The 144179-nt window shown below is 44.2% G+C and overlaps 2 protein-coding genes across 2 annotated transcripts; both read right to left on the reverse strand.

The window, feature by feature from the left end:
- Window positions 1–56239: 56239 nt before the first annotated feature.
- LOC147710586 (P2Y purinoceptor 2-like) lies at window positions 56240–115252 on the reverse strand. Its single transcript, XM_086920030.1, has 2 exons — window positions 115052–115252; window positions 56240–58363 (listed from the first exon to the last, which is right to left on the reverse strand). Exon 2 carries the CDS (start codon window positions 58321–58323, stop codon window positions 57229–57231), a length of 1095 nt encoding a protein of 364 aa, XP_086776156.1. The 5' UTR covers window positions 58324–58363; window positions 115052–115252; the 3' UTR covers window positions 56240–57228.
- A 13204-nt stretch (window positions 115253–128456) lies between these two features.
- On the reverse strand, window positions 128457–129551 carry LOC147710587 (lysophosphatidic acid receptor 6-like). Its single transcript, XM_086919366.1, has one exon. The coding sequence runs from the start codon at window positions 129549–129551 to the stop codon at window positions 128457–128459; it is 1095 nt and encodes a 364-aa protein (XP_086775492.1).
- Between the last annotated feature and the right edge of the window lie 14628 nt (window positions 129552–144179).

Consider the following 144179-nt stretch of genomic DNA (forward strand, 5'->3'; position numbering starts at 1 on the left):
CTTATTGATTTATTTTCTAAATGGCCCGTTGTTAAGGTTGTAGAGAGGGCAGATACAGATTCAGTCCTGTGTTTCCTGGATGAGACTTTTGTTACAGAGGGAATCCCTTCTTGCATTCTCACCGATAATGGTGTTCAGTTTTTGTCTGTAAGAGCGAAAAGATATTTCAGTAAGCTTGGTATTAGGCATAGAACAACTTCTCTTTATAATCCTGGCGGTAATGGTGTTGTTGAACGTTTTAATAGGGTGTTGAAAAATACTATTCAGCTTTCAATTGGTAATAATTTGGATTGGCCAACTCAGGTTGGGAAAGTGGTTTGGAATTACCTTATTACTACTAATGACTCTACCGGTGTTTCCCCTTTTGTCTTAATGAAAGGTAGGAACCCACGTTCTAAAACTATTCCTACTTGGTTATTTTCAAGTGAAGTTGAACCTTATTCTAAGGACTTAGTTAAGGCACGGTTGGTACAGGTCCATGACAAAAGTAAAAAATATCATGATTTGAAACATGGATCTAGGGAAGTTAAGATAAATGTTGGCGATTGGATTAGAATTAAGAAACCTTTTAAGGTGCAGAAAGGGGAGTCTACTTTCTCTGAACCCTTTCAAGTGATGGAAGTTTTGAAAAATTCTGTTAAACTTAGCAATGGAAAGGTTTGGAATTTGAGTAGGGTTGCAAGGTGTAATCCTAGTTGTCTTTCTGGACCCGATAATTCTAACACTCTTTGGAAACCAGAACATTTGGATGTTGATAATTCTAGTGGTAATAATAATTTGAATGACAGTCCTGGAGTGGTTATCTGTCCTAGTTCGAGTGAGATTCCTAGTTCTAGTGTGGTTGTTTCTGAGAGTGATAATTTAGAGTCTTCTAGCAGTATCCCTGAAGATTCGGTTGTCATTCCTATGGAGGGAAATTCTGTTGTTACTGGCGAGGATTCATCTTTGTCCCGCCATTCCTCAAGGAAGAGGGTGGTTCCTCTGTGGCTTAAGGATTACATCACAATTAATAGGTAGTAGTTTTTTGGTTTTCATAGGTTTATAAATTGTGGAAGGTTTAGATCTGCATTATGTATGTTTTTCCTTTGTTTCTTTCTTTTATTTTTATTTCATTATTAGAAAGGGGGATGTGTTGTGTTGCTTACTTATTGTACTGTTCCTTTAATCATACACATTCTAGTTATGTCATTGCTGAATGTAGAATGTTATGCATGTCACATTGATGTGCATCCTTTGTAAAGGGCAGTTATTCCTTGATGCTGATCTTGCAGGATTACATGTACTGTGCTCTTCGACTGAAAAAAGGATCTACCTCAATATCCTTGGATTTATCTTCATTTCAACATTGAATAGTAAAGGTGCAATAGTTGAGCCCTTTGGGACACCATTTGATGCAATGTAGGGCAAAGAATTGAAAGATGGCAGCAACATTATCAGGATTTTATCCAGTTGTGAACTGTTCACTGTATCCCCATGGCATACAGCCTGTGGGCTAGTGGCTGGTCGTCAACTTTGTAAAGAGTTGATGGCAGATCTTGTAGTAGTACAACACCAGCATTAATATCAAAAGGAGAGTGAGAAGTGCGAAGGCTCTCTCCACTTCCCAATTATATCAGACAATCAACAAGAGAGCCAGCTACCTTTATCCTACAAGACCCCTTGATCAGTTTTGTGGATACTCCTGCTTAATTTTTAAAAGAACCCACACTCACTAACAATGGTTAGTGGCATGCTTCATCATGTGTTTTCCCACCGGAGATGCCTAGCGCATCTGGGTGTGTTTTGGTGCCTGATTTACAGTGGAGTAGGTTGTTATTGTTTTTGTCAGGGATCAGGAAATTAAAAATTACTTCTGGGTCTCCCTACCAGGAGAGGCAATTTGTAATGATGAGAACCTTAGGTAAGGTTAAAACAAGATTTGATATGAAGCAAGACTCTTACGATCTCTCACATCGTAAGTGTATGCATTTGAGAAATGTTATTAGCTATACCTCAGGGTCAAATGGCTTTCTTCAAGACCAATATTGAACATGCCTACTTCTACTTGTAAATCTGTACAGTTTTGCTGTGACTTACCATCTCCATTATGGTTCAACACAGGGCATGGGCGGCTCCTCCGTAATGCCTGAGAAGCATTGTCCCACTCATCAGAGTCAGTAACAGAAAAATAGAATGATAATAAAACATTATAATTTTATTTTTCTGTGATCGTCTCTGGCATGAATGTAGGGCGGGGCTGGCCCTGGCCATGACAGGCAAATGGTGGGCACTTAGAAGTGCGCATGTAAGTTTGGCTAGCTGGATTAGGCGAGCCAAACAGACATACGCACTTTTATTTCACAAACCCAGCTGTTTTCACAGCCTGGGGGCCGATTCTGATCTCGCTCGGAAGGCCTCCGAACGCAATCCGGACGGAAAAAGTACAAGCCGTACGCGTGTTTTCTGACTGACTCGTACAGCTGTACGAGCGAGCAAGTACGATGCGAGAAACGCCAAATTGCGGACCCAATTGTTTCCGGGTCCGAACTGCTCCATACGTCTCGTCCGTAAGCAAACCTTCTTGTGCAATAGAGGCGATTTCCGACTGAGCCAGCACGATGCACGATTCACACAGCCGGATCGAGTCGGAGCCTCCGACACCTAAACACTCCGGGAAGCAGACTTCGGGGGTCCGCGTCGGACCCCCCTCTTTACCAGCCGGGGTCAGTAGTAGGAGTTCCTGCAGGGCGGTGACGTGGGGAGGGGCAGGGTGGGGGGTAGTAATGTATGGATTATGGAGTATAACAGGTAATTAAACATATAAATAAATACAACTAATTTTGTTGTGCTCACTGCATCGCATTCAGTGATGTAGTGCACGCAATGACATTCTTTTTATTTATTTATATGTTTACTTACCTGTTATACTCCGTAATCCATACATTACTACCCCCCACCCTGCCCCTCCCCACGTCACCGACCCTGTAGGAACTCCTACTACCAACCGCGGCTGCCTTTCACCCATAGTCGTACAAGTCAATCACAGCGGGGGAACCAAGGGCCCCCCTACACATGCATGTACGGTGTGGGTGGCACAGAAGCGTCCCCACTACAGTGGGTGCCCTTGAGCGCAACTTACCTTTTTTGTCAATGAGAACCTATGTATGCGTCGTACAACAGGCTTCCATTGACTTCAATGGTGCTCCGAGCAACCCCGTGCTTGTTCACATTGTACTCGGGAGCCCCGGAGCACGAGTTGGTCGGAAAGCCCTCCGATCCGAGTCGGATGGAGCCTTCTCCCAGTGAGATCGGAATCGGCTCCCTGGTTGGAGAAAAGCTGCAGGCTACAAGGCCGTGTCTGAGTGACAGAGCAGGCGTTCACAGCAGTCCTGGCGCTTTTCTCATAGCATGAGAGCAGCATATGGATTGGCTGGGCAGCCTTTGCCTTCCCAGAGACTGCTGGGAGAGCACTGAGTGGCCGTCGTAGGCTGCGAAACGTAATGTTTTAAAAATATTGTATTTTCTCGTCCCTACCCCACCCCACCCCACCCCACCCCCTCCATCTCGTCCGTCCCCCGCACACCCACCTTCATGTTGTGGCGGCCGCTACTGACACAGGGTAGTGTCCTGTGAGAACATCTGTAATTATCAGGGTAAGAGGACATCATTAAACAAGTAATGTAGCAGGATTTTATTGGTAGCCTTATTCTTTAGTGTATGAATACATTGGTAAAAACTGCATTCAATTCATGCAGTCTATGTCAAAGTGCTCAAAAGAAGGAACTGATTAAAGTTCCCTCATGGTCATGATACTAATCTTTGGCAGTGTAATTCATGTGTTCCATGCAGCAAAGTATAAAATAAGTGCCATTCAACCTACGCTGAATAGTGTTGTCCATAACATAATTACTTTGCCGCAGATGGACCCTGTAGCCACACACTAGGGAATGAGGTATAACTGGCAGAATCATATAAGCATGGTATGTGTCCCTCATAGAGACATCATGCGTTGTTTATAACGGTCCACCTCCCCCGAGACTTAGTTCGTCAAGGTGTCATGCCCGTTATGTACCTCTTTGGTGTCCACTAAGTTCTGCATGTTAGCTTGTTCATGTCTACGGGTTAGACGCAGAGCGACAGTATGCACATCATGACATGGGACCGCGTCATGGAGTTAAGGGCGTGGTTGCGCTGTGGGCGCTTTAGTGCTCTTGATGTGGCAGCCAGTTGCCGGCACTGTGGGCATGCCTGCAAGTGGACGATATTAGACATGGTACAATTAAGTGTCCTCATTTTACAATGCTATCAATGTGGGCTTTTTAACATAACAAAGGATTGGAAACATAACAAACTAAGGAAACCCTTCAAAGGTGTCAGTGTATCAGAACTGAGGGAGTGGCAAAAATGAAAGCTAAAAATAGGAATCAAACAAGTGGACGTTTAAGAATACAATATTGAGAGGATGTGCAGACAGAATATCGAGTTTGAAATGATGAACTAAAGAAATATTGAGTACTAAATATCGTGAGTCAGAAATATCAATAGCAAGAACATCACGCTCAAGAATATTGATTTTAAGGTAAGAAATATCGTTTTTTTAAATAAAGAAGTCATTAATATTGTTTGTAAAAATATAGTTGTTTAAAATGTCGATTTTTAATTAGTGTTATGTATTTTAGTATATATTTCAAATGTATGTGATGTATTTTTTTGCATAAGAATTGTTTATGTTTTTTAATATATGTATTACATTTTGTAGTGGTTATCAATTTTATTTTAATAACATTTTGCATTTTTAGTTCCTTAGCAGGTTGTGGGTTTATAGGGGAATAGGATGGGAAGTAATTTAATTATAATAATTTAATGATTATATTGTATTCATTAATATTTATGTAATTGAGATTTTATAGTGTTAATTGTGGGAAGTAATTTATGTTTAATTAATTAATAATTAGATGCTAATTACTATTAATTAATTACTTGATAATTAAATATGGAAAATGTGTAATTCATTTTAGGTGTGGGTTGTGGGGTTTATAGGGGTAAAGGGTAGGAAGTAATTTATATTTAATTAATTAATAATTATCGATATTAATTAATTAATTTATATTTTATTAGGATAATTGTTTATTTTTTTGTGGGTTTTATTTTTTATCCGGGTAAAGGGTAGGGAGTACATTAATGTTACTTACTTTATAATTAGTTGTCAAATACAATTATTTTTTTCATTGAAAATACGTTTTAAATGTGTAATTAATTTTTTTACAGTTTAATTTGAGGTGTGGGCTGTGTAGATAATAGGGGTACAGTGCGGGAAGGTAATTAATTTTTATGAGTTTTAATTTGTTTTTTAATTAAAAAATACTTCTTTAATTTGTAATTAATTATGTTTAGGATGGAAGTACATTTTGTTTTTTATTTAGATATGAGTTGTGAATTGGGTGTTGTTATAGGGTAGGAAATAAAAAATCAAAATGGATGTAATAATGAATGTTTTAGTTTCTCAATATTTTCTAATAAAAATATGTATTTGCTTGAAAATTATTTCTTTTTTTATTTAATATAACATTTGTTGGTATTTGTCATATGTATTTAACATTATACATTTTTTTAATAATACATTTATTTTTATTGTCATTTTTAACATATTTATATAATTCTTTATTTATTTTGTTTTTTTAAATATGATTTTGTTAATGTTTTGCTTGTTTTTAATTTCGAAGTAACTGGAGAGGGAATCGTAATTGTTAACCCTCTGCACTCCAACACTTTTCCCACTGTTGCACTGATTGAAGTGGGAATGGCACATTTTATTCCGCCACTATCTTACACTTTCCCTCACTGGAATGGGAATAGGTATTTTTACCCCTTCACTACCCAGCACTTTCCCTACAGTTACACTTATTGGAGTAGTAATAGTAATTTTTACCCCTCTGCTATCCAACACTTTCTCTATTGTTGCACTCATTGGAGTGGTAATTGAAAATGTTACCCCTCAGCTATCCAACACATTCCCTACAGTTGCACTCACTGGAGTTGGAATAGTACATTTAACGCTTCTGCTATCCAACACTTTCCCTACTGTTGCACTCATTGGAGTGTGAATAGTAATTTTTACTCCTCCGCTATCCAACACTTTCCCTACTGTTGCAATCACTGGAGTTAGAATAGTAAATTTAATCCCTCTGCTATCCAACACGTACCCTACTGTTGGACTCACTGGAATGGAAATAGTAATTGTTACCCCTTCATTATCCAACACTTTCCCAACTGTTGTACTAATTGGAGTGCTAATAGTAATTTTTACCCCTCCGCTATTCAACAATTTCCCTACTTATGCACTCACTGGAGGGGGAATACTAAATTTTACCCTCTAGCTAACCAAAACTTTCCCTAATGTTGTAGTTATTAGAGTGGGAATAATAATTTTTACCTCTCCGCTATCCAACAAATTCCCTACTTTTGCACTGACTGTAGTGGGAAACGTAAATATTTTTTAATAGTTTAATGTTATCATTCACTATAGAATATTTTTTTCTCATATTTTAAATTATTGAGATATATATATATCTATATATATATATATCTATATATATATATATTATATATCTATATCTATATATCTATATATATATTCAATCACTTTGCGAGAGGATTAGTTTCCGGGATCCATATCCCATTGTCAGGTGGCGTGTTGCACTCGGCCAATCCCACAGCCGAGTTAAGTCAATATCCAAAGTTTCTGCTATGATAAGCAAAACACGCTCTCAGAAAGGTACAGCTAGTGGACGTTTATTCACAGGGTAACGCTACGCGTTCCAGCACAAGGGTGCCTTGATCACACGTTGAAACTTTGGATATATATATATATATATATATATATTTAATTTTTATATAATTTTAAACTTTTAAAATAAATAAAAATGATGGGTTATTAATTGTTTTAAAGTAAATATATATATATATATATATATATATATATATATATATATATATATATATATACATTATTGTGTTTGTGTGCTTATCATTTTTTTAATTAAGTGTATTTGTTATATTTTGTTAAAATGTAGATTAAATTAGTTTTTTGTTAAAATTAAATTTAATATTTAATATACATAATACATATTATTTAGATTTTTATATATATAAATCGATTTTTTAGTCAATATTTTTGTACTTACCTGGTTAAATATAGGGAGTTGTATGTTTGTAGTCTATATTTTTTCATCTATATTTTTCCATCCATATTTCTGACATCAAGGTTGTCTCAGTGAATCATTGAGAGGATCCTTCACTCTACATATGTCATTGTGACTATCTATAAGTGTATTCCTATGGGAGTCCCATAGGATTACATGTGAACCTCTCTCACTGGGTCCCTTCAAAACACTTGGGGCATCATTAGGAAAACGGAACTGCCTGCCATATGTGCGGCGGTCCCGTGGGGGAGATTAGGATGCGCCTGCCACACTGGCGGGTGCATCACGCATTTTTAACATTGCGGTGAGCAGTGCTTTCAGCAGCACCCGCTGCAATGGTAAAAATACATGTTATGCATTTGCATGCACCGCGCGGTGCCTGCTGCATTGTGCATGCAAATGCAGGGGGGTACCATAGGTACCCCCATGTGCACCCCCCAACTCCCAGGGGGCCTGCAACGGGCCCCCATTTGTGGACTCCGCATGCCTTTCCATGGTGTCAACGCCGCCACGGAAAGGCTGCTCTCCGCCTGTATACTAATATGGATGGCGGTGTCTAGCAGACACCGCCACCATATTAAACCCTTTTCCGCACCAGTTGACTCGTCGACCTGGCGGAAAAGTGGCAGACGGTCTTCTCTTCCGCTGAGGTACCCCCGCCATACTAATATGGCGGGGGGGGGGGAATGGGTGGCGGGCGTAGGAAAATGTAGGGCGGATCGCCACCGCCATGTGGGCGGTGCGATCCGCCCTACATCGTAATCAGCCCCTTAATGTGTGAAAAAATACTAGTAAATACCTCCCCCTTGTATTGAGACCCAATTGAGCTATTGCTGTGAACAAACTGTTTATATTGGAACTGTGTTCTTGGGAATATTGTCATGTAACCTGTTGTCTGGGTGGATACATGATATATCCACCTTTGTTTCTTCTCAAACAATATCCTGTCTGAATTTCTGCAATAGTTGATCCCTTGGGGGACACCAACTGGTGCGATACAGGGCAAAGAATTAAAGGATGGCAGCAAAACTATTAGGAATTTATCCAACTGAGAACTGTGCACTGTATCCCAGTGTCATACAGCCTTTGGGCTAGTAGCTGGTGGTCAACATTGTAAAATGCTGATGGCAGGTAATGTGGTAGTAAAACACCAACCCCATTTTTGTCTACAGAGTTCCTAAACTCATTAAAAAATGAATGCCAAAGCTCATATTGAGCTTCATCTAAGATGGTATCCATTAGCTGGTTCAACCTGGTCAGCACACTGTTCTTCCAAGATATATTAAGTAGACAGGTCAAATGAAAATTCCCCAGTTGACGGTGAGAAGTTGATGTCTTTCTTGTTAGTATGGCAGCAGAAGAGAAAGGAAGGATTAATCTAAAAATGTTTGTTGGGCAAGGGTCCACAAACGAGCCAGCTATGTTTGTAGATTGAATTAGGCCACTTGTTTCTTTTTGAGTTAGAAGGTTGAATAAGGTGTAAAAGATCAAGGTGTCACATCTAATGAATATGACTCAGAAAGGATGTTGATTGGGTTTGAGAGGTAGTATGTTTCAAGGTTAGCAGCTTTCTTGTTAAAGTGATTTGCAGGTTATCACATAGTCCTACAGAGTATTTTCATTTTATTGAAGTGCTGCTCGGTTTACAGAACTCATCAACTAATCGGAAAAGTTCTTCAGTTGGGCATGTAGCCTCAAAGATGTGTTGTGGTAATATGACCTCCTGGCACCGAATGCACCAGATGACCTAAGGAGGAGGCAGAGTATAGGATTACAAAATGTGTTGCAGTCTCTCGTTTGCTTTGCTGTAGTGGTTCAAAATGATTATAATTACTCCAAATCTGACTGATCCTTCTTTGAGCCCCACCAATGAGGCTGTTGGTTCCGACAGCAGAGACCATTTGAATTGTTTGGAACAGTTGTTGGGCTATCAGTTGATCAGATATATAACCATCCTGGAAGGGTATGTGTGATTATGTGTTTGATACATTGATTGCCATTGAGTCCAAGCTGTCTAAATTAATTGTTGACTCTGTAAACTGCCTGAATGCGGTTTGACCGAATTGTTTACCATCTTATATCAAGGACTGGTCCTGAGACGGCTAAGCAGATACTCTTGTTCCTGACTTTGATTCTCCTATCCCCTCTCCTGGGCCTGAAGTGGCAAATATGGCATGATATTCTGAAGGTCATTTTCTGCATAAAACAACTGTGATACACAGAAAGGACTTCAATCCTGCTCTTCCTCCATTATATTTGGTTTCTCCAGCCCCCCCTTGTTTCTAAAGAGTTGCTGCCTGAGATCACCCTATTGGTCATTGTACTTAAAGATGTTTCTCCTCTACGTGTAAAGAGAGAACTGGTATGAAAAACAAGGGGACTCCCTGGATGGCCAAACGTGTGGCCTCTAGACTTCAACCTTATGATGAGATTATCATGGTCAGAATGGTGCCATGGGTGGGTATTGGGCATAACTACTGTACCCCTGGCCATTTTACTATCCAAACATATATGAGGGATAAGCTGATGTCCATTGGCAAAAAAGGTAAGCTGGCACATTGCCAGACTAATAATTGTAATATGAAGGTAAATCAATGTAGTTGCTCAGCATGTAACTATGTCCTGAGCTCCAAACTATCTGAGGGTAGTAATAACAACCTGATACTAAAACCAGTACAAAAGGGGGTGGTGATGGACGGAGCATCTGAACCAATCAAACACTCACACCCAGTCAAAAGATCTGGGGTGGATCCATCACCGTTCTTTAGCCCACTCTGTCACCCCAGTTCAGACATGGCTATATGCAAATCAGTCTGACCCTGTGCCTCATGGGAACAGTCCAGCCCGAACTGCCAAGCCATGCCTTCCCTGGACCGGAAACAAGCTTCCGAGGACCGGTTTCTGGCATTCCAGCCGTCTTCAGCCTGGCTTGCTTGAATCCAGTGGCAAAGTGAGCAAGGGACTCACGTCTGAGCATACCCTGCCACACTTATGGCAGCCAAAAGCGGTACAAAAGGGGGTGGTGATGGATGGAGCATCTGAACCAATCAAACACTCACACCCAGTCAAAAGATCTGGGTTTGATCCATCACCGTTCTTTAGCCCACTCTGCCACCCCAGTTCAGACATGGCTATATGCAAATCAGTCTGACCCTGTGCCTCATAGGAACAGTCCAGCCCGAACTGCCAAGCCATGCCTTCCCTGGACCGGAAACAAGCTTCCGAGGACCGGTTTCTGGCATTCCAGCCGTCTTCAGCCCGGCTTGCTTGAATCCAGTGGCAAAGTGAGCAAGGGACTCACGTCTGAGCATACCCTGCCACAGTTATGGCGGCCAAAAGCGGTACAAAAGGGGATGGTGATGGACGGAGCATCTGAACCAATCAAACACTCACACCCAGTCAAAAGATCTGGGTTTGATCCATCACCATTCTTTAGCCCACTCTGCCACCCCAGTTCTAAAACGGCACACCTTTCCCAGGACCTAGGACAAGTTGACAAGTCGCACACTTGTATATTATTAAATACTAGGTCCCTTGTTAAGCATAAATATGAATTCCCAGAATTCATGGATAGTTACACTCCAAAATTTTTATTCCTAATAGAAATTTGGTTGGATGAGGCATCAGACCCAGACATAAAAATTGCTATCCCTGAAGAATACAATGTGTACGAGGTGGGTTGGGGGGGTTGCGATTATCGTTCGCAACCATATTAAAGCTGTATTTACCTCGACATCTCAATTATAGGGAGAAGCTCTGATGTTTGCCTTTAAGTTTAATAACAAAACAGTGTTTAATGGTACCTCGATATAAAGAAACAAAAATGTAGGACACAAGAACGGAGATGGAGGAAGAATTATGATACAGAAGAGAAAAACACATATAGATCAGTTATTGATGAGTACAAAGCGTTACTTATTACGGAAAAAACTAAATACTTTACCAAAACAATAAGCACTGATAAAACTCTACAACAGAGCTGTTTAAAACAATCACTTCCCTTTCAAATGTTGACCAAAAGAAATATTTTACCTCGGATCAAGTTTTCTGTGATAAACTTGCTGATTTTTTCCAGATGAAAGTAAACAGCGTTTTTGACAGCTTTTGTCCAATCAAAATGTGAATCATGCAGTTGATTCTTCAAGCTTATCAGTTGTGGGGCTGTATGATAATTCCGTTGATGTTCCAAATGGTCTTGATAATTTTTCTCCTCATACTGAAGACAAAGTGATAAGACTGCTGAAAACCAATACATCTGGTTCCCCTTGCCCACCATATGTCTATGCAAATGGTTTCAAGTACAATTGTGGTACATCTGGTGAAACTACTGAACATTATATTGATTTCAGCTCAATTCCAACAGCACGGAAAAATACATGGATTTGTCCTATTTAAAAAAAAAAAAACCTTCTCGGGACCCTGCTACCATCAAAAATTATCAGCCTATTTGATGGCTTTTTTGGACACCAACAATATTTTGGATCCGTTGCAACATGGTGTCAGGCTGAAACATTGCTTTGTATCAGTCTTAGTTGTTGCCAAATTAGGATGGCGGTGTGTATTGCGGCGGACGCAAAGTTTGTCCGCCGCTTTTCCGCCAGAGGCAATCGCACCAATTGCCTGGCGGACGGAATAGGGCTACTAATATGGTGGCTGTGCTTAGCAGGCGCCGTCCACCATATTAGGATGTGTCCTGGAAGAGACCTTTCCATGGCGGCCTTGTGGGGGGAGGGTGTATGTGCACTGGGGCGATACCCATGGTACCCCCCTACCTTTCCATGCATAAGGTGGCAGACACCACGTGGTGCCTGCCACGTTGTACATAGAAATGCACATTGTTGCAATTTGGCATTGCGAACGGTGCTGCAGCCAGTAGCACCGTCCGCAATGATCAGGACCCTGGATGCACGGCTATAGTGGTGGGCCATCCTAATACACTCAGTGGGACTGCCGTCTTACCGGTGGCCGGTCACAGAACAGCAAAGATGGCAGACGGACTGATGTCCGCCCGCCTTCATAATGAGCCCCTAAGTTCCTTCCTATCCAGCAGAGAAAAGACCGTTGACTTTGGAGGTTACACCTCAAATGCACTCTCTCTTCCATGTGGGGTGCCCCATGGATCATCGTTATCCCCACACTTGTTAACATATATGTCACCACCCTGGTAAAACGTATTCAATTACATCATTTTGCTGCTATATCCCATGCCGACGATACGAAAATAGTCATATCAAATTATCAATCTCATCTGACATCAACGTTATTGCCAAAAATGTTAACAGCTGTTTGGCTCATATTTGAATCTGGATACATGAAAACTGTCTTAAGTTAAATACGGAGAAAACAGAGGTGATTCTTTTTGGAAACTGTATTTCGTTCTGTAATGATTTATGGTGGCCTGCTAATCTTGGCCCGCTTCTATCCCCAGTTCAGAAGGTGAAATACTTGTGGATCATATTTGATGGGCAGCTCTGCTTTTCTGAACAAACAAATCACATAACCTCTTGTTTTTATCTACATAAGATACTAAAAAGAGGTCGTTCCATTTATGCCCTTTGACATGCAAAATAGGTTGTGGTGGAATTGGTTTTATCTAAGTTAGACTACTGCAACGTGCTTTACTTGGGAATTTCTCAAACGTCTTCAATCACTGCAAAATGCGGCAGCCTGCATTCTTTTAAAAAGTTTAATCCCATCTCCAAGAGTATTCATGACCTTCACTTGTTGCCTGTCTGTGAAAGGGTATAATTGTATGGAATTAGCCCTCATTATTTTTAGAAGACTTTTAAGTGGCATGTTTCATGTCGTGACTTAAGATCATCCTCAACCAAATTGGTGATCATTCCCAAAATAAAGATGACAAGTTGGGGAGGCAGAAGCTTTTTATACTTAGCTTGCAAAGTCTGGAACTCTTTGCCCTTGTCTATGAGATCTTAAACAAATCTGGAGCCTTTTAGGAAATCTCTGAAGAAATGGCTCCTTGTAGTACGTAGGCCTTTTTCTTTTGTCAGCTAAATTGTAGGCCACTATCGCCAAGACGCCTCAGTATTTGCACGCTTTAGAACATTTTATTTACTTGACACTGCATGAGGTACAGGTAAGTCACCCCTTTTGCAGGCCTTATAGCTCGAAGGCAGGCTCCACCATAACCCATGTGAGGACATATCTACATGAGCAGATATGACCCTGCAATATCAAGTTCATTCTTGTATTTAGTAAGTGCACAGGGAAGCCATAGCGAGTGAATGGGCTGGATACTTGCCATTATGAGTTTCCTAGCTCCATGATGGCTTCCTTTTCCCCTAAAATGTTTGGTACCGAACATCTCATCTTAATAAATTCTCACTGATGACCATGTTGGATGTATTAATAAATGCACACAGGAGACACCTTAGAGGGTCCCCTGAAAACCTACCAAGCACTGGTGTGGTCTCTGACTAGTTTTAGCCAGCCTGCTACCACTAGGCATGCATCTGATCTCATGGGGTGAGTGCCAGCACTCCCAGAGGCCGGGAACAAAGCTTCACACCTCCTTCAGGCCAGGATGGGTTTCCAGGGCGGGAAGCTTCAAAGGCAATGCAGCTTTTGAACTGCAACCCAGGCTTCTCCTGAAAGTGCAGGATGCCAACCCTCCTTTCCTACTTCACGTTTGGTGCAAGGACAGGTGGGAAAATTAGTTAGATTAGGAGGTGTGCCCACATTTAGCCAGCACCACCCCTAAAGGTAGAACAGGTGAGGTGAGCACAACTTTTCCAATTCCTCCATCTTGAGATGGCAGAAATTAACCTATCAGGGCTAGGGTGGTCCACTCTCCCACATGAGGTGGTCACTTAGAAGGTGTAGACACCTTAACGGTAGGTAGCCCATTGGCTACTACTTGTCTATCCCCGTAACACCCATAAATATAGTTTTTAGGTGGCATCCCTGGACCCTGAATGGTAGATTTGATGAACACGAAGAAGATACGGACACAGAAGAGCTGCTGACCCGAGAACGGAAGCCCTGCTGCAGAATTTTGGCACTAAATTCTGCCTGCTGCCTTAAGGACTCGACAATCTTGGTTTGCTGTCTCGTCCTACAACTGTGAGGCCTCCAAGAACCCCAGAGCTCCTCCAGCCTTCTACAAATTTCAAAAGAACTCTCTTGTGGTAGAGGTACTACTCCCGTACAGTCTGCAGTCGCCGAACTCCCGAAGTCTGGTTTGTCGACTTGCTTCTCCCTGGCAACTCTGACGCAGCAACCAAGCCAGAAAAGGTACATCCGGGGGGTCAAATCTGTCTCCACACCAAGGAGTCTATTAGGATGTAGGGCGGATCACCACCGCCATCATGGCGGTGGCGATCTGCCCTACATTTTACCTCACCCGCCACCCATTTCCCCCACCATATTAGTATGATTGGGGGACCCCGGTGGAGAGAAAGACCGCCCGCCAGTTTACCGCTGGTTGACCAGCCGACCGGGCGGAAAAGGGGCTAGATATGGTGGAGGTGTCTGCTAGACACCGCCATCCATATTAGCATGAGAGCGGGAAGCAGCCTCTCTGTGGCGGCAAGAAAGGCATGAGGATCTTGCTTTCGGGGGCCCATTGCGGACCCCCAGGGTATTGGGGGGTGCACATGGGGAATACCTATGGAACCACCCTGCATTGTCATGGACATGGTGGCAGGCACCTCATGGTGCCTCTCACCTTGTGCATGACAATGCACACAGTGCATTCCCAGCATTGTGGTGGGCGGTGCTGTGAGCACCGCCCACCGCAATGCTGGGAATGGAGGATGCCACCGCCACGGTGGCGGTGGCATCCTAATCACCGGTGCAGGACTGCCGCACCACTGGTGGCCGGTCCCAGCATCGCAAAGTCCGCCCGCCATCCTAATAGGCCCCCAAGTGTGAAGGCACCAGGATCGGACTACCTGCAACCTACAGGGAGACGAAGAGTCTGATCCATACTCCAACTGCCCAGAAAGACAGCACTTCGAGACCCCTGAGACTCACTTGATGAGTGGCCCAGCTGTTTTGGAATCATTCATGCCACTTCCCTGCCCCTGACTGTGAGGACTTCTCGACGTATGCTGCCCGACTGACTTATCTGCTCTGCAACTAGCCTGTCCACCCTGGGTGCCAATGAACCAGATGTGCTCCAATGGTCCTGAGGTCCTTGTGGCCTGCTCCCTCGAGTGCCCCCCCTCAGACTTATCTTTAAGTACCCTGGTGCAGTGTGTTTTCTGGTGGCCTCCTTCTCCTTAGCTCCTGCTATTAACGACCTCTGCACCCTGCTACCGGCCAAACCCAGGACTCTCCCGAAAATCCACTGGTGGAACATGGGACCTGGCCTTCTCACTTACCTAAATCAATAAGGTGAACCTTGAAAACCAACTGTATGGTTTTATTTGCATTTTTCTATTTTTTCCCATGGATTTCAATGGTGCATAATTGCCCTAAAAGTGTATTATTTTGCGAACTTTGAAAATTCATGTCTTAAAAAGTACTTATCTTAGAATAAGGTCCTTGGTCTGAAAAATCAAACAAAAGTTGGTGTTATTTTTGTAAATTGGTCTCGGATTTATTTGTGTGTGTATCGTATTTATTACCTTTTGAGTACAACAAATGCTTAGCACTACACTCTGATAAGCCTAACTGCTCGCCCACACTTTCACAAGTGTGTTAGTACTATCTACTTTTGCCTTTGTATACCAATCTGGGACTCACTGGACTCTCTGCATATTGTACTTCCTTTTAGTGCACTATAGAGAGAGCCAGCTTCCTACATGCTGTAGGCAGAATACCCAGTCCTGATGGCAAGAACGGCCAAGGGCCTTCAGGAAATACTTGAGGCTTTTGCCCTGTTAATGGATCGTTTGGATCGTAAGACAAATTTGACCAAAATTTTCACTATGACCTGTGGGCCCAATTTAGTGAAAACTCGCCACCCCCCCATTTGTGATACTTTGATTTGGAGTGTCCTGACTAATCTGGATTCGGGTTGTAATTGGGAGCATCTTTGTACTGTCAGGCAGCAACAATTCGTCAGTGCCATTAAAGCAATAAACTATCAATCCCCTATTTAAAAATAAAAACACTTTGAGGATACAAGGGGCTGCTGAAAAGCCTTGGAAATCTTCAGCTAAAGTGCGTTCCTTTTTATTGACTTCTACTCTTATGGAAACGTAACTTTCCTTTGTGGTAAAAACTTAGCACAGATTTGATCCCACTCGCTTAATCAAATTACATTTGTATCTTTTATTTCCATGTGTGGTTCCTGGTTTGCAGAGTTTCCGTGTTGCTCTTGCGATAGTCATTCTTTCAGGGATTTTATGTCTTTTTGTAAATTTAACAAGTACTCAAGAAACGGTGTTTGGTACAGAAGCTTAGAACTTTAAATAAGAGAAGATGTAGACCTACATTTGTGGGGGTTTTTTTGCAACGGATCCCTCTACTGCTATTTGCTTAGCTGTAATTCATTTTGTTCAGATTGCACTCGGATGTAGGAAGAGATTAGAGTAGTTTGCCTGCTGGCGAGTTGTGATCAGGGAGGTATTTTATGTTCTTTAAATTATTAACTGTTTATTTATGCATATTTTTTAAATGAGGTATGTTCATCAATATGTCATTTTTATATGATTGTTGTGCTAATTTGTTCCGTGCATTTGTTTGGTTTCAAATACGCTGAATAAAGTATTTATTTATATTATATTGACCTCCTGGACTTTTTAGCGGAGGTTCTTTAGATTCTCTACTGACTTCGGACCTTCTTTGCAATACTGAGTTTGAGTCCTTCTAGGGATCTGACTTGTTGTTCCGCAGTTTTACCTCTGAGTTACATCAGCCAGCTCCCGCTTTAGGTTGCCAGCTATGGTTTTCGGACACCCAAGTCCACCATCTCAAAACCCCCTGCAAAGCACTGTTGTCTCTGTTCCATTCTCGTTTTCGGTTTTGAGTATAGAAGAACGAGACGCATTTTTTGAATGAGTTTAAATTTCTTTCACGGGCTGTAGTTCTGGTTGTATTAAACCATATCATATATATTTCATTTTGCTATGTTGTATTGCAATGTATTATAAATGTATTTTCTCTTATTAATAACAATAAAGATATTTGAACAAAAAAAACATGTAGAAGGTTTGTCCGCCCTTGAATTGTTCAATTGAAAACCAACTATGTGGAGATCGCTCCATTTATAGGGGCTGATTCCAGCAACCAAGAGTAAGCCTATTAGGAAAATACTGAGTCACGAATGTGGCCAGCCAAGTTGATGTAATCAATGACTTGTTGGTGGAAGCCGAGCGCTTCAAGGATGGAGAGAAAGCAGAAGGTCTGGTGTAGTGCAGGTTTGTCCAACCAGATGTTGAGGTCCCTTAGCATACACTGGTTTTTGTGCTCTATAGTGGTGTCAGCTACTGAGGCCAGCAAGTTGTTTTTTGGGAAGGTCTATAAATAAAAGGCCGCAGATGAAGAGCAGCGAACTGTCATTGATACACATTCTGGAACAACAAAGTCCTTGAAGTAACATGAAGGTGTTTTTGTTCACCACTGGGAGTTCCCCGCCAGAGAGTGATTTCTGTAGAGGGGTAGCTATTTGCTGGGTACTTCTTTGTGTAGTATCTGTGCATGTCTATGTCAAGTTAGGCTTCGGTGATATAGAGGAGGACAGGTTTGAAATCTACTACCAAGTGATGAGTCTTTTTTCTGTTTTTGCTTAGTGACCCAGTATTGATTAACATGCAAGGTAGGTGGTTGGAGCAGCGTTTGGGCAGGTCTAAGGATAGTGGCTGGCTGAGTCCATTTGAGGTCTGGGCTTCCTGCAAGGAGCAGATATTGGCCTCAATAATGGCCTTTATAAAGTATGTATGGCTGTAACAGCGTCTATTGATAATTCCTCTGATTGAGATTGATGCACTATTAGGTAGTGGGGGAGCCAATATTTTGAAATTCAGTGCCTTCTTGTTACAGCTTGTATTGCTTCTCATGTTACGACTCTTGCTGGTGTTGCAGCAGAGTGTAAAGATTCAATCTCAGTCATAAGACCCAAAGATGTCCAATTACAAGTGTAGAAGGAGAGTTATTAACAAAGTACTGTAGTTGGAAGGTTTGAATAGCTGCAGGACAGTGGAGGCACTGGATAAAAGGCCTATGAGCCTGGGGCATAGGTTAGGGTTGGAGTTCAGAAGACATGGATCAATGTGGTAGATAGCGCACAAAAGGTTATGGGGCAATACCGGCAGAATCAGCCAGGAACAACTTGCCTATAAACGTTCGTATGTTGTAAGGTTCACGCTCATCATGCCAGTTTGCACTCAGTTTTGCTCTCTCATATTTGTTTTTATTTTCCTTTGGATTCAGTTGGGCTAGTTGTTGGAGTTTGTGCTTATAACCATTTATCCTTTTTTTTACTGCAGTGCTTCTTCCTTGCTTCCCCTGCATTTGAGGGTTATATTTTGTTTCACCCTTGGGCTCATCATCACCTTAACTTTTGGAGAAGCAGATAAGACCAAAAATAACTGGTCTTGTACATATTGATGTAAGGAGGTAGTTCAGTTCAGAATTAAGCCTATAGTTAGGAGTTTCTACCAAAAGCTACAAGAGAAAAAGTCCCGGAGTGTTTGCCACCTGCTCCAAGCAAGAAACTGGGAGCAAATGCTCAGTTGGACCCGGTATTTCAGATTTTGCATATTGTTACTCATCCGAGAAATAACAACTTGTAATTCATGTTAGGACATGAGGAAATACCTCTCAGTATAGTAAATTCCGGCCCTGGCATCTCTCTACGGAGATAATGTGGAACTCGTAATAGTGCCCATAGTCTATATTTGACTTCTTACCCCATTTAGCCCAAGGAGGTTGACCAGTTAAATCCCACTGTCGTCTCCCATTTAACACTTGTACTAAATGCTGACAGTAACATCATCTCATATTATAATTATGATTAAATATTAGGTGGCATTCTACTTACCATACTTCATCAAGAGTTGTTAAAGTGTTAGAGAATAAAGACATAGGGCCATATGTATCAAGCTCCCCTTTTGGGATTTTTAGCGAATCGCAATTTCAGAATCGCAAAACGGTATGTATGTAAAAAATCGCATAAAATTGAGATTCTGTGAAAATTGCTATTTTCATTGCGACACCCCAAATAGCAATTCCTTAACGGAAAAGAATCGGAAACTCAGGTGCAGCTTGATGACATCACAACCAGGAAGTGTGACTACCCATGCTGCACCTGAGTTTCTGAAGCACAGTCAGAGAGAAGGAGTGGTGGAGAGGCAACTCTGCAGTGGTGAAAACAATGGAAGACACTGGAGACATTGTCAGCCAGGACACACAGCAGCAGCAGCAGCAGCAGGGGGAGACCCAGAGGAAAAGGAAATAAAAGTTTTCTGAAGCTGAGTTGGAGGTTCTCATACAAGAAATGGTGACAAGCCATGAGCACCCATTTTGGAAGAAATCACTCCGGGTGCCTGAGACACGCAAGCGGCGTATATGGTCAGAAATCCAGCAGAAAGTGAATGCTGTTGGTGTCACACACAGGAGTGTGGAAGACTTAAGACAGCGCTGGTACGATATGCGCCAGCCCTCTAAGGAGAAGGTAGCTGCCAGGTTGGAGCAGGCCAGGAAGACTAGTGGAGGGACCTCCACTGCCACTGACTCCACACCTTTAGAGGAACTGGTGGAGGGGACCCTGCTTCCGGAAAGTGTAATGGGCGTGGCCGACCTTGATAGCTCCGACCCCCTGGTACCAGGAAAAGGTAAGAAGCATGCCATCACACCCCTGACACCCCCCAACTACCTCCACACACCCAGCAGCGACCCAGGGGCAGGACAAAACTAGAAGTCCAGTGCAGGTACACAAGCACACACTGCAATGCATTATGGGAGATGTAGTCACATGCACATTACAGTGGTGCATTTACACCCAGCCAGTCCACAATAGCATGTGCACATCAGGAAAGGCAAATACAAGACACATGTAATCCCAAACAGTGATATTTAATAATTGACAAGTGCAAGTCAGAACAGTAAATAAATATGTGCTTTTACGTTCACAGCACCATCTGGAACACAGGCAACAGGCAGCGCCTAGACCTGTACACACAGGCGGTGAACCCCCTGTCCTCTGCTACCAATGTATAATCAAGGTGCAGTTTCTGCATGCAGTGCAAGGTGGCACATAACAGCCAGGAAGTTGCAAGGGCCCTGATCCAAATAACATCTGCTATAGATGAGCTGCGGGCAGTTCGCACTACTGGGCCAGGAGTCCTAACTCCCACAGATGAGGATGCACAATCAGGAAGGAGCAGCATCACCCCCCCTGCCCACCATGGACAGGCGCCGTAGTGGCCGTACCAGTAGGCCTAGTAGGCCAAGGGAAGGGGGCACTGTGCAACCCCAACCAGGGACTTCCTCCCGACAGCGCCGCATTTGAGGTGCAGTAAATGGGACCACTTGATGGGTGCAGCTACCCACTTTACATGGACACTTGCTCCTGATGAAAGACTTGCACTGCGACGGTAATATGTGCTAGACATTGGGAGAGACATTGTGTGTCACTCAGGCTGTGTGACGTCATTCATCCTGAAGTTAAGAAATAAAACACAGTCTCACAAATGATATCTAGCATTGTGTCATATTTTCTTACTTAGAAATAGTTGTGTGTAATCTCATCTCGCCTCTAGCGCCCAGCAGCTGCACCAACTATACCGGCTGGCATGTGTCCTGGAGCTGGCCCCTCCACAGCTAATGAATCCAATTCACTGAGCTCCACCTGGGTGCCTTTCCTGGTGGCGATGTTGTGCAGCATGGCACATGCTACCACTATCTTGCAACAGGTCTGGGGGCTGTATTGTAGTGCCCCTCCACTCTTATGTAGGCATTTGAATCTGCTCTTGACTATCCCGAATGTCCGCTCAATGGTGCCTCTGGTTGCTATTTGGGGGCTGTTGTACCGCCGCTTCCCAGCGTTGGCTGTATTCAGGTAGGGCGTCAGTATGAACTCACGGACTGCAAACGCACTGTCACCTGTGGGGTGGGAGGAATATGGTTAAACACTGTCCTGCACATGCTATCCTTAACAAGTGTGGCCTCTGTTCAAATGCATTTACCTATTAGATATCCCACACCAAACTCCCCACTTGTGAGTCAACGGTGTATCCCACTGTGACGCAAGATGAAAGCGTTGTGCATGCTGCCTGGGTATTTAGCAATAATGTCAGTGATGATGTGTTTGACATCACACACCACCTGTATGTTCAGGGAATGGTAGGATTTGTGATTCCTGAACACGTACTCATTCTGGGAGGGGGGGATATTTCAACATGTGTCCCATCTATGCATCCAATGACGTGGGGAAATTGGGCTATTTGATAGAAGTCCTGCTTGGTCTGGTCTAGTGCCTGTGGGTTGCTTGGGAAGTGAATGTGGTGATGCAGCCTCTATACCAGGGCATCAAGGAAGCGTGGAAAAAGCACGAAAGTGCACTCTGTGACACCCTTCCTGCTGAGGCAATCCCCACCTGGAAACTACCTGATCCCAAGAGGTGCAGTGAGCACAGGACCTGGATGTGGGTGGGGATGGAGTATGTCCTGCGTGTGGGGTGTTCAAGAAAGGGTTTGAGTTCCTCAATTAAATCAAGGATGCTCTCTTCATCCATTCTGTAGTGTGTATAGATGTCCTCCTCAGTCCGCTGGAACATGGTAATGCGCGCACGGAATATCCTCTCCTGGCGTCTCCTCCTCTGTGCAGCAGCTCTGAGTCGCAGCCTCCTGGCTCTCACTTACAGCCCAGCCATTGTGGAAAAAGTCTGTTGCATTGTGTGACTCCTTAAATAGTTTGCACCTGTTTACCACCTGCTCCTACTTGGTGTTGATTGCGAATCTCTAAATTGCGAATTTCGTGATTTCGCTAATTGTGATTTTTTCATACATTCCATAGCGATTTCTTATTTTGCGATTTCCCGTTTGCGAATTTCGCTAACTGTGAAAATTGCAAAATAAGGAATCGCTAGGAAATTCGCAGAATTCTGGGTCTCGCAATGTAAGGAATCGCTATTTTAGCAATTTCTCATTTTGCGATACGGTTGTGCATCATACATTGGAAATAGCAAATTTTTTATCGCAAACGCTGTTTTTTGCGTTTCGCAGCGTTTGCGACTCAAAATTAGCTTGATACATATGGCCCTATAGTCGCCAAACAAAAAAATCAAGCTCCGTAGATATTTTCAATGTAAGACCTAAATAACATCTAGTATTTTTTTATCATTTTTTGTTGTTGCAGTAACTGGAGTTATATATATATATATATATATATATATATATATTCACTGAAAAAAACATAGGTTATAGACCATATATAGTTAGGAATTAGCATTTACAAAACCTTGAAAATTCAATGAAAAAACCATAGGTTATAGACCATATATAGTTAGGGATTAGCATTTACAAAACCTTATTTTACTCACACAAAACCATTGAAATTCGCATATATAGTTAGTTGCACTAACTATATATCGCGCACCCGCAATCCACTGCTGATGATGTCACATATTACATCATTCATGACATGGTCAGTGACATCACTGATGACATCACTGATGACATCTCAAATTCCTAACTATATATGGTCTATAACATATGGTTTTTTCAGTGAATTTCAATGTTTTTTTTAATAGCAAATATCAAAAGCTGTAAAATGTATTCTTCTTTTAAAGGAAAAATATATTTTATATGTTTGTAATATAATTTTTTTATGCATCTGCCAAACCCTGACCTCTTAATAGTGCACTGTGGTGGAAATGATTTTGGGACTATGACTGGGGTTCGTCTGAAAATGCTTTTAAAGGACACCTTTCATCAATTGATGACACTTTTTCCCCAAACTGCCTTAGTATATTCCAATATATGCCAAAGACAGAAATGGAACTGTTCCAACCAATTTTGTCCACAATTTGAGAAAGCACGGAAACATGTGAATAAATCTGTTTCTGCTTACATGAGAGACTATAGAATGGGTTCAATATACAACAATAACTTGCGTTACAACATGCAAGACATCTACAGAGGAGATGGTGTGCACTTCTCAGATGAGGGGAATAGAATATTCCTCCTGAATTATAAAGTGTGCATTGAAACCTACTTGTAGGTACCTAAATCAGCCACAGAACCCAATAGCTCTTTTCTGAGCTACCCTACCTCTGATCATTCAAAACGTTTATCTTTTTCTAACTTTTTTCACTATTTTTCACCAAAGTACGCTCCCCGGTTCGCTTACCGGTGCGCGTACCGGGCGCTCCCAGCGCGATTTAATTTTTTTTTTTTTTGCCTATATGAGCGTCCTAAGCCCCCCTCAGAAAACCTAGAGGGTCAGAAAGTGTCTACCGTGCCCCCTTCTACCCATTCCGAACATTGTTTCCCCTCCATCTTGTGTCTCAATTCTACCAAAACACAAAATGGAGGACTCCCGTAACGCTGCCGGTTCGCGTACCGGGGCGCGCACCGGTGAGCGCTCGCTAAAAAAAGGTGGGAAAGTAATTTACAGAAAAACCACTGGAGACACTTTCATCAAATATAGAATAGGCCCTACTACATAGCAGTCCCTACCATTTACCCAAATTTGATGGAATTCCATTGAGAAAATTATGCAGTAGGCCTGACTAAATATCCTGAGGTAAATTACATGACAGAAACACATATGAAGTGTTAGAATTGACAACCAACTAAAATGTTACTTTCATTTTCTACTATTATCTCAAGACATTTGTTATGTACCTGAATATATATAAAGAAAGAGAGAGAAACACAGCCATTTTGACTACTACTTCCTGAAGTACATTTCAAGAGCATTTTCACTGTCAACTTTAACTTCTTTTTCAAAGGTAAGTTATAATTTAAAAAATTTGAAAGGAGAACTATGTTATGCACTTTAAATTAAATAAGGAAAACGTTTTCAGATAGTTACATACTGTCCCTCTATAAGAGTTAGTCATTGAGAAAGACTTAATTATTTAAATTATTGTTTGAGTTAGGCTTCTGTGGTATAATTATGAATTTACTTAGGCTTCATCACAGGCACTTTTTAATAGTTCTACTTCCTGCCTGAAACCATGCACTGCCCAAAGATTACTTCACTGTTAAAAACTCACAAGCACCTGTCTGAACTTAAACCCAACAGTGCCCTATCTCCACTGATATATTTTTTTTATGCAATTTACAGCAAGAAAATGGAAGCACAGCAAAATGAAAATACAATTTCATTTGAAATTAAGATTGAAAGCAATCCAAACCAAGAAAAAGAAGAACTAGACTTTATGGATGAATCAGAAGACCAAGAACTATTAAAATGTGCTGAAGAATGTGAATGTGATTCTTGGAATGAAAAGGAGGATATTCCTGATGATTTAATGTTAGAAATTCTCTTGGACCCCAAAACAACACTCCGAGGCACTCTCCTCTACAGACCACCAGGACCCCGCGCAAAATTCAGTGAAGACATCACGGACTTCATCTCTCCACACGCGCTCCCCTCCAAAGACTATATTCTTCTGGGAGACCTCAACTTTCACCTTGAAAAGATAAACGACCACAACACCACCACCCTCGTGGACAACCTCGCCAACCTCGGACTTAAACAACTAGTCACTTCCCCCACCCACATCGCAGGTCACACACTCGACCCTATCTTCACTTCCAGCAAACATGTCTCCTTCAGCCACACTACGGATCTCCAATGGACCGACCACAGCTGCGTTCACTTCACCTACAACAAGCCTAAACCCATCAACCACTCCCAACCTACCCTGCAAAGAAACTGGAACAAAATCACCATGGACCAAATCTCCGCATCGCTACTTGGAAACTCCCCAGCCCTCTCTTCTAACGCCAACGAAGCCGCCGCCAACCTCACCCTATGGTTATCCAACACCGCCGACACCTTAGCACCACTGAAAAAACGTCAAAGCAAACCTGGCAGCAAGAAAGCCTCATGGTTCAACGATGATCTCAAGAAGTCCAAGAAACTCTGCCGCTCCCTTGAAAAGGCCTGGAAAAAAGACCCAACCACCAGCACCAAGGACGCCTTCAAAAGCGCCACCCGCACTCACCACCAACTGATCCGAAAAGCCAAGAAAAAAGCATTCAAGGATCGACTTGACAACAACGCCCACAACAGCAAGGAACTTTTCAACATCGTCAAGGAATTTTCCAATCCCTCGGCCAACTCCAACGACATCACCCCCTCTCAAGCCCTCTGCGACTCCCTAGCCTCTTTTTTCCACAACAAGATTGCAGACATCCACAACAGCTTTGACAACCAACCCGGAAACCAACCCACCCTACCATCTGCTGACCATCCTCCCCCCGTGAACACCCTTAACGCCTGGAACCCAATCTCCACTGAGGACACCATCCGCCTGATGAATTCCATCCACTCAGGATCCCCCACAGACCCATGCCCTCACCACATCTTCAACAAAGCAGACTCCGTCATAGCACCGCACCTCCGAGACGTCATCAACTGCTCCTTCAACTCCGCTACCTTCCCAGAAGACTGGAAACACGCTGAACTCACCGCCCTTCTGAAAAAACCAACAGCGGACCCCACCGAACTCAAAAATTACCGCCCCATCTCGCTTCTTCCATTCCCGGCCAAAGTCATCGAGAAAGCCGTCAACAACCAGCTCGCCGCCTTCCTCGAAGCCAACAAATCCCTCGACCCCTCACAATCTGGCTTCCGAGCAAAACACAGCACTGAGACCGCCCTCATCGCAGCAACAGACGACATTCGAACTCTACTGGACAATGGAGACACAGTCGCACTCATCCTCCTCGACCTCTCTGCAGCATTCGATACAGTCTGCCACAGCACCCTTCTACAGCGCCTCAGAAACATCGGAATACAAGGAAAAGCACTTGAATGGATCACCTCCTTCCTCTCCGGAAGAACACAGAGAGTCCGCCTCCCACCATTCAAGTCCGAGGCCACTGAAGTCATCTGTGGCGTACCACAAGGATCCTCACTCAGTCCCACCCTCTTCAACGTATACATGAGCCCCCTCGCGGCCATCGCACGCCAACACAACCTCAACATCATCTCCTACGCGGATGACACCCAACTGATCCTATCACTCACCAAAGACCCCAACACCGCCAAAACTAACCTACACGAAGGAATGAAAGAAGTTGCCGAATGGATGAAACAAAGCCGTCTGAAACTGAACTCAGACAAAACAGAAGTCCTCATCTTAGGTACATCCCCCTCTGCTTGGGACGACTCCTGGTGGCCGGAAGCCCTCGGAAAAGCACCCATCCCGACAGACCACGCACGGAACCTTGGCGTCATCCTGGATTCTTCACTCTCAATGAACAGACAAGTCAACGCCGTATCCTCTTCCTGCTTCAACATTCTTCGCATGCTCAGAAAAACATTTCGCTGGATCCCCTCCGAAACAAGGAAAACAGTCACCCACGCTCTGGTCACGAGCCGACTGGACTACGGAAACACCCTCTACGCAGGTACCACCGCTAAACTCCAGAAGAAACTCCAACGAATCCAAAACGCCTCAGCCAGGCTCATACTAGACATCCCACGCAACGAACACATCTGTGGTCACCTTAAAGACTGGCTACCCGTCAATAAGAGGATCACTTTCCGACTGCTTACCCACGCACACAAATCACTCTACGACATCGGCCCAGATTGCCTCAACTCTCGACTGTCCTTCTACACCCCCTCCCGCCAACTACGTTCTTCCAGCCAAGCCCTCGCCACTGTACCTCGCATCAACAAGACCACCATGGGAGGCAGATCCTTTTCATACCTGGCTGCTAAAACATGGAACTCACTTCCCGCTTACCTTCGCCTCACCCAGAACCACCTAGCGTTCAGAAAGCAGCTTAAAACGTGGATATTTGACAAATAATCCTCCTCCCCTTCCTAAGCGCCTTGAAACCCTCTGGGTATGTAGTGCGCTATACAAATTTTATGACTTGACCTGACTTGACTAGATTTTGAAAAATCTGAACAATAAATTTAAATTTTTAAAGTTAAAATTGTTTGAGACATTATTGTTTTTAATATGAAAATTATGAAATAGTACCCAAAAAGATAAAATATAAACTGAGACTTAAAATACTCTGTGCAACTTTTTTGTGTTACATAGTAAGTTTGCTCATAGTTACTTCCTTTCTCCCACTATATTATCTCCAATGTGTATTTAACATCTCTTTATCATCTCCTGCCTCCATGTTCTTTCTGCTTTCCTCACAGACTATGCTATGAATTCCATATACCACAATAACTTCAGAAACAACATGCAAGATATCTACAAAGGAAACGGTGTATATTTATTTTTAGACTCTGCATTGGTACCTACATGTTGGTACTTAAATAAAATTTTTTAAAAAAAATACAACAAAAAGAACAATCAATAAACATACAATATTTGAACATTCTTTCATTCTTTTTTTCATATATTACGCTCCCCGGACCGCTTCCCGGTGCGCGTACCGGGCGCTCCCCCCACAAAAAAAACGATAATACATTTTTTTTTTTGCCCCGAGGGGGCCCTTTTAAAGCCCCCTCATCAAACCTAGGGGGCCAGGGAGGATGTACTCTACCCCCTTATGCTCATTTCCCCCTTTGTTTTTGCCACCTCTTGTGTCTCGATCCTACCGAGACACAAGATGGCGGCCGCTCCGGACTGTTTAGAATGTTGACAGTCACCGGGGAGCCAATCCGCTTCTCCTCGCGAAGTTCCGTTACGCGTCAGGTACGTAAACCGGGGCGCTAACCGGAGCGCTGTTACAGATATATCTGTTTTTTAAAACGTTAATTTCTCAAAATCCACTCGAGCACATATATTGAGACATAGCAAAGGCACGTCGGGCAAACCATATCTACAATTTTGCCAAGTTTCGTGTAAATCCATTCAGCCGTTCGAGCTAAAAGTGATTCCAACCGCCCTATGGAAAAATGAATGGGAAAAACGCGTTTTGGGACCCCCCTTTTTTTCTCGGCCCCCCCTTGACGAAACCCCCCCAAATTTTCAGGGGCTGCTCAGAAACAAAATGTGCCATTTTCCTGAAAATTTCAGCCAATTCGTCCACAAACGCCAAAGTTATTGGACATAGAATTTTCAGAAATCCCATAGGAAAAAAATCCTAACTATATATACCTACTGGCGACCGCCAGTAGGTAATTGATAATAAGGATATCTGCATTGAACAAATTTCTATCTAATACTGAAGTTGATAAAGCCATACATTTTTGGTCTTAAGTAATTCAATACAGATCCAGTTTGTCACATGTTAAAAGGATGTCCCAGACCAACTCGAACATGGTGTTCTAAACAATAAATTGCAGATTTTGAGTATACCTGGTAGCCAGCTTATTAAAATTCCTGTACATTGTACACACACTGTATGTGAATCATAAAAAATAGAAACTACCTCTCACTATAAAACGCTCAAGGCCAACAATAGTCCAATCCACAATGTAAATAACATTAAGACACTTTGGGCCTGATTTAGAGTTTGGCAGATGGATACTCCCTTACAATGTAAGGGATATCCCATCCGCCTCATTACAAGTGCCATGGCAAATAAAGCACTTGTCATTAGGCGGAAAAAGTTACCCATCTGCCAATTTCTAAATCCCCTCTTTATTCTTAGACCCTTAGATGCCCCTGACATTTGGGCATGCCTTCTGCCTGTATGAATTTCGGCAAGACAAGCCCTATGCCTCGAAATCACTTCTTTGTTAATTTATAGAATGTCTAAATTCTAATGTCAGGCTTGGTATTGCTAAGCCAGTAGGCTACATTTGAGACCATCTTCCACACCATATTTTTGGATCACTTGGCAGATATGAGGCTAATAGGGACAGTCCTAAAATGGTTTCCATCTTTTTGATCTCAACCTATGCAAACTCCTCCTAGGTGAAATTCGATCCCTTGATCAATCTATTTTGTTTGGGGTGCCACAGGGCTCAGCTGTGAACCCAACACTGTTCAATGTATATGGCGAAACAGATAGATTCTTTTGGTCAAAAAGTTTTTGCATAAGATGATGATACACAATTCATATTAAGACTGGATGGAAATCCTCTGCAGTTGGTCCGCGTAGCGGGAAGAAAACACAAGCTGGATGAGAAGTAACTCCCTTGCCTTAAATGGGGACAAAATTGAAGTAGTCATCCTTGGAAAACCTTCCCTATGGTTTCAAACATGGCGGTTGTCAAAACTGAGTCCACCAACAATCTCAGTAAAGCTGATAAAAAATTTAGGAATAACATTTAATTCTGATCTTGCTTTTAAACCACATATACTCACGATTCCTTCAAGTGTATTCACCTTCTAAATTTCATTTGAACGATTCTCCCTTTCCTCCCAATGTCTTCAAGAGTTACAATGGTCCCAGATGTATTACTCTCATGCTATAACTAATGTATTTGCCTAGTGATTGGTCTCCCATAAAATCGTACTCACACAGTCCACGCAGTTCAGAATGCGGCAGCAGGGTTGGTCCTTGGACTGAACCATAAATCGTCAATCTTAAATTATCTCCGCCAGATCGACAGGCTACCTGACATGAATAGCATGTTTAAGGCACTATGCCTATGCCATAAAGCGCTGTATGAGACAAGAAGGAATAACTATATGGCCTCCCTTTTTGTCCGTTACGCTCCATCATGGATTTTGGGATCAGCATCTCAAAATCTACTCTGCATTCTAAGATATAAAACAGAGAATAGGAAAAAGATCTCTTTCAGTTATTGTCTCTAAGGACTGAAACACAACGCCTATCTCGCTAAGGTCACAAAATAATTTTCTATGTTTTCGCAAACAGCCGGAGAATTCGGGGCAGATTTACAAGGCCCTTGCGCCTCTTTTACGCCGCCATTGCGTCACGCAGTGGCGACGCAAAAGTTGCGCCATGGTTTGGGGTATTTACAACGTGATGCATCTGGGAGATGCGTCACGTTGTAAAGCCCTGCGCCAGAAGGAGGCGATCCTGCGCGGTGGGGGCGTTCCGGCGCAGAAACGCCTCCTAAAAGTGGCTGAGTGAAATCTACAAGATTTGGGGCCCATGCTGCGTCAAAACCCTGCGCCTGCATGAAGCAGGCGTAAGGATTAACGCAGCACTGTAAGAATAAGGCCCCCCAGAGCATTGCTGGAGCTGTGTCGCGCTTGCGACGCAACTCCAGCAATGCGCCACTTTTACAGCACAGATGCGTCACGCATCTGTGCCGTTTTTGCTCCATGGTGCGCCGCATTGTAAATGCAGCGCATCCATGGTGGCGGTGCTGTGGCGCACAGTAAGTGGCGCATCCCTGCTGATATGCAGGGATGCTCCAGTTATTGTAAATCTGCCCCTTAGCTTTTTAACTTAATTCTATAAGAACTATCCAGATACCCGGTTTGACTCTCTGTCTCTCTTTCCATTTAGTGCTAGGGAATACAAAGCTCCTGGATACTGCTTGTCCTGTGGAGGTCAAAGATGAGCTATATAAATAGTACATTCCTTCGTTCATTCTACTGCAAACCTGCTGCCTCGAATTGAAGAGTTCCCCTCAGTATTCTCAGGGTTATTATTAATTGAATTGTTAAAGGCTGGTACTGAGACTTCTCAGAAGACCTGGTGTGTTCGAGGTAAGGGTGATACCCTCCACTAGCCTCGAATTATAACATAAGAAGAATTGAATGTCTCCAGTGAAGGGTCACAGTTCTTGAAAGGATGAAAAAACCTCGCTGGCACAAAAAAACCCCATTCACATTTGGTCAGATGATGAAGATGTAGATTTGCCAGTATCGAGAAGGACAGGCATACAGGCATGACACAGCAGGGCTGGATTTGGTGCTAGAACTAGCCTGGAACTAACAAAAAAACTATTGCAACTCAGTTCAATGATGTTTCTGCAACCATTTAGATCTTAAACAAAGGATGTGACCTGGAGGTACAGGAAACAAGAGTACGCCATGATGGATTTCAATGTTGTTTCTGTCTCCATCTTGCCTTGTGCCAATGGGTATTGCACATTTTTGGTCTAGAATTTCTGTGATTTGTAATGCTTTCAGACAAGATGATAACACTTGCCTCCCTTCCCCCGTACATACACCAGAAGGTAGTTGATCTTAGGAATTCCTGATCACGTCCAAGTTTGCAAGGAAACAGACAAAGGGTTCCTACCTTTCCCAAAGAAAAATACCTTCCACCTATTCACGTTTTAAGATTCTGCAAAGGGCTAGACATGATACTTAAGTAGAACTTTATAGGAAATCGTCTGCATTTATATTTAACATTACTTTTCTGTCTCAGTTTACTTTAATGATCAACAAGGAAGTCCTTTTTCTACTTATTTTTTCTCTTTAAAGTATTTACAGATAAGAGTAAAAAAATTCCATCTTTTGGTGATTTTTCCAAATGTTTGTACCAACAGGAACATTACCTGTCATTTGATATAAAAACATCGAGGTGGCAACCCTAAGGATACACTTTGAGGAATGCTGAACCACTGCCAACCGGCACGGCGCACACACCAATACTGCAGACCAGAACAGAATGCTTCCCACGAGCGTGCAACAGCTGACACCACCAGGGATGCAAAGCCTGAGACCCCATGTGATAGCTGTGGATAAAATCGAGATAAGCCTAATCACTTCACTGAAGAACTTTCAGTGCCGTTGTAACAACAATACTATTCTCTTGTCAACAGAAGGTGTAGCTCCCAACACAACCCACTCTGTCTCTAACTGGAGTAGACTATGATTTCCCCACATCTAATTACCCCCTTTCTTTATCACCCTGTTACTATTAATATCTTGCTTCATTATTGGCATAGTGCCCCGGTCCAGTGTCCAGTGTACTAATTTGAGCCCAGTGGTTGCTCTCAAACCATTATAAAGATGGACTAGTAATGCAACCATCAATCTGTAACTTGGCTGCTCGCTTTAGTTTACTGGTGTGACATACCAGGAGTGGGACAAATTTACATAGGATAAGATGGTCATAATAATCTCACAAACCTTGCCTGTTCTTGTGGAATTTTTTGGGTACAGCTGCACAAGATTTGCATTCTCTCATTTGATGATCTTGCAAGATTTCCTAGTCCTGTGAGATTTCAAGGGAACAGCCTCAGGTCTGGCAAAGATATGAGATGAGAGGTGAAAGCTGTGCACCAGAATGGGGACCGAAATTTCGGAAGGCTGGTATGTCCTTGAATCTTCAGATCTGGGGGCCAGCCTGCTAATCCTTGGAGTCACTCTAAATTCTGCGTTCAAGAGATGCCGGAAGGGGGCGTAACACAGGCCCCTGCAGCCCCCGCGGTACGGGGGGTGCGCCCAACCTCCAGGGGGCCCCCTCATAACCGCACTTCGACCGGAGAGCTTCAGATAGAGTCCTAAGAAAGGTATGGTAACCAGCAGAAGTTCCACATCAACGGTAGGACAGCAACAGTTGTCCTACCGTTGATGTGGAACTTCTGCTGGCTACCATACCTTTCTTAGATAATCAAGATTAAGCACGACAAGAACAGTGTTAGAAACACAACTTTCTTATAGACAGGGATTCCTGATTGTGTACGGGTTCTATCCCTTTGAGCAGATCTCGTCAGTATAAAGAGAAATTATCACAACATGCTGTTTTTGAGGAAATCTACCATGATGTACTGTTTTATGATTACCAATTAACGTTTAAGCCCTGAAGAAGTCTCATTGTCAGAGACGAAACGCGTTGGCTGGCTAAGAAGGAAATCCATTTGCGTCCTTGGATTTTTTCTGTGTTGAAATACCACAATAAAAAACTTGAATAAGACAATCTTGCAGGAATTCGGACCTTTTTTTACAAGATTGTGCACTTTTATATGTATTGTGGACATTTGAAACTACAAAGAAAATACTTTTTGGATGGGTGCTGGTTTCTTATCATTTATTGCAATCTGGTAAACCTATCACTTTTAATTGTACTACCAATTGTAATAGCCATCATTCCATTTATGTTATCAAATGTCCATGTGGTTTGTACTATGTCGGTAAAACGGAGAGGTCGTTAAGAATCAGGATCACAGAACACAAAAGCAGAATCAGAACTAAAACTTTGAGCTCTCCACTTTCACAACTTTGGCTGTCACATCATCACACTATCGCACAATTAAGATTTAGTGTGCTAAAGTTGGTTAACACTTATTTATTTAAAACATTTGTATAGCGCGGCTGTCGCCTTACAGGCATCCTGGCGCTGAGGTATCTCCAGAAGGGGGAAGCACGGGGGCAGCAGATAAGTGGCCAGGAGGTTAGCATTTAGGAAACAGCCAGGTTTTGACCCGTTTCCTGAAAGGGAGGAGTTCTTTTGTTTGACGGATGTCTAGGGGAAGCTGTTCCATAGTTTAGCAGCCGCAACTCTGAAAGATCTGCCTCCGGTCCTAACTTTTTTGAATCTCGGTACTTTTACAAGGCAAGGCGTTGTAGAGCGAAGGGCTCTGGTTGGGATGTACCAGTCAAACATGGCTTGTAGAGAGCTGGGCCCAAGTCCCTGCAGGGCTTTGAAAACCAGACAGAGGGACTTGAAGGCCACTCGTTGTTTCAACGGGAGCCAGTGTAGTTTGGCCATCGCCGCTGTGGCCGAAGATCTCCTAGGCCAACCAAGGGCTAGTTTAGCAGCGGCAGATTGTACTCTTTGGAGTCTGTCTAACAGCATGGCTGGCGACTCGAGTAGCAGCGCATTGCAATAATCAAGGCGTCTAAGGATAGTACACCTGACAATTAAAGCCCGGGCCTGTAAGGGAAGAAGTGGCAGGATCTTACGTAGGGAGCGAATGAGGGCCGAGCACGTGGATACTGTTTTCGCAACCTGGGCTTCCATGCTGAGTTTATTGTCCATCATAACACCCAGATTGCAGACAGTGGTGACCGGTTGGGGTTTTTCCGAGGATTCAGGGGGCCAAAAATCCACCGGGAAAGGGTGAGGGATCTGACTTCCGGCACAGAACAGAACCTCGGTTTTGGATGTGTTAAACTGTAGTGAATTGTTGTGTAGCCAGCCAGCTGTGTCTCATAAACAGTCATGAAAGGATTCCAAAGGGATCGATTACTCACCCTCCCAAGAGAGGATGAGTTGAGTGTCGTCAGCGTAATTGATCGCCTCTAGCCTATGAGATTTTATCAACGTGATCAGTGGTTTAAGATATACGTTAAATAAAATCGGGCTAATGGACGAGCCTTGAGGCACCCCGTGAGACACTGGGTAGAAAGCCGATTGAAACGGAGGAAGGGACACAGCCTGCTCCCTATCCCGCAGGAAGGAGCGAAACCAGTGCAGGGCAGTGCCACCTACCCCGGCCTCCCTCAGTCTCTCCAACAGAATCCCATGGTTTACCGTATCGAATGCGGCAGACAGGTCCAGCAGAATCAAAGCTACTGCCTGACCCCTGTCTGCACGCATTCGAAGGTCCTCCATGGCGGTGAGTAGGGCTGTTTCGGTGCCATGGGCTGGGCGAAAACCAAATTGTATTTCGTCCAGGAAATGGTACTGCTCCAGATGTTTGGAGAGACATGAGCTCACCCAACGCTCAGCAATTTTTGCAGGGAATGGTAGCAGGGAGATGGGTCTGTAATTCTGTAGACACTCAGGATTTAGGGAGGGTTTTTTTAGCAATGGCGAGACAAGGGCCTGCTTCCAAGAAGCAGGGACTGTGCCGCTACGCAGAGATTGGTTGCAGATCCTGCCAGATATATATCTAGATTATTATCTCAATGTGAGACACATTGGATATGGTTCATGGACACACTTTCTCCAAAAGGGCTCAATGATAAATTTGAACTTGCCTGTTTATTATGATTTTTCTTAGCGGTGATTAGATATGCATGCTTATTACTATATCTTTGTGGGTATGGCTAGGCATGCATTTGTAGAACTTTGTTTCACTTTTTAGATAGGTATTTTCTTTGTATTAGCAGAGGTTTTCGCAGCTTTGTACTTTTTCAGTTTCGTATTGGCACATGCTTTGCTATCTTTCAGATAGGACTGTCATTGTATTAGCATAGGTTTTATAATTTTATTATTGTTTGGCATCAACACAGTTTTCTCTTTTCTCCTTTCACTTTCTATTGCATTCACTGTAGGATACAGTTATTGTCAAGTGGCACTTACTTTTTTTGTCGTCATTACCAAGTTTGAGTTTCCTTGTTTCCTTTTTTCTCGGTACTTTCTTGCTTTGCTGCACTCAGTTTTGACTAATTGAACTTTACTCTTGATTGTTTCCATAGCGCATAAATCTCATATCTCTATTTTTATGGCCATTATGGACGTCAGCACGTCATGGCTGTACTTTTTTAAATCTAACACACTATTGTTCACCCGTTTCATTGCATCCTTCACATCCGGGCTGACTGAAGATTTTGAATTGGTTTCACATTGATTTTCCGTTCGGTAAGCCACTAATCCAGCTCTTTTGTTTAGTTGAGCCCATTTTGGTGTTTTAACAGATTCATTTACACTTTTGTTTTGCTTTTCAGCTTGTACTCTAGTCGGGCGTGCTAGTAAAAAGTACACTTTCCAGAGGTGTTTTAACACTTGGTTTCTACACTTTGTTACACTCTGGAATCTGTGAGCACATTTCGGCATCTTTCTTTTAGTCATCTTGTAGTTTTAACCCACTCTGGATCTTGATTATGAATTGGCACCTTTTATCCCTTCACCGTAGTCTCATTAGCCACGATGATGACATCTGCATTTCGTGTGTTTTCCCATTTCTTGCATCAAGAGAGACACTGTTTCACGCTATCATGCCAGTTGTTTTGACTCACATTTGCCCGGTCCTCTCGCTGAGCCTTTCTCTTTCATATATTCATTTGGAATTCACAAATATTGGCCAGTTGTTACAGTTGTAATTATGTTAACGTTTTAGGTTCCCCTGACGAAGTGCTAGAAAAAAGCCTGAAATGCATTGGGAATTACTACTTCATCAACCTTCTTGCTGATTTTGAAGCGTTTTGAGTTTGTCCATTTCCATTTGACTTCATTTGCAACTTCATGGCAGTAAAAGCAATTGAACGTCCTTTCAAGTCTGACTATTGATTGGGAAGCATGGATACATGGACTCATTGAAGATTCATTGTATATATTACTTTGTTAAAATTTTGAATTAGTTTAGCTGTCAATTTTGAATTCATGTACACTTCGAGTGATTTGTAGTAGTGTAGTCAGTAGTCTTGGATACCTTATCCAGGCTTTTTCCGATTTCAACTTTATAAAAGTGGCATGTGGCATTTTCAAAATTGTAACTTCAAATCCGACTTAGCCAGAAGTTAGGATTTTAACTTCTAATTCCAGAGACACCAAACATGAAAGGATTACCTGTTTCCAATTGGAAATTACACTTATAAAATGAAATAAGATAATTCCAATGTTATCCTATGGAAGAGGTAGGCCTTGCTGGACTGAAAAACAAATTTTAAGAGTTATTTACTACCAGAACATGTCAAACTTAAAAGTACATGTCCAACTTTTTAAATACACTGCAACCTGCCCTTGGTGCTGCCCAGATCCTTCCCTAGGGGGAGTGACTTCTATGTGTTAAAAAGGAAGGGTTAGATCTGGCTATAGGATTATTATTTCACCAGGTTGAAATGGCAGTTTAAAATTACAAACACACAGGCTGCAATGGAAGCCCAAGATACATTTAAAGTTCTACTTAAATGGGTGGAACAATCAGTGCTGCAGGCCCCACTAGTAGCATTTAATTAAAAAACCCTGGGCACAGGTAGGGCAACTTTACTAGGGACGTACAAGTAAATTAAATATGCTAATTGGCTATAAGCTAGTTCAACATGTTTTTAGGAGAGAGCACAAGCACCTTAGCACTGGTTAGCAGTTGTAAAGTGTGCAGAGTCCTAAGGCTAGAAAAAATGAAGTCAGCAAAAACAGGAGGTCTGAATGCAAAAAATTAGGGGGAACCACACCAAGAATGTCAGGTCTAACAGCCACTAAGTGAGAAGGCTAAGAAATTCTGTTGCCCTGAAAGTGGAGGTGGAGGCAAGCACACAGAATGGCTGAACACTAACAAGAAGCATAACATGGCACAGTGAAATGCAGGTGAAATAGAACCTACATCAAACACAATATATATTGTTTTAGATCAATAACTTATCGCAAACACTGTACAGTTTGTGATAAAAAAGAAAGTATATAGGATTGTGATCCTCCTGCCTAAAAATGGAAGCTCTTCAAACCACTGTTCCCATTGACGAACCAAGCACGAACCCCAAAGTATCTTATGAAACCTTGGATAACAAATGGTGCAACCTATTGAGGAGCAAGAGTCTGACATTGTGGAATCATATGTCTCATTATGTACAATCAAGAATTATGGGGTCGGGGGGAAATATGCTTATGTCCTAGTTTAGGGATAGGGGCTGATGGCTCGTGAAATCTGATGAACAAGAAGTGCTGGCAACACCAAGTCAAAGGCTTCAGAATCATTCAAACACACTAATTCACAGTGGCAGGGTATCTAGACTGCCACACCACTACCTGTGTTAAATCCAATGTACTAGAAACTACAATATTGTTTCCTATTTGGTCCTATTTGGTCTCATAAACGTGCCCACCTGTAAGAATCAGCCCCTCTTGGTGGTCCTTAATATAACACATAAAACACAGAGTAAGAGAGGCACATAAATAGAGACGTCTGAACACAATCCTTGGATTATTACACAGACCAGAAAAATCATGATGTCGGAGGCACTTCGTTCTTAATGTTGTCATAATTCTTTTTTTATTCATCGTTTGATATTATACAAATAAATTGTGCAAAACAGCCAACGCGTTTTGCCCATTCGGGCTCCTTCAGGGTGTAGTCAAATCCAGTGATTTCCCATCAGGGAGTAAGCGGGTGAAAAAATGAAGCTCTATTTCAGAGTGTGGTCCAAAATCTCAAAGTATCTATGTTCCAAGCTCAGTCGTTACGTTCAGGATTCATATAACCATGAACTTGAGCGCATAAGTGTCATGCTGTAAAAGCAAAGGTCCTGTGTAGCCGCCAATAACTTCACTGTCACGTCCCTGTTGAATGACAACACTAAGACACACTAAGAATTAATTGCCTCTGTGTTTAGGCTTCACAATCATGCGGGACACATCTAGGTTCTTTTGGTGGACAGCTACAAGTGAGTCTATATGCACAAGGGCACACACTAGGACATTTGAGGCCGTCTTTAAGCTATTTGGTTTGTCTAATGTACAAACCTACTGTGCCACGTCTTTTATCCATTTTGAGTCCTAATATGCTTGTTATTAGGAAGTGTGCCTGGAGAAATTGCTTACTCCTTCAGCATCAGCGAGTACAAGAGAGACATACTTCAAATCTGCCTGTGTTAATTCCATCTCAGAAATTAAAAAAAGGCGGCGGTCCTTACAGAGTATCATCACTGCCTGGAGAGAGGTTTTGAACGCATGGGTGAATGCACTACACAGCAATGCCAAACTTAATTTCCTATGTAGTTTGGAGACATTTTGACCATCTTTGATTTCTGGGTATACTTACCATTCCGGCACACGCTGTCTTTCATTGGCAATCGTGATATGTTGCTGCAGCCAGGTCCTTGAGTCTTGGATCTAAGATTCCCCATGCAAAGAACAGTAGCCTCCATTTGGAGTTGTTTTGATTGACATTGGAAATACAAAGTATTCTTAAAGTAGATTTATGTTGTGAAAGAAAACTTTGGGAATGTTATCCTTGCAATGGTTTCTGCTAGAATGGTGTCAAGAAAGGATAGATCCTCCTTTTCCTAGAGAAACACAACCAGGGCCAGTGACTTCAGACATCACCATCTAAGCACTCAGCAGCCATTCTATGGGAACATCTTTGATAAGGCTATTTCTAGCCACCCCCACAATAAAATCAAAAGCTGACTCTTGTCACCTAGCCTACTTTTATAAAAGACTTCCACCACATTTTCTGAATGTAAAGTGTAAGATGAAAATGTGATTATCCTTAGTGATGGTGGCAAAATGGTATTATCACAGACCCACCTACTCATTTATGAGTGCACTATTGCAAGGAAGTATATTTCCCCCACAATCTTTATTGCCCTATGTGAGTAACACAGAGTAAACTGTCATTAGTAAAGCCTTTCAGCAAATTATCTTCTGTATTTTATTTTAGGTTTAAGAGCTCAGCAGGCTCTTCAAAATATTTTGTTGAGCTATTGTTGGTTGTTGAGACTGTTGCTGCAAAATGTGCCCTTTTCACGTTTGGTTTCGCTACACAATGATGTTCTGGGTGGCATGGTTCCTCTTCTCTAAAGTGTTACGTGACACGTGGCTTTCCATCTTCAAACCACAACCTTTCTGTTTTAGATGGTTTACCATAGTACTAACATGAGATCCTTTTTTAGGAATGAACAACGCTATTCATGTATATGCCTATTAATTCAGGTTTTTTTAAAACAGTTTTATTGGATTTCAGGAGCCGATAAAACCATAATCATTGCTCACGATGCAGTGTATACCGCTCTCCCATAGGCCAAAATTTGACATGCATGCCACTTTACATACAGAACAAGCATTTGTTATGCAATAGATTATGATTGATCTGAGCGCTGTGGTTCGGCACTTAGCCAGAGAATGGGACCTGGTCATGTTCTCCACCTGGAGACTCAGTCATTTCTGTAATCCTGTAGGTATGGAATCTTGCAGTGTCAGCTATCACCACAGAGGGTGATCATGGGAAACCGAGTTTCTTGTAATTGGGGGAGCACTGTTCTTCTACCTTTTTCTTCTACTGTTGCCTTTGAGCCTCCCTCGTTATAATGAAAGCCTGCAATGCTTCATTAGGTTCCATCCATTCTTTGTGCACACTTGCTTTAATCATGTGGCTACTCGATTGTAGAATGCAATCCAGGTCCTAAGGAGAACCCCGGGAATAGATATGGGCTTGAAACGCGTTGACCTATGCCCTTGGGAAAAGAACAGTCGCAGTGATAGTGTCTGAGAGAGATCTAGAATTGTAGCCACTCTTTCCTTGACAACATTCAAAGCCAGTGACCCCAGGGCAATACACAACGGCAGGATGCATCATCCATACTAATAATATAAAGAGAGAGCGCAAACCTTTGAGGCGGGTAATCTCAGGAACCACAACACCAATCACAACACCCAATACAGCGTTGGAAAGGGCAGTTGCAGCAGAAGGACATAGGCTATACAGACGCCCACCATATACATTTAAAAGGTAAAAGAACCGTGCCAGCAAAGTAGTCCCTTGTGGGCGTGTCTGCGTTGTGCTGTGGGCGTGTGCTGGGGGGCGTGTGCTGGGGGCGTGACAAACACTGGGGGCGTGTGGTACGTTCCACCCTTCATGCCATGTCTCATATTGTGTGCTAATCCCACCCTGCTCCCTTTAAATACCCCTGCACCCCATGATCATAACCCACCCTTACTCTTAAAATACCCCAAACACCCTTAAACACTAACCCATCTTAACCCTATAAATATACCCTGTACCCCAAAACCCAAACCTATCCCTCCCTAAAAATACCCCTATACCACAAAACCCAAACCTAGCCCTGAACCCGATAAATACCCCTGTACCTCAAAACCAAAAACCTACCCCTGAACCCTAAAAATACCCCTGTACCCCAAAACCCAAACTTAGCCCTGAACCCTAAAAATACCCCTGTACCCCAAAACCCAAACCTATCCCTGAACCCTAAAATACCTCTGTACCCCAAAACCCAAACCTAGCCCTGAACCCTAAAAATACCCCTGTACCCCTAAACCCAAACCTAGCCCTGAACCCTTAAAATACCCCTGTACCCCAAAACCCAAACCTACCCCTGAACCCTAAAAATACCCCTATACCCCAAAACCCAAAACTATATCTCAACACTTAAAATACCCCCGTACCCCAAAACCCAAACCTACCCTGAACCCTAAAAATACCCCTGTACCCCAAAACGCAAACCTAGCCCTGAAACCTAAAAATATCACTATACCCCAAAACCCAAACCCACCCCTGAACCCTAAAATACCCCTGCACCCCAAAACACAAACCTAGCCCTGAACCCTTAAAATTCCCCTGTACCCCAAAACCCAAACCTACCCCTGAACCCTAAAAATACCCTGTACCCCAAAACCCAAACCTAGCCCTGAACCCTAAAAATACCCCTTTACCCCAAAACCTAAACCTACCCTGAACCCTAAAATACCTCTGTACCCCAAAACCCAAACCTAGCCCTGAACCCTAAAAATACCCCTGTACCCCAAAACCCAAACCTAGCCCCGAACCCTTAAAATACCCCTGTACGACAAAACCCAAACCTACCCCTGAACCCTAAATATACACCTATACCCCAAAACCCAAAACTATATCTGAACCCTTAAAATACCCCTGTACCCCAAAACCTAAACCTAGCCCTAAACCCTAAAAATACCCCTGTACCCCAAACCTAGCCCTGAACCCTTAAAATATTTTTTTACCACCCATTTGAAAAATGCACAGGTCTCTCTCATTGATGGCCAGCACCAACATACACTTTTAGACACACCTCCCGCCACAAGTTCTAGAATTGCGAACTTTAGAGCTGGGGAGCTACGTTCGAATCTCGGCATCAGCTCAACATCCTGTGATTTCAGGCAAATCGCTTTGTCTCCCCGTGCCTACCACAAATGAATGTGTTCTTCTGTAATGTAAATTGTGCTCATGCCATGTTGTCGAGTTTGCGCTATATAATATTGCAAAGAAATATAAAGTAGGGAAACTCGAGTTCACACACTACTGAACGCGCCTCTTAAGTGCATCAGGAGTGCACTGTGAATCGGAGCGTTTCACAGGCCTGTCACAGATAAGAAATGCTATCAAAACGAAATCCTACAAAACAATATATTACTGACCGGCAGCAATTCATACCCGGACAACGTCGGCACGGGCTGCTATCAACAATGAAATCATAAACCAAGGACTTATAGAAATTGAAGACTCACTGTATCTATTAAGCGAAAAGTCCTTACAAGATTTCAGCCTGCCGCCAGCAGTCCGAACTAACCTAACTGGATACCACAATATCGCTACAGCACACAATATTCCAGAGCTAAATAACTACCTTGCTCAACACTTGCCTAACTTAGTTCCCGATCAACAACTCGCCTACAACACCATAGTTGATAGTGTTGAAAAGAAGCAAGGCAAACTATTGTTCATAGACGCCCCCGGTGGCACAGGAAAGACTTACCTAATCAACCTCATACTTGCCAAAGTTCGATCTTCTGGGAATTTGGCTCTAGCTGTTGCTTCATCTGGAATAGCTGCCACTTTGCTAACAGCTGGGAAAACAGCACATTCTACCTTTGAACTGCATCTAACAGTTTCCCTTGAAAGGGATTCAATATGCTCTATTCGGAAAAACGGACCTTTGGGGACACTGCTTCAAAATGTGTCTCTTATCATGTGGGACGAATGTACAATGATACTAAAACCATTGCTGCCTAGCCTGTTTTTTACCCGGACAACGTCGGGACAGGCCGCTAGTATATTATAAAAGTGAACTATCCGCCAAGTGTTAACATGTTAATGAAGGACTGGTCAAAAACAGGCCAAGAGAGGCCACACACTTGATGTTGTTTATGTATACAAATATGTCAGTAGGTCAATATATGTAATATGGTAATGTATGTATATACAATTGTGGTTTAATGTATGTTTGTACTATGTGTTTTCATGTTTTCACAATTAAGTGTTGCCCTTTAAAAAGACATGCCTTAATATAAAAAACATTTTTCTGAAAATAAAAAAAGAAAAGTGAAATAAATCACTGGGGCAAATCAAATTAGACAAGTTGGACCTGTAGATACAAAACAGAGCATATGTATCCAGGCTAATCAATTCCCAGGGAATTGTTGAGCTATAAGATAAAGCATACTGTCTATCATTGTTCATTCTCCCTATATTTTAGGGTTCTCTGTTTTAAAAGTGTCATAAGATGTTATGTCCTGATCTGATGAATTGTATTGTTTTTAATTATGCTGAAATGATGCATTGTGTTTTATTATAGGTGTTTTTATGATATTTGTGTTTTAATAATATTTACATGTACTAAAGAAATAAATTGACTTGTTTGCACTGCATGTTATAGTAGTATCATTGTTTGAGTGTTTCAGGGACTTTGAGTGAGATATTTGTTCAGTGTATCGATGTGTTTTATATGAATTAAGAGTTCCACTATTGATAGGGGTTCTTGTTGATTGATAGGGGGTTCTTGTTGATTGAGTGAATCAAGGGATCATTTGTTTTTTGCAAATCAAATTAGAATATTTGTACCTTTATATCTGAACAATTAATAAATAAGGCAATTAGATACTTTGTTAGTTTACACTTTTAGAAAGTGGGCATTTTCTTGTTTAACTATCTTGGGCCTCTGCCTGCCTGTGGAATCAACGTCTGGTTTAGAGTGACAGGGGCCTGTTTGGGCATTCACTCTAGCCAGTCATACAAAGGGAGTTGAGGTGTGCCCTGCATATCCTGATGGCCCATCTCCAGACTCATGGGCCTTCCTGAAATAATGTGGTGGGAGGAGTTGTCACAGACACCTGAACAGGGCTAATCCTGGCCTCTCTCAATGCTGTGTCCACCCCCCTGGAGTGTGTCTGGACCCAAGACCATGCAAGGCAAGAAGGTGTGCACCACAAACACAAATATTTGAAGAATGCCTACTTCAAAGGCCAAAAACCCCAGCCTTTTAGAACACTTCTTGAACGAGGAGACTCTGCTAAGGAGACAAGCTGAAGAGCTGAAAGGAGGAGTACCGCCCCTTTGCTGCGTGTTGCTTTGCTGGGATGGCCCGCAGTTTCTGCTTTTGCTTTGGAGAAGAAAAAGACTGGACATTGCTGTGTATCCTGCTTGTGAAGATTCTCCAAAGGGGTTGTGTGTGCTTGACTCCTGTTAAGAAGTCTCGGGACACCAAATATTTCACCTGCAGCATCCCTGAGCTCCACAGCTGGGAATTCTGACCTGTTACTGCTGTAAAAAGATACAAAGTTCTTCAAAATCGATACTTCACCATTCCAGCACCTGTTTTTCCGACACAGCACCGCAGTGCAGTGCAGGAAAAGTTTCCACTCACTGCCACCATGCAGTCAAAGAAATTGATGCATGACCTGAGTTCAGTGTACTATATCTCTGAAGTCTGAGACCCCATACTGGCTCCTACGCAGGCCCTGCTGTGCGGCTGAAAGAATGGTCGCATCATGAGAGTGCAACTCAATAAATTGACGCAGCACCTGTTAGTCATGCTGCATCGACCTCCAGCGCGTCCGAATTTCCACGCATTGTACCTGTGCACCCAGTATTCCACTGCATCACCCGTTGAATAGAACTGTCTGGGATTTCGACACATCGCTCCCTCTTGTAGTCCGGATTCGATGCAACACTTTTCCTGCATGAAGCTGAACTGACACATCACCTCCCCAGGGACTCAGGAATCAAAGCATTGCTGTGTTTTCCGATGCTTCATTCCTCTGTAGCTGTTTTTCTTTGTGGATTTTGACGCATCTAAGGATCTTTGTGGAAAATCTCAGCATCCGTAGAGTTCTATGGACAGAACGACTTAAGACCTTTAAAAAATCATATTTTGAGTCCTGTATGTCGGATGTTTGTTGTTTTGGTCTTGTTTGGTTTTGGTAAAGATTGACTATTTTTCTAAACTGTTCTGGTGTCCATTTGTAGTGTTTTCACTGTGTTACTGTGTGTGTTATGTACAAAAGCTTTATTCATTGCCTCACAGATTAGCCTGGCTGCTCATGCCAAACTACCAACGGGATGAGCAGGGGTAATTTTGGGTGTGTAACTCTCTTACCCTGACTAGAAGGAAGAGTCCCTACTTAGTCAGGGTGTATACCACTGCCAACTAGAGACCTTCATTTCTGACAGTCAGCATAATGTGTTGTGCAAAGCGTGAGGGAAAAAGAAGTACTGTGCAGGCAGTCAGTAGGGATGAGTGAGGTAGAAACACAGTGCAGCAGGTGTGTGGGATGAGAGAGGAAGAAGCACATAGAGAGCCAGTAAAGATGAAGCACTGAAGGCAATGAGTGAAAGAGCTGCACTGAAGACAATGAGTAAAAGGGCTGCACTGAAGGCAATGAGTGAAAGCTGCACTGTGAAGACCATAAATGAGTGAGCGCGAGTGAGAGAGACTCGTAGTGCACACAGTAGAAGCACTCTGCTGTCGGTGAGTAGGGATGTGCCAGAATAAAGCACTGTGCAGCAGGTGTGTTGGGTGAAAGGAGAAGAATCACACAGTGGATCTTAAAGTGAAGCACTGTGAAAGCAGTAAGAGTGGGATCAGCCCGGTGAAGACAATACATGAGTGGGCGTGAGTGAGAGAGACTCAGTACAGACGATAGAAGGACTCTGATGTCTGTGAGTAGGGATGAGTGAGGATGTGGCCCTGTGCAGGAGGTCTGTCAGGAGAGTGAGTAAAAAGCATTCAGAAGAGGGTAAAAGAGAAGCACTATGCAAGAAGTGAGTGAGGTGAGTGTTGTGAAAAGATTGTGGATAGTGAGTGAAAGAGAGAATTCTACAGTCAGCGATTAGAGGTGACTTCACTGAGGGTGTATGTAGTAGAGTGCAGACAGAGAAAAGTGCAGTGAAGGCAAAGAGTGCGGGTGAGTGAATACAAAGTACTGTTTGGATAGTAACTGAGGCAAATACATTTTTAGAGTGTGAGAGGTGGCCAACGTGGCAGAAGCACTACACAGATATTGATTAGGGGTGAACGAAGGACTGGAATTGTGCAGACCAGGAGTGGAAGTAGGAGTGGAAACAAGGAGAACAGCCATGTACGCACTGTCAGTCCTGGTAAGTGAGGGATTAACCCCAGGTTGACAGCAAGTGGGGAGAGTAAGAAGCAAATGACAGAGTAAGTGGAGTGAGAGGACAATCACTGTAGATAGTAGGTTCATAAAGAATGCTGTGAAGGTAGCGAGTTTTTAATAGGTTATGGGTATTGTGTTTCTATACAGAGCCCACCCACGGGTTACCTATGTTGTTTACTCTTGGGGACACCACATGCACTAATATGTGAACATACAATGGTGTGCAGAATGTCTTTAGTGAAACACACACAAAAAAAGCATAGGTGGGTTTTCAAAGCATTTGTCAAATTGTAAATGGCAATATACATTGAGACAGCTTTGATAGTGAGTGCTGGAGAATTGTGCAGATATTGTGTGAGAGTGAATCGTTCTGCAGACCTTCGGAGGTAGAAACTGCACTACTTGTGGTTAAGCACAGGTTAGGCCATAAGAGGTGCGCACTTTGCAGCAATTGTCCACATTACGAGTAGCCTCTTAACACCGATTTATCAATATTATGAGACTCGCAGAAATAGTGTTACTGCATGCAGTATTACCACAACTAGTAATTCCGTGGGCGAATCCAGGGACACGTTCACCAGGTTAACACTGCAGGAATGTTTCTCCGGAAAAAAAGTATGAAATTATGAGATTGAGTTGTGTTAACACCAGTTTTTGAATGTTATTTTCCATTTCATAGGTAGACTGTAATTTTTAGGGGCACAAGTATCAAGCATTTTTATGTTTGCAAACACAAAAGATTATTTTCAGATGCAGCAAACCCTATTTTGCGATTCGGTGACACCGAATCACAAAATGAGTTTGCAATTCGCTATTAGGAAGGGGCTTGTTTAGAGCGTCCTTTCTTAATACCGAATTGCATTGGTATGTAGGAATGTTTTGTGACCGAAATGCGATCGCAAAATATTCACATTTTACCATCTACTTTAAGTAGGTGGTAACCCATTCATAAAAGGGTAGGGGTCCCAAACTCTGCCAACTCTGCCAACTCTTAAAAAATGAAAAGAAACTTTAAATTTTTGTTTTAGAAATGCATCCTGTGTTCCTTTGAGGAAAACGGGCTGCATTTCACAATAAAAATTGCTTTATTTAAAAACAATCACAGACATGGTGGCCTGCTGACCCCAGCAGTCCACAATCCCTGTGTTTTTGCGATTCCTAGGGGGTCGCAAATGGTGACTTACCTCATTAATATTCATGAGGTAGGTCATTTGCAGTCCCCTAGGAATCGCAACACACTTTCATGCATGTCGTTTTGAGATTTTGGATTGTTGGTTGAACGTGGGCGACCCCATTAAAGCAACAGCCACAATCCCTGTCAAAGTGAACCATAAAGTCACTAAATTAACCTGTGCTTAATCCTCTCGTTTATGGCACAAAAGAAGTCAGGCTTAACTTAGAAGCAGTGTGTAAAGTATTTATGCAGCACAAAAACAGTAATAAAGTGAAAAAACAACACAATTATTGGACACCAAAATGACAGAAATCCAATCAGTAGAATTGAAGTTATACATGTTTTAAATTTTTAACTAAACCTAGTGCCTAAAAGATCAAAGGGCCAACAGTGGACTTCTTGTCGTGGGAGACTGTGTCAAAGAAAAAGAACATGGTCAACCGAAATGGAGTGAGTGTTGGATACAAGAAGTGTATTGGGCCCCGTCAGCGCTTACCTTTGGACTTAGATGACATTTTGGAAAACTTGTTCTGAGAAGGTAAAGTTAAGCTGGTCAAGTCTGCAGCAGTGTCTGAGGAGGGAGTGTCATCTTCAGGCAGCTGCTGGACGAAGCGGTGGTGTAGAATTCTATGTTTGGATGTAGTCACTTTTTTGGAAGTCGAAAATCTCCAGCGGGACGAGGCAGGAGGCTGTAGCTGATGACAGTTCCAGGAGGCCGGTACCCTTTGGTGACGGACCGCTGAATAAGATTTGCTGCTACAGAAAAGTGGAGCTTCTGCATAGTCAGGCCAACCGGCAATGCACTTTGGGCGGGTAAATGAGCAGGTTGATCGCGGTCTTTTCTTAGGCCTCACAGCCCAATTTTTGGATTTTGGCTATCTGGGCACATTTAGCACCAGAACCAAGGGGCCAGGACTGGAGGACCACAACTTGGTGGAGGAGGGGTAGGACTGACTCAGGATAGGCCCAGGTGCAGGCTCAGGGTGGTGGGATTCTTTTCTGTCTCTGAGGCTCTGAACAGTACGCCAGAAAACTAGACCTAGGAGTCACTGTGGAAGTCCTGCGTTCAGGAGCTGAAGCAACAGGACAGGCCTCTGAGAGTTCAAAGCAGGCTTCCGGCAGCAAAGAAGTACGTTCCGGTGTAGCAAAGCAGTCTTGTGGAGTACACAACAGGCCATAGCGGCAGCCAGTCCTCTGGGAGTGCTTCCATGTGTCCTGAAAGTAAACTGAAGAGTAGGGCTAAGTGCCCTATTTTTATACCTGGTGCATTCTTTGAAGTGGAGAAGTTTTTAGAGGTTTCTCTTTGAAGTGCTTTAAATGTCCTGACTCTCTTGCCCTGGCTGGAAGATGGGATACTAAGACAATGCAGTGGTGTCAAGCCCTTTGGGTGAAGGCAGAGAACTTATACATAGTGTCAAGTGGGGCTGTTCCCAGCTCATTCCAGCATATGGCACACCTATTCCTTCTAATGTTGTGAATCTCTGGCAGGAGTTCACAAGGTCTAACTGCCAACTTCACCCAGTCATGTAACCCAGGGTGCACGCACCAAATGTCTGAGGACAGGAAAATGCCAACTTGCTAAAAGTTTCATTTTCAAAATTGTAATATAAAATCAGACTTTACCAATAAAGAGGATGTTTTATTTCAATTTCATAAACACCAAATATGACACGCTTATCTGTTTCCAATCAAAAGTTATCTCTTATTAAATGTAATATTGTGACCCAATGGTTCCTTATGGGACAGGTAGACCTCACAGTAGTGAAAAACGAGTTTAGAAGATTTTCACTGCTAGGACATGTTAAACTTAGTAGTACATAGCCAATCTTTTAATTACAATGCACCCTGCTCTATGAGCTACCTAGACCCTAACTTAGGGATAACGTATATGCAATAACAGTGGAGTTTAAGGGTTGACAAGGGAGTTTTATTGCCAAGTCAAATCGTCAATTTAAAACTGCATTCAGGATGCAATGGCAAGCCTGGGACATGTTTTAAGGGGCTACTTAAGTGGGTGGCACAATAAGTGATGCAGGCCCGCTAGTAACTTTTAATTTGCAGGCCCTGAGTATATGATATACTCTACAAGGGTCTTATAAGTAAATTAAATATGCCAGTTTAAGCATGTTTTGGGGAGTGAGTACAAGCACTGTAGCAATGGTTTGCATAGGTAAAGTGCACAGAGTCCTAAGTCCAATAAAAAGGAATTCCAGCAAAAATGGAGGGGGGCAGGGGCAAACGGTTGGGGAGAAAACACCCTAAGGCTGACAATTCTAACACACATGCAGCTGGAAGAATGAACACTCAGGGCTATTATTCTAAGTGAATTACAGGGAAACGGTTTAAGACCACAGTTTTCTGTCTATTTTACACTATTTTGGTATACAAAATTATTGCAAACACTGTTTCTGCAACTTGGCACCTGGATAGAGCACCAGCGGAACCAAAGGTTTAAATCTGAGAGACAGACAAGTTCTAAAACATACTTCATAGGGTAAATATTTTTCTACAACAGTGGTTCCAAACCTGTGGTCTAGAGATCCCTGGGGGTCCGCCAAGCCTCCTCAGGGGATCCGTGACTACTCAGGAAATAAGATAATATTGACAGATTAATAAAGTGTAGCTAAATAAAGAAACTAAATGTACAATTCAAAATGTTTAAACGTACTTTAAATATGAGGCATTTGAAATTGGAGACTAAAAATTAAGTTAGTATCCTTCGATTGATTTGTGGGAGCAATGCAGGTGTATTAAACAGAATATAGTATGGGCGATGAGTGCCATCAATTTGAAAAGCTCTAACCTTTCTATTAAAATATATATATATTTTGTATTTATATGTATTTCCGAATTAAATAAAACGTGTCATCATTTGTGCATTTTTTTGACAAATGCTGTTTTCTGCATTTTATGTCTGTTGTTTTGCGGTTCAAATCATTTACAATGCTTAGGCCGGGATCCCTGGCTTCCAGTAATGACTAAGTGGGGGGTCCCTGGATTCCAGTAATGAGTATGTGAGGTCCCCAGAAGTTAAAAGATTGAGAACCACTTCTCTACCGTATGAAAAAGAACAAAACATGCAATGGGGCTTGACCCATATAATGCTGAAACAGGGCATGGCCATGTAAATACTGCATACAAAAAGGAAGATGCCCTGATCAATAATTTCAAAAACAATTTTTTCAGTAACGGCTCAGAAATTCAGCCCTACCCTCTAAATAAACTGTCCAATGACATTCAGTTTGACATTTATCGTGTCACTTAGTATTTTTTGTTTGGCAACCGTAGAACAGAACACAAAAGTGTACCATTGTTACACTATTTAGGAAAATGCCAGAAGGCAACAAAACAGTTTACATACATGAAGAATAATACTGAATAATACTGAACAAGATGTGCCCACATCAAACAAGCGACGCACTGTGTTGGTATCATAGTAAATAGTCCTTACATGCTCCCCAACACTGATGGTGACAAAACACTCTAGACATTAAAACACCCCAAGAGGACAATAGTGCAGATTATTTTATTCGTACACGTGGCGAAAAGTTTTTTATTTGAAATCCCACTCTCATAGTACACTGGGGCAAGGCCTTAAGACAAACACATGGGAGGGCCCGATCAGTCAGTCCCTTTTCTCTTCCAATAAATGCTTGAGAAAGAAGTAGCCCCTTAAGTTGACCCCAATGTCGTCGATGTGTTTTATTCTCCAACTGTTTAGGACCTGGACTGGTTTAAATATCCTACAGAGTAATATGAAATATCTGTTAGATCTTGAGAAAAAGGGGCACATATTTTGAATCATAACAGCGTGCTGTATTACTTACTCACTCGTATTGTAGAGGACCATATATCTTACACATGTTTATGGCACTGTACATGATATGTAACAGGGAAAAAGATTAGTATGGTATGGTATGGGTAGTCCCAAATTTGCTAATATGCACTAGTGTATATCCATAGAATGGTCTCCTTATAGCACAGATAGATGACCTTGCTGAAAAGGAGGTTCAAATATTCAAACAGTAATATTAGTCTTTCAATGGTACAAAGAGGCTCAAAAGCAGCCTCAACACGGTGTCACATCTCTTTTAATATTGTATTCAATGTTTATGTGAGATAACAAAAACTCTTCTTTAGGGGGCTCAATATACAAGAATAGTAAAGAACGTAAAAGGAACTGACAGTTCAGTCCCACACAGGTATTTGTCCCAAAGCATTGTCCCAGTGTACTTTGAGATTGGGATTACAAATGAAAAACATATGAACAAAATCATATGGATTGTTGTCCTTCTAGGGTGTTTTAATTACAAGAGTGTTTTATGAGAATATTGTAGTGGTAGTTTTTATAATTTCTGGTTATTTGTCTTTACAGTCACCATTGGTGTTGTGGCATGTAAGGAGTATACACTTTGATAACAGCAAAGTGCATCGCTTGATTAATGGAAGGCACAACTTGTTCCATGGGTTTTTAGGTTTAGGCTAGACAGCGCTTGTGCTATCTCTTTGAGACATGTTGTATATACTTTGTGGGCTTCAGCCCGCCCAGAGGCTTTCCGTTTGCTGGCTCCATTGTCGCTCTTCTATTCTTTCTCCCCGTTTGTCCATGGCATGCATGCCTCTTCTTGTGCTTAGCCCTTCCCAGAGAGCATACACCAATTGCTATATCAATCCACTGGTTTCATTTTAGTATCTATTTTAGGAACTACTTTTTTCTTTGTTGAAAAGCATTTCAGATGATCATTCCTGTTTTCACTCTCTTTGAGCTCCGCCCCCTTTCTGTTAACAGGCTTGTAAATATTGTTCTTATCTCGTAACAGTTGTTGAGCATTCAAACACCAAGGTCAAATGTCAGATGTTGTTTCCAGAGGACGCCTGTTCCTTGCCTCCACCCCTCTCTCGTTGCAGCTTGTTTTGTTAGGAAGGGCTGCATGGCAACTTCCGGTGATGAGACTTTACATAAAAACATTTACATCCAAGAACTTATTCTGCCTACTGGCAGTGGCATAGCGTGGGGGGGGTCCCCAGTGGCAGTTGTCTTGAGCGTAAAATTCTTAGTGCCACAAACTTTTTAAAGACAGTACTATGCCCCCTAACCCCTAGACTGTTAGCACTTCCTAAGCTAATGGTCTTCTTGTTAGGGGTGCAATGCATTCTTTTAAAATGTTGCCCGAGGCACTGGCAACCCACCCTATGCCACTGCCTACTGGCATCTCCCTGTGGCATGTGCCTTTTAATAAAAAACGCTATGTGCTCTCTGTGAAATGGGGGAAACCTACATTTAAGGAGCTATTTGCATGGCACACATTTTAGTTTCATCTTAAGTTCAGATATTCTAAAAGCAACCTCTTTGGTAATTGGAAATTTGTTTCCATTGCACCAGGGCACAAGTCCTAAAAAAAGAAGTGGGGGGACTCTCCAAGGTAGGCGTGGTCACAGGAAGTGACATCACGACAGGAAGTGACATCACGACAGGAAGTGACATCACGACATGAAGAGACATCACAACATCCTGAGTGTCCTATAATAGCACGTGTTAAGTCTGGTTATTCCATGTCCCGAAGAAAGGGTGGTACGGGTAACTGGAAGGAAGAGCCTCTGGGTTCTGCAAGTGTGACCATTGTCCACTGGGGTACAGTTATAGGCAGAGGTCATTCCACTGAAATGACGCTCCAGTCAGTACCTCTGAAGGTCTGCCTACTTGGGGCGGATTTGCTGAGGCAGACCACTCTCAGTGTCTGCCATGCCTGGCAGGAAAAATGAACACTGCCCACCACTTGTAGGGGAAAATCTCCCTGTGGGTAGGAGACATTTTTATTTTTCAGAAACAAACCCTTGAATTGTGGGCTTGTTTCTGAAAAACAAAGAAGGTTGCAAAGTGGGCTGTAACAATATGACACTCACTAGACAAAACTCCGATCTCACTCCAAGTAGAACATTAATCACCGAAGCTATGTAACATTTTTATTGTGGCTAGGAACGAGGCAGAAGGTGTTTTTTAAACTTTAATATCATAGCTGCCAAGGTTTCAGATTGCTATGTGTGACATTTTCATAATTTCAGTGTAATTATGAGTGGCATTCGACGACTATGAGTGACACTCTACTGCCACAAGCAAAATCAAGCAATGAAGACTAGGGAAATATAAATGTCAGAAATTGCACCCATTTGAGCACCAAGAAACCATAAGATCATCTTAAAACACCTGTAAATCGCCAAAAATGGGAGGGCGCTAACAAACTTGACACACAGAGTGTGTCCGGGCTCTCTTCTTGGGATCTGACTGTCCCGAGACCGAGTCAGTCATGTTCAAGGCCTCTCTCACGTGGTGGAGTCAACCACCAGCCCAAACAACAGAATGTGAGAGAGGCCGGGCTGCAGGCTGAGAAACGAAAACGAACTTGGACTGGTGGTCATCTGACACATCAGGGCCCCTCTCTCTAGTCACGTGGTGGGAGTCGACCCACCCTCACCACCTGAGCCGGCCCAAGCAAGATGTGTCTGTCTTGTGAGAGTAGAGGCAGGCTGGACCGAAAGCGAACCTGCTTGGTCATCTGTGATGTGCTGGTGGGACCTCCGAGTTCATCCTCCCTTGTAAATGATCATGCTGCCCGGGCCGGGCAAGTAATTGCGTAATTCTCTCACGTTTTCTTTCAGAGACCCTGTTGCCGGCAGACAAACAACTGTGCGAGTCGTTAAACTCCCCCTCCCCCCACCACCACTCCCCACACAGGATGAGAGCAGACAGAGACAAACTGTGCGCCCTGCCTGGCAAAACACCCACCACCCGTCGTGGTAATGGTTTTGTCTGAAGACGGAAACCCTTTTAGTTTCGTTTGTACTGATGCCCAAGGCCTCTGAAGGGTGACTCACAGAGCAGCCCTGCTGCTCGACCTGCAGATTAAATTGATTAAATACATGCAGATTATATCATCTTGAGGATAAACCACACACTCCGTCAGACAGGATTAAGAGGCAGAGCAGCCCTGCCTGCAGATTTTGTCTGAAACGGAGATTTTGCAGCCTGCGTGACGGTGCACTCGGCTCGTACACTGTAGAGACAAACTACTAGTTACTTACGTGACTTCACTAGCAGGATCGCCTCTGCCCAGGCAATGGCTGAAACTAAAGCAAAACTCAAACAACAGTAAAAACATACTTGAACAACGATACTTACCCTAGTGCCGGCCTCGCAATCCTCCCCCAGTTCCAATTTCAGCAACACTGGGCGTAATGACACGTCCACACCCTCTCATTGCAGTGTGAAACACATTGACATAGGATTACTTTCACACTGCCTGCTAAGGGCCTCTTGGAAAACTGTAAGCAGCCCCTTTGTAATTTAATTGCTGTACTGGGCTTCCTGATGCGTCTCCCGCTTTGAAAAGGGACGTTTTGACGATACCCTTTTGTTATGTATTCTGCTTCTCGAGGGTAGAGCGCACTCCCACAGAGCGTCTGGGCGCTGTAGGAAGCAAGTCTGCATTCGGGCACACACGCGCAGCCTAGAGGCAAACATAATTTATCAGTAATGGTGGAAACGGTTTTGATTGAGCAGGGTGGACGGCGTCCACCCTGAAAAACCCTCGAAAATAAGTGGGGGGATGCCGTCCACCCGCGTGGTACCCCGACTCGTGCCCTGCATTGCACGCTTCAATGTACTATAAATCTGTTGAGCGAAATCGTCGGTTCTCCATATTAGCACACTTAAGATATCACAGACCCCTCAAATGTTTTGCTTCAAAACTGCAGTCTTTTTTCCGGCATCTCTGCAAGCAGGTCAAGAGGAAGGAAGCACATAGTAAAAAACCTCCATGCCACAGTGAGTAAATAAAAACATTAGAAAAGGCAATCAGTTTCGCCCTAGTGAGATCTCTTGCTTTTTCAAAGTTTTTTTACAGGGTGCACATATGCTGCTGTGCAACACCGCTTAAAGTAAACAAAAAAAGCAATATGACACAGTCAGCACAGGCTTGAGTTGCTGTGTCACATGTTAAACAACATTGACAAAGCCAATAGATCACGCATAGGTTGAAACCTATTGGCTTTCCCAATGCTTGTTTCATGTATGTAAACTGCTTCGTTTCTGTCTGGCATTGTCCTAAACAGTGTAACAATGGTATACTTTGCTTTGTGCAGCACACATAGATGTTGCAACTCGTCATTTTCAAAATGATTGTTTATGTGCAGGGAGGGACACCTGCTGCACATAAACGATCATTCATGGCGTTTTGCAGCACACATAAAAACAGCAAAAACGATGTGGAATAATGCATTTCTCCTCATCGCGCCCTGTTAAGACCAGGTTTTACCTGGCCTTACAGTTGGTGCTGCCCCATATTTATGTCCCCCCTGTAAATATGGGGCAAAGTCAAAATCAATGGGTGTTGCGGCGGAACGACCCCCGCAACACCCATTGCCCACCCCTTTCATGCTAAGTATAGCGTGAAAGGAGGCCTTTTTTACAAGGCAGCGTTAAGCCATGTTAAGTGGCTTAACACTGCCTTGTAAATAAGGAGAAGCCTGTATCTCCACCACAACCTCAAAAAAGTGATGCTATGGTAGTGATAGGGGCTTGTAAATATGCCCCTTAATTTGGAATTTTCTCTGCCACATAGTATGGAAACTATATAAATATCTTGAAAGTAATGTGTTATTGCCACATTTATTTTACACCATATGAAATACACCATTTACACCCACCCTTGTATTTCCGAGCACTGATCTACCTTCACGTGTGCCCAGATATGTGATGTAACTATTCTGCCATGTAAATTTCTTTAAAGCCATTTTTTTGTGTGTTAAATTATAATAATATCATATATGGTTTATACCACGATTTACAGCATCGAATCTTTTCAATCAAAAGATAGCCACACATAACTATAATAGTAGATGGTTTTGTAATGAACAGTGAAAGTGGCATCAACATGAATGTTGTTCTCTCTAATGCCAACTTGGATAACTGCAAATGTCTTTCTATCAGCTGTGATGAATACAATTGGAGACAGAGACAATCTTATTTTGTTACCTTTTTAATCCAAACAATTGAGACACCAAACAGTGATATTATCTGTTGCCAAGGTGCCTGGTTATAGAGCTGAAAACTTTTTGTAGAATGAATGTCTGAAGTTCATTCAATGTGATACTTAAAACTTAGCAATCACCTATACCATGATCAAAAGCTTTATCTTCACCAAGAGGTATATTATGTGCACTTAAAAGTGTGTATTTAACAGCTTTCAAGACGTGATGCCATGATATGGTCACATAAAAAACAGTGGTTCACTATATAGAAGATAAATTAATAGGCTTGCAAATGGACTTGAGTTTATCATGCACTGTTCTTTTCTGGTTATTGCTGTTGGCCCTTCATTCCTTTGCTGCTTCTGTACTGTCCACTGCTGGAGCAAATTGTCTATTGAACTTGTTGGCCCTTGGCCTGCTCCCAGAGTGGTTATGAGGGCCAGATTCATGAGGAGATTGACCGATGTATTCACATGGATACTCTATAAACGCAAAGGGTCTGATCTAGCTTCTTGTTGTATTACTGCGAATCATGGTTGAACGGGAACAAAAGAGGCCATTTGAGACTTAAGGGTCAATAACGGTCCAGCGGGTCTAGGCAGTGGACCCCTCTCCGCCAGCCCAGCTGCAGAATCGAGCACCAAACAATTGGAAATTCCCTGCTGTGTTGGCAGAGCCTGTTTGTTGGAAGTGACAAGGCTAGAGCACGGTTGGTGAAAAAGGGGAAATGTGCAGCTTACGAAAGAGTCAAAAGGTCTTAGATTCAGGAAAACTCTGAATACTTGTACATTTCCTTCAACAGCTGAAGACTGTTCCTCATTTTTTCTCTTGGAGTTTATTTACTGTCTAGATACTACTGTCAGCACCAAGATATCCCAACATCAGTAACAGTATGTGTATTATAAGTTACATAAACTTGTTTTTATTTTTCAGAAACCACCCACAAAGATGAGGGTTGTTCCCAAGCAAAAGGTAATTTCACTGCTTGCAGCTTTGCTTAGTTCATGGAAGGAAAGTTTGTCACAGCAGATGGTGGTGATGTAAGTTCTAAAGCATTCATCCCTGGTGTAATGGGGCTGAGGTGGCCTTCTCTTGAGGTCAATCCTGAACCTGTATCTTCTGACTGTGTGGGAGCCTCTGGGCCATTGGAGCAGATATTTCCATAACAAGAGAAGAGTTTGAAAGAATCTCTAAAAAGGTAATAAAACTTTTCTGAAGCAAAGCAGTACAAAATGGGATCAAGACTGCAATTCGTCCCTGTTAACATCCAGGTGATGTAATAAGCAACTTCCACCCGCTCTAATAGTCCACAATGTGTTGGAAAAAACAGCTTCACCGTGACCGCAATGGTTCTTGTAATATGCAACGGCACATAACAAATGATAAATATAGCTAAAGACACACTTATGGTGTGGATAGATTTGGATTTCATTAATTTGCTCGTTGTATTCACTGGGTTCACCTTTAGGATAAATCGGCTTAGCAACGCGTAAGAAATGATGGTGATCCCAAAAGGAGCAAGCAACCCAGAAAAGAGGATCACTGTGTTCCACACAAAGTAGAGCCGGGCCATCTCAGTTTGATGAATATTTAAACACTTGGTGGTTCCTTGTATTTCAGAGGTCTTCAGTAGGAAGAAGAATGGAATTCCTTGGAGGACGAGGCAGCCCCATACCATCAGGCAAATCTTTTTTATGAACGAAATCTGTGTCAAAAGTATCCTTTTCGCATTGTAAACCACTGAGAAATATCTATGTAGGCTGATGAGGGTGAGGAAATATATACTTCCATACATATTAGTGCTCAGCAAGAAAACTGTGAGCTGGCAGAGGAATGTCCCATAGGTCCAGTCATCGGTCACAGAATAAATCAGGATGAACGCTGCGGCTGGTGTTACGATGGCATCGGAGATGGCCAGGTTGAACTGGAGGAGCGTTGTTGAGTTCCACCGCTTTATACGAAACCAAAATATCCACAGACTGATGGCATTCAGTACAAAACCAAGTGCAAAAGATACACCCAATATACACGGGATGAAAATGTGCATCTTCTGAGGCTGGCAGCCGGTGTTATTGTTTGAAGCGTTGAGCATCCTGCCGTAAAGCGAATTAGCTCCAGATTCTGGGCGACACCTATTAAAAGGAAGAAATTACTATTTATGAGAACTACTTTTCAAGAAATTAGCTTAAACAATTTTAATATAATAATTAGCTAAATGTCATCTTTTTCCAGAAGTCATTCTGGATTACAAATTCTCATCCATGAATACTAAATAGCTGTGTTTGTGATTTTAGTCATGAATTCTTCATCTGTTCCCCACCTTGAGTTTAGACAGGATACACTAGGAGGTCGTTAATAGATGCCCAAATGATATACCATTGACAGACCACATGAGGATCTTGTATCCTTTGAATATAAATGGCGAAAAAGAACGAAACAAGCCACTGATGCTGAAAAGCAGTAGGCATAGGTCCATTCAGACACATTGTAACCTCCATTACAAGTGTACCGTTATTCCCACGCTGATCAGAAACAGTGTCTCGGGACAATTCAGGAATTACAAGATAATGAGAAACTGCACTCATATCCGACCCCCCTTTCCACCCGCCCACCCCTCGTCAGACCTGGGGAAACCTGTGGATGGGGAAAGAACAGCGAAATAGGGAATTAAAGAAGGAATTGGGTGTAGTAACTGATGCTTTCAGCAATTCCCCATTTCTTTGGGGACCCTTGGAGTAAATGTCAGCAGGATGGGAATGGATCTTGTTGGTTGTGTGTTTTCAATTATTTGGTACTCGTAAGAGAAATGCTGACTCTGACTGGGGCTGCCATATAACAACAGAGGTGAAGGCCTCCTGGAGTAAAACTCAAGATGCATGCAATAAAACGCTGCTATTTTCACACAGGGCATAATAACTTAACAATAATATCAACAGTGTGTGAGAAATGTGGTTTGGAGGTACCAGGCCAATTGAAAGGTGTGATTCCTGAATACTGAATATAGAATATTGTGGGACACTAATATCTTAGACAAAATATCAAGGGAAAAATATCATCAAACGGTAAGTATGTACAGTTTGTTTTTTCTTTTCATATTTATATCGCCAAGGTACCTAGAAGTGGAATTAAGAATAATAAATCTATACTTCCCTATATGAATTTCCCTTCACTATTATGTCCCTGTGCCATGATATTCTTTTGCTCACTAATCCAGAATACAATACAATTCGAAGAAACTGGGCCCAACTGTGTCACCTGGAGTCTTTCGGCTCCTGGTGTCTCCATTCCAATCGAAAAGTACACTTTTTAACACTTGACTCTCAGGCAATGTTGTGTTCCTCTGTCTTATCTGTGGCAGCCGCTTCTCTGCAAGGTACACACAGGACACAGTACTGGCAGAGGTTGCCTGGAGGCTCTCAAGAAAAGGGTAAATGTGAAAGCTCACTTCAAACATGTTATTTTGGTGCTGCAATGCCTACACCAACACAGACTGTACCCCAAATTGAAAAAAATGTATTCGTCATACTAACACTGTAGAATAGCTGGGTTATATCGTTACCCACAGAAAGTACAAATGGAACGTATAGCATAATTTAACACTTGCTCACTTGATGTTAATTTATGTGTAAAAGTACATGTATAGGGGAACCGAATTCATATTGTGACTCCAGAACACAATTTGTGAATTGTTAGGAATAGATGTTCATCTGTGCTTGGCTGACCACCCACAAACAGATAGGCAAACAGAAAAAACAAATCAAAGCCCAGAGCAGTAATTGTGCTTGCTTGGGCAGGATCCAAAGTCAACTTGAGTTTCTCTCTTAAAGGCTACTGAGTTTGCTTACAGTAAAGCTCATCATCCATCCTCAGGATATTTACCATTCTTTAGTCACATGATTTTCATCTCTGTATCATTCCTGATGATCTAGGTAGTGCAAGAATAGCTCTGTCAGATACAGTAAAATCAAAAAGAACGAAGCTCGTTCTGCTTTCCTTTTGAATAGAAGCTGATGGTTTCTTCTCAATTCCTATCTGGCCTTTGGGTAAGATGGGAATGTTCTCACTTGGTCACACACTTATCTTTGCCCTGATCTCATTTCATGTTTGTCGTCGAACCAGTTCTCTCACCCTACTGACTTCCTTGAAGTGAATCACCAATTCTCAAAGATTTCATGTTTTGTAAGCCATCACCATGTGTTCCCTGTTCCACCAGCACCCATAATTATTGGTGTTGGTGTTCCTGTAGAAAAGAGCTGTACGTTTGAGCTCTTCTGTCTCCCAGCCAAACGCCTTCTGGATTGATAACTGATGCACCTGTTCTGCATCTAGCTGTTGACAGGTAGTGAGGCACAGCAGCTGAAGACTGATTCAAGGAGATGTGATAGGAGACAAACTGAGAAACCCACAAAATAAGACTCAATAACTCATTATTCAGTCAGTGCTGTTTTAAAAAAAAAAGGAAAGCACTTTAATGCACAATACTACACATATAGTACACATATTTACCACATGGCAAATGGCAATGCCAAGTGAAGTCTTTTCTAACATATTGTGGAGCTAATCATATACCCTAAAGAAAATGACTGTATGCAACTAATAACCCACATCTAGTTGGGACCCCAAAGTTATGAGGGATCTTGAACTATTAGTACACCAGTAGTCATTGACCTATAATAATATGAACACCCGCTGGATGTGTCTACAGATAAAAATATACTAACTAGTACAGAGTCAGTCCTACTGGCTATGTCAGGGTGTTCACAATGCTGACATCAGGCCTACAGCCTTTAGAAATCAGTTTTATATTTAGTGCAAAAAATCTGCTGCCTTTAACAAAAGTATTACGCATTTTCCATTCATAATTAATAAGCCAAACATATTGGAATGAAGATTGCTTGTCTACATAATAAATCCCAAAATGCATAGTTCAATGTTTTACACTGGATTGCCCACAAACTACTCAGGGCCAGGACGCAGCACAGTTATGGTGCTCTGCTCCCAGAGCATTCAAATAAGCTCAGGGCCCAGCAGGGACTTGAACACGAGTTCAGCTATCCGCTGCTCCAGGGAAGTCCCAGAACCAATTTCAAATACTTTTTGGGTGCCCTGATCCCTCCTATACACATCCAAAAAATATGCACATTTTGGTGCTGCAGAGGTGTGTTGGACACTCTTTCTTCTCTGATCTCTTTTATGCAGCCTCTGTCAGTAGGTTAGTTATTCCTTATCTTTTGTTTGTTTATCCAGTGGATGCTCTAGCTTCCCTTAGAGGACCAGCCACCTCTGCTGCAAAGACCAGGCAGTGGGACCAGTTGCTATATTGACTTTCCCACCAGCTAAGCGTGCCACTCTTGAAGCGGTTTCTCAGATGCTGCTCTTCTTTGCATGGTGAGTGGGACCACCACTGGTGCTCAGGCTGGCTGGGGTGGGGGGCACTCATCATAAATTCTGGTTGTGGGCTGGTGTATCCGAAGACAAGCTGACTCCCAGGAGGTAAATTGCGGGTTCGGCTTGGAATCAGCTTGGAATCTTGTTGAGACTGAGGTTGTTCCCTGCTTGGAGGCACATGCTGTAGCAAAATACATGACGTGCATCTTTTTGAGAATTTTTGGACCTTGTTGAGACAATTGTATTGAGGGTTGTTGCATTTTGCTCCTGGTGGCGTACTTCCACAACTAGGGGCAATTTCCTGGTGCCTCCTGACTCACAGAACATTCAAGGATTCTTTCCTCTTCCACTGCCTCTTGCTCTGCTTTTTAATCCTCCTCATCATAAGCTCAGAGAGTCTGCGCCCAGCCTCTAACCCCAGCTACTCTTATTTTAAAAGGAGGGAGCTGGAGTTTACAGCTCATACACTTTTAACCGTGATACTTATAGTGGGTGAGTCTTTATAAGGAGCTCCATTTTAGGAGGTACTGCAGAGATCCAACATCCTGGGGGTCAAATGCAAAAACCTGGTGATTTCACAGTTTTTATCCTAAATTCTTATACAGTGACTGTCTGTTAGCTCTACAATTAAGCAATAGCTTTCCATGACTATATTCAAATTCACAAAGATTAATTGTAAAATGCAGTTGAGTCTTAATTGATCACTTGCCTTAACACTGAACCATACAAAAATGCGACTGTATTCAGCCATTTTAAAATAATAAATAAAAATGAATTGCCCTGCTTTCTTTGCTTCACTGAATGGCATTCACATACGGGGATGTGGCTCTATTAGAAACATCCTAGACGCGAGTACCTGCAAATTATCTGATATCAATAGATTGTCTTGTATATGCAAGCTAGGCCCCAATGAAGGCACCAACGCCTACACTAGGTTTTAAAGGGTGCTGAAATATGTAGGTTGCTATGTAGACGAGTGAATGCAAACGTTGTCTTTTTTTTAAGTTTAGAGAGCTTTATTGAGTAGAAATATACAACGTAAAACAACATTACAGAGGTAAATGATACAAAAGAAAAATAGGGCTTCTAATAAATAAAAACCTTTGCACTACACACCCCCGAAAGGGGGAAGGAACTATACCGATAAAAAGAGCTTTTTTGGGTATTTTGTCATAGGGGGAAGGAGTAAAAGGAAAAGAGAAAAAGGGGAAGGAGGAAAGGAAGGGAGGGGAAAAAGGGCAACCTAGAGTACAAAAACAATACATATAGTTACCAAGTTACAATAAGAAATAGAGGATAACAATAAAACTAATCAAGGAGCTTGTCTGGAAAGATAATCAGGTAAAGGTAACCATAACAAGTCTCTTTTGATTAATAAGGCTACAGTTGTAGCATAAGCACGATCAAGTCTGTGCAAATGTTCTCTTTTTATCTGGTAAATAGGGGGTCTGGATTTAAGTATTATGCCCACGCTAGCACAATTCTAACTGCCCTGATCAACAGTAACGTTTTTCTAATCACTTCCCCCACCCACATCGCAGGTCACACTCTCGACCCCATCTTCACCTCCAGCAACCATGTCTCCTTCAGCCACACTACGGATCTCCTCTGGACTGACCACAGCTGCGTTCACTTCACCTACAACAAGCCGAAACCCATCATCCACCTCCAACCAACTCTACAAAGAAACTGGAACAAAATCACCACAGAACAGATCTCCACATCGCTCCTTCAAACCTCCCCAGCCCTCTCTTCTAACGCCAACGAAGCCGCCTCCAACCTCTCCCTTTGGTTATCCAACACCGCCGACACCTTAGCACCACTGAAAAAACGTCAACACAAACTTGGCATCAAGAAGGCCGCATGGTTCAACGACGACCTCAAGAAGTCCAAGAAACTATGCCGCTCCCTTGAAAAGGCCTGGAAAAAAGACCCATCCACCAGCAACAAGGACGCCTTCAAAAGCGCCATCCGTACTCACCACCAACTGATCCGAAAAGCCAAGAAAACAGCATTCAAAGATCGACTTGACAATAACGCCCACAACAGCAAGGAACTTTTCAACATCGTCAAGGAATTTTCCAACCCCTCGGCCAACTCCAACGACATCACCCCCTCTCAAACCCTCTGCGATTCCCTAGCCTCTTTTTTCCACAACAAGATTGCTGAAATCCACAACAGCTTTGACAACCAACCCGGAAGCCAACCCACCCTACCATCAGCTGACCATCTTCCCCCCGTCAACACCCTTAACGCCTGGATGCCAATCTCCACTGAGGACACCATCCGCCTGATGAACTCCATCCACTCTGGATCCCCCACAGACCCATGCCCTCACCACATCTTCAACAAAGCAGACTCCGTCATAGCTCCGCACCTCCGAGACGTCATCAACTGCTCCTTCAACTCCGCTACCTTCCCAGAAGACTGGAAACACGCTGAACTCACCGCCCTTCTGAAAAAACCAACAGCAGACCCCACCGAACTCAAAAACTACTGCCCCATTTCGCTTCTTCCATTCCCGGCCAAAGTCATCGAGAAAGCCGTCAACAACCAACTCGCCGCCTTCCTCGAAGCCAACAATTCCCTCGACCCCTCACAATCTGGCTTCCGAGCCAAACACAGCACTGAGAGCGCCCTCATCGCAGCAACAGACGACATTCGAACTCTGCTGGACAATGGAGACACAGTCGCCCTCATCCTCCTCGACCTCTCTGCAGCCTTCGACACAGTCTGCCACAGCACCCTTTTACAACGCCTCAGAAACATCGGAATCCAAGGAAAGGCACTGGATTGGATCACTTCGTTCCTCACCGGAAGAACCCAGAGAGTCCGCCTCCCACCTTTCAAGTCCGAGGCCACCGAAGTCATCTGCGGCGTACCACAAGGATCCTCACTCAGTCCCACCCTCTTCAACGTATACATGAGCCCCCTCGCGGCCATCGCCCGCCAACACAACCTCAACATCATCTCTTACGCGGATGACACTCAACTGATCCTATCTCTCACCAAGGACCCCAGCACCGCCAAAACCAACCTACACGAAGGAATGAAAGAAGTCGCCGAATGGATGAAACAAAGCCGTCTGAAACTGAACTCAGACAAAACAGAAGTCCTCATCTTAGGTAAATCCCCCTCTGCATGGGACGACTCCTGGTGGCCGGAAGCCCTCGGAAATGCACCCATCCCGACAGACCACGCACGGAACCTTGGCGTCATCCTGGATTCTTCACTCTCAATGAACAAACAAGTCAGCGCCGTATCCTCTTCCTGCTTTAACATTCTTCGCATGCTCAGAAAAACATTTCGCTGGATCCCCTCCGAAACAAGGAAAACAGTCACCCACGCTCTAGTCACGAGCCGACTGGACTACGGAAACACCCTCTACGCAGGTACCACCGCTAAACTCCAGAAGAAACTACAACGAATCCAAAACGCCTCAGCCAGGCTCATATTAGACATCCCACGCAACGAACACATCTCTGGTCACCTTAAAGACCTCCACTGGCTACCCGTCAATAAGAGGATTACTTTCCGACTGCTTACCCACGCACACAAATCACTCTACGACATCGGACCAGATTGCCTCAACTCTCGACTGTCCTTTTACACCCCCTCCCGACAACTTCGCTCTTCCAGCCAAGCCTTCGCCACTGTACCTCGCATCAACAAGACCACCATGGGAGGCAGATCCTTCTCATACCTGGCTGCCAAAACATGGAACTCACTCCCCGCTTACCTTCGCCTCACCCAGAATCACCTAGCGTTCAGAAAGCAGCTTAAAACGTGGATATTTGACAAATAATCCTCCTCCCCTCCTAAGCGCCTTGAAACCCTCTGGGTACGTAGTGCGCTATATAAATGCTATGACTTGACTTGACTTGACTAATCTTGGAACAATTGAAGCTTTGGTGAAATAAACAGGGTACGTCCAATTGCTAAGGGGCAACATCAGCAATTGTGAGGTTTCGAAAAGCAACCTATAGATGCGATGTAAAAATTTCCTTTGGTCTCTACTAGCAGTCCATTGCTTCAAAAACATTTATTATTCCAAAATTTCCCTCCCGGCTTTAGAATTGACCCAAAAATGGTAATGGTTGTATAAGGTTAAACTGGCTATTTTTCTCTCCTCATAGTGAGGATAATCGAAATGCAGTTATAATGATTGTCATCTTAAACATTAAAATGAGGTACAAAAGGTGCAACTTGTACGCCAAGTACTTATTTACCTGGAACATTGAATCGAATCAATCTTTATTCTGTCGAATCCATAAAAGAAACACATATAAAAGGTAATGAAAGCAGAAATTACATCCTTTTAAAATATCACAACAAACACAGTCAATATATACAGCATGCCAGCCGCATAAACATATACATTGTGAAGTTTAAAACAGCAATACGTATCTCTAATGAACCAAGGCGCTGCCAAAAGGCAAGCACCTCCTTGTACTGTCTCAGATTGATGTTAAGCAAAAGAGGGACCAAGAAAAAGAACCAGGTTGCTGAGTACAAAGTGTAAAAAAGGATAAGGCGACTTGTGTTTTGCTTGGCGGCGTTATCTCAGTGGCAAGGAAGTCAATTTTGCAGCCAATGACCTTGCAAAGGAAAAGCCAACTTAAAGTGCAATGTGCCTAGTCTTAAAGAGTAAGATAACAAGCATTTAAAAAGCAATAGGTCTCGCAATTGCTAGATTTTGAGCTATTGGCATTGTAAATGACAATGCCTTTTATAATATTAAAAGACATTGTCATGTACAATACCAATAGGTCAAACTTCAGCAAAAGCAAGACCTATTTTATTGCAGAGTGCGGTGTCCGTGAAGCGGGCGCCGTGCTCACCATTTAAGTTAAAAAGAAAAAAAAAGAAACGGAGCGCACTGTCCTTGAAGAAAGCCCTGCGCTCAACATTAAAGTAAAAAAAAATTAAACTGAGCGCCGTGTCCCTAAAGCGTGTGCCACGGTCAACATGCAAGTTTATTAAAAAAAAATAAAAGCTGAAAGAAAACGCAGTGTCCCTGAAGCGGACGTCGCGTTCTTCTTAAAGGTAATTTTTTTTTAAAAAAGCGTTGCTATTGTACTGTGAGTGCTGCGGGGGTAGGGGCAGCCACTTTTAAAATTAGAGTGGCATGGTACTCCGTGTTGTGAATCTAAAAATAACTATAGGAAATCACAGAGCAGTATTTTAAAGTATGGAGCACTTGGTTATACTAAAAGCAGGTATAGGCCAAAGGTGGATATAATGGTCCAAATTGGCTCTAAATACAGGTGAAGGTCAACATGTTTCTTGATTTTTATGTGTCAAATGATCACAGCAATTCGTCAGGACCGTGAAAGCTGCAAACTAAATTACTCAATGGTAGGTCAGTCAGCAGTACATATATTTTTTAAAGCCGTACATTATCCCAGCTCATTAACGGTAAATAGTCTACCTTCAGACAATCGATATAAGAACTGACCTAGAGGGGACAAAAAGGGGAAAAAATAGATAACACTAAGCGACAACTCTTAGTTAGTGAATTTTCCCGCTCCCCGTGTTTCTTGCCGCCCAGCTGTCCAGCCCACCCGCACACTGCTTAATGTTGGCTACTACGTGGTGCAGGTGCAATCCACTGATTGACTGGACTGCTCCCTTCCTTGCACAGCTCTGTTTGGTAGCTGCTGCCCCTGAGCTCCTTGCTGCTGACCATCTGACCCTCTGGTCAGTGGTTCGAGGCCCTCCTCTACCTGCAGGCTCCTGCCTGCCCCTCACCCCTGGTGGTCTAGTGATAGACTTTCTCTGCTCTGTTGCTGGGCTTCCCTTTGTCTCCTCTTTCTGCCTTTCTCTGATTCTTTTCTGGTTTTCACCTCTACCTTTTTTTGCACTTTTTAATTTTTTTTCTATTTTACCCCTTTTTTGCCACTTTTGCCCCTGTGATACCACACAGCCCTGTCCCTCTCCAGTGCCACCTTCCCGCTCCCTGAGTTTCCGGCCTCCTATTTGTCCAGCCTCCCTGCACAATACTTGCCGCTGGCCTGCCAATGGAAAACCCGTCTGTGAACGTCCGTTGCAGGACTCTGCGCAGTGACACAGACCCTGGTCCTCAGACCATCCTACGCTACGATGCCAGCACCCTCCACTCCCTCAACACTGGAAGCCATTCCGCCTGCAGCCGGACATTGCCAATGGATACCCAAGGCCACTTTTCCTGCTGGAACTGCAACTGCACCTTCGCTTGCTGCCGCACAACAGCCCAGCCCACCGCACGACTGACAAACTCTGGACCGGCTGCCTCAACTGCATTTGCTAAACACTCGCTCCCTCTATAAACACGCTATAAAGATCTGAGACCTGCTCGACTCCATCAACCTCAACATCGCCTTTGTCACGGAAATCTGGATAAACTCCACCTCCGCCACGGACATCACCACCACCATCCCAGACGGCTACAAGATCATCCACAAGGACCACGTCAACCAACCGGGGGAGGCATCGCCATCATCAGTCAGTCAATAAATCTTTATTCGGCTCAGGCAGCCATGATAGAATACAAATAAAAAAACATTCAATACATTAAAAAACATCACATAACAGATCCATCGCCATCATACACAAAAGCCCCCTCCTCCGTACCCATGTGGATGACCTCTCGTCCAACATGGAGCACTTCCAGATCCAGACCAAACCGAGCAACACCCTTCGCGGCACCCTCATTGACAGACCCCCCTGGATCCTGCCCAGATCCTGCCCACCCTTTAGCGATTCCATCATCGACTTGATCGTACCCCCCCCCCCCTCCCCATCCTCCTCGGTGACCTCAACTTTCACCTGGACAACTCCAACAACAAAAACACCTCGCCCCTGCTAGAGAACCTCACCACTGCGGACTCAAACAACTGGTCACCTGCCTAACCCACTCAGCAGGGAACATGCTCGACCCCATCTTGTCCGCAAGCGACAACATCACTGTCAGCCACACCACTGTGCCCCAGTGGACTTACCACCGCTGCACCACTTCGCCTTCACCAAACCCACCGTACAGTACCACGCCCACTGCTACTCTCGCTGAAGCTGGAACAAGGTCATCAAAGAACAGCGCACCACCTCCCTCAGCAAAACCCCTCCACTGACATCCACAGACGTCAGCACAGCAGGATGCAATCTTCGACTGTGCCGACACCCTGTTCCCCTGAAGAAAGTCCCAAGCAAGCAAACACTCCAAAAAATCCAGCTGGTTCTCACCTGCCCTTTGTGAGTTAAGACGCACCTGTAGACAATTCCAGAACAAAGAAAGGATTAATGCCAATGCACTCAACAGCAAGGACCTCTACACTGTAGTCAAAGGATTCACCAGACCCAGCACAGTGACAGCAGACATCCCCCCTCCCAAGACCTGTGCAACAACCGGCACCTAATTCCATTACAAGATCAAGGAGATATATGACAGCTTTGGCAGCCCGATACCCTAGACCCTCCCACCCCACCTGCAACCACCACACCCTACAACGCCAGACCCCAATAGACCCTACGCAGGACCCCCCTCACCTCAAATGACACTCTCAAGATCATGAAGAGCATCCATTCAGGAGCACCAGTTGAACCCTGCCAGTACCATATCTTCAACAGAGCAGGCACCACCATCGCCCCTGAACTGTGCTGCGCCTTTACTGCTCCATCAACTCTGCCCCGTCCTGGAAGACTAGAAACATGAAGAAATCAACCCCCTGCTGAAGAAGCCCGCTGCTGACCTGATGGACCTCAAGAACTTCAGACCCATCCAAATCTTCTTCCCTTCCCAGCCAAGATCATCAAGAAGGTCCTCAACGCACAACTCTCCATGTTCATGGCAGTGAACCACATCTTGAACCTCTTCCAACTGAGCTTCCGAAGCAACCACAGTGCTGAGACTGCCCTCCTCACCACCACAGACGACAAAAGTGCCCTCCTTGACTGAGGCAAAACTGCAGCCCTCATCCTTCTGGACCTCTCAGCCGCCTTCGATACCGTCTCTCACCGTACCCTATGCACAAGGCTCCCCAATGCTGGCATCAACAACAAAGCTCTGGAATGGATCAGCTCCTTCCACCCACTAAACACAGAGAATCAGACTACCTCTGTTCCTCTTGGAACCCACAGAGATCAGCTGCGGAGTGCCTCAAGGCTCCTCTCTGAGCCCCACGCTTTTCATAATTTACATGGCCCCACTCGCAGCCATTGCCAGAAACTTTGTCTCCTATGGTGGCAACACCCGGCTGATTCTCTCCCTCACCAACGAACCCAAAGTCACCAAGAATAACTTTCACGACAGGATGAAGGCTGTCGCTGCTGGATGAGGAACAGCTGCCTCATGCTCAACTCAAAGAAGACAGAGGTCCTCATCATGGACTCCACCCCCTCCACCTGGGACAACTCCTGGTGGCCCGCAGCACTTGGAACTTCCCCCACACTGACAGACCACGCTCGGAACTTCTGCATTATCGTGGACTCCACGCTCACCAGGAACCACCAGATCAACGCCGTCTCATCATCCTGCTTCCACATGCTATGCCTGCTCCAAATGATCTTCAAATGGATCCCCCCCAGGTCCAGAAAAATGGTCACCTATGCATTTGTCAGCAGCAGAATCGACAACAGCAATGCACACTACTCTGGCAGAACTCAAACCATTCTCAAGAAACTGCAGAACACCTAGAACACCTCCGCCAGACCCATCCTCAACATCCCCCACCGCAGCCACATCTCTAGCCACCTAAGAGAACTCCACTGACTCCCAGTCTACAAATGAATCATCTTCAAGCTCCTCACACACACCCCTACAAAGCCCTACATGACACAGGACCTGCATATCTCATTCACCGGCCCACATTCCACATGCCCACCAGTGACCTCTGCTCCACCGAACCGGCCCTGGTTACCAGTCCATGTAGCTGCAAGACGACAGCCGGAGAAAGATCCTTCTCATACGTCGCATCAAAGACCTGGAATGCCCTGCCCCCTCCACCTCAGGCAACTCTTTGACTGAACCACAGACTTAACCACAACGCCCTCGAAGGACCAGCAACTCCCCCCAAGCTCCTTGAGACACTAACAGGTGAGTAGTTGCGCTATACAAGCCATTGAATATTTGATAAGGCAGAGCAGCACTAACCAAGGATTTATAGATTGAGCTCATTCTAATAAAAAAACATTAATGATGCCATAAGATGTTTATATGCTGTAATAAGTATTATAGTAGTACTAACATATTATTCAAAAATACTGTAATCCTACAGTGGTACTATTATCCAAAATTGGGTTATTCATTTGGGTGTTGGTAACCTTTCAAACGCAATAAATAATTAGGGGCCAGATGTATGAAAAGGGTTGCACGTATGAAACCTATTTTGCGAATCTGTAATCTGTTATGACTCGCAAAATAGATTTTGCTAGACGCTATTAGAAAGGGCCATGCGAAGGGTTCTTCCTAATAGCAAGTCGCAGGGGGATTTGAGATCGCAAAACAATCACATTTACCACCAATTTTAAATTGGTGGTTAGCAGGTCGCAACTGGGAAGGGGTCCACAGGGGACCACCCTTACTCTGTGTAATTGGCAGCGCAAAATGTTTTTTAAGAGCAGGAAGTGGTCCCACAGACCTGCTCTTAAAAAATGAAACTGAAACTCATTTTTATTTTTAAATACATCCCATTTTCTTTAACTCCTTCAGTGCTGATGACAAGGTCAGCTCGTCATGGCCGTTACCTGCGCTGCGCGCATGACGAGTTGACCTTGTCATCTAACGCGGGATTTTCAAAATCTCAGCGCGCAGCGGGAAAACCGCTAGCGCGCATGCGGTTAAGGAAAGCGGGCTGCATAAAAAAAACTGCTTTATTAAAAAACCAGTAACAGACATGGTGGTCTGATGACCCAAGCAGGCTACCATCCCTGTGAGTGCCGGCCATTCCCAATAGGTCGCAAATTGCAACCTGTCTCATGAATATTAATGAGGCAGGTTTTTTGCGACCCATTGGGGAATCGCAAACAGTGTCTCAGACACTGTTGTACATCAGCGTTTGCGACTCACAATTTGTGAGTCGCAAACACTGAGATTCGTTTATCTGGCCGTAGGTTACAACAGGGTTCTAAAAAATCTTTTCTCTGCCCCTAGTAGCAGTGTTGTAAGCAGTAGGCTATTCCTCAGAGAATTGTGAGTTTTGTTCAAGCAGTTCCATCAAATGAAAAGTTAAGTCCATGTCCATGTACCATGTGATACCCCACTGGCTTTCGATGTTCACGTATGCCCCAAAGGCTTTCCAATGCCATTATGTACCAAAGGCATCTCCCTTCGGCAGTCAAGGCCATGATTTGACAGAGAATCTACTTTAGTTATTCATTTCCATGATATATCTCAGGTGCACAGTAAAGGACATCAATGCAATTATATGATTGAAAGGATCTTCATGGGTCAATCTTTGCCTCTGTGTCTAAAGAAATCCTTTGGATCAACCAGCTAATATTATGAGTAGCCCTACATTTTACACAATAGTTCTCCTCTGGCACTTTCCCTTGGCTAGAGAATGTATGCCATGCTTTAGGAGGTGCCCACGTCGTCAAGTGAATGGCTGAATGTACTGTAGGATTCCTCCCTGTGGGCTAGTCAATGCCATGATGAACAACTGTATTTTTACTGTTGTTCATTCAGTGCCACAAGGTACCCATACACTTAAGCTAGTGAATGAGGTGTTTTAGATTTCAAGCTGCATGCCTTTCAATGTCATAATGTGTTACAGGGCCACCGGTAGGAGAGTCAGTACAACTATGTGCACAAGCTATCCTTCCTAGGCCTGTTAGGTCCCTGGTAAAGTACAATAATCTCTGCTGTTCTGTGGGACTTGCTTCTTTGCACAGGTCCAACTCCACTGTGGCCAAACCACTTATTCTGTGTATTGGCAATACACGTTGCATTCATATATTCACACCTCTTCTTCCTTTCACATTGTTGATATTCCCTTGTCTTCTCATAATGTCGATTCAGTCTCCTCTATTTATTAGCCTTTCCATATCAAACTCTGATGATATTATTTCCAAACTTTCTACAAATATGCCTACATTCTTAAACACACCTTGTACTTCCTTCAATCTTATCAGTGCTTTCAACCGCTCTATTGGGTAGCTAGGGAGCTACGGGTAGATCGCTCGTACACTGGAAGTACCACCCTTAAGTGTAGTCCATCACTATGTGTTATTCACGGAGTCTATCCACGTTGAAGAAGGTCGCCCTGCGCATCTCCAGACCCTGACAGTGCTTTCCAGCTAAACCAATAATATGACAACATGCTTACACACACAAAAATACTGTGGCAGTATGTGAGATTTGTAACATGACCCCCCTGTCTCCCCTTCCAATTCAGCAAAGTCTCATGAAAATGTCTCACTTTTCAAGCCCCACTCTACCACTCAAACAGTGTGTGTGAAAAAAAACATGATATTCTTGGAGTTTTGTTTTATCCAAAATAAAAAGGGAATATTTGATTTAAAAAGTGTGTATTTTTTGGAGAATGTGATATAATAATGTTTAAACACAAAATAATTGAAAACCCAAAACATATTTAAAACTGCTCTTTGAATGATAGTTCTCAGTGTGTTTGGGAAATTTACAGCTATTAGTATTTCCTTGCTGTTGTGGTTGTTTTTTCATTAGTCATATGGATACATTTTATATTGATGAAGCTTTTCCAGCATTTGTGTTGGTGTCTGCTTCTTCAGTCTGGAATCTTTCATAGATTAGATCCTACCCGTCATCAAGGTGGGAGTCCCACGGTAATAATAACAAGCAGTGCCATAGAGAAATATTGAGATCCATAGAGAACTTAAGTTGCATTGATAATTAATTCACAGTGTTTTATGAGAACCAAAATTCAACCAATCAGAGCACCGCCCCTGTGGCCCTCTTCCTATGCAGATTTCTAACCGCAGGTCGTGTTTGAGGGAGTCTTCCTGAGTTCTGCTCAGTCTACAGTGCGCCAGTCAACTTTTGGCCTTTTTTCTCTCGGAGACTTGAGTGATTTGAGCCTACAAAAAACTTAGAGGTAATACTTGACTTGTTGTTTCCTGACTATCATCATGTCATCTCAAAAAGGCTTTTCAGACCATATGAATACTGTTGGAACCCAAGATCATTTTCTGAGGGCCCCCATAAAGAATGTCTTCATTGCTTATATCCTCATCATAAGCCAAAAGAATGTAAGCATTGCAGAACCATTTCTACTAAAACTCCACAAGACAGTGGAGCCAGGCTACTTCTATGGCTTGAAAAGAAAAAGACACATAGTCATCCTAATTCTGAAGATGAGATGAGGGGCAGAGACAATCTTCACCAGTGAGTAAGCATAAAAAGGAGGGCTTAGCCTCATATGAAGGGGCATCAAAGGAAATAAAGTCTGATGGCAAAGAATCTGAGTTGGAAAAGTCAGTGAGTAAGGAAGCTTCGTGATCAACTTCCTTTCATAAAATGCCTTCCAAATCTACTTCAGTGCATGTAACTCTTTTTAAGGAATCATCATCTGGAAAAATTTGATTTTCGACAGATCTGGCGTCAACAACCGATTGTCTACAGGTTACGTGTCAAGGAGGAAATCGTCTACGATATTGTCTACCACCACAGCAGTGACGGCTACAGTTTTGATGACACTGATGATGAGAATGACGAAAACATCTTCATCAGTGTTTGGAAAGCTGACTATGACGCCTTCGTAGATGAAGCCATCGACTGCGATTGTGTTGACAGGCACTTTGCTGTTGATGACAACGATAGCAACATCACAGTCACTGGCAGTTCCCCAAAAATTTTTCTCGTCTTCGCCACCATCGGCGAGCCCGTCAAAGGCACATAAATAGACAGTTTTAATTACTGCAAAAGGGTATCTAGTGACTCTATGCCTGGATCAGACATGTCCAAGTAAGGTGTCAGCACTGCCTCCCGTACCTCTCCTGGAAGTGGAAGACTCTGGTGATGGAGTACCATTGGGTCAGCTTATAGTCCAATGCAACGCCACTACAAATGTCAGGATACTGTCCCTATATGCAGATGATTTCTTACTTTACATCACAGTCCCCGATAATACCTTGGACAGAATAATGAAAATCCTCACTATCTTTGGCCGCTAATCGGGATTTACTATCAACTGGCAGAAATCCCAAATAAACAATTTACCGGACTGCCTGCCGAAACTACCTTGCCACTGTGCAGCGAAAATAGTCACTGAGGGATTCCACTATCTTGGACTCTGTGACAACTGACCAAGACTCATTCTTTCGCAAAAACTGGTGCTTCCCCTGGAGATGCTAAAGAGTGATGTTCAACACTGGAGGTCTCTCCCACTGTTGCTCTTGGGCAGAGCGACAAGGTTTAAAATGACATCCTTGCCCCATTTGCTTTATGTCATACAAATTCCCCATACCCAATCCATTCTTCGTAATATGAGAAAATAGAGAGTGTGGTCAGTGATTTGCTCTAGGATGGAGGCCCAGCGTGTTTCACGAAACACAAATTAACGAGGGGTGGTATGATGGGGGATTGGCACTACCAGACATCCAGAAGTATTAATGGGCAGCGCACCTGACTACCATTGATGGGTGGTTTTTTTGCTCTGCAGAAGAACCAGCCTTCTGGATAGATAGGCTGGTAATAAAATCCGCAGAACACCTTAGGGCTCTCTATGGTTTGCCTCGATGTCTCAAACATCATTGCCCCACTGCGACAGTGGTGAACCTTTGGCACACAGCCACTCGGGCCCTGTGTTGGAAGGGGAAGATCACAAAGGCTACCCCCCAACGGGACACCGCAGCACTGGGTACACTGGGGCGATTGCCAGGCTTTGATAAATGGGATATGATTGGACTCCTCTGGGTGGGCGACTTGTGGAATCAGGGTGATGTTGTACCCCTTGCCAACCTACAATGTGATAACCAACTAGCACCACCCAAAACATGCAGCTAAATACAGGTCAACAATGCATCAGACGCACTGACACTACCGAGGGAGCATTGGGTTGCAGACTTGGGTGACTTAGATGATGATGATTGGGTGGAGGCCCTGGCATCCCCTAGGGAAGTGGTCATATGATCATGGTTTGAATTAGCTTAATGGAAGAACCTCCACCGAACCTACTACGCACAGACCACGCTAGTTAAAATGGGCAGGGCACTGCTGCTGAGTGCTGGAAAGGATGTTGCCATACCAGTATCTTCTTTCATATGATTTCGAACTGCCCAATGTTACAGGGCTTCTGGGTTGGGTTGACTGCCTGTCTTAGCGAGGTGTGTGGGCCCCCACTCAAAGCCTTGGCAATATGGTGTCTCTTGAATGTCTGCCAGGAAACAGACTTGCTTCGTATGGAGTGGATATGCATTACTCTGGGGCTGGCAGTGCCGAAGAGATTTGTGGACAGGATGTGGGGTGTGGATCTGCTGCAGCAGTTGGGGAAGTGGAAACGTGACATGGCTGGTGCATGCAAGCTGAGTGTCATGATTCAGGCCCATGTTAGGAGAACTGCATCTCCCAGAGTGCCTGGTGTTTAGTCTGTTGTTTGTGTTGTTGGTCGTTTTCCCTGATTCCTATATCTTTCTTTCACTCCTTGCTTCCGGTGCTTGTCACCTGGGAGCCGATCTGCTCTGAACTCGAGTGCCTGGTTAAGCCTTATCGGGCTCATGGAGAATTTCTGGTGAAGAGATTATTGCTCGGAGTTAGCGGAGACCGAGCATTGCCGTGTGCTAGACTTTTCCGCTTCACGGCTTGTTTACGCCCCTTTGACCTCTGAGAGCCGCGCTGAGAGCCGGGGAGCCGCGCTGCTCGCGCTGAAAGAAGGAGACCGCTGTTTACGGAAAGAAGTCGCCAGCTGCCTTTAATGAAAGTGAACATTGTGTGGCAATTACGGACTGTGTTTAGAGACGCTGATTTTCCTCGTGTCTTCTCCGTTCATTCAGAGAGAGCTGGGCGCCTTGATTAGTATTCCATACGGAGGTACTGTGACTGTGTTTTTCTCCAGCCCGCCCCTTTGTTTTTGGCTGGATATTCTGGTGCCATGTGATTTAGTGAAGCGACCCCCAGCCTACTGCCCGTATGGATTTGAGAAAGGCTGAACTATTATATTTTTGATTTGCTACGGAGAAGGGGAACACAGTTCTAACTACTGAAGAGATATCGAGAGAGCACATTAGTTTCTTAGATGTGCATTTGGAACTAAGATTATTGCTTTCTCTCTGGAGCTGTGCTCTTTCAAACTTGGATTACTTTCCTTTCTTTTTCATTGGACATTGTCTTCTTGGATGTGTGTGGCAGCATAGATAAGTGAGTAATACCTCTTCTCTATACCTCTTTGCCTTTTGGGCTCTATGAAAGGGAGGGGGTTAATATTGACAAGTGTCTTTTTGTGTATTCATGCAGATTCAGCAAGCAGATGTGAAAAAGGGACTTCTAATCTGTCTTCGCCTGCTGTAGATGATTTCTGGCTGCCAGCCTATTATATTTTATTTCTCCATTTTTCCCCTTCCCTGGAGGAGGTCAACCTAGAAGTGTGTTAAATGTATGACGCGCCTGGGGGGGCCGCTTCTAGGGAGAAAGGAATTAAGCTACGACATCGCTCCTGCTGCTTCTGACTTTTAAGGTTAGTCATCCTGCCTTGTTTGTGACAGAGTGACAAGCCCACGTCTTTTTGCGGCCTGAGCGATGGACACCAACACTGTATTACAGACCTTGTTGGAATCCTTAACTGCTTTACGGGTTGAGGTAGACGCAGTGAGAGTGGAGAATCACGACATGAGGAGTGAGATGGGTGCACTAAGACGTGATGTTGAGGGATTGGCCCAAGTCAGACCTACAGGAAAGCAGTATATTAGGGAGGCTACTTTACCCCCCCCCCCTCAGTTCATGTACCTTCCCATTTAGCCCCAGGAGTTCAGGGCCCATCCACCATTCAGGTTATACAACCTGTACAATTACCCTTGGCACCGCCTGAAAGGTTCTTAGGGGATCCTAGGAAATTCAGTACCTTTTTAGGGCAGTGTAAGCTGCACTTTATGTGCAAACCCTCTGTTTTCCCTGATGACCATTCTAAGACCGCCTTTATGTTGTCTTATTTGGGAGGCAACGCTGCGAGTTGGTCATTCCCTTTAATTGATAAAAATGATCCTGTGTTAGCTAATTTTGACAATTTTTGTGAAGAAATGCGTAAGTTGTTTGATCGCAAGGCTCATATGTTGTCCTTGGATCGGGAACTGATAACGCTTAAACAGGGATCACTGGATTTATTGACCTACATCACTCATTTCAACCGTCTTGTTGTCGAGACTGATTGGCCGTCTGCCAAACGAGTTTCCTTGTTTTATCAAGGATTAAGAGGGGAGCTAAAGGATGTTCTGGCTCAGGTGGTGAACATGCCTACTTCTTGTGAAGAATTGATAGATCTTACGATACAGCTGGATCATCGGTTACAGGAACGGAAGGGCGACAAGTACCGCTATGAGTTGCGATTACCAGTAACAAAACCTAAGGTGGCGTTGGATGGTGCATCTAATACAGACACTTCGGAACCTATGCAAATAGGGGGAGTCAGAGGTCCTTTGAGCCAGGAAGAACGAACACGTCGACGCAACCAAAAACTTTGCATGTATTGTGGAAAGCCAGGGCATTTTATTAGAGACTGCAAAGCTAAATCAAAGAACAACAGAAATATACCTGCAGTTGAATATCCCTCACAGGATTCGGGAAACGAGAAGGCTCAAACAAACCAGAGGCCCTTGGTTTGAGCTTGGATGAAGTGAAAGAGGTCTCTCATGCCATTGCTAATACCATGCAACCTTCTGTGCCCCACATGAATCTGTGTGTTACCCTTACATGGCCTGGAGAAATACCTGTGATGGTACATGCCATGCTTGATTCAGGAGCTACGGGTAATTTCATTGACGTTCAGTATGCTAGGAGATTGGGAATTCCATGCATTGAAAAAGATGTACCTGAAGCAGTGAAAGCTGTAGATGGATCGGATTTGACATCGGGGCCAGTGTGTTCTCATACCAGGTCATTAGTGATGCAAGTAGGACAAGAACACTACGAATATATATCATTTGATTTGATCGATGCTCCTCAGTTCAGATTGATCTTGGGCATGCCCTGGTTAACCCAACACGATCCAGTTGTTAAGTGGGCTGCGCGTTCTATCACACTGAGCTCTGTATACTGCAAAGAACATTGTACTCCGACACATCCTCATGAGGAAATCAGAATGGAAACGCCTGCTAGTACCTTAGCTTCCGGAGGAAGAGCATTGGGGGTCAATGCAATCACTACTCTTCCGGATGTGTATCGAGCGTACCAAGATGTCTTTAGCGAAAAAGAAGCCAGTAAACTGCCCCCACATCGGGAATATGACTGTGTCATAGATCTGGAACCCGGAGCAAACATTCCGTGTAGCAGGGTATACGCTCCCACTGAAGCAGAAAACGTGTACTTGCAACAATATCTGAAGAAATTGTTAGAATCCGGATTCATCCGTCCGTCTACGTCTCCTGCTTCGTCGCCCCTGTTTTTCATCCCTAAGAAGGAGGGGGGCTTGAGAACATGCATAGATTACAGGGCTATTAACAGAGTTACCAGGAAGAATAGGTACCCGCTGCCTCTGATTCCAGTCCTGTTGGATCAGTTAAAAGAGGCTAAGATTTTCACCAAGTTGGATCTACGGGGAGCTTATCATCTGGTGCGCGTCCGTAGAGGAGACGAGTGGAAGACTGCTTTCCGTACCCGATACGGGCTCTATGAATACCAAGTTATGCCGTTTGGCCTCTGCAATGCCCCCGCGGCATTCCAATTCTTCATGGACGAGGTGTTGAGGGGCTTATTGGATGTGTCATGCATAGTCTATATAGATGACATCTTGATTTATTCCTCTACGGGGGAAGAACATGTTAGACATGTGATGGAGGTTCTGGAACGATTGCAACGACATGAGTTGTATGCCAAGCTCGAGAAGTGTCTGTTTCATACAAAAGAAGTGGAGTTCTTGGGTTATGTCATCGGTCCGAAGGGTGTCCAGATGGATAAAAAGAAAACACAAGCTATCGTTCAGGGGGAATCTCCTTCGTCTGTAAAGGCTCTGCAGAGATTTTTGGGTTTTGCAAACTTTTACAGAAGATTCATCAGGGACTTCTCTAGGATTATCCAGCCATTAACCCATCTACTGAAGAAGGGAGCTGTCTTCAAGTGGACCGACTCTGCGGAAAGTGCTTTCCGAACATTGAAGACTTGTTTCGTGACTGCTCCAATTCTTCGGCATCCATATGCTAGTCAGCCGTTCATCATGGAGACGGATGCATCATACTACGGCATAGGAGGTATCCTCTCACAGAGAAACCCGGATACTGGTCAACTCCACCCTGTGGCATATTTCTCTCGGAAACTGACTTCTTGTGAAATCAACTACAGCATCACTGACAAGGAATTGCTAGCCATCAAGAGAGCCTGTGAGGAATGGAGACACCATCTGATGGGGGCTAGACACACCGTGGAAATCTTCACAGATCATCGTAATTTGCTCTTTTTGAAAAGCGCAAGAGCATTAACACCACGCCAATTACGATGGTCTTTGTTTTTCTCGGACTTTGGTTTCGTGATTAAATACCGTCCGGGTTCCCAGAATGGTAAAGCCGATGCGCTCTCGAGACCGGAATCTGCTGTAAGAGAACTTTCTCCAGACACCGAAGAGCCACCAAGCATTCTTCGAGAGGCATCCTTTTCTCCATCAGCTTCAGCTATTGGGGGCTCCCTTGAATTCCTGAAAAGAGTGGAAGAGGAAGTCAAACTGGTGGATGTGCCAGCTTGGATAGCTATCGAACCACAGCAAAGAACTTTACGAAACAAACTTCTCTTCAGGGACAGACTGCTGTATGTGCCTACGGCAGAATTACAAAATCAAGTTCTGCAATGGACTCATGACTCAACATTAGGTGGATATTTGGGGGTTCAGAAAACCTTGCAAACAGTCACCAGGTATTTTTGGTGGGAGAACTTGCGAAAGGACATTGCAGACTATGTGGCGAAATGTCCTGTATGTACCCAGGGAAAGGCACTACATCAACGAAGTAGTGGTTTGTTACGCCCTATTCCGATACCTCCTGCGCCATGGCACACCGTCTCAATGGACTTCATTGTGGAGATGCCTCTCAGTCACGGCAACAACACCATCTTAGTGGTCATAGACCATTTAACCAAAATGGGGCATTTCATAGCCCTTACTAAGTTGCCTACCTCTGGGGAATTGGCCCTGGTTTTCTTACAAAACGTGGTAAGGCTACACGGTGTTCCCTCGGTCCTTATTACGGATAGGGGAACACAGTTCACGTCTAAATTTTGGAAGGCATTGTGTGACATTCTGAATATCGATGCACGACTGTCTACAAGCTATCATCCCCAGACAGATGGGAAAACTGAAAGGCTAAACCAAACACTTGAACAATACCTAAGGTGTTTTACTCTGCAACAAAGTGAGGAATGGAGGACGTTGTTGTGGATGGCGGAGTTTGCCTACAATAGCGCCACCCATTCATCATTGGGATGTTCACCCTTCTATTGTTTTCACGGTTTTCATCCCAATTTTCTGCCTTTTGCTCACCCTGGTGTTTCCTCCCTTCCCTCTATCCAGGAGCACCATGCACATCTTATTTCCATAGCGAAGGAGGCTAGGGAACAGTTGGTGGCAGCCAGGGATTATGACAAAAAACAGGCTGACAGAAAAAGAACCCCTGAACCAGTGTATACGATAGCAGATAAGGTTTGGTTGAGCACAAAGCACCTAAAACTGAAGGGGAATACTCGATTGCAACCTAAATTTGTTGGCCCGTATTCCATTCTAGAGGTTATCAATCCGGTGGCCATGAAGCTTCGTCTTCCCCCTACATGGCATATACATCCTGTGTTTCACGTGTCTCTCCTGAAACCGTATGTACCGGGTACGAGAGTCTTGGGGAGGCCACAGCCAGTGGAGATTGATGGGGACACTGAATATGAAGTGCAAGCAGTGCTTGATTCCAGGAGAGTGGGAGGGGTTTTGCAGTATTTGATTGATTGGAAAGGGTATGGGCAGGAGGAACGCTCTTGGGAGCCTCATTCCAATCTCCGCTGTCCTGGTTTGTTACGGCGTTTTCACGCCATGTATCCGACGAAGCCAGGTGGACCGCCGAGACGTCGGTCATTGAGAGGGGGTTCTGTCATGATTCAGGCCCATGTTAGGAGAACTGCATCTCCCAGAGTGCCTGGTGTGTAGTCTGTTGTTTGTGTTGTTGGTCATTTTCCCTGATTCCTATATCTTTCTTTCACTCCTTGCTTCCGGTGCTTGTCACCTGAGAGTCGATCTGCTCTGAACTCGAGTGCCTGGTTAAGCCTTATCGGGCTCATGGAGAATTTCTGGTGAAGAGATTATTGCTCGGAGTTAGCGGAGACCGAGCATTGCCGTGTGCTAGACTTTTCCGCTTCACGGCTTGTTTACGCCCCTTTGACCTCTGAGAGCCGCGCTGAGAGCCGGGGAGCCGCGCTGCTCGCGCTGAAAGAAGGAGACCGCTGTTTACGGAAAGACGCGGAGAAGTCGCCAGCTGCCTTTAATGAAAGTGATCATTGTGTGGCAATTACGGACTGTGTTTAGAGACGCTGATTTTCCTCGTGTCTTCTCCGTTCATTCAGAGAGAGCTGGGCGCCTTGATTAGTATTCCATACAGAGGTACTGTGACTGTATTTTTCTCCAGCCCGCCCCTTTGTTTTTGGCTGGATATTCTGGTGCCATGTGATTTAGTGAAGCGACCCCAAGCCTACTGCCCGTATGGATTTGAGAAAGGCTGAACTATTATATTTTTGATTTGCTACGGAGAAGGGGAACACAGTTCTAACTACTGAAGAGATATAGAGAGAGCACATTAGTTTCTTAGATGTGCATTTGGAACTAAGATTATTGCTTTCTCTCTGGAGCTGTGCTCTTTCAAACTTGGATTACTTTCCTTTCTTTTTCATTGGACATTGTCTTCTTGGATGTGTGTGGCAGCATAGATAAGTGAGTAATACCTCTTCTCTATACCTCTTAGATTTTTGGGCTCTATGAAAGGGAGGGGGTTAATATTGACAAGTGTCTTTTTGTGTATTCATGCAGATTCAGCAAGCAGATGTGAAAAAGGGACTTCTAATCTGTCTTCGCCTGCTGTAGATGATTTCTGGCTGCCAGCCTATTATATTTTATTTCTCCATTTTTCCCCTTCCCTGGAGGAGGTCAACCTAGAAGTATGTTAAATGTATGACGCACCTGGGGGGGCCGCTTCTAGGGAGGAAGGAATTAAGCTACGACATCGCTCCTGCTGCTTCTGACTTTTAAGGTTAGTCATCCTGCCTTGTTTGTGACACTGAGGGAGTGATGTATGAAGGCTGAAGATGCTCCCACAAATGGGCAAAACTTTGGGGAAACTGAAATGAATACAGAAGCAACATCTGTGAAGGCGCAGCTCCCAACACCCAGGGAGATTTGCAGTCTAAAACAATTTCTTTGGGCCATGATGCAGGTGCTGGGGAGGGGTCGGGCTTGGGGGTTGGAAATAGGGTGGTCTAAAGTGTCTAGGATAATGAATATTAGGTACTTCACAGTGCATGTATGTTTTAATTGTATTTTTGTTGCTAATAAAAAGATATGTTTAAAAAAGAAAAATCAGGATACTGATGATGGCGAACCGGGAAAAGACAGTTCAACCTTCATTGAAAGAGTTTACTCCATTCAGGATAGACAGCAATATGCCTTGCATCTTTATGCCTCTTTCCAGGAAAACTATATGTTGGAAATGACCCGTTTAGCGGGGTTACTCCAAACTATTTGCCTTCATCCTCCTCTGTTTTTGACTTTGTTTTTGCGGGTTTTAGGACACTGGGCATTTTTGTACAGCTAACCAGTGCTAAAGTTCACGTGCTCTGTGTCTAAAATGTAATGGCATTTGGTTTCTCCAAGGTTGGCATATCTGATTTACTAAAAAGTCTCTAGTACAATACATTACATGTGCCCAGGACTTGTAAATTAAATACTATTAAGGGGCCTACAGCACTGATTGTGCCACCCACATGAGTAGCCCTTCAAACCGGTCTCAGGCCTGCCACTGCAAAGCCTGTGCGTGCAGTTTAAACTGCCATGTCGACCTGTCAAGTTCACCTACTTGCCAGGCCCACACCTTCCCTTTTATTACATATAAGTCACCCTTAAGGTAGAACCTAGGTAGCCCCATGGGCAGGGTGCAGTGTATTTAAAAGGTAGTAAATGTGCTGTTGAGTTTTACATATCCTGGTAGTAAAACAAACTGCTAAATCAGTTTGTCACTACAGCAAAGCTTATCTCTCCCATATGGTAGCTTTGGAGCAGCCTTGTAATGCTTTACAAGGGTAACTTCCAGTTGGGAGCAGATGGAAAATTGGAGTTTGGTGTCTCTGGACTCACAATTTAAACACACATCTTTTTGTGAAGTTGGTTTTTAAATTGCAGTTTTGAAAATGCCACTTTAAGAAAGTTATCCAAAGGGCACTTTGCTTGCGCACCCTGCTGTCGCACTGCGATGTAGAAAATGTCCTCACAGTAAACCATGCATACCCTAATTGTCCATTTTAACCATATGTTGCCAATATTTTTATAGTTCCTTAGGTTCATCAATTATCCTTGCGTTTTAAATCACTACGGAGACAGCGATATCTACCAATATTCTTTATTTATCTTATTCTCATGCCTCCTGCATGCCCATCCAGGCTTTATACAGTGACACATAAAGGTTGATCATACAACGGAGTAGGCTCATATTAATAATACCCAATACATTTCAAGCCATAAGGCTCTTTGTCAAGGGTCTCTAGAACAGATAAAAGAAACAACTCAGTTGACTGCTCAGATGTAAACCTTCAATATACAACAGTGTTAAAACACCCCAACCAGCCCTAAACTCCCCCATTCTCATCTCAAAACACTTCACCAAATCCAATCGTCCCCCCTTTTTTCCCTTAAACTAAATTCAAATCCATGACCCACTCCTTCCTCAAACCCCCTCACCCTAACTTTCTTCTACTAAATAACAGACACCGAAACATAAAAATGCACCAACCACTCCTCCCCAAACAAGTCCTCCCTAATTTACAGTGACACTAAATGATACTAAAACTAGTACCAACTCATAAGTACTCCCCACTTTTTCCGTGCTCCTTGCAATCTCCCTGCACTGAATTACCTTAAAAAACGCAACTGGCTGCCTGACCTCCTCGTGTTGTTTCCCATGTTCGTACAACCGGTGGTTCAACCCGTTATTTAAACTAAGTTCACCCTCACATGTGAATTCCTCCAATTTAACAACTAACCCCATGACCTGTTCAACCAATGATTAGGCTCCATTTATCAAAAACGTAATCTCCCACAATGCACTGACCAGTACCTAAACTAAAACTACAGAAACAACCAACATCATGCTCTCACTTACCACCCACTTTAAAAAAACATATATCAGTGACAAAACATGATGTTATCTCTGAAAATAAACTTATATAGAATCTTTAAACAGAATACATGCTAATGAAAAGAACCAAAACAAACAGAGTCCAACTGTCTCGTAAATCAACTGTTGTCCTTCACGCTGTATTATTGCTCGATTATGAATTCATGAAATCCACTCCACTGTTTCACTGGCTCCGAAGTGATGAAATTAGAAAGTTGGCATTTTCTTACTTTACCTAGTCTGTGCCTCTGCTTGTCCCTAGAATTCATGTCTGGGTGGGAGGACAGCTGGGCTTTGTGCATTTCCTCTAGACAGTAACACACAAAGGGAGCTAAGGTGTGCCCTGCATATCATCGTGGCCTATTGCCAGGCTAATGGGTCTTCCTGGGCTAGAGTGAGAGGTAGGAGCTGACACTTGCACTTGAATAGTGCTGTGCCTGGTCCCACACAAAGAGTTGCATACTCCCCTGTAGTGTGTCTGGAGCCAGGCAGGAAAGAACAGGGTCTTGCACACTACAAATACCTTTCTTTGAAGTCTCCCTACTTCAAAGGCTGAAAAGGATATAAGTACTAGACCTCTGACACCATATACTCAGAACACTTCTGGACTGAGGAAATTCTGCCAGGAAGAAGAGCTTTTGTACTGCCAGGAGGGGCTGCCACTTGCTGCTTGCTTTGCTGTGTTGGCCTCCTACCTGCTGCATCTTTCCTGGGAGGGGGAGGACTGGGAGTTACTCTCTACATCCTGCATCTAAAGGTTCTCCAAGGGCGTGTTTGGGATTTCCTCCTGTTTCTGAAGTCTTAGGGATATCAAAGACTTTACTTGCATATTGCTACTAGCACCTGGGCTCCTTTGCAGTAAGTCCTGCTCTGCCAAGTGGTGCAAAATACAGTCCTGAGCGTTTGGTGCTGCAACCCAAGAAACCAATGCATCGACCCCCAAAGTGGTGTTCGGAACCAGCGCATTCCCTGCGAAACTGACTCATTGCCACTGCCTGCACCGAATCCGTGAACATCACTCACTGAGTGCGGGAACGCAATGACCTTAACTTACAATACAGCTCCGACTTGACCGACGCAATGCCTCCGAATCACCACTGCTGCCTGAGACTCAGACAACCCATCTCTGACGTCTGTGACGTCCTGTCCCCAACTCTGACGCATCCCTAGCCTGGCATGGCTTCTAAAACCTAAGCATCGCCTTCAGCCCAGCGGTTCAACATCGACACCTCAGAATTGACATACAGCATTCTTGACATCAAGGTATCAATGACATTGACCAACTTCGGAACCGACGCATCGCCTACGACAGTGACGCATCACCTCCAATGCTTCATCCCGAGCATCGACGTATCCAAGGTACTGTATCTAGCCCATGCTCCATCGCTGATGGACTGAACTTTCGGATTTGCCCAGGTCAAGTGTGACCAGATAGTCCAGTTGAAGCTATTGCCTTCTTTGCACTGCATTTTGATTTAACCTTACAAAATTCATATCTTGACTTGTGTATGTTGTATTTTTGTAGTTTTGGTCTTATCATATAAATATTGGCTATTTTTCTAAACTGGTGTGGAGTACTTTTGTGGTGTTTTTTTCATTGTGTTAATGTGTGTGTTGTAAAATACTTTAAACATTGCCTCTTTAGTTTAGCCTGACTGCTCTATGCCAAGCTACCAGAGGGTGGGCACATGTAAACCTTTAGTGTGTGTTATACTTATCCTAACTAGTATTATGGTACCTGCTTGGACAGGGTGCATACCGCTGCCAACCAAAACCCAATTTCTATCACTATCCACCTGATTAACCATCTGAGGAACAACATTACTTGCAAGAAGATACAGTTCCTATGCCCATCAAAGCTGGTAACTGATTTGCACCATATGTTAAATGAATATTACACTTAATCAGTGACGTGGATGAAGCAGGATGGGGTGTCTCTCTATTGGCTAACTTTGATTTTAGGTGGACTAAGGTCGGTGCAAATTATTTTCACCCGGGCTCAGAGCATTGAATGGCCACCCTGCCTTACAATCCCACCTTACAGGTTACAGGCAAAAAAGAATCCTTTACTCCAGACCAAAGGAACATACAGGACTGGTAGCCAAAACCAGTAGTGCTAGTGACATTGTAAAACGCCCAACGCATGCAGTCTTCCAAAGTGTTTTTCGTATTAATTATACACACTCCAAACATGCCTGTAACGATGATTAATGTGTCATATATAAGTTATGAGACCAAGTCCTGACGATCAACAATGAAAAACTACAATTCCTAGATTTGGCAGTCAAAATAAGTCGTATTAGTGACTTTAGAATATGGACAATTGTAGGCATCGCCCAACACAAACAGTCTTCTAAAGTGTCTTCAGTTTAGAACATAAAACGCAAATTCCAACAATAGCCGACTCTAAATATGCCCTTAACGATCATTAATGTGTCATATATAAGTTACGAGACGAAGTTATGATGAGATGCAATGAAAAACCACATTTCCCAGATTTACCGGATTACAAACAAGCACTGGCGTTGCCAGTAGGTCTCGCAGTAGGAAAGTTGGAGCTATTGGTTTTGTAAATGACACATTTTATATTTATGTGTTGGTTTTGAAAATTGCGAAAATAATAGTTTTGTCATTTACAATGCCAATACTTTTAACTTTTGCAAATGTGACACTCATAGTATTTGTAATGCAAATGTTTTGTATTTACGTGACTTAGATGTATTGATATTACAAATAACAATGGTTATGACATTTTTTAAATAATTAATACTTAAATAAAAGTTATTGTATTTTATAATGGCAATAGCTTAAACTGTTGTAAATACCTTTTGTGAAGATTATGTTCAGTGTATTTTATTGTGAGGAAAATAAAAGAACAGAAGTGAAATATTAACGTCTTTTTGTGACATTTGTGTAATGTGAGAGAGTGTGAGTGTGTTTGAAAAGGGTGATTGATTGTGATATGATGTGTGATGCTGATAGGGTGTGTGAGTGTGTTAGTGTGTGTGATTTTTGAGAATGTTATTGAGGGTGTGTAAGGGTCTTTGAGTGTAATTGTGTGTGAGGGTGAGTGTGTGTGAGGCGGTGTGAGGGGGAGGGTGTGTGTATTCTGATGGTGTGTGGTGTTGTGAGGATGAAGGCGTGAGACCTCAAATTACACAGTAATCCCCCAAAAAATATAACCCGATATACTTATTTAAGTATCAGTAACTAGCACCGCCGTCAAGGTGCTTAGATGTATGTAGAGGCTTTAACAGCCTTGATGATGTCAGCCTTAGGCTAGGTCCATCCTTCAACTATAAAGTTTAATTAACATCCAGATGTATTTTTTGTCATATTTTGTATCATCTCCTTTGTCATCAGAAGAAGAAGCCCTTCCTGCCTTAAATTTGAAAAGAGACATGCTCATCTATTTGGAGAGCGTGTCTGCCTTCAGGAAGACGGGTGCGTTGTTTATAAATCTTGGACCAGCTACTAGCAGATTAAAGCCTACTTCTTCTCTGAACGGATGGATTGGAGCAGGAATTGCAAAACCCTAAGCTGAACAGGGGTTTCCTGGTCCTGGAAAAATACAAAGAAAATCAACGAGAAGCATGACGGCCTCATGGCCAGAAGTCCAGGGAGCCTCTATTTTGGAAATATGCAGAGCAACTATCAGGGCAGTTCAATGTATGTTTGTGAACCGCTACAGAATCCATTGTGAGGGCATGCGTTCTGGAGGCGTTGGGTCTAAAGTACTGTCACCAGCAGTGATGGTTAACTGTAGCCGATAATATTTCAATAAATGTCACAAGGTTGCATGAAACTCTTGCATACTGTATTTTGTGACCTGAATTGCTAAGGTAGGGTTTTCTTCACAGAGAAAATGACTGGAACGAGGAAGTGGACGACAAGGTAATGCTACAATTACTTACCACTAATTTAATTACTCTGAGTATTTTCTTCATCGTGCCAGTCATTAATGAGGGGGGAGGGGCAATTAAAGGATCATCGAGTGTGATTGGTGATTACAGGATTTCCTGTAGGGAGGAGAGGCCTTATTAGCTAAGGTACTCTCATCCTTAAGAAATCGAAAATGAAACTAAAACTATATGTTGTATGTCAGATGAGATGGGCACTCTTCATAATGACCGGTGCGAGGAAGAAAGCACTCGGAGTAATGAAATTGCTGGTAAGCAATTCTAACATTCCCTTGCATCTCCATCAGAAAGGTGACTGTTAGCATTAAGAAAGGTAAAAATGTCTTCTATTTCTCCTTCGTGTTTGACTGCACTTTGACACATCACACCCTGTTCTCCTGTATTCCCACTATCTGCTTAGCGTTCTGAAGCCGTCGTCCTCGGATACAAGCGCTATTATATAGTAAACAAATACATGACGTTTTTAGAATTCCTGCCACCTTCCTAGTACAGACTAGTAAGTGCCCAACCCTTCCATCTTCGTTTACTTGGCAAGCCAAAATATCTGAAGTCGGACCCCGTTCACTTTTTCGTCTACTCCCAGCTTGATGAGGAGATGCAGCTTTCTACCCTAACGAGGCACAGGAGCAGCGGCTGTGCTAAATCTGAACCTGTGCCTTCATCCACAAGGCGGCAGCCGGGCTCAGGCGAGGAGGTGATTACTTTAAACCTGATACCATGATGTACAGCAGCTAAATAAAGAAAAACAATTGAAACCACCAGATGCCCGGGACCAATTGGCAGAATGCACGACAGAGCAGCACGAAGAAGGTTATTGATGGTGTGTTCAGCGTAGAATAAATAAAACATACCAATTACCATCACGAAAAAATGCAGCTTCAGGAGACTTGAGGCACGGGAGTGTACATGAGCAAAGATGCCCGGGACCAATCGGCAGAATGCACGACAGAGCAGCACGAAGGAGGTTATTGATGGTGTGTTCGGCGTAGAATATATAAAACATACCAATTACCATCACGAAAAAATGCAGCTTCAGGAGACTTGAGGCACGGGAGTGTACATGAACAAGTAAACAAAAAGACAAGCGTTAAGAGCCGCCGGCCGGGAAACTGACCCGGCCGGCCATGATTCAATTAGGGGAGGAGAAGCCCTTTGAGAAAGTGAAAAATAAACGGCAAGGCTGTGTTTGCGGGGAGAGAGAGGGGAGGTGCTGGTGTGGGAGGGGGGAGGTGCTGGTGTGGGATGAGTGCTGCTAGGGCAAGGCTGTGTTTGCGGGGAGAGAGAGGGGAGGTGCTGGTGTGGGAGGGGGGAGGTGCTGGTGTGGGAGGAGTGCTGCTAGGGCAAGGCTGTGCTTGCGGGGAGAGAGAGGGGAGGTGCTGGTGTGGGAGGGGGAGGTGCTGGTGTGGGAGGAGTGCTGCTACGGCAAGGCTGTTTTTGCGGGGAGAGAGAGGGGAGGTGCTGGTGTGGGAGGGGGGAGTTGCTGGTGTGGGAGGAGTGCTGCTAGGGGAGGAGAAGACCTGGCCGTGAATGCGCGTGCATGTTTGCTCACGTGATTCAGGTGAACTGCAAGAAAACCGCGGGGCTGAAAGCCCTTGGTTTGAAGAGGATTTTGCCGACTTGAATTCTCCCCATTTCCCATTCCTGCGGAATGGTAAAGGCGAGACCTAAAAATCATGCACGTCAAGACTGCAAAATAGCAGATGCATTGAAAATGTAATATTGGTTTGTCTTTAAAATAATCACTCTTGTGGTTGCATGTAACCGATTAGAATTTATGTCACAAAATCTACACGCATTTTAAATTCCCAAAACGGGACCGCGCAAAGCATTTTTTAACCCGCTGCGATCAATAGTCTCCAACTCCCTTGATCCTTTGCGGACTCAGAAGTCAGCGCAACCGAGACGCGGCATTTTCAACTAAGAAGGAGACTATTTTGAAGCTCCGTGCCCCGTCTTTTGAAGGTAGGAATCTCCCTCAAACATGTTACTAAAACTGGTTAGGCTTTCTACTCGCCCTCATTTTGAATAACCATGAAGCGGCGGAAATTACTAAAATATGTTTTTATTGACCCCTGTAGGCGGGGGCACACGAAGTCCAGACACAGACGCCTGTGCCCTCCTCCAAGGTAAGAATTCTTCTTACCTTGTGCATACTATTTTTAAACTAAGCCCAATATATTTGGTATTCATAGGTCTCTCTCCCTTCGTCTAGTGGGTTGAGAGACAGGCAGTGGTACAAGCGAACACGACACTGACAAAAAGAACGAAGTAAGTGTTAAAAACACGTGTTTCTCAGAGTTGTTATCAACATGAAGTATGGTAGGATACGTGATTCTGAGATCTTCTTCCCACATCAGATTTGTGTACACGTCGGGGACAACTCACCTTCCTCTATACTCTGATAAGAGAGAGGTAAGATAAGGAGGCTTGCAGTAATGGTTAAGGCAGCTCACTTCCAGTAGTATTGTATGTCCTAAAGAAAGCTTTCTTTCTTTCGTTACAGACTATGGTCCCGATGAGAACTCCTAAATAACGCGAGTTCGAAACGAGTAGACTTTCTAAAAAGCCAAAAATAGAAAAAGGTTTTCTAAATTGCAACAAATAGGTTTCTTTTGAGAATAATAACTGTTGATGGCTTTACTGTGAATAATTACATTCCAGCACTCATTTAAAAGAATATTGTTTTATTGTTTGTAATGGTATGAGAGAGGAATGAATGATGGCTTGAATGATGATCTTTTGAATTGTATATTTGAAATGTATTTTTTGTTATTGTAAATATGAATGTTGTTTTTCCTTTTTGTTGTGTACATAAGGTCTTAACAAATGTAAATTTGGAAAATTGATATACCAAATTGACGAGCATTGAATAAAACAAAAAAACAAATAAAAGAAGTGATAATAAAAACACAAAACATGGTGTTCGATTTTGGATGTTTTGAAAAAATAGTCTAGGTCAAGTGAGTAGCGACACGTTCACCTCTTTCGTTCATTATAGCTTGTGGCAAGCTGTGCCGTTGGGAGCCCAAACCCAGTGGTGGTTTATCCCATGTAAATGAGGAAATCCTTTTGCCTCTGCGCCACATTACAGACAAGGGCGAGGAGGCAAAGAAGCTCTCAGAGGGGCGCACTGACAGTGCGCCCCCTGAGAGCAGCCCTCTGGAAGGGCAAAGTGGGGCCCTAGGGACCCCCAGACATCCCTTTCTGTTGAGTTCAATAACTGACTGCACTCGCCTGCAAGGGGATCCCTAATCCCCTTTAAAAGTGAGGCGGGTTGCCACCTGCACTGTGAAAACACAGAGCAGCTTTTAGCAGCCCTTCCGTTTTTCACCTGAATGTGCTGCCCTGGCATCAGCGTGACTTAGTTGCTGCCCTGGGGCAGCGCATTCATCATAATAGGGCACATTTTATTTGTTTGCACTGGACGCACCTTTTAAAAGGTGCGCCCCATGCAAACAATGAAAATGCACCATTTCTGTAATGCAGCCCATGGAGGCGCATTTGCAGAGTGGTGGAGAAAGGGGGCATGGCCGTATCCTTCAAAGACCTCTCAGCAATCCCACTGTGAGGGACTTACTCGATGTAACAGGAGGTCTTGTTGGCCCCCAAGGACCCTCAGCAACCAAGGGGACTTCATCCCCCTACCAGCAGGCCGCCCGGAGGCATGTATACAGAGTAGTAGAGAAAGGGAGTGGGGCCTCTGGTTACTTGCCATCCCACAGGTTTTTAAAAAAAGTATTATTTTACATGAGGACGGTGGCGTGGCCCCGCCTTCCCTCCACAGATTTTGGCCCGGGAGACCCCAACCTAATGGGGCCAGGTTTTCAGGTTCTGTTTATTTGAGGCTGCAAGGCCCCTCTCACCAGGCTGATTTCTGTCCTGGGGACCCCATCACCCACTGCTCGGCCTCTTGTGTGGGTGTCCTGGTCCCACCCAGGGCAGCAACTTTCTACCATAGGGGACTGATGTGGAGCCTCATGGCCCCCGCAGTCCCTGCCGGCTCCCACCATCCTGAGGGAGTCGGCATTGCTTTTCTACTGAGGGAGCTGCTGAACATGCACCTCCCTCTGTACAAAAGCAATTCTGCTCCACTTATTTTAACGCTCTCGCTTGCTGAAAGCGGAGCAGCATTTGCTAAGGTTTGGCGGGAGCGGTAATGTCCCACCAAGCCATACCAAACTGCAATGTCCCCGGGGTGGGCACCTCGGGACATTGCCAGAGCAGGTCGGGGGCAGTAGAGGACCCCAGGACCATTATTGGCTCCAGGAGGGCGTCGCACGGCCCCCCTTCATTTTTGTCGTTTGCTCGACATTCCCGGCCAAAGTCATCGAGAAAGCTGTCAACAACCAGCTCGCCGCCTTCCTCGAAGCCAACAAATCCCTCGACTCCTCACAATCTGGCTTCCGAGCAAAACACAGCACTGAGACCGCCCTCATCGCAGCAACAGACGACATTCGAACTCTACTGGACAATGGAGACACAGTTGCCCTCATCCTCCTCGACCTCTCTGCAGCTTTCGACACAGTCTGCCACAGCACCCTTCTACAACGCCTCAATAACATCGGAATCCAAGGAAAAGCACTTGAATGGATCACCTCGTTCCTCACCGGAAGAACCCAGAGAGTCCGCCTCCCACCATTCAAGTCCGAGGCCACTGAAGTCATCTGTGGCGTACCACAAGGATCCTCACTCAGCCCCACCCTCTTCAACGTATACATGAGCCCCCTCGCGACCATCGCCCGCCAACACAACCTCAACATCATCTCTTACGCGGATGACACTCAACTAATCCTTTCTCTCACCAATGACCCCAGCACCGCCAAAACTAACCTACACGAAGGAATGAAAGAAGTTGCCGAATGGATGAAACAAAGCCGTCTGAAACTGAACTCAGACAAAACAGAAGTCCTCATCTTAGGTACATCCCCCTCTGCATGGGACGACTCCTGGTGGCCGGAAGCCCTTGGAAAAGCACCCATCCCGACAGACCACGCACGGAACCTAGGCGTCATCCTGGATTCTTCACTCTCAATGAACAGACAAGTCAGCGCCGTATCCTCTTCCTGCTTCAACATTCTTCGCATGCTCAGAAAAACATTTTGCTGGATCCCCACCGAAACAAGGAAAACAGTCACCCATGCTCTGGTCACGAGCCGACTGGACTACGGAAACACCCTCTACGCAGGCACTACCGCTAAACTCCAGAAGAAACTCCAACGAATCCAAAACGCCTCAGCCAGGATCATACTAGACATTCCACGCAACAAACACATCTCTGATCACCTTAAAGACCTCCACTGGCTACCCGTCAACAAGAGGATCACTTTCCGACTGCTAACCCACGCACACAAATCACTCTACGACATCGGACCAGAATGCCTCAACTCTCGACTGTCCCTCTACACCCCCTCCCGCCAACTACGCTCATCCAACCAAGCCCTCGCCACTGTACCTCGCATCAACAAGACCACCATGGGAGGCAGATCCTTCTCATACCTGGCTGCTAAAACATGGAACTCACTCCCCGCTTACCTTCGCCTTACCCAGAACCACCTAGCATTCAGAAAGCAACTTAAAACGTGGATATTTGACAAGTAATCCTCCTCCCCTTTCTAAGCGCCTTGAGACCCTCTGGGTATGTAGTGCGCTATATAAATTCTGTGACTTGACTTGACTTGACTTGACTCCAGGAAGTTGGTGGTCCTTGGGGCTGCGGGGATGGCTGTGTGGGGCCCCTGCATTTATATAACCTATTAGCCCTGGGGAGGTAGTGGTCCCTGGTGCTGCAGGGGGGTCGCATTGCCCCCCCATGCATTTCTATAACTTAATTGCCCGAGGGAGGTGGCGGTCCCCGGGGTAGCAGGGAAGGCTGTACGAGCCTTGCACTCATATTTTAGAAAGAAGCCGCAGGGAGGTGGTTGTCCACTGGGCGTTAATAAACCCCAGGAGGGGGGCCTGTGCACCCCTTCCTATATTTGCATAATACCTCCAGGACCTCGGCCACCTGGAGGCAGATATTGAATGAAGCACAGGAGCCTGCGTATCGTTTATTAAAAAAACAATGCAGCCAGATTCAAGCATCCCGCCGATTTATTTTTTTTGTAATGCTTTTTTCGGCCCTGCGGGGTCTCAGTGGGACTCCCCCAAGATGCCTAGGGGTCAGGGTGTTTCTACCATTTCCCTTTTCTTTTTTTTACATTTCAAGCCAAGTTCCAATATGACTGACAACACTACCTGGTTGAAGTGTTGGTAGCCGATCAAATTGCAGTAGGATTTCAGTAGGACTTTGGACTTCCAGATATCTATATTTTTAAAACAAATATCTCTGAAACTACCAAACCGATTTACACCAAATCACAAAAAGCATGCTTTCTAGACCAACATCTAGCTTACTGCCATATTTGGTGTACTTCTGTTCAGCGGTGGGGCTGTAGTTGTGTTAAAAAAATTAGAAATCCTCATAGACATACCAAGGAAAAAAACTTGTTCTGGGACCCCCCTTTTTTCTGGGCTGCCGCGTGACAGCTTACCCCAAAACTTTCAATACAGCAGTTGAACCAAAAAGGGGAAGTTCTGTGAAAATTCCATGAAAATTCATCAAGCGAATCCAAAGTTATAGGCAAAACAAAAAAATGCTTTTTCTATGGAAACTTTGGACCTAACTATAGCTACCTACCTGCTATCGCCAGTACAGTGGCATAGCTAGACCTACTGTCACCCGGGGCAGACATATTGATTGTTCTACATTGGTGGATTATGCAAAGTTTTGTGGAAATTCATTGAGGGGGTGCAAAGAAATTAGGGGGGGCCCAAAACAAGTTTTTTCACCAATGCATTTTCCATAGACTTTGTGCCCGGCAGTCGCGGGACAACAGGCAGTCGGAATTGAATGAAATTTGGCAGGTATAAAGTTTATGGTGTGTAATGACCCTTTTTGGTAGTAGAGGTAAGCAGGTTAAGTATTTTTAAAGCTATAAGGCTCTGAAACGTAGTGATAAGGCCCCTATATACCACTGTAATTTTGTGGTAGTTGCCGATGAAAAGGCAGTTTATGATTGGTTAATGGGCACCTTTGCAAAAGTGAAAGGCAGCTATGTTATTTTCAACTTACTGTGCCTGTGGTCTGGGTTTGGGCCTCAAATAAAGGTAAGGAATAGGTTTTATATTTTATCCCTACCTATCAACACGTTGTTAAAATGTTAATCGGTAGGAACAATTATTTACATGTTTGTATATATTTTATAAAAAGAAATTTAAAAATGAAATATGTAAAAAATTTAAAAAATGCACTGTACTACACTTTAGTTAGTGACTGGAAACAGTCGCTAATATCGCTATCTCCTATTACCAACAATGGCTTAGTTTTGGAAATATATTCGCACTAAGCGCGAATATCTTCAAAAGCTAACGCCTGCCCTGACCAGTTCTTAGCCATGTTATCCAATGAGAGGTGGATAACATGGCTAAGAGCATTGTCACAGTAATGCTTGAATATCGCTGTATTGACAGCGATATTCACGCATTTCACCCGTTTTTTTATTGCTTCTGAGATAAACCTTGATAATAGCAAGGTATCTCAGCGATAAAAACAGATGAAGGGTGGCGACAGGAATATTCCCGCTAAGCCAACATAGCGATAATTATCGCTAGTTGTTGATAATATGCTCCTGCATTTGTTATGCTAGATATGGTCTGCATGGCTGTTGCATGAGTTATGGATTGTGCGCCATATCATAGCTTACAAATTTCAAAGGTTTTTTGGTTTTAATTTGTAACCCTTACCGCATTATAACTGTGTTTTGTAGATGAATTTCTGAGATTTCTTTAAACATATCTTGAGGTGTCATAACCAAATCTAACTGTAGCTTGAATTTTGTCATTTTTCTGTGATTTGTTTTATTTGATCAATCCCGGCATGCACAGGGGGTTGGCCTCTGGCTTGGCCCTGTGGATTACATGTCCACTGTCAATCAACCTCAGATGCCCACAGCCTTCAGCGCTGAGTAGCAGGGTGTTGGCCAAATGACCGGGCCTCTGACTAGGCCTTGCCTCTAACCCTCCCTGGGCAGCTAACCCCAGCTTTGCATGGCGTTCAGCTGTGCTCATTGAGTTGGGGGTAGCCGTAGTTTTAACCCTCTGCCATCAGCCGAGTGTTAGCAACAGAGTCCAGCCTCCAACAAGGCCCTCCACTCAACTCTGGGGGGCCAAACCCCCAGTGGTGATTAACCAAAAGGCCTGGTCCCTTCACCCAGGCCCTGGGCTCAACCCACTGTGGGTGATTAATATATATAGATTCACATAAATGTCACAGAGAGGGTCATTTTGTTCCTGGTCTCACTCAATAAATGCTAACAAATAGCATGTATAGCATATTTCGCTGCATAGCCATATGTATGTGTGTGTGTGTGTGTATATATATATATATATATATATATATATATATATATATATATATATATATATATATATATGGTCCAGTTGAAGGCAATCGCTGAAACGCGTTGACCGTCCTCCTTGTCTGCACGATGGTGTTGTGTAAATAAAAATTGACCTTAGCTGAAAATCAAGTATTAAACCCTGTTTGTGCTGTGGTGTATCTGGACCTCCTGGCTGCGCGCTGGGCTGGGTCCGTTCTTTGCCTAAAGAATATATTTATTTATATATACACTGAAAAAAGAGTATAGGGGTGTTAAAGTTAGGTTGACATTTTACCCATATAAAACGACAGAAATTCAGCAGGAATAGTTAGACTTATATTAATACTTATGATCTGAAACTATAAGTTGTTGCCTAAAGTTACTTAATGGTACAAGTTATACTTTCTTCGGGTAAGTATAAGACTAAATATAACTGCTGATATGGTTTTATATGGGTAAAATGTCAACCTAACTATAACGTCCGAGACGCCCAAGGGCATTTGTTCGCGCTTTATCAAATCTCATAAATAAATAAATAACCTTTGGCTTTTTGTGAGTTTACACAGGAGGGCCATAATGAGCTCTGCGCTGGACCCGAAGATTGGACCAAAAAATAATAACTGGGATAGTTTTGCAATCAATCAATAAATCAATCAGGGGGCTTTTAAAGCGTGCTACTCACCCATGAGGGTCTCAAGACGCGGGGGTTGTAGCTCTGCGTCCGCCGAAAAGCCTGGTCTTGAGGCTCTTCCTGGAGGTGTGCAGGGTAGGGGAGTGTCTGATGATGACTGGGAGCTCATTCCAGGCCTTTGCTGCGACGTAGGAGAAGGCTCGGCCACCTGCTCTGGTTCTGCAGATGTGCTGGGTTTCTGCTAGGGTGAGGTCAGCGGAGCGGAGGTTTCTTTTGGGTACATGGAAAGAGACTCTTTCGTTGAGGTATTTGGGTCCGATGTTGTGGAGGGATTTGTCGGCGTGGGTGAGTAGCTTGAAGGTTACTCTCTTCTTGACTAGGAGCCAGTGGAGGTCTTGCAGGTGTTGGGTCATGTGCTCATGTCGTGGGGTGCCGAGGACGAGTCTGGCCACGTTATTCTGGATGGTCGGGAGTTCGTGTAGCATGGATTTGTTGATTCGAGCGTAGAGGGCATATCCGTAGTCTAGTCTGCTCGTTATGAGTGTAGGTAATGGTCTTTCTGGCTTTGAGGGATCCACTTGAAGGTCTTGCAGAGGGAGTTGAAGCAGGTGGAGTTGACAGCGTTGATCTGGCGGATCATGATGAGGGAGGAGTCTAGAATGATGCTGAGGTTCCGGGTGCGGTCGGTCGGGCTGGAAGGGTTTCGAGGGCAGAGGGCCACCAGGTGTTGTCCCAAGCGGTTGAGGAGGGTCCCAGGACAAGGACGTCGGTCTTCTCTGAGTTGAGGTTTAGGCAGTTGCTGCTCATCCAGGCTGCGATGTCTTGCATTCCTTCCTGGAAGCTGAGTCTGGTGTCTTTGAGGTTCTTTGTGAGGTAGAGGATGAGCTGGGTATCGGCGGCGTAGGATGCTATACTGAGCCCATGATGTCTGACGATGACGGCGAGGGGGGCCATGTAGATGTTTGATGTTTGCACATGAGAGGTCCCTCAGTAACCCCTCCATCTCTCCTATGGGGTCATACCTGACACCTTACGTCAGTTTTTCATTGTTTTTTCCTCCCCCAGCCTGAAGCGAGAAAGAAAATGACAAGTGCAACTTTCCTCTCAGCTTTCATTAAGCCAATAAAAGCCTTGGTTTTCCCCAGATCCATGGTTCCAGTTTGCATCCACGAAGGATCCGCGTCCCTAGAAAACTACAGAAGGAATGTATACCACATTACAAATAGGGTTCTTTCTTGATCAAGAACTAGCTTTGTGCCAAATTGGTGTAATTCCATTTAGCGGTTCTGGCTGCAGTCGGAAATTGCATGGGGAAAATGCATTTTGAGACCCCCACCTTTTTCTCAGCCACCTCTTGATAAATCACCCTGAAATTGTCCATACAGAAGCTGGAGTGGCAAACTAGTTTTGAATATTTCGTGAAGGTTCATCAAACTGCGCCAAAGTTATTAGCAAAACAAAAAACGCTTTTTCTATGGAAACCAAGTCCGAACTACCCACATATGTGTGTATATATATATATATATATTCACTGAAAAAAAACATAGGTTTCACACCAGTTATAGTTAGGAATTAGCATTTAAAAAACCTATTAAATTCACTGAAAAAACCATAAGTTTGACACCAGTTCTAGTTAGCTGGAAATTTTAGTGACATAAAACCATTGAAATTCCCATGTTATAGTTAGTTGGACTTACTATAACTTGCGCGCCTGCAATGCACTGCTGATGACATCACATATTACATCACTCATGACATGGTCAGTGACATCACTCATGACATCACTGATGACACCATCCAGTGAATGTGTATCTTTCTGAAGAATAAATATGTTTTATATATGTATTTGTAAAGGACGATGGAAGAATAAATGGTTAAATGAGTGTGTAAATGGATGTTTTTTTTTAAAAGAATTGATTGGTTAACTGCCTTATTAAGTGTATCTTAGTGAATACATATATTAGCGAGTAACTTTTAAATATTGTATTATATGTATCAGTGTTTCACTTTGTGTATAAGTGGCTGCATGAGTTGGTGACTGACTCACTGTTTGTATGTGTTTTGAAGACAGCTAGTATATGTGAGTATTGATGTATATAAGTGAGTATATGTGAGAGTGAGAGATTGAAAGAGTTCCTGTTTAAATAAGTATGTCTTTCTATAAGTGATTGTTTAAGAGAGTAAGTATGTGTAAGTTTCCTTAGAAGTAAGGTGGTAGTGGGTGTATAGCTGTATATGCAAATAAATGGATGTTCAATAGTTTATTTGCATGTGTGAGTAACTTTTGGATGACTGTCGGTGTGTAACAGGATGTATAGGTGTATCACTACATATGATGAGTGAGTATATGTATGAGTGACTATATTGAACTGTTGGTGAATGAGTGGATGTGTATATAGATGGTGGAATTACTGAATTGGTTGTTGTAACTGGTATGGGTATCTCCATGTTTTTTGAAAATGTTAGTTTCTATTTTTGAATATGTGTTTCAAGGGCTACATTACACTGAAATGAGGTCTGTCACTCTGTCACAAGGATGGTGTCATCAGTGATGTCATGAGTGATGTCACTGACCATGTCATGAGTGATGTAATATGTGACGTCATCAGCAGTGCATTGCAGGCGCGCAAGTTATAGTGAGTCCAACTAACTATAACGTGGAAATTTCAATGGTTTTATGTCACTAAAATTTCCAGCTAACTATAACTGGTGTCAAACCTATGGTTTTTTCAGTGAATTTAAGAGGTTTTTTAAATGCTAATTCCTAACTATAACTGGTGTGAAACCTATGGTTTTTTCAGTGAATTTCATAAGTTTTTTAAATGCTAATTCCTTTCTATATCGAGTTTGTAACCTGCGATTTTTTTTTTAATTTGCTGTTTTGTGTGAGTATTAATTAGTATTATTTTTTTTATAATAAAAAAATTTTATAATTTTTTTTTGGGGCGCTCTGGGTCCGAGCACCGGTAAGCTCTCCGGAAAGCACACCCAGAGCGCTACTTGCGTTCGTGTAAAAAAATATGGATGAAAAGTAAATAATAAAGCAAGACCTTTAGTACCATACATATAAAAGCAGTTTTTTTGAATAAGGAAATGAAAATAATTTTGCATTTCCGTGAAACTATGAAAACGTCACTTTGGCGCGCCGCGTAAGCGCCCCCGGAAGTGCCTACGTTCGCACCGCGTATGCGCCCCCGGAAGCGCTCTGGTGCTCGCAGCGTCAGCGTGTCAAGTCATGTGACCTTAAAATAACACTTTTCATTGGTTGCTAACAGTTTTCTTTTACAAAGAATGAAATCCCCACCCATTTCCTTCACTTCTTCTTTCACTTTTGTGACTGAAAGACCTGCTTTTTTGCTCTTGGATCTTTCTTGCATAATCATGGCTGCCAGACCATCCAGCAGTGAAGATGAGCCTGAATTCATTGATGAAGAGCCTCCTCAACCAAAGGTAAAAGAGCATTTCATCTGGAATTTTTTTTCCATACCTGATGACCAGAAGAAGGTGAATGCTCCAAAAGTGGAGTGCAGGATCTGCCACAGAGTCCTGTCACGGGGTGACTCCACAAAGAAATATTCTTTTGGGAACTCCACAATGCTTCGCCATGTGGAGAGGAGGCACCCCCAGAATTTTGCCCGGGAAAGTGTCAGGGCTCTGGCACAAGAGGTTCCCAGTGATGGGGCCTCTACATCCACCGGAGGAGCAACGACTTCAGTGAGGGGGCGATCGCAAGAGCTGGTTCCAAACATTCAGCCTGCATTCAACAAAGGCGTCCTGAAATGCAGATACTGCGATCAACTACTTACCTTTGGGGAGCAAAGTGTTCTGCTCATGGTTCGAGCATTGGAGAACCATCGCTGCCGTTCCCAGCCCTAATTTATTTTGTTTTTTTTGCTCCTGTTGAGCAGTTTCCATTCCCTGTTTTTGTTTTTGTTCTAAAAAAAGAAAAAAGAAGAAAAAAAAAGTTCTTTTCAGAACTACCTCTAATTTTCATCAAAGAGCTATATTCTTAAAAAAATGAAAAAGAGTAAGTGAAGTGGAGTGCATTGCTAATGGAAAGGAAAATGAGTAAGAAAGAACAGAAAGGTATGAGAGGAGAAAGGAAGTGAAGTAGGGGGACTGAAAGAAGGTGAGTGTTGGGAAGGAAAGTAAGGAGAAGGAGAGTGAACATGGGGAATGTGGATATTCAAAGAAAATGTTGAAAAGGAACGGGGGTGTGGAAGGGTAAGAAAAGATGCATTGCTGGAGTTGCATCATTTTTGTGACACACTCCAGCAATGCATCACTTTTGCGCTTACAGATATGTCTGAAATACTGACGTATCTGTAAGTACTTGCGACATAATACGTCATATATTTAATATGACGCATGACTAGAAGACTGAAGGCCTCATTTAAGAGGCCATTGGTCACTTTAACGCCACCGGTGCGTCACTTTTTGTGACGCACCAGTGCTGTAAAAAATGCACCTTATTCAGTCATATTTACAAAGTGATGCATCTAGGTAGATGCGTCACTTTGTAAGCCCCTGCGCCACATTATACCTACGTCAGGTGTAATGTATGCAAAAGGAGCGTATTGACGCAAGAAAGGGTCGTAGAGATGATGCAGTGAATAAACTGGGTTTTCCCCATGCTACGCTCCCCGGTCCGCTCCCCGGTGCGCGTACCGGGTGCTCCCCCGCGCAAATCGATTTTTTTTTCTTTGCCCCGCGGGGCCCTTTTATAGCCCTCACTTCAAACCTAGGGGGTCAGGGGGGGTCTACTCTGCCCCCTTATGGTCATTTCCCCCTTTGTTTTTGCCACCTCTTGTGTCTCGATCCTACCGAGACACAAGATGGCGGCCGCTCCGGACTGTTTCGAATGTTTACAGACACCCGAGAGCCAATAAGCTTTCCGTGCGAAAGTCGCGTAGCACGCCCGGTGCGCTCCCCGGTGCGCGTACCGGGGCGCGCCTATAGATATATATATTTTTTTGAACCTAAATTACTCAATCCACTGGAACACATATCTTGAGACATAGCAAAGGCACATTGGGGTACCAGTCCCTACAATTTTGCCAAGTTTGGTGGAAATCCATTCAGCCGTTCGGGCTAAAAGTGAGTTTGACCGCCCTATGGAAATTAACATGGGAAAAACATGTTTTGGGACCCCCCTTTTATCTCGGCCCCCGCTTGACGAATCCCCCCCACATTTTCAGGGAAGGAGCGGAGCGGGCCACGAACTTTAAGAAATTTGCGAAGATTCGTCCACCGGCGCCAAAGTTATTCCCAATAGAATGTTGCGGATTTCCTATGGAAAGTAGATCCTAACTATAACTACCTACTGGCGACCGCCAGTAGGTAATATATATATTTGTGTGTATATGTATATATATATATATATATATATATATATATATATATATATATATATATATATGTGCGGTATGTTTCGTCCTCTAAATCAGCATGCAGCCAAACAGGTATGAAAGACGAGACGAGACCCAATTCTTGGTGCTCAGTTTTATTTTGCCTAACACCAGTCTGCGTCTGCCATGACGCGTTTCGGCTACCAAAAGCCTTGATCACATGACGCAGTCATTAGGGCTGGCCACCCGTTTTAAAGTGCAAGGTGCCTGGTGCGTGATGAACATAGAAGACATACTACATGCCTAAATGCATTAGAGTTTTTAAAGTACATTAAACCAATGAAAATACATGTAAAATACAGGCTAAGTTCATTTTGACTGTATAAATACGAAATAACGAACTAGTTTGCACTGATCTTGAAATTTCCACATATAATATAATAGGGCACAAGATTAAACATTTGGTTGTGGGTCGGCTATTCGAAATAAAAATATATTTAAAACACATAAATAAAAACAATGCATTAAAATTATATAAATATTCCTGCTCTGTGCCGGACACACTATGCAAACAGATTATATTGATGTTTGAATTGTGAACATGTCTAATTGTCAACCGTATGTTTTCATAGAACAACAGTAAAATCAATTAAAAGACATACAAATCTAAGAGATATATCTAAAATTTAGTTCACAAAGGTTAACATTCATGTTAACCATAACGCCCATGTGGGCAATATAAAATCTTGTGCAAAGTCGCAAACAGTTCAGTGCACATTGGTTGAATGTGCAGCATCACGCATTATTCAAATCATAAAGTGCTACCAGTGATAAAACAAAAGATGTGCCTGATGGATAAAAAGAGAATGATTAAAATATCTAATGATTCAAAGATTAAGAGTGTGGAGGGTAAAGGAATTTCATAGGATGTTATTGCTAATAGAGTTGCTAGTTACAGAGACAGAATCGGTACGGAATTGATTAATATATACACACACACACACACATATTTTGATCCTCCTTTCACTCAATAATGATAATAAATAGCATATTGCACTTTTCGTGACAGCATATTATGGCTTATGAATTGTTTTTTTCATATGTATTTACTTGAAAAATGTATTCAACAAAAAAGAGCAGGTAAGGAGCTAGATTCATGCAGTGAGAAAACATTATGTTCAAGAGGCCTCATGACTATTACCCCTTAGGCTGAGCTTTCAATTTTAGAAATAAGGCGTAACATGTAGAATCGGTATTTAACTGATTCTACAAATTCTGTATGTCATGCCTCTTTTCTGAGCCTTTCCGAGAAAGCAGTTGCAGTATTGAGTTCATTAGAGCGAGTAAATGACCTTCCGAAAGTATGAATACAAGTGTGCAATGTAAGAATAAGCACGCTTTAATAGATATTCGAGTGCATGAGCACTTCAGATCCTGGAAGAGTGTGGCACTTTTGGCAGATGAAGTTTGAATGGGCATCCAACATGGTAGTTATTGGTTACTATAGTCAAGCAGTCACATAAAGCAATTTGTTTATGCTGTCAATCTCTTTCCAGTAATTCTGACAGGGCCGGCGCTAGGCATGGGCAGCGTGGGCAGCTGCCTAGGGCCTCGCACCAGCATGGGGCCACGCACTGGTGATGTGTCCTGTCGGTTCCCTGGCGATCCATTTCAAAGAAAGGTGTCACCTTTCTTTGAAATGGAGGGGCCCCCCTCCCTTGGCCTCTCAGGGATGGTATCTGGATACATAAGGGAGGGAGACGCTCCCTTCAATTGAAAGGAGACCCATTCACAGACACTGTGGGAGGCCCATTGTCCATCATTTTGGCGCCCCCATAGTTTTAACTTTTAGCCCACAAGCAATTCTCACACCTAGCGGACTGAAGGTGAGAGAAATGCTTGTGGGATCAAAGTTAAAACTGTGGGGGGCGACAAAATGCTGGACAATAGGCCGCCCACAGTGTCTGTGAATGGTCTCCTTGCAAGGGGCCACTTATATACATTAGAGGGGCCTCGCACATTCCCTTTTAGCCCAGGGCCTCGCAAATCCTAGAACCGGCCCTGAATTCTGATGTCATCATAAACCATGAAGCAGAAGAACTGAGCAGTTTGGAAATTGCATCAGAACCCTATAACTGCAGAATATGTCAATATTACTCATGATACAAAGGGTATGATACTTTTATATTATATTTTTAGTTTGGATAGTCAGCTTCAATGTGGTGTTTGTTTTTCAAATGGGAAACATGTTTGAAATGTTTACACTGGATTATACTGTAGCTATGATTGTTTTGTTTTAGAAAAAAACATGCGTTGCTTTGATAAAAAACACATATGTGGTAGGCATGGGCGGAAAATCCGTTCCGCTCGCGGATTTTGCGGATTTTCGGGAAATCCGCAATCCGCGAGATTCGCGAATCTCCCGCAAAATCCGCAAATCCGCGAGCAGCGGATTTTGCTCGCACTGCTCGCACTGTTCGCGTGAGTTCGCGTGAGTTCGCGCCCCGCGAATAAGTGCAAAATTGCAGAAATACGATCTTAGCAAAACTGAAAGTAACTACTTACCAGGTTCAAAAGTTCAGGCTCATCATTAGTAGCCATTTCCTGTAGTGCTTCCTGAGGGGCCCCTCCAGAGTTCAGTTGCCAGTTGAAACTATTATGTGACCCTGCTCTGAACCTCAGAATAGTTACACATATGCCACAAAGGTCCTGAATTACAGCTAAGGGAGACAAGCAGGAGCCAGGCTGGAAGTTAAAATCCATTAATCAGCCCCTAATTCATTATTGTCAGTTGGGGCAGGGCAGGTGTTGTAACTAATTTTGCAACAATGAAAGCACTTAGCAAGTGCAAAAGATCACTAATCAGGGCGCACTAAGGAAGCAGGTGCCAGCTAAAAAAATATTCTGTGACACATTAATCAGCCCCAAATTAATTCAGGTCACTTGAGGCAGGGAAGGTGTGCTTTGCTTTGCCGAAAATAATGTACACTGGACAACCAGAGGGTGTGGTGATGAAACAGAGGGTGGCATGGGTGGGCCAGAGGGTGGCATGAGTAGTCAGAGAGTGGCAGTGGTGACAGAGAGTGGCAGTGATGAAGAAGAGTGTCCCGACTCCCAAACAGGCTGGACACGTAGAAACAACAAGTTCGCAAAACTTGCGACCCGACAGGTAAGTTCGCAAATTGCGAAATTGTGAAAAACCCTCGCAAACTGGCAGAAACACGGGCGAACACAAAAAAAAAAAATCCGCAAATTCGCGGGAATTCGCGGATTTTGCGGATTGCGAATCCGCAAATCCGCAAAATTCGCGAACGCGAGATCCGCAAAATTCGCTCATGCTTAATATGTGGCCAATGTCAGTGTTTTTCGATTTTGTTTCTTAGTCATAAAGTGAATCTGACTTTTTTTCAAAGCATTCCTGAGCAAATTATATCATGTCTTACCCTTAACATTTTTTCATTACTTCAAGCTATTTCTTTGTGTTTGCCTCTATCGCCTTTTTTCTTTTATATCCCAAACATTTCTCTATAAATCCAGCGGCTCTTCCTCCCCTTCTCCTTACATGGCCAACCCCACTTGACTGCAGTGAGATAAAAGGGTACATCACCCTGCATCGTGATAGCTCATGTTTGTGAGAAGTTAGCCTGGCATATGATGTCCACTAGTTCTAGTGGGCACCTTGCACCAGTCTAATCGACCCTTATTGATGGTGGTTGTAAAGTCAAACTTATAGAAAGCTATCCTAGTGGTAGCATGGAACAGCAGTCATCAGGCTAAGACTTCAGAGAGCACATGAAGCAAGTTGTTTTACCAATTATAATCCCTTGAATACCAAATGAAAGGACACCACACAAGGTATATATCAAATATATATGTATTTATTCTAAACACAACCCCTCTGCACTCTTTATGAGGTCAGAGGTAAAAGCACAATACAAGTTACTTAATTAGCATATGATAAGTTGCACAAATACAGTTATGCCCTAGGGGCCTCACAAACCATATACTAAAATAGTGGTATAAGAACCACGTCTGGAACAGAAAGTAGGCCTAGGGCCTAGGGAATCGCTGGGTCTACACTAAAAAACCAAAGGTTAGGAAGTAGGAGGCCCACGGGAGATGCGTGTAGTGTCTATACAGCCGCGAGTTACCATTGACTTTCCATGGGAAACGAAGAAGTTACAAAGTTACTGTTTAAGGGCACTTCCGGATGGACTACAACAAAACCCCTTTAGACTAGAACACTTTGAGAGTCAAGACCCACGGGAGCACCAGAGTACTCATGTTACCTCACCTAGGGAAGCCGGGTGCATAGGTACCTTTGGTGTCGGGTTTCGTCGTCGTTTTCAATGGAGATCTGCAAAGAAGTGCTGCAGGCGACTAGAGGAAAAGTGTCCGGGTGGATACAAGGGTGGATCGAAGATCTGAAGAACCTGAAAGCAGAAGGGACAGAGTCTGGGTCACTAGCCAGTGACGAGGAAGGTACCAGGAAGGACCCAGGCAATGTTGCGTTGATCTCAGATGAAGAAGTGAAGCTTGTCTCTGCAGCCACGAGGTCCAGAAGGTGGTCGATGGCAACCAGGCGCTGGATTCGAGCTGTCCCACAAAGGATCTAGTTGACTGCGGTGTTGGTATCCGGATTGGACTCAACAAGCCTTGGCAAACGCAATCCACGCAGGAGATGAAGAGTGGCTTTGGTGCAGACCAGCAAGGTCTGTGGCACTTCTCCTTTGTAGGAAAGCTGGAGCAAGCCTGGAGCAACCAATAAAGCGAGTTAGATTCAAGATGGAGTCCTCCGGGGGGCTCACTAGCCAATGGGCTAGGAACCAGGAAGACGCGTCAAGCTGAAATGCAAGAGTGGGCCCCACGGGACACTTGTGGAGTGTGGAGGGCTGAGCTTTGGTGCAAATGGTGCTCGGGTGTGGGGCTTCTCGTACCCCAATGCCCAACTGCGAGTTACCTCGGGAGTCGATGCAGTTAGCAAAATGCAGGAAGTCCAGGAGTTCCGGTCCCACGTCTCTCGTGTCTGCCACAGGTCTCAGCTTTGTTGGGATCGTCGAGCAGGGTCAGAGATGTCTGGAAGTCTGTCTTGAGTCACAGAGTCTTCGAGTTCCAGCGGGAGCCTGGATAATGTAGATTGGCAAGTTACTAGTAGTGCCTGTTTGCACAGGGTGGTTACTCCTTGACCACAAGGGAGATGTCTTCTGTCTTCCAGTCGAAATGGACCGTCGAATGTCTGCGATATGTCTTTCAAAGATTCATCCAGGGCAATCTGAAGTCCTAGGGACACAGCTCCTATACTTATACTCAGTTTAGGGGTTGGACTACCTGGCAGGTCCCTCCTATGGGTAGACCTGGGAAGGGGGTGGCTACACCCCTTTCCCTTTGTCCAGTTTCGCGCCAGAGTGGGGCTGGAGTGCCCTAGCAACTGGTTTGAACCGGGCTATGCATGGAGCACCTTGTGTGCCCCAGGCAGTGTCTGGAAAAGCATTTCTGAATGCAGCCTTCCCTGCCCCAATACACTACAGACTGTCTGGGGAGGTGACAGCACCTCCCTTGACAGGAAACCTATTGTCCAGGCCTCCCCTGCTGGAGTTTCGTGCAGCAGCAGGAGTTCAGACTCGTGTCTGTGGCAGCAGCATCCATTTTGTGATGCTGAGGCTCTGTTTAACTTTAACCGGGTTTACCAGTAACTACATATCTTCTCCCTCTAGAAGGGTGGAATGCTGCCCCCACCACCAGGACTGGCGGGGGGGGGGGGGGTAGTATTCCAAAGTGTTTGACACCTTACACGACATGTTTTGATAAAGGCAAACCAAAGTTAGCATTAACCGCAAGGATTATAATGCACTTAAGGGTATATGGTATGGCTATATCATAGAACAGCTATAAGGAGATGGTTCTGAAAGCTGCAGAGGGGCTCAGCTCATGCTAGGGCACCCTCCCACATAAAACCAAACACTCTGCCTCCAGGATTGTTAAGGCCTGCCATAGGAATGACTTATGGGTTACTATGTGTCTATATATTAGGTAGATATAGGTATGCCCCCCTTTTCCCTTCTGTACCCTCATCCCCTTCCCTGCACCACCCCGTTCCCGCCTCCCAGCTGCTCCTCCCATCCTCTTCGCCATTATTGTTGGGGACCGAGCGTACGTGCAGCGTTCACGTGCAGCGGGTGCGCCGAAGGAGCGCCAAAGGCAAGCCCGTCTGCGCCCGTCCGCGCCTGGATCACGCCCAGTGCCAGGACCCCTGGCCCTCGAGGACACCAGCCCACCCGACGGACTTATGACGCCGCCACCCTCCGCACCCACGGACCCTTCACCTGCCAAGCCCAAATCCAGCTGCCTCCTAACCTGCCAAGCCAGCCACCAGCAACAATCACCTCAAATGCATCCTGCTCAACACCCGCTCCGTCCACAGGCACGCCGTCGAACTCTGGAACTTCCTCGACACAACATCACCAGACGTCGCCTTCCTCACAGAAACCTGGATGAACGCCTCCTCAGCCCCCGACATCGCCATAGCCATCCCGGATGGCTACAAGATCACCCGGAAGGACCGCGTCAACCAAACCGGAGGAGGCATCGCCATCGTCCACAGAAACACCATCCGCATCACGACCAACTCCGCCGACACCCTCACCGCCGCTGAGCACCTTCACTTCCAGATTCACACCGACCCCAAGACCACCCTCAGAGGCACCCTCATCTACAGACCCCCAGGACAACGCACACAATTCAGCGAAGCCATCGCAGACTTCGTCAGCCCGCACGCCCTAACCTCCTCAGACTACATCCTCCTAGGAGACCTCAACTTCCACTTGGAGAACAACAATGACAGCAAAACCACCGCCCTGCTGGACAACCTCGCCAACCTCGGACTCAAGCAACTGGTGAACACCCCCACCCACTACGCTGGCCACACGCTGGACCCCATCTTCTCCTCCAGCAAGCACATCTCCTTCAGCCACACCACCGGACTACACTGGACAGATCACAGCTGCGTCCACTTCAACTTCAGAAGAACCACTACCCACCACCACCCGCAACAGGTCCACTGCAGAAGCTGGAGCAAGATCACCGCCGACCAGCTCACCACCTCCCTCAGCCAGAACCCTCCCACCAACACGACAGACCCCAACGAAGCAGCCAGCAACCTCACACAGTGGCTCACCAACTGCACCGACAACCTCGCACCACTGAAGAACCCCCCCAGCAGACAGAGCAGCAAGAAAGCCTCCTGGTTCACCAATGACCTCAAAAACTCCAAGAAGACCTGCCGCACCCTCGAGAAAGCCTCGCGCCACGACCAGACAACAGAAAACTTGACAGCCCTCAAGAACGCAACCCGCAAACACCACCAGCTGATCCGCACCACCAAAAAGACCACATTCAAAGAACGACTGGACAACAACTCCCACAACAGCAAGGAACTCTTCAGCATTGTTAAAGAGCTCTCCAGCCCCAGCGCCTGCAACAACGACATTACAACGACAAGACCTCTGCGACTCACTCGCCTCATTCTTTCACTGCAAGATCGCCGACATACACAACAGCTTTGGCGCACAGACCACGCACCCAACCACCAAACCAGCGCCCTCTGCCACCACCCTCTGCTCCTGGACCTCAGTCAGCACCGAAGGCACCACCCGCACGATGAACACCATCCACTCCAGCTCCCCAACCGACCCCTGCCACACCACATCTTCAACACAGCCGGCTCCACCATCGCACCCCAACTCCGGGACATCATCAACAGCTCCTTCTCATCCGCCACCTTCCCGGAGAGCTGGAAACACGCCGAGCTCAGCGCCCTCCTGAAGAAACCCACTGCGGACCCCACGGACCTCATGAACTTCCGCCCCATCTCGCTCCACCCCTTTTCGGCCAAAGTCATCGAGAAGACCGTCAACAAACAACTCTCCGCCTTCCTTGAGACAAACAGATCCCTCGACCATTCGCAGTCCGGTTTCCGAGCAAACCACAGCACCGAGACTGCCCTCATCGCAGCTACCGACGACATCAGATCCCTGCTCGACAACGGGGAAACAGTGGCCCTCATCCTCCTGGACCTCTCTGCAGCCTTCGACACCGTATGCCACCGCACCCTGATACAGCGCCTCAGCAACATCAGAATCCAAGGAAAGGCCTTGGAGTGGATCATCTCATTCCTCACCGGTAGAACCCAGAGAGTCCGCCTTCCCCCGTTCCGGTCCGCGGCCACCGAGGTCATCTGCGGCGTCATGCAAGGATCCTCGCTCAGCCCCACCCTCTTCAACGTCTACATGAGCCCCCTCGCAGCCATCGCAAGCCAACACAACCTTAACATCATCTCCTACGCAGACGACACCCAGCTGATCCTTTCCCTCACCAACGACCCCGCCACCGCCAGAGCCAGCCTCCAGGAAGGAATGAAAGACGTCGCAGAATGGATGAAGCTCAGCTGGCTGAAACTGAACTCAGACAAGACGGAAGTCCTAATCCTGGAAACATCCCCCTCCACCTGGGACGACTCCACTCCTGGTGGCCCCCCGCCCTGGGCACCGCCCCCAAGCCAAATGACCATGCACGCAACCCGGGCTTTATCCTGGACTCCTCCCTCACGATGACCAAGCAAGTCAACGCCGTTTCGTCATCCTGTTTCAACACCCTGCGCATGCTCCGAAAGATCTTCCGGTAGATCCCCACCGACACCAGGAAGACGGTCACCCAGGCCCTGGTCACCAGCCGACTGGACTACAGAAACACCCTCTACGCTGGAACCACAGCCAAACTACAAAAAAGACTCCAGCGCATACAGAACGCCTCTGCACGACTTATCCTGGACACACCCCGCCACAGCCACATCTCGCCTCAGCTGAGAGACCTGCACTGGCTCCCCGTCAGCAAGAGGATCTCGTTCAGACTCCTCACCTACGCACACAAGGCCCTCCACGACATGGGACCCAAATACTTCAACAACCGCCTCACAATCTACACACCCACCCGCCAGCTCCGCTCCGCCAGCCTCGCCCTCGCCACCGTCCCACGTATTCGCAGAACCACCGCCGGAGGAAGATCTTCTCCTACCTGGCAGCCAAGACATGGAACTCCCTCCCCACCCACCTACGACTGACCCAGGACCACCTCTCCTTCAGGGAACAGCTCAAGACCTGGCTCTTCGAGCAGTAGCGGCTCTACAAACCCCCCCCCCCCGCCCCCGCGCATTGAGACCCTAACGGGTGAGTAGCACGCTTTACAAATTATCTGATTGATTGATTGAAGTCGAAAAAACAGAATCACAGCAAAAAGTGGGGGTGACCATAGGAAGCAAACCCTGCTCTCCTACAATGTTGACACCAGTACTGCAAGGTATGATTAGATAAGTCTGAATTAGGCTTGGTTCCACCTCTGGAGATCTATCACTGTTTCTATTGGCACAAACCCTTCCCGGGTAATAACTACTGGCACTTCCATATTTTGATAGGGTAAGATAGAGTTGAAGAACAACAAGCTCCTCACCTGATAAAACCAGACTCCTCCCATCACCTAGGTGAGAGTTTGGTTTCTTAAGACAAAGGGCACTGGTAACAGGAACTCTGCTGTACTGGGTTCTTCCAGGGAATCCAGCATACTAGATATGTAAGAGGAGGGAGCCTTTCCTCATTAGCCGTCTTTGCCACAAGACTTGCTATGGGAACTGGCTTGTTGAGAGACGAGCTTGCAACCTACTCACTGCTCTCTCAGTGGTGGGGTGTTAATTCCGTGATGAACACGATGGTGCCCATTTGACCAGATGGGGCATCAACCACGTCCCTCGTGATACTGGCACTGTTCTTTCCACGGGAGTCTGTTTGGAAGACCACCAATGTGGACAGGCCACATATGCTCCCATGTGCATGCTTTTGGCAGTGGAAATATGGACTACATTCCAGACTCGGGAAATGCTCTACTGAGTATAGTTGTGACATCACTAATGACCTGAAATAAGCAAAATCACGTAGCTCCTTAAATATAATAAGTTATAACAGTCAAGTTGTGACATCACCACGGCTTCTGTCAATGTGAACAGACAGTGTGTAGGTCAGGTCAATGAGCAGAAATACAAATACTGTTGAATCAATTAATAGGCTAGTTGAATTGCATGTTCTCTTTTTTTTACTTTTTCCCTGAAGTATGGCAGCATATTTAGTTTTTGTGCAGTTACAGGTTATTACAACAAATCAGGAATTTGTCTGCATATTACCACACATTATTATGAAATATAGCTTTTTTGTAAATTGACTTACATTAAGGCACACCTAATATTTTTTTGCAACAAATTACTAGCTGTATATTGGTGTGTTTGATTTTGCACTACTGACACTGCTTTTATTCAGTTTATTTGCAGACATATTTATTCATGTGAAGGAGCAAGTAACCAAAAAGTTTTGGAGGAGAATTATGGTGAGGCCATGTATTATGAGGAATAACATACCCTATACCTTACATTAACAGGATATAATGCATCAAAACGTGCAATTCAGGTATACACACCTGTATGTAATTTTCTTATTAAAGTTACATTGGGATGTCTCAAGTTACCTGTAAAAATAAAATTAGATAGCTGTTGAACTGTAAAAACATATTACAGTTGAATTGTGATCTTAAACTACCTCTTGCAAGAGTCAGTGCAAAGGTGAAAGGCAGGTCACGGAATATCATTGCACCAGCAGTTTAAACGATTTTAGTCCTTATCATCACATGTCTATTTTTTTCATATAGTACATTAGAGGGCGGTCAGAATATCTCTGCATACTACTTATCATTCTGAGATACAGCCTTTTTAAATCAAATATACAGTACATTAATCCTAAGATGTTTTTGCAACTAATTGGAAAATAATTTTTGGTGTATATAGCTTTTCTTTTATCCGACATGTCTGCATGTGTATTAACCTCTTTTACATGAAGTATCAAAACCCAAGGAATTGAGAGGTTTGTGGGAAGAATGATGGTGTGACCATGTATGAAAATAGAAAGATAACGCAGTAACCTTGGAGTTTCCTTTCCTTATAAAAGAAACCAGCCTTCGGTCTCATCCTCTATATGGTCACAGAACTCTTTGTGAATTGTACCCTTAGAATGTGCAGAAGGGGTTACTTTACCCAATATATTATGTCACCTTGGAGTTCGATGGTCTTATCAATCAATGAAGTCAAACTCAGGCCTCGTTCCTCTGTATGGGGATGAAACTGATCATTGACTTGCACTGTCCATTTAATCTACGACAGAGGGCACTTCACCGCATTATTAGATATAAACATAAACTTATCTTTCCATTAGTCGAAATCCAAACTTTCCACACAATCGGTGCTTCATTCACAGCAACACTTTCTTAACAAGCGCCTGCGTTGACTAGTTTTCATTTAGAAACCTTCACAGAAATAAAAAGTCTGAAATAATGTTTCACTTTTTCTAGCAGTCTTAATGTAATGCAGAAACTAGTTCCAACACCAACTTCCTAGGTTCAAATAGAAAACAATCTTGATTAACTGCGTTGCTAAGTCTTATGCATTTTCATTCTTCCTAATGACTATGTTCTGTACACAGGTATATAAATAACAACTTTCTAACGCCAACAAAAATGCAGTTACCTGTACCGTTGAAAATCACCAAGAAGTACAGCTTAGAGGTAACAGCAGGTCTGAAAAGAGACGCTGTGTTGCTTTAAATGACACAGGAGGAAATAGTCAGATACTATCAGCGTTTTCACAAGACACATCCTCTTTTGTTCTACATGCCGCGATCTTTACAGCAGATAATGTCTGCCATGCCACTCTTCCTGCCTTCATACTGGAGACCTCAAGTTTCACTTAGAGCCCTGCACAAAATAGGAAGGTGCTACCTCCTGACTTCCCTTTCTCACTTAACAAATGAGGAATAACGTTTGGTACTGCAAGTTCTGCCTACCTGAGGTGTGGTGGCGGACAAGGAGCATTGGGCTCGGGGCGTATCATGATGGGCTTTGCTTCTACGAAGCAGGGCGGATTGCCTGTTTTTATGCGCCTGCACTGTGAGAAGTGAATTCGAGTAACGCGATATTTCTTTGAGGTAGTGCTTTATTTTTAGATACTACCTCGGATATCGTGAGCATCGTTTGGATTATTCTGTTTTGTGAGCTGCGGGTTCTAAAACGATGCAGTAATTTAGAGAATTATCTGGTTGAATGAATTCACTTTATTTATTTCCCCTCGTTTTTTCTCAGCAATTTTGAATCCGCTTCCTTTGTGACTCTGGACTAAGCACTGAAAAAGCAGCACTGAAAGACGAAAACCACCCATGTCTGCATTACATGTGGGTTGCGAGCCGCATATTCGGATTGTCTTGGAATGCAGGCATGGATGATCCTGTAATGCAGACACGAATGGTCCTGTAGTGCTGGCATGGATGGTCTTGGAATGCGGACATGGATGATCTTGGAATGTGGCATGGATGATCTTGGAATGCTGGCATGGATGATCTTAGAATGCTGGCATGGATGATCTTGGAATGCTGGCATGGATGATCTTGGAATGCAGGCATGGATGATCTTATAATGCTGGCATGGATGGTCTTGTAATGCAGGCATGGATGATCTTGAATGTGGCATGGATGATCTTGGAATGCTGGCATGGATGATCTTAGAATGCTGGCATGGATGATCTTGGAATGCTGGCATGGATGATCTTGGAATGCAGGCATGGATGATCTTGTAATGCTGGCATGGATTGTCTTGTAATGCAGGCATGGATGATCTCGGAATGCTGGCATGGATGATCTTGGAATGCTGGCATGGATGGTCTTGTAATGCGGGCATGGATGATCTTGGAATGCGGGCATGGATGATCTTGGAATGCTGGCATGGATGATCTTGGAATGCGGGCAGGGATGGTCTTGGAATGTGGGCATGGATGATCTTGGAATTCTGGCATGGATGATCTTGGAATGCTGGCATGGATGATCTTGGAATGCTGGCATGGATGATCTTGGAATGCAGGCATGGATGATCTTGGAATGCTGGCATGGATGATCTTGGAATGCTGGCATGGATGATCTTGGAATGCTGGCATTGATGATCTTGGAATGCAGGCATGGATGATCTTGTAATGCAGACACGGATGGTTTTGAAAGGGGGGCATGGATGGTGTTGTAATGCAGGCATGGATGATCTTGTAATGCTGGCATGGATGGTCTTGTAATGCAGGCATGGATGATCTTGGAATGCAGGCATGGATGATCTTGGAATGCTGGCATGGATGATCTTGGAATGCAGGCATGGATGATCTTGGAATGCAGGCATGGATGATCTTGGAATGCAGGCATGGATGATCTTGGAATGCTGGCATGGATGATCTTGGAATGCTGGCATGGATGATCTTGGAATGCAGGCATGGATGATCTTGGAATGCAGGCATGGATGGTCTTGTAATGCGGGCATGGATCTTGTAATGCAGGCATGGATGATCTTGTAATGCGGGCATGGATGATCTTGTAATGCAGACACTGATGGTCTTGAAAGGGGGGCATGGATGGTGTTGTAATGCAGGCATGGATGATCTTGGAATGCAGGCATGGATGATCTTGTAATGCTAGCATGGATGGTCTTGTAATGCGTGCATGGATGATCTTGTAATGCAGGCATGGATGATCTTGTAATGCGGGGATGGATGATCTTGTAATACAGACATGGATGGTCTTGAAAGGGGGGCATGGATGGTTCTATAATGCAGTCATGGATGGTCTTGAAAGGGGGGCATGGATGATCTTGTAATGCAGGCATGAATGATCTTGTAATGCAGGCATGGATGATCTTGTAATGCAGGCATGGATGATCTTGTAATTCAGGCATGGATGATCTTGTAATGCGGGCATGGATGATCTTGTAATGCAGACACGGATGGTCTTGAAAGGGGGGGCATGGATGGTGTTGTAATGCAGGCATGGATGATCTTGGAATGCTGGCATGGATGATCTTGGAATGCAGGCAGGGATGATCTTGTAATGCTGGCATGGATGGTCTTGTAATGCGGGCATGGATGATCTTGTAATGCAGGCATCGATGATCTTGTAATGCGGGCATTGATGATCTTGTAATGCGGCATGGATGATCTTGTAATGCGGGCATGGATGATCTTGTAATGCGGGCATTGATGATCTTGTAATGCGGCATGGATGATCTTGTAATGCAGACACAGATGGTCTTGAAAGGGGGGCATGGATGATCTTGTAATGCGGGCATTGATGATCTTGTAATGCGGGCATTGATGATCTTGTAATGCGGCATGGATGATCTTGTAATGCAGACACAGATGGTCTTGAAAGGGGGGCATGGATGGTGTTGTAATGCTGGCCAGTTGGGCCTCATTACATCAAAACTGCTTCCACCAGACTGGTGAGAGCTGTTTAATGATAATAATGCCAGCTGGTTTTCCACTCCATGTACATGGTGGACTGGTTGGCTTTTTTTAGGGTGGGTGTGGCAAGGGATGGATACCCACTCAACTTGAAAGGATGCCCTGAGCCCGAATTCCTGTTTTTTATTGGATTATGAAAGTACAGCAGAGCTCTCAGTTTATCCGATTACCGTTGTTAGCTCTACCAATCCTGCTTTCTTCGTTTGATTTTTAGACATAAATCGCCTATACACAAATTGCACTTTTGTAGTAACTTACACTTCTGAGTAGGTTTACTACTTTCCGATAGTCACAAACTGCACTTTTTTAGTAATCTATACTTTTTCCAGTAAATCCCTACCTCCATTATATTCTATGGGAGGGTATTGCAGTGCCAGTGGTTGACCATGTGTAGTACTGGATTTACTGAAAAATTGTAAATTACTACAAAAGTGTAAAATACTACAAAAGTGTAAGTTGCTGCAAAATGCAGTTTGTGAATAATGAAAATTAGTAAACTTACTCAAAAGTGAAAACTTACTCAAAAGTGAAAGTTAACTTTGTAAACCAGGCCTGTAAATTGGTATTTCTCATGAGATAGGACTACATTTCCAGAATGTACAGAAAAAGCAGTATGCTTTCTCAGAAGTCTCATGTTTTCTGGAATTTCCTTGTTTCCTCTACTGTATGAAACCTTTAAGGCCTTTTTAATGCTTCCATTTTAAATTCTAAATCCCACTACTGGAAACTATACAGACTAAAAGGGAAACTCTGATTAAAAATTCAAAGTGAAAATGCAGTCCGACAAGCTACCTCTGACCTTAAAGAAGTTTAATTTTCTTATTGAGTTTCCAGAAGGAGAAGCTCACCACAACAGCCTAGAGGGGTATCACACAGATGATTGAAAACTGCCACCATGTTCCGGCAGAAAGTTGGTACAGAAGAGGGTCAAATAAGTCAGGGTCGCCTCTAGACCCTCCCCCTCCTGCTAAATTGAGCACCTCGTGCCCACAGTCCATGAAGCTAGTGTTGGAACTTTTAAATTCCTCCTTACGCAAGAGGCATTTACCTAATGCCTGGAAACATGCTATGGTTCTCCCCTTGCTATAGAAATCCCATTTGGACAAAGACATCTGTTCCAACTTCAGACCCATATCCTTATTTATTACCTATTTTTTCCAAGATATTAAAAAAACATGTAAATACCCAACTCACCTCATTTGTGGAACCACCGTGCACCCTTCTCAGTCAGGCTTCAGAGCTGGGCACAGCACCAACACCACCCTTCTAGGCATCACAGAGCATCTGAGGAGACTCCTAGATTTGGACAGCATAGCCGCGCTGATCCTACTAGACCTCAGCGTGATCTGCAATACTGTGTCCCTTGAAATTCTCACTGAAAGACTGACCCAATTGGGCCTTCATGGCACGGCCCTGGCATGGTTCTCTTCATGCTTGACTTAGAGCACATTTCAGGGGATGTATGACGTTACAACGCATACTTTTACCACGCATACCATTACAACGTGGTTTTTACAACGCATACCATTACAACGCATAGCGCTTTGGGGTGCTGCATAGTGAATAGTTTAATTTACTATTCCAACTCCAGTCCCTGTGGACACTAGGGAAGGTGTTGGATAGTAAATTAAACTTATTCCCTATCCTAGAGCGCCCCCAGCGCAATGCGTTGTAATGGTTTGTGTTGTAATGACTGCGTTGTAATGGTAGTGCGTGGTAAAAGATTCGTTGTAAAGGTTGTATACCCATTTCAGGTCTTCTTATCAAATATATCATTTGATTCACTCCCACTTACCTCTGGAGTTCCTCAAGGTTCCACCCTTAGTCTTATGCATTTCAACATTTTTGTCAGCCCTTTGGCAGACCTGGTGGAAAGCTGTGGATTAACTTTGTACTCATACGCAGACGACACCCAGATTATTTTCTTTCTGTCTGGGCGGGAAGTCAACACAAAGGATCTCAACTCCTGCCTCAGTCTTGTCTTCACCTGGATGAACACCAACTCCCTGAAACTAAATGTCGACAAGACCGAGGTGATGCTATTGGGGAGGAATCTCCAGCTTTGGGGGCCTCAGCATTGGCTGCCACATTGGGAACACCACCTACTCGCACCAATAAAGTGAAGAAACTCCTTCTGGCTTAACTCCACCTTGTCTGTGAAGCCACAAGTGGCCAAAGTAGCATCCACTTGCTTTGCTATCATGAAACGGCTTAAGAAGATCCTGTGGATAATTCCCTTTTCTGCCCAGCGAACAGTCATCCAGGCCATGATATTTTCTAGATTTGATTATGGCAACATCCTGTATTTATTTGGGGGCAGACAAGGCAACATTGTTAAGACGCCTGCTGGTAGTCCAGCATTCTGCCGCCAAGCTCTTGTTTCGCATCCATAAACATTCCTGAGCATCTGGGCTTCTTCGCCAACTACACTGGCTCTCAGAGGACAAGTGAATACCTTTCAAAGCTCTCTGCTATATGCACAAAATGCATGCCATTTCAGGTCTGCTGTACTTTGTTTTTGTTGTTATTTAAGCTTACGAGAACAGAGAACCAGTACAATATGGATTATGCACAGGTAGAACCATAATTAGCAGAGAGTTCACAACAATACAGAAAGAGAACAGGAAGATCACATCAGTAAATACATTCAAGGCATTGTGCATAACATCATTCACCATAAGAGGCATTACGACCAAGAACATGTGTGGGAGGATCCTACTATCCCGAGGGGACATATCCAGGTAGGCGTAGATTACAGTTGTAACTTATATTAACCTGGTAATTCTCTACCATCCTGCTCGCACCATGTGCTCAAGCAATCAATCTCTTTTTGCAGTTCTGAAGGCCAAACACACCTGTATGGGTGGCTGATCCATCTCCTTCCTTGGCCTCAAGTTATGGAACTCCCTCCTGAGTCTCTGAGATGTTGTGCTTCCCTCTCCAACTTCTGTAGAGATATTAAAGACTTTGCTATTTTAGCTCCATCAGACTGATCTAACTATGCTCAAAGTGCTGGGCAACCCTGGTGGGTAGCTGCGCACTATATAAGCGTTCAATAATAATAGAAATAACTTCAGGTTCTGGGGTTCACATAGAGTACATGCTTTGGATTGAAGGGGATATTCTCAAGACTGTGTGATAATCATCGCCAAAATCCATTAACGCAATGTTTCATATGGCTGTCTATTGCGGGAAAATAACTCTATTTACAATACAGCGGTAACATGCAATAGTTTCCAGATAAAGTGACAAATGTCCGCAATAAAGGCCCCGGGACAACGATAAAAATTTAAACCCCAAAATGAAAAAAGTTGCGTTGGGCCCAATCGCGATACAAATATCAGTAATAATCTCCGCCAGGCCTGCAATTCACACACGTCCGACGTGAAAAATCACTAAAAAAGTAGAAAAAAAATACAAACCAAAGCAAAACAACTGAGAAGCACAATGGAGGTAACCGAAGCAAGTACAGAGGACAGCCAGAACCCCACAAGCCCCACGGAGGACCAGCCTAGGACCTCGGGGTCAGGGAAGGGCAAGGAGAAGAAGAAGAGGAAGATGCGTTTCAGTCCGCAGGAAAGCAGGATCCTGATAACGGAGGTGATAGAACACCAACAACTACTGTTCGTCACCTCCACTGTGTTATTGGCAACAAAAAATGGAAGATGGCAGTCCATTGTGGACAAGGTGAATGCAGTCGGAGTGCTGAGAAGGACAGTGGAAGAAGCCAAGAGGCACTGGAATAATGTGAAGCTCAAAACCAAGCATAAACTCGCCAACAACCAGAAGGCAGTAATGCAGACTGGAGGTGGGAATCCAGCGCCACAGGAGGAGCTGGATGAGATGGAGGAAATGGTGTCCACAGTCCTGACACAACAGCAACAGGTTGAGTAATGACCAGGGACTGGGGGGACAGAGGGAGATAGGCACAATGGCACACATGCACAATTAAGTATAGCACAGTGCACACCCACAAGGACTCTGGGACATGTCCCTGATCCCCTTGGCAAAGTGCAGCACACCTAGAAACAGCAAGTAGGCACCCATCGACTATTTTCCACAGTGGGGGCCTTTCCCACACACCTCCAATCTCACAACCAACCCATGCACATGTGTTAAACCCTGCAAAGCGGCGTGTCTGTGAGCAACAATGACAATGCAGGTGACACTGCATGACGAATAGCAATGCTGCAGTCAATATATCATGAAATGTTGCACGCTGACACTGAGGTGGCTGAGTGTGGACCACATCCGTAAAGGAGCAGGTCACACTCTGACACATCCACGAGCACAAACAACCCCTGACTTCAACAACACAACTGCTGACAAACCATGCCCCAGACTCCCAACTCCCACCAAGAGCCCAATGTACCCAAGTCTGCAACATCTCAGCACTGTATAAGCACTGAAGTCAAAGGCATACCGCATGAAAGGGATAAGGGGCAGCAAAATCAGAGCTGCTGGGGCGACTCTCCCAAAATGCAGCACACACACATAACATGCAGAGCACATCAACATTGACAACAATGTGGTACAAACCGCAACACGTTCACAACAGAACAAAGGACACAACTAGTGCCGCTTGTGTGTAGAAACTGACCAAGCCACTGTCCCGCATCAAATAGGCAGCTCCTCCCAAACAGTCAGAATGTACACTGTCATGCAGTCTATATGTAAACATATACAATGCGTCAACATACATGTGAACACAATGTTAAACTGCATCTCCCCTTCACATTGCAGTGGGAAAACCAACACCTCCTGCAGAGCAGACCGAACCTCTCTTCACTGATGATGAAGAGGACCACCACACCTTCGACACCGACGCACTCCAAGAGGTTATTGACAGCTACATCAACCCACCTCCAGGAGCAGGGCAGCCCAGCTGCATTGAGGAGAACCCACCCCCTACACAGCCCACACAGCAGGCAGCACCCACCACCACAGCTGCCTCCCAGGACCCCCACGAACAACACATGGCCTTCCAACGCTGTGTGTTGGGTGCCAGGAGAAGGTGGCTGAACAGGTGTAGGTGGGGTTTGACTGCATATCAGCCAAACTAGATGCCATACGTGGGTGTCTAAGTCCCATCAGGGACCACTCACAGTCCCTAACGGACACCCACAGTCTGGTCCATGCTCTCCAACGATAGATAGCTGACATCGCTGGAGTCCTGACTCTGAGACAAGAACAACTGTCTAGTCAGAGTGACTCCAGCGATGTCACCCGGAGTTGGGACACATGGGGAGGATCATGGAGAACATGGTGCGGATGCAGATGGAAAGAGCAGCTGCCATGGCTGCACACCAGCGAGTGGTAGCTGGGTTCTTCCATGCCCTGCATACCCTCCTCATGGCATTGCTGCCACAAGGCCTGGTGTGGATGAATGCTGCTGCCACACAGTGCTGGAGACGGAACACCACCACCCACATGTGAGGCACATGAAATAACAGAGGACAAAGATGTGGATGAATCTGCCTTACTGGTAAGAAGGAAGCAGTAGCCTTCATCTCCGCCATATGGCCTGTTTCTGCTTGGTTCTGCCCTTTGCATCATCTCCTTCCACTGTCCCCCGATACACTCTGCGACACTCACCTTGGACCTCGACATGGACTGCCATATTCTATTTGGTTACCAATGACACAGAAATCAGACTGCGGACTGAACTCTTCCTCTTCCGATGAACTTGTCATTCCCTAGAAGACTCTGGCTGACCCTCCACGGGCCCTGTACTGCGCCAACTACAACACTCCACTGAATGAGCATTAAACATTCATATTCACACAGATGTATCATGTCTATGATCATTCAAGTGTGAAAGTATGGATGAATGTATGGTCAGTGATTCCCCCTTACGTCCATGTTGCTCATGTTATGGAACATGAGTCACAGGGCGCAACATTACCGATTGTGGTCTGGGTGGCGCCGACACTACCACAGAGACACATGCATTAGTTACTTCCTTGTCTAGCCCAGGACGGAACCACACCCAGAGCCCCGTGGTCATTGTGCACACCCCTATGCTAGACTGGCCACTCCGCTTACGCTTACAGGGGGGGCATCAATGCTACATGTCCTAGGTCTTCCCTGTAGTGATCTGCTCATCACAGGTCTAGTTGTCAGCATGTCACAGCCACTCCCTAACGGCTGGTTTACACCCACACCACACCCATCCTGCACACGTGTCACAGGACATGTGACCCTGCCAATAAAAAGGTCCGGGCGCACGTGCTCGACGCCATTTCTACTCTCTATCTGGGTGTATCCGTGTGGTTATTATTTATGCATGAGGGCCTCTGCCCTACCTCATTACATTCCCCACTGCCGGAGGTGACATGATGGCGTCCGCACCACAATACTCAATCATAAAGGGTCCATGACTTGCGTTGCACAGACTTGGTGGCACTGGATACACTGCGGCCAGCACGAGCCTACCGCCACGGGACGATGACTTTCGGTGCACTGAGGTAGGGGCCCCTTAAATGCTGAGCAGGTGTGCAGCAGGCGATGATCTGCCGTCCTGGCAGTCTGGACTGGTAAGGATTTGTGTGAGCCATGCTGGACCGCAGTGTATGCCTGAGCCAGGGGGCAGCGTGGGCCTACCTCCACGTGGCATTGCCTTTCGGTTCACAGAGTTAGTGGCACCTAAAGAGCTGAGCAGGTGTGCAGCCTGCGATGATGCCGTGTGCACTGATATGATCTCTGCCATTGCGAAATCAAGACCCAGAATCACGTGTGTGACCTGGTGGCCCGCTGTGCAGGGCTGTATGATGTGGAGGCTGCAAAGGTTGCGGGCCCCTGGCCTTGAGCTTGCACCGGCACGTGGTGGGCCCTCTTGCAGACACGCAGGTGGCGGAAGGTGAGCAGTGAGTCCTGGGTGCGCAGGGGCGGGCAATCACCGTTGGGCGGCGGGAGGGGCTGGGGTGCAGCAGCCTGTGTGGGCAGGGGCGGGCAAGCGATGAGGGCGTGTGCAATTATATGAACTCTGCCATTCATAAATCTGGACTCTGTTTCAGATAAGGGACCTGGTGGACTGCAGTGTATACCGGCACGTGGTTGAAGATACACCAGTGGCAGCAGGTGAGCAGTGAGGCCTGGGGCCGCAGTGTCGACACTCTCTCTCTCTCTCTCTCTCTCTCTCTCTCTCTCTCTCTCTCTTTCTCTCCCTCTCTTCCTTTCACTGTCTCTCTCTCTCCCTCTTTTTCTCTCTGCTTCTCTCTCTCTCTCTCTCTCCCTCTCTCTTTTCCTTTCACTCTCTCTCCCTCTCTTCCTTTCACTCTCCCTCTCTTTCTCTCTCTCTCTTTCTCTCTCTCTTTCCCTCTCTATCTCTCTCTTTCTCTCCTTTCTCTCTCTCTCTCGTTCTCTATCTTTTTCTCTCTCTTTCCCTCTCTTTCTCTCTCTTTCTCTTTCTCTCTCTCTCTTTTTCTCTCTCTCTCCCTTTCTTTCTCTCTCTCTTTCTCTCTCTCTCTCTGCCCTTTGATTAGCGCATGACACACCTTCTTATCTTGAAATTTGTCTTGCAGGCTGTGATTTACAGATTGTCCAGAGAAGACTCTTCCAAATAGTTGTTTTGAGTTTAAATTGAATGAAATGATTTGTTAGGAAATTCAAAGATGAATAAAGGATTCTCTTTTTTCTGACCACACCTGACTGTTTTTTGTTGTAAGTGTGTGACATCAGACGAATTGTTTAGTTCATGATTTCGTAAAGTTGATCTTTGCAGGGGGGGGATGCCTGGGGTAGGGCCCGGGGGGGAGGGTCCTGGGGATGGTGACGCTGGGTGTTGTGGCCCTCTTGGGTGTGTCCCAGTTGCATGATCAGTAGCTCCATGGCATCTGTTGTTCTTCAGGTGTGGCTCTGGGCTGGGATCCCTTTTATGGTGCAGGTTGTCATCCGACTTTACACCAGGTAAGAGCAGATGTTAAATCCCTCCTGCTAACACGCCTTATCACCTGTTTTACGATCTTATCGCCGATCTGGCTGGTCGTTGAGAATGTTGCGAAGTGGTGTTGGTGCGGCTTTTTGCACGGGAACGCCTACTCTGCATATAATTAGTGTTCAGCCACGGCTCGTGCAGGGCGTTACACCGGGCGGTGACGTCAGGCAGAGGAGGGGCAGGGTGGGGGGGTTGTCAAATGCAAGATATGGACGATGTCAGGTAAGTACCGAATAAAAATAACTAAAACGAATTTCGTTACCTGTGCTGCATCGCCAAATGTGATGCAGCGCGGGTAACGACATTCGTTTTTTTTTTTCGGTACTTACCTGACATCGCCTATATCCCACATTTTACAACCCCCCACCCTGCCCCTCCTCTGCCTGACGTCACCGCCCGGTGTAACGCCCTGCACGAGCCGTGGCTGTTAGTGTTAGTTGCCGGTGTCATCTGTGGCGATGTTTTCTGCGGCTGCTTATATCGCAGGAAAACTGGTGATATCGGATGTTAGCACCAGCTTGTAACTAGGGAGATAACTTTATCGCCACTTTGGCTGCGGCAAAGTGCTGCTAACTCGGCGATAAGTCCTTGAGAATATGCCCCTAAGTGTGATTACACCTATGTTGAGTATGTGAGTACAATGTCTAGTTTATGAGTGTGTGTCCTGCTCTTGATTTTATGTGCAAGGTTTAAAGAGGTACCATAGCCATAAGTGAAGTGGAGTAATATCTACTAGGGGCACATGGTTGAATCATATGATTTTGCAGTGTGAGGTAAGTGGGTAAACTGGAATTAAGGATAATGTCATAATAGTTTTGCTATGTATTCTGATCACTTTAGTTTAGAGTTATTACTAGTATACATGTATTTACAAAAATATTAATCAGTTTCGTTATAGTTTGTTAGCATTATATGTTTGTCTGCCCACTCACAATTTAAAGACATGTGCAGTATAGTACCACCCTGAATTGAGGAGGGAGTACTAACATCGTGTTAGGTGGATATTTTATATGGGTATGTACTCTGAGGCATGTGACCAGACAGGCAACCAATGTAAATTGTTGTTAAATGCTTTAGTGCACATGAATGTAAGTTGGGTCACATTCGTAATCAACAGCGTGCTTTTAAAATAGTTTAAACAGATGTCATTGTCTTCTATTTTGTCGTGCATTGTGCTGTTGGTCATCCACCACTGCCAGATAGAGTCCCAGAGTTTGTTGTATCAGGTACAGGTGTGAGTATTGTGGCCAGGGTTTAACTATTTGTGCTCTTTTTACCCCAGCAAAGGTGGGGAGGAGAAGCCTCCATGCTTCCATCGACCTAAACGATGCCTTGAAATTACTTTCCATCGTGTTTACATTATTATCTAGCCATTTGCGAACACAAAGCTCTTGATTCTAAAGGGTGCCCAATGCAGACTATAATCAAAATGTTATTCACTAGTATTTAGTTAGTTTGTCTTGCAAGGAAGCACAGGAACAACATTTTATTAATATGTCATTTATATTTCACGATGCACATTAACCTGCTAAAACATTTAAAGTGGCATGGATCATAGCACAATGTACAAACAATATCTAAAATAGAAGGTGTCTCTGATTGTGGGCATTCCAGCTACCTTGTTGGTACCTGTCTTCTGGAGCCCAGGTTTAGTTTCATTCGGTGTTCACAACAGAGGGTCTTCAGAAGCTCCTATTACCACAGGAAACAACACAGAACAGTGTAATGCGCAATTATTCTGTAAGTGTTTCAAAGGAAGCACGTCAGATTCAAAATATCAGGCTATAGAAAGAAATACACAGTGTATAGTTAATTAAGATTCTTTACAAGCCAAGCATGAAATATATTTGCATAGTCAAAAACATTTTTATGAAGATGAAGGAGCCATTTCATCATCATTGAATTACTTTTATATATGCAAGGATTTTTTTTTGCTGTAGACAAAAGCCCTTATTGTTGTGTAGATTGAGTTATTGGCACGATTTATGCAAAACTCTCACCTCTGTAATGCCCGAATAGATCAATCAATATAATTTGTACTGTGTTTTTAACAATTTATGATTGATGATGATGATCAGAGTGAGAAACATTTAGTTGAAAACTACTGTAGATTGTGAGTTATCTGTACCATTGCACAATAATGCTGCCTTAGTATATTGTGATTTAATATCTCGTTGACTTTCTAGTTCCCTTTTAACTTTGTTATTGTTTTAACTATGGATGGCAAATAGCTTTTGTTTTCCCTTGCTGTTGGTAGTTTTGAAGATTTTTGTCAAAACACCACACACCAGCAAGGATAATAATAATATTCTGTCAAGTAAACTGTGTTTGTGAATTATGAAACTGCTTGATAGAGTGAAGAATGGCTCAAAAATAATCTAAATCAAAGCAATATGTTTCTAAAAGAACACATGGACTAATCGTTCTTTACTACTTGTTCACCTGAAATTGCCACATGAATACACTATCTCCTCTCTAATCCATGATTATTACCTAGAAATGATACATTAAATAGTATTTGACTTTTAAATCCTATGCTGATAAATAAATGTCCTTCCTTTTTGTTGTCTGCATATACACTGAGTGAAACCTGATAAAATATATTTTAATCAAGTGCTCTGAGGCTGACAATGTTGGGCTTTTCATCCTTTGATCCAGTTTGATATGTTCCTAAGATTCATCAGTCCCAGGAACAGACAAGGACCGATGAACCTCAGTTACAGTGGTCCCTACTGTAATGGTGCCAATCTCAGATACCTCTAAAGTTGCTCCAGAACTTGAATTGCCTCGTTGGTTGCGGATTCTGTAATTTTCATTACTGTTAAAAATACTGTGCCCCAGATAACGAAAGACGTTGACCGAATCCTTAAAGAGGGAATAGAACTTATCTGAAGCAAAACAGAACAAAATGGGATCAAGACAACAATTTGTTACAGATAACATCCAAGTTATGTAATAAACAACTTCCACACGCTCTAATAATTCACAATGCGTCGGGAAAAAAAACTTCACTGTGACTAATATTAACCTTGTAATATGCACTGGCACATAGCAAATGATAAATATAACTAAAGTCACACTTATGGTTTGGATGGACTTGGATTTCATTACTTTGGTCACTGCATTCATTGGCTCCAATTTTAATATATATCTGCCTAGTAAGGTGTAGCAAATTATGATGACTGCAAAAGGGATGAGAAGTCCAGAAAATAGGATCACCCAGCTCCAAGCAAAGTACAGTGCAGCCATCTCTGTTTGATGGATGCTCAGACATTTGGTGGTGTCTTGTACTTCACTTGTTTTGAACGCAATAAAAAATGGTAATCCTTGGAAAAGGAGGCATCCCCATACTACAAGTGAAACTTTTTTAATGAATGAGTTTCTGGTTAGGACTGATCTCTTCACATTGTGGACAACAGTGAAGTATCGGTGTAGGCTGATGAGGGTAAGAAAGTAGATGCTTCCATACTTGTGAGTACTCAGGAGGAAAACCTTGAATTGGCAGAGGAATGTACCAAAGGTCCAGTTGTCAGTCAAGGAGTAGATGATGACAAGAGGTGCAGCCGGTGTAACGATGGCGTCAGAGATGGCCAAGTTGAACTGGAGGATGGTTATTGAGTTCCATTTCTTTATGCGAAACCAAAAAATCCCCATACTTATACAGTTCAGTATAAAACCACAGAAATAAAGTAAACTCAAAAAAACTGGGATTAATATATGTATCCTCTGCGGCTGGCACTCTGTGTGATTGTCTGAAGGGTTCATCCTCACAACGTAGAATGGATTTTCGAAGGTTAATACCTAGTTTTGAAAGAACAAAAATGTAAAACCTTTTGACAGAAACGGTTTTGATGAAAATGAGCATGTACATGTAATAAAATATCAAATGAACCATGTTTACCCTTTGGAGTGGTGGGCTGTAAGCAAAGCACTACTTACAAAGAATACCTCTTTAAGGTCTGATGTTTTGTGGCACCTGCACCATTCATGGTGAACATATTATAGTCTATTCATACTCTAATATGCTTTTCTTCCTCCCCTTTAGCTGTTGGCTTCGTTTGCTTAGCAACCTTGAGATATTGCTTTTCAACGCTACTGAGTACATTTTGGATCATCCCTCGGGAACATTGAAAAGCGTAAGACACTATTTTATATCTGAAAAGTACATTCATGTGGCATCCTTAATAACCCATTAAAATTTTTTTGCAAAAACACAACGACGATTATGACTTAATTTTTCCCCAAGAAATGTATACAAACGTTGGAAACTATTATTAAAAAAGATATCCACTTTCACTTTCACTTCCCCTTACCCTATAATAATCCAAACATCTCACATTCTTTAAATGTTTTATCCAATAATGGTTCGTATCATGAGAATTGGTTTAAAAAACGAGACCATGATCAAACATCCTATGATGGACAGGTGCACCTGTATCAGAAAATCCTCTTTGGGGCAGCCTATATTGAAGGTAGCACATAAACCCGTAGACATTAACGTAGAAATTGTCTCAGTAATTCACATGAGGTGCTAGAACAAGCATATAGAAACAAAGCATAAACAAATCATAAGGGTTTGGTTGGTGGTGGGAAGAAGGAAGTATTTGATTGGTACAGCAAAATTGGTGATTTAAAGTGTAACAACTAACCCCCAGATTCATCAAAGTTATGTTTTGCGAGTCCTTAATAGCGAATTTTAAGGATTCGCTATTAAAGACTCGCAAAACGGGATGCATGTAGGAATCGCAATATTATTTGCGATTCCTACTGATTCCTCATTTGCGATTAGCTAATTCCTAATCGCAAATAAGAAATGGCTTTCCCATTTATTCCTATGGGCCTAAAGGCCCATAGGAATGAATAGTGAGTCATTCCTTATTTGCGATTAGCAATTAGCTAATCGCAAATGTGCCGCAATTTCAAGGGTGCCAGGGTGTCCAAAGGACACCCTGTTGCACCCCTGAAATGGTAATGTTCACTGGTGTTGCGCACACACATGTCCCAAGGACATGTGTGTGTGTAACATACAACTTAGAAAAATGCACTAAAGTGCATATTTCTAAGTTTTTGCCATTTACCACGCAGTTTGACTTCGCGGTAAATAGCGGCCCCAGATGTCGAATTCGCAATCTAGGAATGGTTTGTGGTAAATAAAGTTTACCTATGCGGAATTTCTATGCGGTAAAGTTCAATAAGAATAACTCAATCAACAAATGAGAGGCAGAGTCCGTGGCATCTGAGTTTATAAGGGTTTTATTCCATAAAATGGAATTGGTTCGAACCAGGTATCATGTTCCATCACCACGAAGGTTCAGGAAGGGATAGACAATGCTTTATTAACAGAGTACAATATATATAGTAAATGCATACAATGGTGATGGATACAGAAGGCGTAACAGCTGAGAGAAAAGAGATAAGAACACATGTACGTAACAGAAGGCGTGCACGGGGGCGTACACGGAGGTGTGTGCTAGAAACGTCACATGAGAGTGTCACAGGTGGGTGGATCCATAGAGGAATCCTGCAGTGTCAGCAGAAATATATGGCAGAGATGCGCGCACAGCAGCATGACGTGTGATTGACGTGGAACTGGAGGGTGAAGGGGACTTGACATTTAGCACTATACGTGGAGACAGAAGTCTGGCGTGTCAGAACAACCTAAACCCAAATCATATCTAATATCTTGTGTTTGAGGAACTGTATTATCTAGAAGGAAAGGTCTCTCGGGCAGAGGCTATTCTATACTGACTGCTAGTATGCGACTACGTGTCTACGTGTGATGCGAGGGGCCATGGGCCTACCATGGTAACGGGAGCAATGAATTACTTGCACGGAGACAGAAAGGCCGGGCCCTTTGCACTGCAGCTGGGGAGATGTTTTCCTAAATCACTAGAAAGGAATGTATTTTCGAGGAGCGGAGCAGATAACTTGAAGGCAAAATACAGTCTTAGCAGGCAAGCAGGCCGAGCCGGGCACCGCTCGCCGCACAGGGAGTAGGGTAAGGGTCATGGATGCAAATCCAGGCTGCAGCTTTCAGAGGCAGAAGGCAGAAAAGGCTCGATGGCAGAAATCAGGGCCTAGCTCGCCAAAGCCAGGAAAACGTGAAAGTGCACCATGTAAAGACGGTGGCACGGCATACTTAGGAACTGAATATTCGACCCATTCATGGTGGATCTGAAAGAGGACACGTTAACGTTGGACGCAAATGTATTTGCGTCTTCATAGCTGGTTGTGGAGGGAACATACATGTACTTGAAGCACGTACATGGAGCCGTTGGGGTCTACGTTAGGGGACACAATTGACCATAAAAATTCATATTACCTCATTCCCTCCTTGTCCCCTACGGACCCTTCATGATATATCAATCTTCATTAGTCCATCAATTTGTTCATATAACATCATTTGCTCTTCCTTTTTCTGGCGGGATTTAGAACGTGAACTTGAATGGGGAATACATGATGTGGCGCACAAGCCGCAAATCGCTGGCCCACACTGTAAACATAGGCAACAACTGAACACTATGAGAAGGGCTATTCCGAGGAAGGATAGGACTTTCCATCCCCATGCTGATAACACGCTCCAGAACCAACCGGACCAAGTCCAAGTGCCTGGATTCTGGTGTATCTGACTTGCAATCTTGTGAAGACGGGTTATGGCTCTATATACTGATGGTGCGTTTTCTGGAATGAAAACACAGCAACTCGATCCGATGACTCTACAAGCTCCGCCCCTATCGGCCAGGATGACGTCAAGGACGAGATGATTTTGGAGAACAACAATCCGCATAGCAGACTGCTCCTCTGTTAAGTTGCCTAGGGCGGAAGTAGTTTCATTCACTACTGCCTCGAGGGTTCTGGTTAATTTACGTATCAGTTTACTATTAAAGACAGTACCTAAATAGGGAAAGAAACCTTTATTAAAGTCTGTGTATTGCTCCCATGCCGTTTCAGTGCAGTCGACAATCGGGAGATCTCTCTTGGATCTATTGTGTACTAGATGGTGGTCCCTATGATAATCAGGTGGGGCTAGGAAAACAGGTGGCAGAAGGAATGCAATGTAACAAGTACCATCCCAATCTAGAGGTAAGCGTATATATGCTGTATGATCACAAATGAAATAGGAATGACGGGAAGCTTTGAATGTAGACTTGCCTTTATCACTGAATTCGATCACAGTAGTACATTTACTATGACCTAGGTGTACTGAACCATTCTTTCTGACACATAATTCACCTTTGACTGGTAATACTGACATAGCGGGTAAGACTGGTTCGGCTTCGGACTGGACATTCAGAATCATGAGGTTAAGTGTAAAATTACCTAATCCATATACTTCGTTTTCTAGATCGGTCCCTGTCCTTTGGGGAAGACCCTCCTTGTCAGGGAAACATACTTTATGCAAAACTGTGTTCAGATTTCCCCATACCCAATTGCCCTGGTAAACTACGGAATCAGAATCCAAAGAATTCATTAGACTAAACCATGCACCACAGGAACCATTATGTGTGAACGGGTACGGAAAGAGGGGCAGAACTCCCTTGTATTTCTGATAGGGAGGGAGTCGGCCACATATCCAACAATTGGTAGCATTGCTGGTCTGATGGGAATGATGTAACATACTAATGAATGTATTGTTGCGCAGCGCAAGTCGGTAAGATAACTCGTGCGGGGGCAATTCACTGAAAGTATGCTCGGCAGTGTTATTTGAAGAAGAATGTGCACGTGTGAAAATAGGAAAGTACATGTGTAGCAATATGCTTGCAGCAATAATCATAAGACTCAGAAAAAACATAATCAATAATGTCACAATGCAGTGACTACGGAGAGATTTACAATATTCATGTTTCTTGATCTGTTTCTGTCTATCTCTCTCTCTATTGAGGTCTAACTTGTACATGTCAGGAACCTGTCTAACCGCTTCACCTAGGGGAGGACTTAAACAATTAAACTGTCTGACTTGCTAGACCTCAACTTCATGCGAAATTCTTGAGAAGGAGTTTTCTCTACCAGGGGGAGTTTAGTATCAGTCTCTGGAAGGGGGCAGGGCTGGGAGTCTAGTTTTGGCGGTAGTCCATAGTGTCTTTTTACATGACTCGAGTGGAGCCAGCCCTTGCGGCCCTCCACTTTCACTGCTGTCCTTGTTGTTAATAACACAAGCTTCGGTGCCTGCCAACGGGGCTCCAGCGGACTCCTCCTGTCGAAATTCCGGATAAAAACGTATTCTCCAGGGACGATCTCGTGTGGCTTCACCTCGGTGTTGTCGGGAAAGGCTGCAGCTACCTGTGAACGACATGATTGTAGTGCAGACATCAAGGAGGCAAGGTAATCTGTCAGCATATTACAGTCAACATCTGTTATTTTACGAGGCAGAGGCGTCCCCCACATATTCGGTGGCCTACCAAAGACCACCTCATACGGGGATAGCCCTGTTCTTGAATGTGCTATCATTCTCATGTAAAAGAGTGCAACTGGTAAAGCTACTATCCAGTCAACGCCTTTCTCTCTACATATCTTGGCAAGGCGAGTTTTCAGGGTCTGATTATGTCTCTCTACGAGACCTGCTGCTTCGGGATGTCGGACACAGTGGAACTTCCACTGATAACCTAGCAGGAGTGATACCTGCTTCATAAGCTCGGACGAGAATGGCTGGCCATTATCTGAGTATACGATACGGGGCAAACCATACCTGGGGAAAAATTCACATACCAGCTGCTTGGCAGTGGTCGGAGCAGTGTAATCTGGGACTGGATATGCTTCTGTCCATCGGGAGAGTGCACATACAACTACGAGGACATACTTGAATCCTCGACAACGTTCCATCTGGATATAATCCATCTGGAGGACTTCAAAAGGGTGATCGGGAGGATGAAATCCACCTTGCTCTACGGGAATGCCTTTACCTGGGTTGAACTGACAACAGATCATGCAAGTACGCACTTTCTGTTTTGCTGCTGCTCGTAAATGCTTATTGAACCAAAGGTTTTGAATACTGTCTAACATGGCTTTTTCTCCTAAATGTGCGGGACTATGTACTGTATTAATGATAACTTGAACCATAGAGTCGGGGAGAAACCATGTGGCTTTCCCCTTCGTCATCCATCCCTGTTCTGTCTGGATCCCTCCTAGTTCAATCCATTTCTTGATTTCGTCTGGTGTAGCATGTGTCTGTATGTCAATTACATCTAGGGCGGGACCCCTAACTGTCATGCAATGTGTCGGTGTCGGGACTACTGTCTTTGTCAGGTCAGTTGCGTGAGTCTGAGTCTGAGCTGTATGCTTGGCTGTTCGGTCTGCCAGGTCATTACCCTGGGAAATGGTATGTGTGACTTTCGTATGTGCCTTGCACTTCATGATGGATATGGCTGTAGGCAAATGTATTGCGTCTAACAGAGCTTGAATGAGGGGACCGTGCTGGATCTTGGCTCCGTGAGAGGTCAAGAAACCTCTCTCTCGCCAGAGTACAACGAAGTCGTGTACGACTCCGAAGGCATAACGTGAATCTGTGTATATGTTAACTTTCTTATTCTTGGCTCGAATACAGGCTTGAGTCAGAGCGATGAGCTCTGCTGCTTGGGCTGACAGGGTGTCAATACGATTCGTTTCTATGACTTCAGTTTCTGTCGTTACTGCATATGTGGCCACTACCTCTCCTGTACTTGTTCTCATACATGAACCATCCACATAAAGTGTCAGGTCTGGATCTGGTAATGCAGTGTCTGTCAAGTCTTGTCTGGGTTTCGTCGTAATGGTAATGACTTCAACACAATCATGTGCCAAAGGGTCTGTCTCACTTAGTGGCAAAAGTGTAGCAGGGTTCAATGTATTGCAACGTCTGATTTCTATGTGTGGCTGAAACAATGTCAATTCATAACCTGTCAGTCGTGCTATAGTCAAGTGCTGAGTCTGTGTTCGGTTTAAAAGAACTTCCACGGAATGTGGAACTTGTACTGTCAATTGGTGTCCTAACACTATGGAATCACTTTGTCTAATTGCTAGAGCTGTCGCTGCTACTGATTTCAAGCACGCAGGCAGAGCCTGGGCTACTGGATCTAATGTACTAGAAAAGTAAGCACACGGTTTGTGTGAACCTGCTTGATCCTGGGTGAGTACTGACAATGCAGTACCTTCACGTTCTGTGACAAAAAGTGTAAAAGGCTTGCTGTAACATGGTGTCGCTAAAACTGGTGCTTGACATAGGGCTTTCTTCAGATCGTCAAAAGCATGTGTATGTTCCTGAGTCCAAGGGAGGACAGTCGATGTCGCTGCCTCCTGGGTTGTCAACTGTATGAGTGGCTTGGCTAGAAATGCATACTGAGGGATCCATTGTCTACAGTAAGAAGTGAGGCCTATAAAGGCCCGTACCTCCTTTTGTGTCTTGGGTCGTGACATGTTTACAATTAACTGGATACGGTCAGGTGTTAGCTGTCTCCCCCCTTTGGACAGCAAGTGCCCAAGGTAAACCACTTGCTGAACACAGAATTGTAGCTTCGAAGGAGACACCTTGTGTCCCTTGTCAGCCAGGAAATGTAAAACTGTCAGTGACGCTTGTTCACATTCTGGTTCACTACGGGCGGTGATCAATAGATCATCGACATACTGAAGTAGGGCAGTGTTGTCAGGCATGTGAATACTGTCAAGTTGTCTTTTCAATGCTTGGCTATAGATGCTGGGGCTTTCTGTGAATCCTTGAGGTGCGCGTGCAAATTTGAAGCTTCGGCCATTTAAACAGAATCCGAAAAGATATTGGCTTTCCGGATCAATTGGGACACTAAAGAAGGCGTTCTTCAGATCAATTACAGTAAAGAACGTTGCCTCTGAATCAATAGCTGTCAATAATGAAGAGATGTCTGGAACCACAGGGTACTGTGGTACAATGCATTTATTCAATTCTCGTAAATCGATCACTAATCGATAAACTGGAGGGGCATTTGGATCAGTACGTTTAAGAATTGGAATGATAGGAGAATTACATAGATTCGAGTCGGTTTCTACAACCACTCCTTGTGCAATGAGCTCGTCAATGATTTTCAGTAAAGCCACTACAGCATCTGGTGGTATTGTCGGATGCGTGGTAAAACAACACCTTGTTTCAGTGTAACTCGGTATGGTGTAATGTGCATACAACCTACATCAGTGGGGCCTTGTGCCCATAAATGTGCAGGAACATTCTGTAATCTGGAATCAATATCTCTCAACACATAGTGACCCTTAAAGTCACGCAAAAACAATCTTACTCCTTCCGGAGAACAACAAATTACAGCTCCTAGAGCTTTCAGCGTCTTGATACCTAATAAGTTTTCTGGACATGATTTCGTGAGCAATAAATCTGTAGTACGGGACAACGGACCAACTGAAAGGGGAACTGGTTTCGATACTTCATTTACAATAGGCTTTCCTGAAAATCCAAGTGAAACATTCTGTGAGCCTGAGAGGGGTGCCCCTGGAACCTCGTCGTGACTGATTGTTGTTCTGCTTGCCCCTGTGTCAATCAAAAACTTTCTATCTTTTCCTAATACTTGACTATGTACGTAAGGACCCTCTTGATCCACAGGAACCTCAATAAGAGGCAAGCCAACCTCCCTCTCTAGGCTGTTTCATGTGTATCGCTGGTAATCGGGATAATCAGTTTGAGCATACTGGTACATCTGCTGAGTTGTATGTTGTGTTGCGGCAATCGGTTGTGGCTGTGGTACCGCTACGGTCTGTACTGTCTGTTGTGGAGCATGCATAGGTTGTACATTCTGTGGTACGTGTTGTTGGACCTGGTCTTGTCTAGGTTGACGCGGTCTCTCTTTAGTTTTACCTGTAGATATATTGAGTTTCAAAACGGCACAATTGTTTACATAGTGACCAGGCTGTTTACAATAGTTGCATGTCCCTTTAACAGGAGCTGCTGAATTATTGGACTGTGTCATGCCCTTTTTCTGACCGTCAGCTGGAACTGACTGAGCAACTAGCATTTTCATTTTCGTGTCTTTCATACGTCTTTGTTCGTGATCATGTTCTTCTCTAATTCTGTTCTGGTGGTACTGTAACATTTGTAACATTTGGGAAGGCGTGTTTGCTTGCCATGTGCTCTCGACTTTCAGTACACGATTCTTAACTTGGGGCAGGGAATTCTCGACTAATTTGGATACAAAAAGGTGTGGGTATGACTCGCTACTTGCTTTCAGGCCACTATTAATAATAAAACATTTCTCAAATCGGGAATAAAAATCACTAGTGTCTTCATCGGGTTTCTGTTTGCAGGCTGAGATTGCATCCCTGTCCTCCTTTTTAGTTGCTAATAATCGTGGCAAGACCTGTACTAACAATCCTGGTAATGCTTTAGTTTTGTCCCCAAGACCCAACCCTGGGGTTCGGGTCGTTTCTTCGTTTTCTAATGCAGCCCAATCTATCTTTGTGTCTCCCACCTCCCATTCTTTTTCTTTGAGTTTCTCGTAAATACCGGCAGGCAATAACACTTTCAATATTTTCATAATGTCGGGATAGGTATAATCTCCCATTAGTAACATGTCTTTTATTTCACGGTGGAAACCTGCAGGGTCTTTATCATGACTGGGCACTATTTTCTTCATTTCTAACAATTCCATTTTAGTTAAGGGTGTGTATACAAATACACGTGTAAGGGTGTTATCATTATTCCTGACTGGATGTACTTCTCGCAAGGGATTCTGTCTGTCTATGTAAAACATTTTTCTTTCTGGAGGTGGAGCTGAAACAAACTGTGGATTCAGGAAGGCACTATATCTGTGTCGATGTTCTAAAATTACTTTAATTAAATCGGTACCCAGGCCTCTCCATTTATTCATGAGTAACTCTACTAGTACATCAGGTAGGGGACCTGGATCAGAATGTTGGCTCTTATACAACGTAAGGAGGTGCTGTATCATGTACATACCAGCTAGTCGCTGTTCGTCTGGGGAAAGATTCAAAAAGGTTTGCGCTATTGCGTCATCATTATATTTATCGGAATTGTCAGCCCATTGTACTGCTGACCTGGCTAATTCTTGTTCGTCCATGGAATTGAGTACATGGTACCCCATTCGTTCTTGAAGTACTTTATCGGTAGCCTGAAATAGATGTTCATGAGTCTTCGGATTTGACATAGCAGAGTGAAAAAGTCTCTTGCTTTCCGGGCGCAACGTTTTATTAAAGGATCTACCCTTTCCTACATATGCTATCGTTTCTGTATGTTCTGGCTCCTCCTCCTCTGAGGATTCATTCTTGTCATTATCTGCTTCATCTTCAGCTTTCTCTTTTTCATGAAATACTGTTATTTCTTTACGTATTTTTCTGTACATGGCCTCTATACATTTCTTTTTATCATGTTTTCCGTCTGCAATATTCTGACCCCATGTAGTTAGTACCTCCATCTCGTCTTTATTTACACCAGGCTGGTCTCGTTCTCTTATGAAACAGTTTATGAGGAATCTTAATATTAAACCTTGAGTGTCTACTTTCTGGTGTGCCATGGCCTCGTGAATACATTCCTGACCCTCCCCAGTCTGAACAAAATGATATATCCTGTCTAGATAATCTGCCATTCCTGGAAATAGAACTAAAAAGTTTGCAGCACGTCTTATACGTATTGAGGCTAATAACATGCAATCATCTTTGCCTGATATTGGATCATATCTACAGTCTGTAAGATATTCTTTAAGCCTTTCAATTGTGGCTGGTTTCGGAGTACGTTGCATTGCTAGTTCTCTGACAGTTAATCGCTGTACTGGTGGCGGGGTATGGTAACCTCCTGATGCACCTCCTGAGGCGGAGGCTTGAGCATGAACTGGCTGTAGGGTCGGTACCTGCTGTAACTGGGTTGGGGCCTGAACCGCGCCAGGCCCAAAAGGATTAAGCGGATTAATGGGGGGTGCAGGAGGGGTCTGCGGTTGCGGACCTGGGGGCTGACGATCGGCAGGTGGTACAGGTGCAGGTGGGACATTAGTATATTCGGGAGCTACGTCGTCTAAATAGGAAGAAAGGAAAATATCTGCTGCGGTCTTGTGACGTAATTTAGTCGGAACCAATGGAGGAGGCAGATCTTTCGGTATTTCCGGGGTCGCCTTGGGCAGGCCCTTGGCCAGGACTGGATACAATCCTGTCATAATAGCATTACTACGTCTATCGTGTTGTTCCATTCTAACTCGTTCTCCTTCTTCTAGTAGTTCCTTTTCTTTGGCTTTTTCAGAATCCTCTCTACTTTTCTCTGCTTTTCTGAGTGCTTTCTCTGTGCGTCTGTGTGATTCTTTACGCCATAGCTCAATGGCATCTTTCTGTGACTGTCTGGCTTTCTTTTTCCATAATGCTTCCTCTACTCTCATGATGCACTCGGCATCCCATGTCCCTGTAACGGGCCATCTCTGATTCTCTGCTAAATCCTTTGTGTAATCCACCCACAAGTCGAGATATAATACAGCGTCTAAGCCGTGCTTGTGGTACATAAAATAGCCGGGAGTGTCCCTGGGTGGGATGGGAACAGCTTCCTCGAGTATCCCTTTTCTAGTTCCTATCTGTCTCAGTTTAGAAAACAGTGGCATTCTGAACCTTGATACTTGATACTTGATACTTACTCGGACACAACTAATTACAATAAACACAGTAATGAAAATCAAACAATCACTCATACCACAACATTAAAACACATTAAAACATTTCGGACAATAACTTGATAACTTGATACTTGATATACTGCTAAACAGTACAGATACACTGCTAAACAGTGCAGACCGGGTCTGTGTGCCCAAACCCGTCTTGACCGGACACAAATTAATGCACCCGTCTAGATGCGTCCCCAGCAACGGTACTCACCGGGAAGCATGGAACGGAAGGCCTCGGAAACTTGACACTGGACTGGACCGGACTGGACTCGACTCGACTCGTGACGTAGGTACTTCGGAACTTCGGAACTGGTGGGCCTCTGAACACCTCGGACCTTGCTCTCTCGGCTGGGCTCTGGTCGGGATCCTCCGCACTCCTCACCGCCTCGTCTGGGTGTCGATCGCAGCCTCAGTCACCTCCGTTGGCCTGAGGGAGATACAGGAAATCCTGCGGGTACGCGTAGTTGTCCGTCACGGCTGTGGCAGGGGGCTAGGCCTGCAACGCACCGCCGGCGCGTAAGGTGGGGGAGGGGTCCCTATTCGGGCGCCAAATTATGTGGTAAATAAAGTTTACCTATGCGGAATTTCTATGCGGTACAGTTCAATAAGAATAACTCAATCAACAAAAGAGAGGCAGAGTCCGTGGCATCTGAGTTTATAAGGGTTTTATTCCATAAAATGGAATTGGTTCGAACCAGGTATCATGTTCCATCACCACGAAGGTTCAGGAAGGGATAGACAATGCTTTATTAACAGAGTACAATATATATAGTAAATACATACAATGGTGATGGATACAGAAGGCGTAACAGCTGAGAGAAAAGAGATAAGAACACATGTACGTAACAGAAGGCGTGCACGGGGGCGTACACGGAGGTGTGTGCTAGAAACGTCACATGAGAGTGTCACAGGTGGGTGGATCCATAGAGGAATCCTGCAGTGTCAGCAGAAATATATGGCAGAGATGCGCGCGCAGCAGCATGACGTGTGATTGACGTGGAACTGGAGGGTGAAGGGGACTTGACATTTAGCACTATACGTGGAGACAGAAGTCTGGCGTGTCAGAACAACCTAAACCCAAATCATATCTAATATCTTGTGTTTGAGGAACTGTATTATCTAGAAGGAAAGGTCTCTCGGGCAGAGGCTATTCTATACTGACTGCTAGTATGCGACTACGTGTCTACGTGTGATGCGAGGGGCCATGGGCCTACCATGGTAACGGGAGCAATGAATTACTTGCACGGAGACAGAAAGGCCGGGCCCTTTGCTCTGCAGCTGGGGAGATGTTTTCCTAAATCACTAGACAGGAATGTATTTTCGAGGAGCGGAGCAGATAACTTGAAGGCAAAATACAGTCTTGGCAGGCAAGCAGGCCGAGCCGGGCACCGCTCGCCGCACAGGGAGTAGGGTAAGGGTCATGGATGCAAATCCAGGCTGCAGCTTTCAGAGGCAGAAGGCAGAAAAGGCTCGATGGCAGAAATCAGAGCCTAGCTCGCTAGAGACAGGAAAACGTGAAAGTGCACCATGTAAAGACAGTGGCACGGCATACTTAGGAACTGAATATTCGACCCATTCATGGTGGATCTGAAAGAGGACACGTTAACGTTGGACGCAAATGTATTTGCGTCTTCATAGCTGGTTGTGGAGGGAACATACATGTACTTGAAGCACGTACATGGAGCCGTTGGGGTCTACGTTAGGGGACACAATTGACCATAAAAATTCATATTACCTCAGGTTCATGCATTGCATTTAAGGAATCGCAAATTGCGATTCCTTAAATGCAATCGCAATTTGAGAACTCACAATTATTTCGAATTCTTAAATTGCGAGTGCATGAACCCTTGATGCATCTCAAATGCAGTTTTTACGGGCGCAAACGGCCGAATTTTGCGATTCGCACCGGTTTCGCTCGCAAAAATGCTTGATGCATCTACCTGTAAGTCACGGCTGTAGGAATAGTAGAAATAAAAGTTATGTTTGGAAAGCATGGTTCATATTTCGCTCCATAAGTATAACATTGTGTACAGATTTTATATAGGTTAGGTTTTAAAGGCTGATTCAGGACATTGGTCTCAATTGATAAGAGGAGAAAGCAGATGGTGTGGCAGGTGAATTGTTTGATGGGGGTTGGGGGGACGAGTTCTTTTTTGGGCTGGTGTTTTGTGGTTTCCTGAAAAGAAACGGGACTGCATTTAAAAAGAAAAGTTTATTATTATTTTTAAAGATTTAGCAGTGGTCCCTCCGTCTTCTGCCTAATCATCATCAATTTTGTTTTGTCAAAATTGTTTTGGTGTTACAGGGAAGAAATCCGTGGCGACGTCAAACTTCTATATGAATGATACATTCATTGCAAACGAAGAAAACAGCAATCATTAATGAAACAACAATGAAAAAAGGAAAGAAAACACAGTGGGTGGGGTCCAGTGTTATTATATCCATAAGATCATGCATCCGTGTATGTAGGCGGAAATCTATGGATGCCGGTGTAACCCTAGGATGGGTTTCAGAGGTGCAGGGATCAGTGGAGACAACAGGGACAGGTGCTATCCTGGCATTAGAATAAAAAAAGATGCAGCCTTGTACGTGTGGGACAGGCCATTAGTGGGAGACCCCTGGACAGATACGACACCAGTGGGCCCCACTCGAACTCGAAGTTCTTAAAATAATCTGTCAATATTTCAGAAATCCTTTCCATAGTGAGGGCCTGCCAGAAGCGGGTGTGCCATAGCGTGATGGTCAGGGCTTCTGCCGCTGCAATAGCTGTCTTCGCTGCATCTAGACACAGCTAGATAATGACTTTGTCACTGTGTGTCTGTCTCTGGAGGGTGTCATCCCTTAATTCCAGGAGACCCAACCCCATTGTATCCCAGTAAGTCCTTAATTTGTGCCACTATTTGTTTCCAGAAGGGTTGAATATGTGTGATCCACCAGATGTGGCAGAAGTCTTCCATAATATCGCTCCCCTCCAGCATAGGTTGAAGTGGGGTACAAATACTAGTCAAATAGTAGTTTATAGTGGGATTCCCTCAGGTCTAACAAAAATTGTATTTCTGAATATCTTTCCATAGTATGAGCCATTTCCAATCAGGAATGGCAGCTCCTAGGATGCACTCCCAGAATGCCATATATCGGGGCTGGGAGGAACTAAGTGCAGTGAGTATGAAGGAAATGGTCCCTCTGATGGTACCCGCACACTGAACAAATTGCTCAATAGGCGTAAGGTCTCTAGTGGCCGCTAATTAAACTTCACGTTGTAATGCCCAGTGTCTCAACTGTGTTTAATGGTAGTGTTCTTTATGGGCAAGGTTAACATTTTGTTGACAGTGTTCGAAAGTCAGAATATCCCAATCATGAAAAAGGTCAGATAATGTAAAGCACCTACCTTCTCTCCAGGCGTGGAAGGGACCAGGCGTAAAAGCGGGGGAGGATGCCGGGTTATAATGTAATGGCTTATAGGGTGAGGGAAATGTAGTCCATCCCAGTGTTTTGGTTAGTTCATCCCATATTTTAAACGGCGTTCTGGTGGGTGTGCTAAGATAAGCATTGGGGGTGTGTGGTCTGCTTTCGGCTTACATAGTACATCCCAAATCACCCTCTCCACTATCATGGGGAGCCAGTGTTTGTCTGATTCATGGAGGCCCCCCTCTGAAACAACATGTAGTTGGTCCGCCTTATAGTGAGGAGAAAAGTCTGGGAGGGCAAGTCCCCCAGAATCCTTTGGCAATCGTAAGACCATAAAAGTTATGCTAGCTCTACTATTCTGGCAGATAAAACGTGTAATCAGTAT

The sequence above is a fragment of the Lissotriton vulgaris genome, chromosome 5 (assembly GCF_964263255.1).
Source record: "Lissotriton vulgaris chromosome 5, aLisVul1.2, whole genome shotgun sequence".
Lineage (NCBI taxonomy): Eukaryota > Metazoa > Chordata > Amphibia > Caudata > Salamandridae > Lissotriton > Lissotriton vulgaris.

Bases quoted from the DNA above. Each gene is read 5' to 3' on its own strand.
- LOC147710586 (XM_086920030.1), bottom strand. From the start codon at position 58,323: ATGCTCAACGCTTCAAACAATAACACCGGCTGCCAGCCTCAGAAGATG.
- LOC147710587 (XM_086919366.1), bottom strand. From the start codon at position 129,551: ATGAACCCTTCAGACAATCACACAGAGTGCCAGCCGCAGAGGATACAT.